The 103,360-nt window shown below is 41.1% G+C and overlaps 4 protein-coding genes across 6 annotated transcripts; 2 read left to right on the forward strand and 2 right to left on the reverse strand.

The window, feature by feature from the left end:
* Positions 1-384: 384 nt before the first annotated feature.
* Positions 385-28,648, reverse strand: LOC141764892 (microtubule-associated serine/threonine-protein kinase 3-like). 2 transcript variants are annotated; one of them, XM_074630569.1, is made up of 16 exons: positions 28,511-28,648; positions 28,033-28,160; positions 26,367-26,459; positions 21,872-21,924; positions 16,827-16,968; positions 6,605-6,796; positions 6,021-6,106; positions 5,630-5,829; positions 5,376-5,514; positions 4,456-4,588; positions 4,183-4,348; positions 3,770-3,871; positions 3,396-3,518; positions 2,190-2,296; positions 1,344-2,077; positions 385-1,052 (listed from the first exon to the last, which is right to left on the reverse strand). In XM_074630569.1, the coding sequence occupies exons 6-15, from the start codon at positions 6,782-6,784 to the stop codon at positions 1,400-1,402; spliced, it is 1,914 nt and encodes a 637-aa protein (XP_074486670.1). In that variant the 5' UTR covers positions 6,785-6,796; positions 16,827-16,968; positions 21,872-21,924; positions 26,367-26,459; positions 28,033-28,160; positions 28,511-28,648; the 3' UTR covers positions 385-1,052; positions 1,344-1,399. The 2 variants fall into 2 exon arrangements, with proteins under 2 accessions (XP_074486670.1, XP_074486671.1); XM_074630570.1 differs by lacking the exons at positions 16,827-16,968; positions 21,872-21,924; positions 26,367-26,459; positions 28,033-28,160; positions 28,511-28,648 and adding an exon at positions 7,547-7,825 and having other exon boundaries at positions 386-1,052.
* LOC141764893 (sphingosine kinase 1-like) lies at positions 8,838-55,725 on the forward strand. Its single transcript, XM_074630571.1, has 5 exons — positions 8,838-10,001; positions 28,519-28,668; positions 40,485-40,579; positions 41,453-41,568; positions 50,686-55,725. The coding sequence occupies exons 1-5, from the start codon at positions 9,581-9,583 to the stop codon at positions 51,575-51,577; spliced, it is 1,674 nt and encodes a 557-aa protein (XP_074486672.1). The 5' UTR covers positions 8,838-9,580; the 3' UTR covers positions 51,578-55,725.
* Positions 55,726-59,142: 3,417 nt separating this feature from the next.
* On the reverse strand, positions 59,143-98,282 carry ube2o (ubiquitin-conjugating enzyme E2O). Of its 2 annotated transcripts, XM_074630573.1 has the most exons (23): positions 97,685-98,282; positions 79,388-79,447; positions 78,863-78,973; positions 76,166-76,263; positions 75,959-76,022; positions 74,870-75,013; positions 74,609-74,718; positions 74,345-74,495; positions 73,972-74,029; positions 72,190-72,355; positions 71,663-71,818; positions 69,485-69,639; positions 68,128-68,240; positions 67,719-67,847; positions 66,545-66,634; positions 66,115-66,442; positions 65,118-65,486; positions 64,818-64,994; positions 64,535-64,671; positions 63,552-63,755; positions 62,524-62,581; positions 60,574-61,399; positions 59,143-60,219 (listed from the first exon to the last, which is right to left on the reverse strand). In XM_074630573.1, exons 1-23 carry the CDS (start codon positions 98,147-98,149, stop codon positions 60,192-60,194), a joined length of 4,197 nt encoding a protein of 1,398 aa, XP_074486674.1. In that variant the 5' UTR covers positions 98,150-98,282; the 3' UTR covers positions 59,143-60,191. The 2 variants fall into 2 exon arrangements, with proteins under 2 accessions (XP_074486674.1, XP_074486677.1); XM_074630576.1 differs by lacking the exon at positions 59,143-60,219 and having other exon boundaries at positions 60,432-61,399.
* Positions 98,283-100,227: 1,945 nt separating this feature from the next.
* On the forward strand, positions 100,228-102,447 carry aanat1 (arylalkylamine N-acetyltransferase 1). Its single transcript, XM_074630581.1, has 3 exons — positions 100,228-100,499; positions 100,963-101,117; positions 102,003-102,447. Exons 1-3 carry the CDS (start codon positions 100,352-100,354, stop codon positions 102,306-102,308), a joined length of 609 nt encoding a protein of 202 aa, XP_074486682.1. The 5' UTR covers positions 100,228-100,351; the 3' UTR covers positions 102,309-102,447.
* Positions 102,448-103,360: the final 913 nt, after the last annotated feature.

Here is a 103,360-nt window from a genome sequence, read left to right on the forward strand (position 1 = left end):
AACTGCTTATTATGTTCACTCAATTTGACTGTTAAATTTCTAGGTTGCTTTAAGAATTCAACAATCATCGCATGATCATCATCAACATACACTCATCCTTAACTAGTTAGTCTTACTGTTATGTTCAGAAAGCTTCATTACATCCACCGTGATTTTAAAAATTTGTATCTATATATTTATACATTATATATATGTATATATATATATATACATTATACATATATATATATATATACACAAACAAACATATATACAGTATACACACACACACACACACACACACACACACACACACACACATTATGTTCAGAAAGCTTCATTACATCCACTGTGATTTTAAATTTAAATTTTTTTATTTATATATTTATACATTATATGTATATATATATATATATATATACACATGTACATATACATGCATATATTATGTTCAGAAAGCTTCATTACATCCAGCGTGATTTCAAATTTACTTTTATTTATTTATATATTTATACATTATATGTATATACAGTATATACACACGTATATATATATATATACACACGCACACACACATATATATATACGTATATATATCACATATATACGTATATATATATATCACATATATATATATATACGTATATACATATATCACTTATATATATATATATATATATATACAGTATCTAAATATCACCAAATATATCATCATATATTTATATATATCACATATATATACATACATTTTCAATTAAATTCAATTCGTTCTTATATAGCGTCAAATCAAAAGAGAAGTTGTCTTGAGACGCTTTTTATACGTACAGAACATACTCACCTGACCCAACAAGAAATCCCCCATGAGCATTGCATAGTTATGGTTATGCGCTGTGGCAAGGAAAAACTCCCCTTTAACGGGTAGAAACCTTGAGCAGAACCGGGCTCTGGGTGGGTGGCCATCTGTCTCGACCATTGGGTTCCCTGTCATCCTCACTGGAGTTGTCCTCGACGTTGGGGTCGGCGCTGTCCTCACTGGGGTCTTCCTCGACGGTGGGACAGCAGGCTTTGCGGGTCTAAATCAAACACAGGAAGGACAAAAACGTTATGTAATAAATAAATAAAATATTAAAAGTATATTAAGCTACTGTAACTAAAGGTATATCAGAAAAGCAGCCACAGACACTGAAAAGTGAGTGCCTTGTTAATATGATTTAAAGTGTGTTCAATTTTGTTAAATATTCTGTCCAATCTGATCGATGCTTGTCCAAAGTGTCCTGTTTGTTATCTGAACTTTTAACAATGTATAAACAAGTGAATCGGCTGAAAAAAAAAAAAAAAATGGCTCAAAGATGAGAAAGACCTACCTCCTGGAGAATCTTCACCACTTTGCTCTCCAGCTCCACAGAATAGTTGAGGCTGACTAGATCGTTCTGCGGCGTGTTGCCACAGTCTTTGGCCTGCTAGATCTGCTGGAGCTGGATGAACGTAAGGGTCCGGGTGACCTCGAGCAGGTCATTGCTCGGGCATTCTTCCACTGTTCCACTGGGTCCATTTGGACTGGAGAGGCGTTGTGGGGAGCAGGCGAAGGGGTGGAGTCACATTGACTTTCGACCTGTCCGCTTTGTTGGAGAGAAGCTTGGCTCTGTTCACTGAAATAGATGTTGCTGAAGTCCACCACCACAAAATCTTCATCACATGCTGAGTCCATTTGGACTGGAGAGGCGTGGTGGGGGGCAGGTGAAGGGGTGGAGTCACATTGACTTTCGTCCCGTCCACTTAGCCGGAGAGAGGCTTCCCTGAAAAGCATGCTGCTGAAGTCCTCTTCGTAAAAGAAACCTTCATCAAATGCTGGGTCCATTTGGACTGGGGAGACGTGGTGGGGGGGAGGTGAAGGGGTGGGGTCACATTGACTTTCGCCCCGTCTACTTTGTCGGAGAGCGGCTTGTCTCTGTTCACTGAAATCAATGAGGCTTAAGTCCGCCCCAAACACCTTAATTTTATGCTGCCCCTCCTTTGCCTCGCTGTGTCCTGGCTTTTCTGACAACAGGACCCGAATCATTGGCGTGCAGGGGGACAGGGGCATTGGGCTGCCGTACACCTGGAGTTTTAAGAGAAATTTACATTCAATGTGTATTCAATAGTGAGAAACAGATTTAGACAACCTCAAACAGCAGTGAGGGGTGAGGAGCTGGAGAAAAACTGTAGCCTACCTTGTTGAAGCGGAAGGTAACAGTGCAGAAGTCTGTTTGTTCCGCAGGTGATACGGTCTGGTCATCATCACAATCAGCGGATGCGTGGGGCAGCATTGGAGGACACACTGCAACAACCAACATGCGTTAAGTCATGGGAAAGGCTGACATATTTATCCTAATTGAAATTCACACCAGACATTACTGAAAAATCCAGTCTACTCCTCATGTCAGACATGCGTCTTTGGCTGCGGTCAAAAAGTCAAAAATAATGTCTTTTCGTAACCACTTTTCCTTCACCTCGGTGGAAAGCGTCATGAGGTCAAGGAAAGATGTGAAGGAGAATTTATGAGGACTAGACAACCGTGGTGTTAAGAGAATCTGACTGTTAGTGAGTGGTGGTGCCGTGGTGAAACTACAATGTTCCAAAGATAGACTACAAAAGGCGCATGTTCGCCTTGTGCGTTGTTAAATACATGTAGCTCCTTCAGTGACAGGCTGCTTCACCCGCGTTGTGTGAAAGAGAGATACAGCAGCTCCTTCTGCTGCTGGAACACTTTACATCAACATATAATAAAGGATTATCTGACCTCACGTGGACAACCGGTGAAAAATATCACTTCCTTACCAAGGTTGGAATTGAAATAAAAAAGGAATATATGAGAGATAAATATTTAGTTAATTGTTGGAGTTATGGAGAAGGGGTAGGAACATGTGTAGGCTGTACTTCTTCCTACTCCTTTTCGGACATAATATCTATTTATGTTAATTATTTGTTTATTGACAGTTTGCTCTATGTTTACTGTTCATTTTATTTGTTATTCTGGCTTTGTTTTACATGTTCGAAATAAATAAATAATTAAAAATAAAGTGAAACCAAATGGTTTATCAACATGAATCCCAATTAGTATATGACTGAAGATAACATGTTGTTTGTTTTCATGAACAGCAGAATGGTGCGTCGGTGATGTGATGGCTGCAAGGAATTGTGGGACTACATTATCTCCTTTCCTTTGGTCTTTAAAGGATGGTCCAGTGCATCCTAATCTAAAGGAGATAAAAAAGGAAGCATTGAAGCTCCTTTCCTTAGCATTTAGAGATTTCGACCAGCTCTTATCATGACTGCTACTTTGGTACTTCCGGGTCATTTCACTCCGTTAGGAACCTCCCTGAGCAAAAAAGACTTTCGACCGCAGGCTTTGTCTATGTGTCTGCGTTGGCACTTACCTGGAAAACAGCAGGTGTCCTCCTCATTTTCCACATCAGGGACATATGGAGGCGTCTCATAGGGGAGGTTCTTCCAGTTCACACCCCGGAAGAACGGTTGTCTTTTCACCTCACTGGCTCCTCCTGGATAAAAAGTGACACAATCAAACAGTTAGTTTGTACATCTACACATGTTGGGCCTGGCACCTGACCCAAACACTCCACACTGCCTTCAAAGGTCTCTGGAGCTCTCAGGGTCTAGTCTCTCTATGGACTACATTTTCCCTTTATACAGTATGTAGCGCACCTCTAACCATGACACCAGTAAGTATTCTAATAAAAATGCAGTTTCTCTGTTTCTCATACCGTCTATCATTAGTAAAGCTGTCACTTACGTGTACCCAGACGCTTCACAGGGTCCTTCTGCAAGAGACGACTGATGAGCCGCCTGGCAACATCAAGCTGGGGAGATCCCGCATCTGGCCAGTGGATATCATCTGGAAAAGAAGCACATATCAGTTGATCTGATCAAGGAATTTACATTTAATTGACATCACCAAAGGGACTGAATGACATAATTCTTAGAGGAAAACATCATAAACCTAGCGTAAAGAACTAAATCCCAAATTTAAAAGAAACAAGAAATGAAAGCTACTTTGTGCCAGATTTTTAAAGTTAAATCACAAAGTGGGTGCATTTTGAATCATTTTTAAAATACAGAAAGATTCATTCAGAACTGCTAGAATGACAAATGTGTAGAAAGGTTGCATGTGATGAGAAGATGATGAATGGAGCTAAAGATTCCTACTTTTGGTCACACGGACACCAATCTGTTCTGAATTCGAGCCAGAGAAAGGTGTTACGCTGTACAGGAAATTATAGAGAATAACTCCTGTGGCCCACCAGTCTACTGGCTTCCCATAGCCCGTCTGTAGGAACACTTCTGGGGCCATGAACTCAGGCGTGCCGCATGTCTGTAGGAGGACACGAAAGAGGGGAGGAAACGGAAAATGAAGAACGAAAATACATATAACACAGGATTTACACAAGTTTAAATTAGTGGAGAAGAGAAGAGATTAACCTCTAAGTCGGAGAACTCTCTGGCATTTCGTCGACGCTCTGATTCAGTCATGAAGGCTGCCGTGCTGTCTGACCCAAACTTGGACAGCCCGAAGTCAGCCACCTTGATGTGTCCGTCTGTGCTGATCAACAGACTACAATGGAGGGAAGCAGAACATGTCTCATGTTAGACTATATGCCAGGACTATTCCACTTCAATGGCAAGTGGGCCAAATAGGAAAGTCATTGGGGGTTTCTGGGATATACAGAATACTTAAAAATATGCTCAAATCATAACATGGCAAACTCAAGCCCAACAGGCAACAACAGCTGTCAGTGTGTCAGCGTGCTGACTTGACTATGACTTGCCACAAACTGCATGTGATTATCATAAAGTGGGCATGTCTGAAAAGTGGAGACTCGTGGGTACCCAAAAAACAAATTTTCATTCACATATCTTGAGGTCAGAGGTCAAGGGACCCTTTTGACCCCCTTGCCAAAATTTAGCAGAGTTCCTTAGGTTTTCTAGTTTCATATGATACCAGTATCTTCACTGTATCTTTAAAACTTACGCCAGTACAACCTCCAGAAGATCAATTGTGTTAATGCGTTAAAGAAATTAGTGGCGTTAAAGTGATTTTTGCATGAATCCGTTATCGCGTTAACTTTGACAGCCCTATAATAGATATATCACTACATGGAATAGGGCCTAACTTAGTCACACACATTCTGACTTAAGATTGTGTAAAAAGTATCAATACTGGGAGAGTTTCTGTAAATTCTGCTCCAACTTAAAAAAAGATTTGTTAAAACTGTACCATGTAAGAACGAAAAGCATGACGAGCGTAGTAACAGTAACTAAGGAGGGCCTAAAACCAGACATCGAAAAATAATAAAAAATGTTCAAGATGTCCTCTCCAAAAGGACAGGTTGAGAACTCACTTGCTGGGTTTGAGATCCCTGTGCAGGATGCCGTAGCTGTGGATGTACTCCACAGCCAAGACAAGTTCTGCCATGTAGAAACGGGCCACGTCTACATGAAAACGGCCATTGTAGTGCAGCAAGGCTGCAAAATCCCCACCTACAAGATCAGAGAGAGGTTAGATGTTATGTTTAGGTCTTCTTAGTGTGTGTCAGATGTGTACAGTGGATATAGTGTACGTGCATGCATGACCAATCCAAAAAAAACTCCTTACCTCCCACATACTCCATCGTCATGTACATGTGGCTCACTGTCTCAAACGAGCAGAACATGGGCACGACGAGAGGGTGGTCAAGGTAGGTGAGGATGTCTCGTTCCAACAGAACCGCATCTCTCTGGCTTGGGTATTGCAGTGCAATCTGCTTCATCGCAAACGCCTGCTTAGTCTCCTTGTGGCGCACAAGGTTTATAGTCCTGGACAAGAGGGAAAAGGAAACGTGATCAGCTTCTATGACTGAATATCAGCTCTGATTTGAAAAGAAACTGTCCAGATGGGACAAAATAATTCTACAACACATTTCAAAGTTCTTTTCTGCTTTGACTGGACTCTCTGCCCTATCCAAAGAGTCAGTCTGAACACAAAGAAAGCAGTCTGTCTTACTCACCCAAAGGCGCCACTGGAAACCAGTTTGATGATGTCAAAGTCCGTCTTCACCGGTTTTGTCGGAGGAGGCTTGCAGGCTGCGCGGGTCTAAATCAAACGCAGGAAGGACAAAAAAAGTTGAAGTACAAAAGGTATATTAAGCTAAAGGTATTTCAGAGAAGCAGCCTTGTTTTTAGCTTGACAACCCAGCCTTTTTTCAGTTTATCCAATGAGACTGTGTAATACTTTAAATTTAAATTCACCTTCAGTGGAATTATAAACAATAATCATATTACAACTCTATATTGTTTTGCAGTCCATAAGTGAACAAATACAAGTACAATGATATTATTTAAAAAAAACACAATATGACCTTTTGGAATTATAATACGTTAAAGGGCATTAAAAAAGAATCTGCTCAAACAGACTAAAACCAGTGAGCTGACAGACCTGGCTTTATTAAACTCATGTTTATTTTGGCACTTTTAACTGATTGGCTGTTTTGCTATTACAATTACTGCCTGTACTGTATGTTAATACACTGAAATTGGTTTGTTCAGTTGTTATAGCCTATTAAAAAATGCTTCAAAGATGAGAAAGGCCTACCTCGTGGAGAATCTTCTCCAGTTTTGTTTCCAGCTCCACAAAGCAGTTGGGGCTGACCTGACCGTTCTGCAGCTTGTTGCCACAGTCTTTGGAGAGCTCCATCAGCTGGAGCTGGATGAACTTCAGGGCCCGGGTGGCCTGGGGCAGGTCTTCGACTGGAAACTCTGTCTGTTGATCCATTTGGACTGGTTCCTTGGACCGAACATAAAACAGAATTTAAACATTGAACAGAATTTAAAACAATGATGATAATTATTTCTGTTTAGGCAGGAGCGGAAATTAAAGGTCCATGAGTAGGGACCCTAAAGATCTGTGATGTAAAGAGGGTCCAAGTAATCAAAAACATCTTCAAATCTATTCCTAGATCGAGCACAAGACAGTGTAAAGATGTTCAAATTGAGCATAAACTGTTTAATCTACTGTCTTTGTTCTATTTAGCATTGAAACACTGAAATGTTTTACAACATACTGTAATGTATAGTTGACATTTTTAAATGTATAATAAGACTTTGGCGCTCAACGCTTTGAACCAAGTGAATGAGAGCAAAATGTAATTAAACCAGTAATTACAGTATAGTAGTATATACATTAATACAAATGACCTCACCTACTGTAGTATAGCCAGTAGGTGAAGTAATAAATCTGAGGGGACACACACACTGAATATAAAAGCTGTTAGAAAATAAATAGCAATCCCATTTTTAGAAAAGAAAGAAAACTGGTGCTCAGTAGTGTATATGTTTGATATACTTGATATACAAAACCCAATAAAACAACCTCTCAGCGTTTGTTTGGGCTACTAGATCATAGCAAACTACACTGCAGAGGAAGAGCCGTGACTTTGAACTCAAAGAGTCAATACACTGTCCCAGCCTTTTTTTATGAGATATCATCTTAAAAAATAATAAAATAACGTGTTAATGAAAGGAAATAAATACTTACCAGTTCCCAAAATACAGTCTTCTTTTTTGCTGAAGTTGAAACAGGCAATAAGATTTGTTATCAAATGCCGCTGATAACTGTCTCTATTGACTCTCTGTTGACAACCTCTGTGACTCGGTGTCTGCCTTCTGTGCTCCCCAGGTCTATAATGTCTCAACGTACTTTCTTTAGAGTGTGGCTTTGATATCATTAAGGAATCAGATGATGCCATTCCATTCTACACAAACTCAACTTCTGTTTCCATGGAAATTAGATTTGTTTGGCTTTGAATAAAACTTTATTTGGCATTTGTTCAGTGTAAGGACTGGAGTGTGGGACAGATACATTTAAGAATGGTAATAACACTGTGTACAGTATATATTTATGAAGCATTGCACTGCAAATTTTAACAGTGTTAATTAATCAGAAATTCTGTTAATTGGACAACCTGGATAACCTGGTGTTTCTCTCATTGTATCACTAGGGGGCAGCAGACCACCTCTTTTTAAAAAGGGGAACTACTGAACAGCAAAGTTCAACATAAACTGCAGCTAAGCAAAGATGCGTCAAGCCAGCATGAGACACTCAGAGAAAACGGGCGGCTATGACCTTAAAAATAAAAGTGTGAATTGGTCCACTGATACAGTATGTGGAGTAAATTGATAGCTAAAAAAAAGACTGGTTAGAAATTAACAATTAAATCAAAATGACATTCTCTTATAATACAAAGCTTTTTTTGACGTCTTACCATTCCTACCACATTCTATGCAATCTGTACATTTTATGTCAGATATTTTAATTCGGTGGTGTATATTCCCATACAAAAATTCAATTAAATTAGCACAAACCAGTTGATGCACATGATGACCTGGGCTGCAGCCTAGGGGCCCCATGTTTGCAAGGGCCCCAGATTGGCCAGATTGTTTCTAATTATTTAAATGTACTTCAGGAAAAAAAACGTTATTGGCTCATAACACACATTTAAAAAATTAAGCAGCTGATTGGGTAGATATGGGCCACTTCTACCCCATCAGCTGAGCACAAAAACGAAAAGCACAACCACTAAAAGAACACCATGACCTAAATCTACTAAAGAAAAAGGCCTAAACTGATTAGATATTTCAAGGTTTAAATTGAAGGCTGTCTCAATGTGTGTGTGTGTGTGTGTGTGTGTGTGTGTGTGTGTGTGTGTGTATGCCAATGCTCCCCGAGTGTGTACGTTCGGGCCGTGTAATATTCCTAGCATTTTCCAACTTTTTTTTCCTCTTAAATTTATGACTTTATTCTCATAATATTACGACTTTTTTTCTCATGAACTTATGACTTTATTCTCATAATACTATGACTTTTTTATCTTAAATTTATGATTTTATTCTCATATTACAACTTTTCTCGTAAACTTGTGACTTTATTCTCATATTACAACTTTTCTTGTAAATTTATGACAATATTCTCAAAATACTGACTTTTTTTATCTTAAACTTATGACTTTATTCTCATAATATTACATTTCTCGTAAACTTATGACTTTATTCTCATAATATTACGACTTTTCTCGTAAACTCATGACTTTATTCTCATAATATTACGACTTTTCTCATAAACTTATGACTTTATTCTCATAATACTATGACTTTTTCATCTTAAACTTATGTGTTTATTCTCATAATATTACGACTTCTTTTATCTTAACCATATGACTTTACTCTCATAATACTACGACTATTTTATCTTAACCTTATGACTTTATTCTCAAAATATTACGACTTTTTTTTCCTTGTAAACCTATGACTATACTCTCGTAATATCATTACTTTATTCTCGAAATCTCAGATTTCCTTAATGTGGTCCGTCGTACTTCAGTATGAGTCTTATTTTGAAATGTAACCGGATGTGTTGTGTTGGATACCGGTTGTCTTGACACCGGTCCGAGCAGCATCAGCAGGCTATCAGCCGCAGCTCAATCTCCACTTTGCTCGCACCATCCAGGCGGGCAGCGATGTGACAGAGCGACCGCTGCTTCATCCCGTCTCGGGTCTCCTCCGTCCGCTCAGGATGGATCAGAGGAGAGCTGAACCGGACCGCGACACCAGCCCGGTCTCGCTGTACGGGGAGTTCACGCTCGCCGGTAACCCTAAAGTCCGGTGCGCCGTGAGTTTAACGGAGAAGGAGCTCATCGTCCAGCGGCTCACCTCGGCACCTGTCGGGCGGAACAAGGTGCTGCTCAGCCTCAAGGACTGCGTCGGCTCCCGGGCTTACCGGGAGGACGACATCACGGACCAGGCGGCGTACGTTTCAGCCTACTTCTACCCGGTGAAGCGGCGCTGGATGAGCTCCGGTGTGTCGCGGCAGAGAGTGGAGCACTGCTACCGGCTCACCGCGCTGCAGGACCCGCGCGCTAACCTGGAGGTGGCGGAGAAGTGGGCTCGCGCTATCCGAGAGCGCTCTGCACGGCAACGGTATCTAGAGAGAGACGGTGAGTGTCCTATAGCAACAAGAGACGTTACACACACCTCGATATGATGATAAAACTATGTTACATGAAGCAAAAATAAATCACCTAATGTGGGCTCAGGAAGTGAAACCACGTATTGATTAGTTTGTAGTATCTTGATTATAAACTCCCACGAAAAAACAATTATGTGGGTGTTTCTACAACATCTTTAAGTCCCAGTGATGACATTTTGGAGTGCAATGCTTGATAAATATATACACATTGTTATTACCCATCTTGACATAAAAAAAAATAATTACTAAATAATGTGATTTAATAAGAATTTATGGAGCATTTTATGACTCCAAACACCATTTTTCTCCATGTCCCACAACTGTGGGATACTTAATGTTGAGATACTTAAAAGGAACTAATTTAATTATTATATGACATTATTTCAAATTGAATTTTTTCATATACATATTACTTCGCACCATATTAAAATTATGTATTTGTTTATAAATAATTTATGTTGTTTTTTTTCATCTAAATGTACCTTTCTTACACAACACACTGAACAAATGCCTTTGTAAAAACAATTTTCAAATAAATATGAATAAAAAATAATATATATATATATATATGTGTATATACGTATATATATATACATATATATGTATATACAGTATATATGTATATGTATGTATGTATGTATGTATGTATGTATGTATATATACACATACACACACACACACACACACACACACATACGTATGTATATATATATATATATATATATATCATCAGCACTCCTGCTTTATTAGCCACTTTAGGGAAATGACCTCCATGACCTGCAGTGAGGAGAGGTCTCATGGTTTCTCCCTAATGATTAAACAACTGATACTGCATTTTGGGAAGATACTGTACAAATACTGCAGCCACACCACCTACATGTGTCTATACTTGTTTTATACAGTGGTGGAAGAAGTACTCAGATCCTTTCCTTAAGTAAAAGTAAAAATACAATAGTCTAAAAATACTCTGTTACAATTAAAAATCCTGAAAAAAATGTTACTTAAGTAAAAGTATAGAAGTATTATCAGCAAAACATAAAGTATCAAAGGTAAAAGTACTCATGATGCAGAAAAGCTCCTTTCAGTGTTGAGACCCGCCTGTATATTATTCCGTTTTATCACTAACAAATAATATAAGATCATTTTGATGCTGTAATTCATCAATGTGCATGGAGTCAATTTTAGGTATTTTGTATACTACTGGCTGGATAGATTAGTACTGCATCACATCATATACTGTAAGCATATCATATTTTATATTCTTACTTAAAAAAATAACAATTAACTACAGCTGTTAAATAAATGGAGTAAAAAGTAAAATTTTTCTCTCTGAAATGTAGTAAAGTAGAAGTGAAGTAGATGAGATTTGATAATAATAATATAAATAATATGAATAAGAATAGCAGTGATATTGCAGGACACAAATAACATCTATTGAGTACCACATGTTTCTGTATTACGTAAATATCTAATAGTGATGAAATTGAAGGTAGAAAAACTATTGAGTTCCCATTGGACTGTTAGTCATCGTTATTAAACGGACAATACACCTATCTTCCGATTCGATACTATCAAGATTCGATATGTATTGCGATTTTTAAGTATTGTGATTCTACACGTATTGTGATTCGATATTACGATTTATTGCAATTTTTGTTAATTTTTTTAACACCAGACCATGGGGAAAAAGTTGAATCATGCACTTCTAGGGACTTTTATTTTGGAAAATATCTAAATGAATACAGTAAGAATGTTTGATTTTCAGCATGTTTGTAGTCAGAGATGTCCTGAAGTCAAATATATAACTCATTGTCAGGAATTATTTATTAATTTTTTTCCAGCAACCCAAAAATCAAAGAATAAAGACATTTCCCTCACAAATTAGTGGTATTTTCTTTTTAATTTATATTGGACATGTAATGCTTTATACTTCTGGTGAATATAATCCAATCAATCTTATTTCCATGTATGTATTTTGTATATACAGTTCCCTTATTTAGAAAATCAGACTTAGTCACACGTGTATACTTTCGCTAACCTCGCCAAGTCCATCGCTAGCTCCATCGGGGCCGTTTGAATGCATTTAACATAAATGTCAGTGTATGGGTGCTCTACAGTTGTAGCGTCGGCCGATTTGACCACGGAAATGAGAGTGACGGTTGGCTTGACCGCACGTTACCGCAAAACAATAACGTTTCCTGTCCATGACAGAGTTAGCATGCAGCTTTAGCCGTGATGTCTAGCTCTGCTTTTCCTAGCAATGTGTGAAACAAAGTGTTTCCATACTTTACTGTATGTGTAGTGTTGTTTACCACTTTGTATTTAAAATGTGGGGGTGCAGGTCGTATCCACGAGGACCCTCCGCCGTTTTCTGCTCTGTTGTATCTGCCAATTTCTGCTCGCTACGGCCGGCTGGCGGATTCTTATCTCTTATCTGTCCCAGGATATCATTACCTTTAACCTACTCCCTATATGAATAAAACAATAGGACTGGTACTGTATGGAGAGTCACATTACAGTAACTCCAGACTGCAAACAAACCATTTTAACATAAGAGACACCTGAGAAACGTGGGGCAATATTACTGCTATTGAGTTCACATGCGGCCAAGAGGTATAATTGCTCCAGTGGGAAAACGTTCTCTAATTGGAGATTTCTAAAGATAAGTTATCTCATTATTTGTCCTCCTCACTGTCCCATCTCTATGAAGAAAAACACATAAAATGCTTCCTTTTTTTTTGCATCACACAAACTTTAGCTCCACTCCACCAGGGTATCACTGGCACTCTGTGACCCAGATAGCATTCCCCCATTTGCACAAATGTATTTTTAACGAGACAAAATATGCTGCAACTTTATACTGCCTGTCATTGTCAGAAGAGGAAAGAGCAGACTTTTAGTTACTGAAAAGACAGTATTGTTTGCTGTGTGTCCACTTCCTGGATCTTAACCTGAGACAGTGACCTAACAAGTCGTCTACCTCAGGACAGAACAAAACACAATGTCTCCATGACTTCACCTGCTCTGTAGTCGTGTAATACACCTCCACCTCCACCCAGTTTATCCTTTCAAGCACCTGCTGTATCTGGAGTCATTTTTGCAGACATGATTTTATTTCCTGCTTGTAAGAACTTAGTTTATTCCTAACAGGGATGCAAAACAACTGACCGCGCACTAAGCTTAGTGCTACACCCGTCAATTTCAGCTGACTTCTCTCTATAGCTTTCTTTTTTTAATTCACTTTTCCTCTCGTCCTCTAGTCACTTTTCATGTTAACAACCGGCTGCAACACTATGAATGCTCTCTAGAGACACGGTCTGAAATGTGTGCCGTTATGCCCATATTTAAAGGTCCAGTGTGTATGATCTGGCGGTATCCAGCGGTGAGGTGAGGAGATTTCAACCAATTGAAGCCTCTCCCGTGTGCCAAGCGTGTTGGAGAGCTACGGTGGCTGACGCAAAATTTCTAACAATAGCTCCCTCTAATTGTTACACACTGGTCCTTTAAAATGGCTATTGCCACATGGAGAAGAAATTCAAAGCTGGACAGACTTGCCGTGCCTAGTTATTGTTGCTAATCTATGATTGGACGATCGCTGTTTGGGGGAGGGGTTTAGCGAAAAGTGAATTACATACTTGACAAATGAAAACTATTTTGTCATATTAAGAACTTGAGTGCAAAATTAACAGTTTTAAGTGAAATTATAGAGGAAAAAACAAATAAATATAGACCCTGCCTGTATCACGATAGAAATTATATTAAAAAAATCTATACAAGACATTTTATATGACGATATCTATAGTGTCATATTGCCCAGCAGTCCAGAAGTCATCGAGCCAAACAGAAACAGAAGTGCTGAGCAAAAATATAACGGCCTGCATGTATTCCTACTGCTGGGCTACCTGCAGAAGTGTCACATTTCTGAGCATTTTTGTGGTCAGTAGCATTATCTTATAAACCTCATTCAGGCTGCAGGGGTCTTCGGTTTCTCTGGAATGTGACGACAGGATTCACTTCTAAAAAGCAGTCTACAGTAAGTTACTCATTACGCCAGCAGCCTTGTGGACCATGACCACACTAAATCATGTTCAGGAGCTCCGCATCCAAACCATTAGTCTAAATGAGGTCAGTGCTGCCTGTCTGACCTTGCCATCAATATCGGTGCAAGTGTCACTGGCTTGACGTAGATACTAGTGTTATACCAAAAAGGCCAACTCTCTTCTTTCATTTCCCCATCAGTATTTGGCCAGTCTTGCATATGTTCAAATACAAACAGGTGTTCGGTGTGTTTGCACATGCTCAGGTTGCCCAGCGTCGTTTCTCTGCTCTGATAGGTGACACCGCAACGGGATCGACTCCACTTTTCATGGCATCAATACTAGTTTGTATGACAATGAACGTTTCCCTAAGCATCTATTAAGACAACAAGCCGTCAGTAGTTTGGCCTGAGGCGCCTGCCTGTGGCAGTTGGTGAGAGCTGTCTAACAGGTCACAGACCACAGATAATGCCAAAGCAATGGTTCGTTCGAGGTGTCCGCAGTTTTTAGAACCAGGCACCGCAGTTGCTCTCCATCATTGGCTCTTAGTTTTGACAGCAAACACCACGTGTTGTCCGAACTTTCTGTGTAATTGTAATATTTAACACTAAATTGTAGGATATTAGACTCATGTTATGCAGTGAAGGTTTTATCTGTTAACAAACATCATGTGTGGTTGATAATAATAATAATTTATAATTAATATAATGAAGGTTATTTATATAGCATTTATCTGAACGAGTGCTCATTACAAAGTGCTTTACAAAGCGGACATAAAAATAATAAAGGATAGAGTCCAATGCCAGATACACGCACATTTCCACATATATGTACAAACAAATATATATAAATCCCAACGTGGTCTGAAAACTACAAGAAGCCTACAGATCAGATCTAACAGGATGTCACTTTTCCTGTGATTTCCTGTAAATTCTTTGAAGGCTGCTTGAAACGGCTGGAAACTGTCCGACTTGACCGCAGCTTTTCGTCCCCGCCTCCTGCTGCTGCCGCCTGATCTCCAACGAGCCTGATATGTTTTCGTAGCAGACCAATTAATCAGTGTGAATATCCTTTACTAGCTTGTTTTCTTCGTCTTTCTGTAATGATATCGGCCTACTGGATTACAGTTACTTATTTAATCACAATAGGAGGAAGTACAGAATATACTGCACGTCACGGTCAGCTTGCTGTTGGCTCTAGTTCTTTGTGGTGTGCGGCTTGTAACAGAAGATTTGAGGTGAGATTTGAGGTCAGTCTTTGTTGGCACTAGTTCTTTGCGTATCAGTTCGCTGACTCAAGATCTTCGTACATTTCACCCCTGCTCTGACAATCACTATTGACAGTTCAGATGCATTGCCAAGTATCTCCTAAATAGTATTGATCCTGTGTTGTCAATAAATGGATTCAACTCAGCTGTGGACATCATTGTCATTATAATGAGTGAGGTGATGGCAGCAGGCGGAGGGGTTCCTAGTATTGATTAAATCAATCACTCTGGGCTGCCACTGTCCAATGACAATGCATTACAACACATAGGAGTTATCTAGAATATACGCTGTCACCCAGCAGATACAGGCTCACTGCGTCCAACCCTTTTTATTTTTTAAGAAACTGTATCTGGGTCAAACACAGTAACATTTTCAACGTGATGCACTAGTGATATTACCAGATTAATTATTTTACCATGCCAATGTGTAGCCACAGTGAGATGCTGAGTAAATGCTAGGCTGTCTAATAGGTATTTGAATTCAGAAGCAGTATGATGAGCATTAATATGACTATGAATTTGATTAATTTAAAATGAGCTAGCTTATAGCGAGATCATGAGATTAAGTTCAGGGAGAAATACCGAGGGAACTTTATCATCACGGGGATCATGACTTGTGCTAATGCACTATAACTGCTGTAAGTAAAAGTGTGAAACCATGGAAACGGCAGTGATGGAAAGTCAGATGCACCTTATTCGACACTCTCAAGGGGGGAACGCCGTTGCTCCTTTTAGCAGCAAAATCCAGGCCTCTCTCAGCCAGCCAATGCTATTACTAATACATTACCTCTGGCTTAGACGGAGTTGAAGCTGGGACAATAGTTTCTATGCTCTATTACACACAATTTCATACATGCAAGCAAAAAGAAGAGGTTTTTATGTGATCGTGTGATCCTGCCTAAACCCAAATGACAATTTTTAAATCCTGTTTTAAAGCTGCAGTGGGTAGAATTGGCACAAATATGATTAAAAAAAGTTATTTTTATAAAACGGTCACTATATCCTGACAGTAGTGCATGAGACAGGTAATCTGAAAACAATCATGTGCCTATGTGTCTTTCGGTGCTCCTAATGGCATCTGCAAGATTTCACAGACCGGAGGAAAACAACCAATCAGAGCCGAGCTGGAGCCTGCCGTCTCTGAGCAGCTGTCAATCACCCGCAAACTCCGATCAAACGGTCAAACTAGGCAGCGCTGATCAAATATGAATCAATATTCTGTTACTGTAATGTCTATTTCTCGCCTCAAATGTTTTCAGAAACATCTTGTAGTGTACTGTTTAGCTGTAAAATGAGAAAGTTTGTGACCCGGCAGCCATGTTGAGATCAGTTGAGAAAATACAAAGCACCGCCCACCAGCTGGAGCACAGCCAATAGGAACGCTCTCTCTGAAATGACCTGTGATTGGTCAAAGTTTCACGCTAGATTTTTTAAAGCCTGAAAACATCTATCTACTCTTTTTAGAATAAGCTACAGTCAAGAAACTCACCTTAAATGGCCTACGTCACCATTGTAGCTTTCCGGTTGAAAGGAGTTGTTGTTGTCGTTAGCATGGGTTGTTAGCGGACATTTCTCCTTCTTATCCCTCTTCTTCTTCCATCCAGCTTATTACCGCCACCTTCTGCTCAGGACTGTGGATCAGACAGACAGTAGACTTACAATTTATCCAACCAACAAAATAAAATTTAATAAATGAAATAAAGAAAAAGTATGATATTCACCCCATCCTAGTAAACTTTAAAAAACTTTAAACTTTAGTATCATGTTGGTCTGTGTTGTTTGGGCAGCAACTAAAATAATGTGTAGATTATGGATAGTATTGTAACGCGTGTGACTGAGCAATCCATAGATATATACAGTTGTTATTCCGTTTTTACACATTTGCGAAATGCAAAGATGCAGGACCTGTGTACACTGCAGGCAGTCTAAGCAGTCTACCTCCTGGAAGTGCATGGAGTGGGATGTGGCCCTCTGTGTCATTGCAGACAGGAACTGCTTTCAGGAATGGCACAACTAACTTTTAGACAAAAAATGAATAGGAACTGAAAGAAATGTAATAGTTTTTGATCTGTGTTGGCTGCAATGTTTATTTTTTTCCCCCCTGATCACCAAGGCTTACAAGTAAGAATTTCAAAAGCAAAAATTCCCATACATTATTGTGCTATGTGTGATTTTAATAAATATCTGTGAGATTGAATTTCCATTTTTGTTTTGCATTTATGGTCATATAGCTATCCATACATTCATGTGACATTGCTGCCTGCAGCATTCTGATAGCCCAGTTTGTCCTGAAATATGTAAATAACAAGATTGTGCATTACAGTGTTGAGGTTCAACATGCATTTTTACAAGAGGAGACCAGGCAGACCAAAAATAGGAAAAAATGGCTTAGACCTAGTAAACTGATTATCTTTAGATTTTGGACGGTTGCTCCGACAAATCAAGGCGTCACCTTGGTCTATGGGAAATTGTAATAGACATTTTTCATTGATTTATCGAGAAGATAATCAACAGATCAACAGATTGTGAAAGTAATCGTTAGTTGTAGTCCAATTATTTACAGAAAAACATGCTCAGGCTTTAACTTATAGTACTGCAGCTGTTCTCAGCTTCTCTTATGTAAGTTACTATCTTTATGTAAAACATTTCAGTAGTAAAACTATAATAAAGGCACTGTAATGAAAATGCTGTAAGCTTATTTCCATTGCATTTGGGTACTGATGTACGTGTGAACACGCTCACGATTACATATTTTCACATACAGTATGTTCAGTGCTTGAGCTATAGTGTGTCTTTGTGGGTGCGTGAAGGTGATAAGCATGAGTTATCTGGTGAAGGCGCACCTAATATAAGCTGCTGGTCGTGATAGTGGCATTATTGAAAAGAGGATCTTCTTTTCAAATGTGTGACGCTGATAAACTATGTGACCGATCCCTAAAGGATCACACCCGTGTGATTAATCAGTCGTGAATGGACAAGAATGATGAAACTTCCTGATTCTCTTACAACAGAAACTATGTTTCATTCATAGTATGCTGTCCCTCTTGCTGCTATAGTATTACAGGAAAAAAGATTTTATATTATTTGGTTACAATAAGTACATGAGCACAGTCCCCTATGTGTTTTTCTCTGGTATATTAGAGGCATTTGTGTGTGTGTGTGTGGTCAGACAGCAGTGGTAGCGGCAGTCCTCTCCCTGAGGACTCCTCCTCATTGGATATACGCTGTGATAAAGTTTGACGTGCTGTCGCGACCTCTGATTCAGCGTCTCTGGAGCTTTCTCCAGCTTTAGGGGGCTCACAGCAGCTCTCTGTCTGTAATGACAGTGTCCTGCCCTCTCTCTCTTACCACGAGCAAACCTAAATGATGGAGTATACCGGTGAAATTTGGCAAAACACACTCCAGCGCGAACCTCATCAAACTTTGTTCCTGTCGTTGTAGCAGAATATTTACTTTCTTTACATTAAACCACCAAGCGTAAAAAGCATTCGGTGCTCACCCAGTTTGCTATTCTCAGAAACACTCTGATGATACGCCGACAACAACAACAACCACTAATTGACCATTCAGCTTACAGAGCAGCCGGTTTACCTCAGAGAGAGTCTGCCTTCGCCTGGTAAAAGAACATGTGGTTGTGGGGTTTTTTTATGGTGGGAAGTCCATTTCCTCCATACGCTGGCACACGGCAGCACATTTTATATGCATTCAGCTGTTTTTTTTAGTTTGCAGTAATGTCATGTTTTGCTCTAGCGTCCTACGTTTTTATTTAAAAGTGACTAATAGTTGCAGAAAGTGAACTTATAGTAGTTCCAACAGAGCTGACGTTAATTAAAAATGTAAGCTCCAGTTCCCTTTAAAAGGAAACTTAAACATTAAATTAGTCGGAATGTAACCGAGTGACTTTTGGAAAGTTTGTTTTCCTGCAGCAACCTACTGTAACCTCCTCTCCCTAATCCGACCCTGCAGCCCAAAATACCCGCATGGGAGGGACAGACGGAGGGCACATCCTCTCTCTGGTTTACCGACCTGTCTCTCTGTCTCACAACCTATGCATCTCTTTACAGTATAGACAAGTGGTTGACGGACATTGCAGGATGATTTTAATAAAAACCTCATTGTCGTAAACTCTCTGCTTTTCCTAATATAGATACAGCAAGCTAACCACTGCCACCTCCTCCTCCTCCTCCTCCTCCTCCTCCTCCTGCTTCCACACCCTTTGTGGTTCTGGCTCGGCAAAAAATCTGCTGTGTGCTCTGAGCAGCTTCCACTTTGATTTATAGACAGTATTATGGACAAGAGTCACCTAAATGTTACTGCAGTGAGGATGGTTATGGGTAAACATGGTTTCTTTAAAAGGTGCAATCTGTGATTTAGCTGTAAACAAAAGGATAGTTTTAAAATATTTTCTGATGCATGGGATTTCCAGATCAGTAACACAGCGGTAAAACATGCCCACATTTATTTATGATCAGATGAGAAACACACAGAAAATTAAAACGAATCCTCAATTGCATTTGAATGAACCTGCTAATGAAACGATTACTGACTGTATCCTTAATTTGCAAACCTTGATATCGTCAAGTTAATCATTATAGGATGAGAGAGGAGGAGATGAACGGTGCCTCGTGGTGTCTCATACAGTAGTTTTTATTATCCGTTTATTCTCTGCTACATCACTGGTTATAGTAAAATATATACAGCGGTGAAAGACGGATTCAGATGTTTAAAGTGAAAGTAGCAATACTTTATATTTAGTTGGGTAATTTAGAATGAGTCATTTATATAGTGATGATACATAAGATAAGATAGTAACTGTAGCTGTCATTTGTCATTTCCTCTGAAATTTGTCATTTCCTCTGAAATGAAGTAGAGTAGAGGTACAAAGTAATATCTTAAAATTGTACTTGAATACAGTACTTCTTGAGTAGATCTACCTACCGTGGTTATTGTCCAACACTGAGTATATAGCGTATATAAAAAGCAGGAGTACTCAAACTTTTCAATTAAAGATCCACATATGAATTTTACATTGCCGGTAAAGGCCCAGACACACCAAACCGACATCCAAGAACTAGCGGCGATGAAGGCCACCAGTTGAGTCGCCTCACGTCGCCTTTGTCTTGGCCAAAAAAGCTGTACTTGAACACACCACAAAGACTACAGCCGACGGCCAGTTAGCACGTACGTTCTGCACCTGCGTGAGATTAAATAATTCTCCACACCAGCAGGTTGTGGTAGTTTGTATTCGTCATTCAAAAAGGGAAACCGGAAGACCGAGGACGGCGGATATAAAAGCCGTTGTTATGATACGTACATGAAATAAAGCGGCGTTTATCGACCATTTTCACACCACTCTCACTCACCACTTAACTTTATTCCAGATGGCCATGCCGCTGTGAAAATATCCGTGTATTGGAATGATCAGATGAGATGAAGATGAAAAATGAGAAGAGCCTTCTGTGTTTTTCCTCTTGACTACTCGTTGGCTTGCTTTCCTCACGTCCGTTTCTCTTCTTGTGCACTGATTCGTTTAAGCTAAACCGCCAATCAGAGTGATTTCTCTCGCCGACGAGCTCTGCCGCCGATTCAACATAATGAATCGGCCGAAAACCCTCGACAGACTAGAGCCGACGGTGCAGGACACATCACAAAAACTAGGCCGACGGACCATCACCGATGGCCCCAAACTGTCCGATGGCCGATTGTCGGCTTGGTGTGTCAGAGCCTTCTGGCCAGAGGTCTGGAAAATACCATCAAAATGCACTGACATAAACAAAAATAATTTTCCTGCCTTGTTTTTTTATAATCTCTGTTTTTTGTACTGTAAATGGTCTTTGAGTATAAAAAGTGCCATATAAATAAAAACACATCCTGATACAGTTCATGACGGTCACTACTAGGAATGTGGGCACATTTACTCACACTAGAAAACGCCGGTCCAGCCCACAGTGACTGGCAGTTAGGTCGGGATCCAAACCTTCAGGCTCCAAATAAAGCACGTCACTATGAACGATATTTGAGATGCTGAACCTCTAATCATGATGGATACATCCCAGACATTGTGTTGGATCTCTAAATTGCTCTCATGAGGTTACAGCTGGTATGTAGTTAACTGCAGCGTGAAGCTCTGGTTTAGAGGCTGAACACTGCGGCGCTATCAGATGACAATCTCAGATCTGCAAAAATGATGTTTTTTTTAGAAATCCAGCTGGCTGGATTCAGTGGTTTCTTTTTTGTTTTTGTTTGTTTGGTTCTGAACACAAGGTTTCCTCCACATACATCTGACTACATGAGAGAGCATTTCCCGTCAGCTGGCCTGGGACAAGGCTAACATTTTGTAGATTGCAATTGGACATATCTGTCATATTACAAGGGGCAGGGAGGGTATAAGTACAGTACCGAGTCAAATACATGTTAATCCACTAATCCCTTTAATGTGGAAACTGGATTCCCTCCTAATGGGTGTTTGTAAAGGCTTACAGCTCCACATCATCACCGCTGGGACAGAAAATGTAAGAGCAGTGGGACACAAACCTGTTGGTGGGTAGGCGGCGATGGATGGGGTCCTCTGTCACCATGCTCTAGGTCTGTAATAAAAAATAATATACTATTAATATCAATTCATCACAAAGTGCACATTTTAAAAAAACAGTGAAAAACTGAACATTTACAGTCTGATGCCCATGTCCTGCTGTTATTGGTTGACATGAAGCAGGACATGTTCTAATGCTTCTTTCAAGCAACGTTGGCAGAGCGGGAGGAACAGGAATGACTCCCGTTATTCCGACTTGGGAGTGCTCAGGCATTATTCCAAGATTGCGCAAGTGTAGTTGCACCATTCAAACAGTCTAGATTAGATACTTTTGAGGCGGTTTGTAAAAGCTGCCCTGTGTACACAAGGTTCTGTCTAGATTCAGTGTTGCTCTACATTGTGTTGATCTTTGAGGTTGAATACGAACGAGTTGAATACATTTCCTTCCTCGTAAAATGTTTGCAAAGCATTGTTTGCATTCATGTATACAGTCCTCTCCTTCACTGCCTTTAAAGCTGCAGTGGGTAGAAATGGAGCAAATATGATGAAAAAAACTTATTTTTTATAAAACAGTCACTGACAGTAGTGCATGCCGGAGCAAACTTTCTTACTCTTTTGATCTGAGTTTGCGAGTGATTGACAGCTGAATAGCCAATAGGTCTCTCTGAAATGACCCGTGATTGGCCAAAGTCTCCCGTCACAATTTTTTTTTAAAGCCTGAAAACAGAGCCATGAGGAGGTGCAGAAGTCTAGCTTTCTCTCAGAACACTTGAATTACAATATGCTGAAAGGTTATTATGGATTTTTTGCCCAATGATGCCAAAAACATACTGCCTACTGAACCTTTAATGGCACGTTGCTGCATTTCTTTGCTTTTTTACTGCCACCTGTAAATCAGTAGAAAAGTAATATGTTTTGCGTCTTAATGCCCATGAACGAGAACAAACAAAACGGGGACGCTCACACAAAAAACATTGATCCATATCCTTACTGGAGGTCTAAAACTCTAAAGCAAACTAAAAAGCACCTTTTTGAATTAGTTGTATTCATTGTATAAGGGTTAATATTGGATTTTATTTAGGAGTAATTGTCAGTAATGGTGGCTTTGACACTTCTGTAGTTAATATAATTGAGGGTGATGTGAACAGTTCTTGTAACTATGGCCTGAGCGATTTGACATGAACACGGTTTCATAAGAGCATTGTCTTTAGCTACAAATTAAATGCAAACTTCAAAAGCAAAACGTGTCCTGATGTCTCTTCTCTCCCTTTAAATCCCCAAAGACACTAAATCTGGACAGAGTGGGACCGGTCCCATCTGAGTCGCTAATTAATGCCGGCTGAGTGGTGTTCTGTCGGCTCAGCTGATCAAGATTGCTACTTCGTTCCTCAATCACAGACGGTTAATGCTTAGTCATGCTTCTCTGCCGATGGGGAGCTGATTTGTTGAGTGAGACACCAGTACGACTGGCTGATTTATGCACAGGTCATCACAATGAGTCAGTGTGTGAGACGTCAAACAATGACGCCGCTTTCGATAGAAAGACTGACCACGTAAGGTCATTTTATTCCAGTTAAGAGGATGGAACATGCTGAGTAATGTTTGCATTTTACCCTCATTCCATGTAAAATGTCTGGACGTTAATAGCAATGTAGAAATATAACATTTTATATTTGCAAATATGTAAATCTGTCCTGTTTTATGGTGCTTTTGTGACACTTTGCGCACTCTAGGAAAAGTGAAAGATGTTGAAGTTAAACCTTCATCTCTGAGCGTCTGCTTAGTAGCAGCCGACATCCTGCTGAATGTACTGAATGGGAGTCGTCAGAAAAACGCTCAGAGAGCCGTCTATTCTCAGACTCTATAGGCACCCAGATAGCTATTATGGGGAACCTTGCCGGAAAGTGTGTGTTTTTTTCCGGCTCCTGGGTTTTCCCCTTTCATTTAAGCAGTCATTTCCTATGGCGAATACCTCCGTGATTATTCCATTAAGATCTGGGACGGTTCCCATGCTCTTGGTTTGAAAAGAGCAGATAAGACGTCTGTAATCACAGATCAAGTGAATGTAGTTGAGATGCAGAGCGCAGATTTGTTGCTGTTAAGTTGTTTTTTCCATCATCTTTTGTCTCGGCTGCCATTTGTGAGGATGAGGATTAAGTCAGGTTGCAGTAGCGTCAACTACTTTATCACTTCATCCAAGACAGTCGTTTACTTTTTTTCTACAATTGTTTTGTCGAGGTAATTGTGCGTGTTTAAGCTCTTTGTCATGGTTTGTGGTTCAGATAACAACTTCATAATGTAACTAACCAGAAACAGACTGTTGAGACCAGAATAGAATCAGAGTAGAACGGATATTGAACCGTTTGCTATGGTCAAAAGAAAATGGTTATTGTTGTTAGCTGTTATGGTGACAAGTGAGTGTCACACTCACTCGTTTGAGAACTCTGTTTTGGCCTACCATTCACATTAAGCCGGAGTTTTTTGGTCATGTCTAAAGGGTAACCCGCAAATTGCAAAAAACTTGCAAACACTCTCACGAGACTTCACACATTATGTCCTATAATAAACCACCAATTCTCAACGAAGAATAATAAACACCGCCTTAATAATCGACTGCAGAATGTCCAGCACGGTGGATAAAGTTTAATTATAGATGGAGGAAGGTTGTTAAATATATTTCTGTTGATTTGAGTGTTGACCCTCATTATAGATGTATGTCACACTTTGGCTCCGTGCCATGACGTCGCTGCAGCCGAGCTAATGACAGAGGAGGAAACGCGCAGCGTGGACGGACAGAGATGAGCAGATAGATAGCACCCTCTGGAATGTTTTGAGACGGGGAGGGGCGGCACACAGGAAGTGGCACGGGGTTAGATTTAGCCAACGAGGTCTGCGTGGGCGTCGGGGCACACAGACAGCAAGGTCAGGGCCTTCGGTGCCAGCTGTCATGCCAGCTGATTCATGAGGGCACTTCTGTGGCTTTCCCTCAGGAGTCCAGTCGTTATGATTCGGAGATGACTCCATGGAAATATTCATCCTACAGAGACGGTGGCTGCGTCTTTATGAAGCGCTGCTAGGGCTGGGCGATATGGAGAAAATCAAATACCACAACATTTTTGACCAAATACCTCGATATCAATATTGCGACGATACTGTAGGGTTGACCGTTGTTGCTTGCACAAAATATTTACACAATGCTTCCATGACTAAATGGGTAAAGGCAAATAATAGAACAGCTAGAACAGCCGAGTAAGTTTAGAAAATTACATCATTTTACTGTAATGCAGCCTTTAAAACCAGGGAAAAAAACAACACGTGTGCCATATTATGATATCCAAAACCTAAGACGATATCTAGTCTCATATCACAATATCGATATAATATCGATATATTGCCCTGCCTTAACCGCTGCACCCAATTCGACTGCTATCAGTCCATTAAATAGGCGTTATTGGTCGCTATAAGCACCATAGATGTGGGTCAGATGTGTTCTTTTAAACCTTCTTTCGGTTATCTATCATGTGAAAAGACGATAAAACCTACTATTGGGTGTAGTAGGCCCTTATAGACCCACATCTATGGGGCTTATACCGACCAATAACGCATATTTAATAGCCTGACGACGATACAAGAAATGTGAATTTGTTGTTATACCCCTGCGACAACATAGTCGGGGGTATGTAGCGCGCCGAGTGTCCGTCCGACTGTCACACTTTTGTTTCCGGAGCAGAACTCGGAAACTATTTAACTTAGGAACTTCACATTTGGCATGATGGTTGACAGTGTGGTGTAGTTGTGCTTTTTGGGGGTTAGAAGTCCAGGGTGGCCAAAATTAAAAAAATTCTGGCCACCCTGGATTTGAGGAAGGGGAGCTAATAACTAGCTACATTGTGCTCAATAGACTAATTCCATTATTTCCAAAAGGGCAAAACCTTTGGCCCTATTTGAGTAGGGGTCAAGCGGTGAGTGGGGGTATGTGAGCCATGCTCACTTTTGCCTTGTTTACACAGCATATACCGTAATACTTTCCTACTTTGCTGGGAGACAGATGAGTTTAGCTCAGGTCAAACTCCAGTGACAGATATGAATAAAGGTTAAGGTGTGTTAACGTTCAAACATATTTGTGACCTGTTTCACTGCATTCCAGGAGGATCACTGAGAGTCCACTGGAAGTGCAGTATCCATTAAAACTAAACCTGCCAAATAGGTTTTTGAACCAGTTAGATGTGCTCATCCCTGCAATTCAGTTGTTCCCGCCCATCCTTACTCATTTATCAGCTGTCAGACTTGTTTGGAAGGCTCGCCTCCCTCCACCCTTGCAATGTTTTGATCTTTTCAAAAATATTCAGCAGACTGCGAAACAAAGTGGGATGAATCTCACTGCGGGGGTTTCTGCCTATCCGGCTGCTTCACTGCAACAGTTTTGTGTGTGTGTTGACAAGGCGTGACATAGAAAACAGTCTTACCAGAGCGTGCCGTTTCTCTGAGTGTACCTACCTGTAAAGTTATCCCACAGCTGCAGCGTGTCAAATGTGGCTGATGGCTTCCCGTCACACTTCTCTCTCTCCTTTTATTTGACGTCTCTCCCAGCTGAGACGTTGCAAAAGCATATTTTAAGGGAGACGGGGAAAGGGAGAGAAAATTGATAAGTAGTTTGCTTCGAATTTGTAGGGAGGTAAAGAACAAAAAATGTCTAACATGATGTAATTTTCTCTACCTCCCTATCTTCCTTATCACCTCTCTCTCAGAACTACCAGCTCCCCTTTAACATGAGCAGTTTTAACATCATACCTTTATTTCTATTTAGTTCTCCCCGTCTCATCTCAGATATCGTAAAATAATTTAACATTCTGGCAAGGCACAGTCTTGTGCTTGCAGTATTTAACTCATCCTCCTCAGGCAGTGAGGAAGAAAAAGGCCAAAACCAGCTTCTTCCAGTTCCTCCCTTCTTTAGCCCCATGCTGTGCTTCTCAGAGGGTGTTTTAAAAAGATTTGGGATCTGTGTGTGTAAGATCACTGTTACCCTCTGAAATCAGTTTGATCCCCAAGATATTTTGAACACTAATTTGCATCAACCCTGCAGTTAAGATTTTGCCAAAGAGGCTGCTACTTTTGTACTCATCTATCTTCAGATGCATGCAGTGTGGGATTAGTTTGTGTGAGTGTGGGGTGTGACCTTTGCATAGACTTGAGAGAAGATTTGTGGCTACAAAAAAAACTGTTTTTTTAAAGATGAGATGAAACAGCACATGGGTTATTGCAACAGTAAATATGATATACAGTACTTTAATGACAGCTCCTGGCCTCGGGACCTTAGATGCATACCCTCCCCTCTCCCCCTGACTGTCGAATAAAGGCAAAATGTACCTTTTAGGGAGATTTGTCAAGTATTTAATACTTTTATCAACATGGGAGTGGACAAATATGCTGCTTTATGCAAATGTATGTATATATTTATTATTGTAAATCAATTAACAACACAAAACAATGACAAATATTGTCCAGAAACCCTCACAGGTACTGCATTTAGCATGAAAAATATGCTCAAATCATGACATGACAAACTGCAGCCCAACAGGCATCAACAGCTGTCAGTGTGTCAGTGTGCTGACTTGACTATGACTTGCCCCAAAACTGCATGTGATTATCATAAAGTGGGCATGTCTGTTAAGGGGAGACTCGTGGGTACCTATAGAACCCATTTTCATTCACATATCTTGAGGTCAGAGGTCAACGGACCCCTTTGAAAATGGCTATGGCAGTTTTTCCTCGCCAAAATTTTGCGCAAGTTTGGAGCCTTATTTAGCCTCCTTTGCGACATTCTAGTATGACATGGTTGGTACCAATAGATTGCTTAGGTTTTATAGTTTCATATTATGCAGGTAGCTTCACTCTGGCTTTAAAACTTACCCCGCTACAACCTACAAATCACAAGTTGCATTAACATGTTAAAGAAATGAGTGGGGTTAAAACGAATGTGTTAACGCGTTATTATCTGTTATTTCATGAACAGATTAACAGGTTGAAGTGTTCACACAATCAGCTGTGGGAGAACAAATACACAGAAATGTGAACATACAAATAGACAGTGTATATGCTCTGTGATATACTGTATGTTAGTATGTGAGGGTTTCTTTTTCAGTAAACATTTTACCATCATTACCTCTTCACCCCCTGGGTGAGTCTTGTACTGCGGTGGTTCCTTCCTTTTGTAGAATATATTCAGCATTTCAGCTCCAACAATCAATGTGCACCTCTCTGATTTCTCCTTTACAGGAGCCTCGCCAAAGTCTGTTAGGAGAGATAAGGGTGCTATTTGTTTGTGTTCTCTATATATATCCCAGTACACAGATTTCCATGTGTCCCTCCTGCTCTCCTACACTGTAGAAATGTTCCCTAATGTGGCTCTTGTGTTACTTATCCAACCAACATGTCTTTCTTTGAGAAGCTGGATTTCTTAAACATAATGTAAATGAAAAAAGCTAGTTTCTGTAACTGAGCTAAGAGGATAGAAAGAATCAGGTAATGTTCTGAAGAACACACAAACACAAACCTTCCAGGCTACAGTGTCACATAATAAGCCAGCATGTATTTAAAAACATGGTTGTGTATTATGGAGAAGTGACCTTGTCTTCTCTGACCTCTGTAGGAGTGATGGTGAGCGAGCTGTCTCGTCCAAGCCGGATGATGCTGCTGGTGAACCCACAGAGCGGGAAAGGACAGGCGCTCACACTCTACAACAACCACATCCAGAGAATGCTCAACGAGGCGGGAGTCACACACACGCTGGTCATCACCGGTGAGTTGGAGGCACGAGTACTGTACAGAGATATGCAGCACAGCACAAGATTATACACAATACTGTTGAGCCAAAACAAAACGATCAAGTTTTATGTGTATAAAAGCTTCAAGTCTGCTCGCACTCATTCAAACAGAATCGTTTTTATTTGAAAACATGTCTGAAACTTGGATTTTTACCTCCGCCAAGGCCGAAGTCCTAGGAAGGAGGTTATGTTTTCAGCGGTGTTGGTTTGTTTGTCAAGTGTCCTTGAGCAAGACATTTAATCTCTACCTGCTCGACAGGGTCGAAACAAACCACAATAAGTAGGGCTGTCAATCGATTTGAATATTTAATTGCGATTAATCGCATGGTTGTGCATAGTTAATCGTGATTAATTGCACATTTTTTATCTGTTCAAAATGCACCTTTTAGGGAGATTTGTCAAGTATGTAATACTCTTATCACATGGGAGTGGGCAAATTTGCTTGCTTTATGCAAATATATGTATATATTTATTATTGGAAATCAATTAAAAACACAAAACAATGACAAATATTGTCCAGAAAGTACTGCATTTAGCATAAAAAACCCACAGAACCCATTTTCATTCATATATCTGGAGGTCAGAGGTCAAGGGACCCCTTTGAAAATGATTTTCCTCACCAAAATGTAGCGTAAGTTTGGAGCATTATTTAGCCTCCTTCTCAACAAGCTAGTATGACATGGTTGATACCAATGGATTCCTTAGGTTTTTTAATTTCGTGGGATACCAGTACCTTCACTCTAGCTTTAAATCTGAGGCCAGTACAAGCTCAAAAATATCAATTGCGTTAAATAAATTAGTAGCGTTAAAATGCTTTTGCGTTAAAGCGTTATCGCGTTAACCTTGACAGCCCTAATAATAAGTAAATAAAATCAAAGGTGTTATCTTCCTGCACAGTTTGTATTCCTGGTGTACAGTAGTTGATCAATGGCAAACATGATTAATAAACCCTGAATGACAAAAAAAAAAGAAGATTGTTTATACTTCGTCACTTCACACACTCGCATTAAGAAGCACACACATCATAAATCTCTTGTTACTGTAATCTCATTATGATTTTATCAGCTCAACATCATCGTTAAAAGCATTGTCGAATCTTATCTGACCAACACACGACACAGCCTCACGCATAATCAGCTCTGAGATCTCCCCACACACACACACACACACAGACACACAGCTTAGCAAAGACCACAATAACACTATCACCTCCCTCCATGTCTCTCAATGCCCCTCCTCTAATTTAAATCCTCTTCATGTTTTCATGCTGTCGCCATCATTATGCTGATCAACTGCCTCTGACCCATATGCATGCAGATCTGTTATGTAATAAATATGTGCACACACAGTCAGACACACATATGGATAAAGACACGTCCATGATAAACACACACACATTCGCACAAAATCCCCTTTTGCCATGATTTGATACTTCATGCATTCACATTCACATTCGTCACCATAATCTACACTGGCTGGTAATGATTATATAGTGCAGTGTTAGACTCGTCCCATACTGTATCATGCTCTCATCATTGCAGTTATTTGCTGGAGTTTTCCCTCCGACTGGGTTTGTTCATAAATCAGCGCGGTGTCAGATAACAGACAAAGTGAAAGTCTTTCATCACAGCGTGAGGTGCACAGACACAGAGAAAAGAGGACAGAGACACAAAGACGCAGGAGAAATCATCTTACTGTTACTGTGCTGTGGAAAACACACAAAAACTGAGCTTTTTTTGTGATTTACGAGATGCACTTTTTGACAAGTTAATCCCAGAGAATACATAAGAATAGATTTAATCCCCAAATCTACATCTACATGAAAGAGCATGACTGCTGACGGGGAAATCTGGATGCCACAGTGATAAACAATGTTTTTGACAGATAGACTTCTAAAATACTTTCCCCAAATGGCCCTGAATGATGCCTCAGAAGAGCATTAAGAGTTTTTACATGCAGTCTAGAAATTCCTCAAAAATCTTAATTGTGCTCCACAGTATGAGAAACAATCCTATTCACATATTTCACTGGATTCAGATAATCCTATCTGCCTCAGCTGTGTTACAGCTGAAACCTGTCATGACATAATTACGTCCTCTGTCGACCCGTTCTCACTCCCAACTCATCAAATACTGCCGCTTGGTCAGTGCCCCGCTGCGTCTGATACTGACGCACGAGGCACCCTTCAGTGTTTCTGCTTCATTATTAGATAGTCAGAGCAACTGACCAAGAAATTATTAAAATATTAAGAGCAAGAAAGTCCACGTAAGGTGGGCAGGAGGGGAGGATGGACGGATCAAACAAACTTTCACCCAGGAGACATTCCGTTTGTGTCCCGTGTGAAATCAAGTCAATGTTGACTTATTTTACCTTAGTTTTGTTATGTAACATACATACTTTACTAAAGCCAATTACGTAACAAACATACTTATTTTAACCCAAACCACAGTATTTTCCTAACCAAACCTAACAAAGTACTTTTGTTGCCTAATCCTAACCACCTAAAAACGAAGTAAACCTACGTTCGAGGTTTATTTTGTAATGAGACTATAGGCATGTAACAAGCAGAAACTGTCTAATTGACGTTAGATGGGTAACCAGAGTGTTATGGTTTGAAGCGTAGGGCCACTGATCAAGTGGCGGTATTTGACAGGTTGGGAGTGAGTATGTGTTGCAGCATCAATGAGATGATAGATGCTGTCTTACTGTGCAAAACTGATTATATAATCAAACATAAAATGAGATTATAATAAATAGATAATGAGCCGGACTACTCCAGTGTTTAGATTATCTATGTTTGAATGATTTCTTTACATCTGTGTGTGATCACACGCTGCTTTTCACCAGGTGCTTCTTCATCTGTCTCGAGCAACAGCATCAATATACTTCAGATAAGAGACAGCTTTGCTAATCGCTCCCTGATTGCATATACCAATTTAACAGTCTGAATAATGCAGGAAGCAGCGAGAATGAGATAAAACTTTAATCAGAACGGTGCCGACGGGCTCCGAAGAGAAGGAGAAGTCCTAATTTAGATGCTGTCGATTGACCCTTTACTCAAATTAACTCCTGCAGCTGCAGCACGTCAACTTTTTCTAAGCTATGATTTGACAGTTTGGGGGAAGCCTTTAGCGAATAACTGGGACAAACCCAATTTGACCAATGAAAAATAATGTGTTTTATGATAATATGTTTGGCCATAACACTTGCTAACAGCATGTCTATCTGTTTGTGTATCACTGCCTGGAAGTCTCTCGTATGTGGATACTAACAAAAGTGGACAGACTCATTATTGGATCCTTGGCAGTGTGGCAGCTGTGGGCGCTGCCAGGGGTGGAGGACAGATGAAGGATGACTGCGCTGCTGTGGGGCTCAGAGAGAGAGAGTGTGCGTTTGTCTGAGTGTGTTTGTTAGTGAGTATCTGCAGCACGTGTCCATGTGGTAGTAAAGAGACGGCACGCTGATTCCTCTCGGGCAGTCTCCCTCGCTGCTCAGGCATCCTATGATGTCTGTCACACAGTATTAATTAAACGACAGCAACATGCTCGTCTTCCCCTCGTGCTCGGACTCATCTGCTCGGTACAAATTACACATATTTACCAGAGGAGACAGAGATCCCTTCGAACAACCTCTCTGCGCTGCTCTTTTATTTCTCACAGTCTTTTGTTCTTTCTTTTATGGCATCAATCCACGTGCTCTCTTAAAGAATATCACGGCTCATTTAACAAGGTAAATACTGTGTTGGAGCTCCTTTCTGTGCCACGGCCCATGTGAGGATGTGAAGTCAACTATTATATGCACAGGGATCTTTGAAAAATCATAGATCCTACAATAAGGATAAGAAGCTATTAATAAATATATCAATTTAAAGTCCCAGTGAAACAGAAGTTGGAGCGTCTTTAGCTTCTGTACTGTGAATATTAAATAGTGAAACAGAATATCTGAGCAGTGTACAGTTACAAGTAGGGATTTCTGTGAAGAGGGAAGTATGATTTGAATAAATATATCAATTTAAAGTTCCAGTGAAACCGAAGTTGGAGCGTCTTTAGCTTCTGTATTGTGAATATTAACTAGTGAAACAGAATATCTGAGCGGTGTACAGTTATGAAAGGGATTTCTGTGAAGAGGGAAGTATAATTTGAAAAGACCGTTTGCATGTAACGAGCGGAAAATGACACATGGCACAACCACCTTGTCCACCTTGTCGTAGGAATACGCACGAAAAATGAACAGTCGATGAGGATATGTTGCTTCATGTGATTGGAAACAGGCAGAAAAGACAAGTCTACAGAGTCTGAACAGGTGACCGACTGCTCTCTATGGCTGTCCCGTGTTTTGACTGAAGTATTCTCATTAAAATCCTGCTGCAGTGTAAGTTTTGAAAAGTAAACTGCTTGTGGATTTCGAGAGCCATCCCCACAGTATACTTTCCACCATGACTCTGTGAACCCAAAAGCAATAATTTCCAGGATTTTACTCGTTTAATGTGGTTGTTACCACTTCATATAATTGTGGCTTAATTTAGGTACTTTTTCCCCCACTGGCAGACCGCAAAAGAGTTCCCATGTTTAAACTCTTGTTAGCTGATCGTGGTTCAGGCGTGGCTGAGGAAGTGTCTATCAGCGCCTGTAGCCATCCTCGGTACAACCCATTGGAGTCTCTGTGGATCTGTGATGAGGTGTGCTTCTATTATTGTCTGGGAAAGCACACTGGGAAAAACAAAATACAGCCTTCGTCACATGTTTTAGGACAGTGGGCTGAAAGTTGGTGGTGATTTTTGGCATGGATTTCATATGATATAAGAAAGGGTTGCTACTGAAACTTAATAAGACTCAAACAAAAAAAGTTATTTAAAATGTCAAATTTTAGCACCGTCCCACCTGAGGCGCTCCCTGGTGTGTCTGTGTAATAGCGACACTGCAAGGTATTGAGTTTGTATGTGCGTTTTTCTGTGTGGCTACGCCCTCAGGCACCTCTCGGTAGCTGACTCAAGTTTTCAGTGTTTAAACTGATTTGTTCTGTAACAACACACACACACTTTCAAAGAGGCGGTTTAACTGTCACCACCTGCTGTCGCTTAGGTGGAGGAGTACTGCAGTTATTAGTCTGCTGTTTGTCAGTCAGGATGTGTGAGACAGCAGGGTGGAGATTCCTCAGGAGCTGTCTTTAGAGGGATGATACAAGGTTAGCACGAGGACAGACAGAAATTCTCGTTACCTCCCCTGCACTCTCAGCCGTCAAGATGCAAGAATTTGAAATATGGCCGTGTGAGAATTGTCACCTGGCTCTGCAGCTCCCCTCGGCTTTACGGAGCTTCGCAGCGAGTTTCAGCTCATGCAAATAAATGACAATGTTGTCATGCAACTGCTCCATGTGTAAATAAATTGCCTGTAAGCAAACAGCATGAGCTGCTTTGCTAAACTTGTTTCTGCTGCCCCCAAGTGGCCAAAATCAGTAATTGCAGGTTTAAACAATATGCACATGCTCGTATATACATTAAAAGAGCTATTGGTAACTGTAATGTCCTACTCTCCATGCTGGCCATGGAGTGATCACTTTGTAGCATGACTCCAATGATGGGGGATAAAATCAGCGTTTAAGTTCAGCTGAGGCTAATATGAAGCTTCAGCAGTCGTCGTGTTTAGGTACCCCAATATACAGAAATATTCAAACACATTTTAAGAATATACTGCATTCAAAGAACTGCATGGTTTTTGCCCAAAACTGCATGTGATTATCATAAAGTGGGCATGTCTTTAAAGGGGAGCTCGTGGGTACCCACAGAACCCATTTTCATTCACATATCTTGAGGTCAGAGGTCAAAGGTCAAAGGATCCCTTTGAAAATGGCTGACAGTTTTTCCTCGCCAAAACATTGCGTAACTTTGGAGCGTTATTTAGCATCCTTTGCGACAAGCTAGTATGACATGGGTGGTACTAATGGATTCCTACAACCTCCAAAAGACAGAATAGCGTCCGTATCCTCCGCCGGGCCATCGGATTTTTAAGAGGTTAATTAAAAATCGATATGGCGTTTTGGAGAATCGATGCAGTATTGCAAAACATAATATCACAATACTCATGTGTATCGATATTTTCTTACACCCATATTTAGCTCTCAAATGTTAAAACACGAGATGCCAACATGAACTCAACATTATCTATATCGTAACCTCCTTGAGCGCCAAATATAGTTTAGCTCTTGCAAAATCAGAAGTTGGTCAGAGAGGACGCCCACCCCCTAGTGGTTGTACTTTTCAATCCTCCAGGTACATAAAAACCTCACAGGAAAGTATGTGAACAATGCTGCTTGCAAATGCAGAGAGAAAAGAAACACCATAATGCTAACACTGATCTGCAGTGTTATTTATCCCCACAGGAGCTTACTCATCTTTGTATCCTTCTGAGAACAGTTTGAAAACATGCACCGCAGTCCGTGTCCAGGTTGTGACCAGAGGCCAGCAGAGATCTGCATGACTGTAATGAGTTAGTCACAATCCACTGCCTCTACCCACAGAGAGAAACTCTACCGCACTCCTCTCCTCTCCTCTTTCTACCTCTGCAACAGAACCATAAAAATCAGCACACGCACTGTGTGACTTATCTCCGTCCCTTGTTTTTCCTCACTGCGTCGTTTTGCCATTATCAATCTGTCTGACGAGGGGGGCTGCATACTAAAACTGCTCTCAGCTCTCCTCCCACCACACTGCAGTGTCCCCGCTCTACAGCTTAGTTGCTGATTGGGCCCCTTCAATCCTTTTTAGTTTACAGCCTCTGCATAGATAAGGAAATGTGATGTGACTGGACTGATAAGGAGGAATTGATTCCTTTATTCTGCAGAGTTTAGGGAAGAGAAGGGAAGAAGAGAGGCCGAGAAATCAGATCCCTCTCCAGAGGACTCTCTCCCTCTCTCGCTCTCTCTCTCTCTCTCGCTCTCTCTCTCTCGCTCTCTCTCTATGTGGTTGGATGGGATAACTTTACTCCCTCTTCTGTCGGGTAAAGACACAATGGCAGCATTAACCCTCATCCTACCAACCTATTTAACATGGGGGACTACTGACTGGGGTCCCTGGGGACCTCAATAATAAACTACTGTAAGAAACAGCCATCATGGCAAAATGTGAACTTATGTCTTCTCAAAACATTATTAGTTATTTAATTAATATCATCTGAAGAAAAAAAAATGAATTATTTTAGGAAAGTTACACTTAAACCTGCAGTAGGCAGAATGTTTTTTGGCATCATTGGACAAAAATGATAACCATAATAACCTTTCAGTATATTGTAATTCAAGTGTTCAACTTCTGCACCTCGTCATGGCTCTGTTTCCAGGCTTTAAACAAATCTAGACCGTGACGGGAGACTTTGACCAATCACAGGTCATTTCAGAGAGAGAGAAAGTTCCTATTGGCTGTTCATTCAATGGAGGCAGCTGTCAATCACTCGTAAATTCCAATCAAAACGGTCAAACTAGGCAGCGCTGATCAAATATGAATCAATATTCTGTTACTGTAATGCCTATTTCTAGCATAAAATGTTTTCAGAAACATTTTTTAGTGTACTGTTTAGCTGTAAAATGAGAGTTTGCTCTGACTGGTGGGCGGTGCTTGGTATTTCCTCAACTTGATCTCAACATGGCTGCCAAGTCACAAATTTACTCATTTTACAGCTAAACAGTGCAATACAAGATGTTTCTGAAAACATTTGAGGAGAGAAATAGGCATTATAGTAACAGAATATTAATTCATATTTAATCAGCGCTGCCTAGTTTGACCGTTTGATCAGAGTTTGCGATTGATTGACAGCTGCTCAGAGACTGCAAGGCTCCAGCTCAGCTATGATTGGTTGGTTTCCTCCGGCTGTGAAATCTTGCAGATACCATTAGGAGCACCGGAGGACACCAGAGGCACATGATTTTTTTTAAGATTACCTGTCTTGTGCACTACTGTCAGGATATAGTGACCGTTTCATAAAAATAAAACTTTTTTTAAAAATCATATTTGCTCCAATTCTACCCATTTATTCTGCTTTAATTTACATATTGTGTAAAAGGGAAATAAACAGAGCACATGAGGAAATCTGTGTCTGCTGCATCTGTGTCTGTCTCCTTCAAAATGACTGACAGAGTGCCCCTACCTCCCTGTTTAAATTAAATGAGGACCCATGTCAAACATTTTCTCTCTCTATTCTATTTCAGCTAGTTAAACTGGTTGCAATTGGGTGCTTTTGACTGGGGACCCCCAGGACCTGAATATATTGGTCTCAAGCACTAATTAAAACAGAAAACAATGATATGAAGTCATTAGGAACAAATTGGTTGACAAAGTCCTGTGAGATATGACAAAAAGTAGACTGCGGGGACCCCAGTTGGTAGGATGAGGGTTAAAGGGAAGAACAAGGTAGTTACACGGAGGAGACACAGGAGAGGACGACTTATTTTTAGGTCCCTGAATAGTCTGGAAAAAAGTGTGATGATTTATGGGCCTTTTCAAAATGTAGAATCTTTCAAAAATAATTTATATAAATAAAAAAAGGGATAAAATGCTATCATATACTTGATATTTATTTTTCTAGACTTGGTGTGTTTTTTCCATCAGGATGCAGTTCAGTGTTTGAAGCTGCTCCAACCAATATGGCTAATGCTACACTATGTATTGATTAGTAACCTACTGTAGCTAATAGCTTCCTTAGGGCAGATCTACTGTAGGGTATCTTTCTGTCTAGGTTTGCATTATTAACGATTGCTATAGCTGAAACATCTTCGTTCCCTGGGATGATTAGGAGTCTTACTGTCTTATGATAGTTCAGCTGTCCACCGGGAACCTGTTAGAATAAAAGTTTTTGTTGCTCAAACTTTGTCTGAAAACTTGACGTTCTAGCTCAGTCTACTCAAGAATATCAGCAGCAGAAATATTTAGTCAATTTACAGATTGTGATTCAAGCACCGGGTTACCATTGGGTGAAAATAAGTCATGAAAAACGTGGCGTGAAAAACAACTGTTGGCTGTTTTCTGTTTTCTTTACAGCAAGGAGCTAGAGGAGCTTTTACTGAGTTGTCTTTGCTGAGAAAAGCCACTATTATTTGGGGACTGATAATAAAAGATCCACTTGCAGCAGCTTTACAGACAGTAACAAATTCATTTATGGCCCATTTTCTCATTCTCATAGAGGCTGTGGTAGCAGCTCTGTATATGTAGTCTTTAAAAAATCAAATCAAATGCTCCGTGACATTTGACTGGAAATCGCATACTATGCACTACATACTCAATATGTGTACTATCGTTCAACATACTTTTGTGTGAATAAACAGAAGTATGTATCTTTTCGGATGCACTGAGCAGTAATTTACGTCGTCACTTCCTAAGAGCCTCCTTGCCGGTTTGAGACGTGTAACCATGGTAACCCGTACCAACCCCATGTGACCAAAACGACGGTTTGTGAGAATCAAAGTCTAAATTAACTTAAAATATATATTACGCCTAACAAAGGGAAATCTTAGACTTACAGTTAAACTGAAGCATTAATGATATTACAGAGCTGTCCATTATGAACATTTTGAGCATTGCATTGTGGGATATTTATGCTGCCGCAGTGTCCAGCGTTGCATACTGTAATATTTCACCGGAAATAATACGCAATTCGCGTACTATTGGTTTCATACTAAGGTTTCGGACATACTAAAATATATCACATACTGTTTTAGCGCACTAAATAGCATGTTAATGGGAAATTTCGGAAGCAAGCTTTGTATTTTTTTACCCCCCTAAAAAGCACACAGCTGTGCAAGTCAGGTATGCTGCGCCTGCATATGATATTGAATAATATCAATATTCCATCATAGATAAGAATGATGGTTTCAAAAGAAAATGAAGGAGAGTGGTGTGAAAGAGTTGAGAGACAGAAGGAAAAAAGCTTGCAGTGTTGCTGAGCCTCAGCAGGTGAAAGAGAGGAGAGGGTTGTGACTGAAGTTGTGACAGTCTGCTACGCTTGACTGACTTTGCTTCACACCTCACAGCACTCCTTCTGCCCTTTCACCTGCAGACGGAGAGCAGGGAAACTGAGACACAGAGAGATAGACGTGCATCCCTCCACACACATGAAAACAGAGAGCAGTATTTAAAAACCTGATTCCAGAGATGTGTGCTGTGTTAAGATGAGAATAAGTCTCGGATGCAAGAAAATCAAGATGTTAAAATGTGACGAGTAATTTACGGGTTTGGTTTGACGGGAGATACGGTAGTTTGATACAAGTGCTATAAGCCAGTCCAATTGCAGCTGATCTAAAGTGTATTATATTATAAATAAATTAGGGTCTATCAATTAAAATATTGAATCGTGATTAATTGCAAATGAATCGCACATTTTTTAATCGGTTTAAAATGTACCTTAAAAGGGAGATTTGTCAAGTATTTAGTACTCTTATCAACATGGGAGTGGGCAAATATGCTGCTTTATGCAAATGGATGGATATATTTATTACTGGAACTCAATTAACGACACAAAACAATGACAAATATTGTCCAGAAACCCTCACAGGTACTGCATTTAGCATAAAAAATATGCTCAAATCACAACATGGCAAACTGAAGCCCAACAGGCAACAACAGCTGTCAGTGTGTCAGTTTGCTGACTTGACTATGAACTGCCCCAAACTGCATGTGATTATCATAAAGTGGGCATGTCTGTAAAGGGGAGACTCGTGGGTACCCATAGAACCATTTTCATTCACATATCTTGAGGTCAGAGGTCACGGGACCCCTTTGAAAATGGCCATGCCAGTTTTTCCTCGCCAAAATTTAGTCGAACTTTGTAGCGTTATTTAGCCTCCTTCTTGACAAGCTAGTATGATACGGTTGGTACCAATGGATTCCTTAGTTTTTCTAGTTTCATATGATGCCAGTATTCATTAAAAATTGCAAGTTGCGTTAATGCGTTAAAGAAATTGGTGGCATTAAAATGAATTTGGGTTAACACGTTATTATCGCCTTGCCTGTAGAGTTTTTTTGCTGCAGACCTGCTGTCCACTGAGTAGAAGACTCTCTGGGTTATACAAGCAATTAATTGTTATTAATTAATTGAAAGTGCACTAATTAAAGACTGTCTCTATAATTAGTACCAAATTACAAAGTTATTTCCAGGAAACTTCTAGGAAATTACAGACCCGTAAAATGAATCATTACCGTAAAACATCCAGATAATAATGTTGAGGAAATGTTAACAGTTAGTTCTGCCAAAATCCAACACTTGTGCTTTTCACATTTACTTTTCTGTATTTTCAATAACCGTCTATCTCACCTCACCTTAAGAGGCCGCCCTGTCACTAAGGCTCCACTTCATCAGATCACTGAGCCCCAGATTAATTTGACAGAGTGCTCCTGGGTAATTTAATTGTTCCGATCTAATTGGCAGCGTGGTAGACGCTTCATTTAAGACCATATATCAGCTTTCCCTCCCACGGTGATACTTTAATTTGGCAACTCAAGAGAAAAACGGAAAGAAGATTACAAGGACGACGAGGACGCCTCTGTTAACTGATATCTTAATGCCAATGTCACGATTTAAATAAGACATACGTATTAGTGTCACGTGTAACTTGAGCTGCTGATAGCGAACACCCGCGGAAATGTGCTCGATGTCACCTCCATTAGAGCGGACAGGTCACGGTCCTCCTCTGTCAAGGGAGGAAGATGACAGGACACATTTCTCTTTTACTTTCTAGATTTCTTACACAGAAAAGACATACTGTACCTGCATGAAAACACACTTTACATTTATGTGTGTGTGTTTTGCAGAGCGGCAGAACCACGCCCGAGAGCTGGTGAAGGAGGCGGACCTGTCGCAGTGGGACGCTTTAGTCATCATGTCCGGAGATGGACTTCTGTTTGAGGTAAAGAGAGACACATGCACATTAGTGGTAGGACACTAAAAGTCAACATTACACACTTCTGTCATCATTACCAGCCGCGACAGCGATGCTGGTATTGTTTTCCCCTTGTGAGTCTGTGTGTGTCATCATGGCAAAATGTGGTCCTGGAGATGCCTACTGTAGCGGTACAACTACCGCAACTACCACAGAAGTGGTTTTGACTACTTTGCCAGGTGTTTATATTTCTGTCTGTGGACAGATTTTGCAATGGCCCCTTCCCCACTTTCTATCCCCCTACTTCCGGCGCCCTTGCTCGGAGCACACCCATCTTCGAACTCTGCCTACATTTTGATCTCAACTACACACCTGTAAAGTTTCGTGACTGCATCTTGCACAGTTGTGATGCTATTACGTTGACAAAATCTGTCCACAGACAAACACAAAGACATAAACAACTGGCAAAGTACTAGAAATTGCCTTTGTGGTAGTTCCCGCTACAGTAGGCGTCCCCAGGACCAAATTTTGCCATGATGACACACAGACTCACAAGGTGAAAACTTTACCAGCCGCAACAATGAATGCAGATGTGTCTCATCACTAACCTAACCCCGTTATGTCTAAACTAAACTCGAGCAGTCTTGAGTGGGTGAGTGAGTTCTTGACATCACTGATTCATTTGATAACTGTTGAGTCCATCTGAAATCTATATCTATCCATCTATCTATCTATATATACTGTATATATATATATACACATACATACATACATACAGTATATGATTTTAAAAGTAATAAACAAGACTAAATGTGACACATTTCAGTCGGGACCATAATACACGGCCCTGAGTGACTAGTTAATATCTATTTCTTACTGTATGTTCTGTGTGTGTGTCAGGTGATAAATGGTCTGCTGGAGAGACCAGACTGGGAGGATGCCATCCGGACCCCGCTGGGGATCCTTCCTGGTGGATCAGGCAACGCCTTGGCTGCATCCGTACATCACTACTCTGGGTGAGCCACATGAAGAATCCTAAATAAAACCATGAATGTTGATCTACCCTGCACGTTGCTGTGGTTATGATACTGTTTCTCTCATGGCTGCACACACACATCACTTCTCTGGCTTTAATGTAGTAGAGCTTCAATGATTAATCAATTAGTCCATCGATAGAATATTAATTGGCATCTGTTTTGATAATCAAATAATTGTTTGTTATTTTTCAAATAAACATTTGACATTTCCAGATTTTTCCTAGATTTTGGGATTATTTTTGTCATAAACGATAGTTGAGTAAAGCAAGACATTTGACATTTTATAGAGTAAATTATTAATCAATAATCAAGAAAATAAATCTCAGATTAATCATTAAAGGAAATAATGAGTAGTTGCGGTTAATAAGATAAGAACACGGTTGAAAATGTTGAAGCTTTGGCAAAATCCCACATTGCTGAAGCCTTATTACTCTACCATGACTAACCCACAATTTACGGCTCAACAGAAACCAGTCTAACCAGTGAGGTAACATATTTGGGCCCCATCATTCAAGGCGCGGTGCCGAGTTTCATTTGTGTGCATAAGTATAGTATGTATATATACTGCATGCAGTTAAATCCAGTTTAAATCAGATTATGAAATGGGTAGTTTCAGAACAAACATATCAGTTTACCCCCCTCGGGCAGAGCTACCTGTGTACCACAAACAGGAAACTAATGCAGCTGTTAATAAAAACTAGTTTTGTCCATTTTATACTTCAGTGGAGCCGATACAGTGATGGTGCACAGTGTCTCAACTGTATATAAATATAATAAAAGGTATTATTTTTGCCGTATAGTGTAAAATACTCCAGACACTACTACTACTGTGTGAAGATGTAATGATTAGATTGAGCTGTAGTGTTTTTATAGAATAGATATAGTATAATTTGTATACCTGAGCCTCAGACACACACATGGGCCTGCCTTCTGGTGCTTGTCAGTGTAAAATGCACTCATCTCATCTATTCATTATTAATGATTTGCTCATTTGAGTGATTGTTTGGAGTTCATTCAGCCAGAACAAAGAACAGAGAGGAGAAGTTGAAGGACAGACAGAAAGGAGGAATGAACCTACGAGCAAAAACGGCAACAGATCAGATTCAGAGGTGGAGAAACTTCCGTTCATTCATTCACTATTACTTAGATAATAGACCCTCAGTAGTTTACTCTATAGTGAGCAGTAAATTGACATCTCGAACATTTGTATGTCACTGCGGCACCTCTAAAATTTGCTTTACGTTTTCTCAAGCACACAGTAAGACTCTACAGCCGTGCTAGTGGCTCTGTGGGCTAAATGCTAACGTCAGCATTGCTAAACATACAGTAGTTTACACAGTTTAGTGTGTTAGATTGCTAACATTTACTAATTAGCACCATAGACTGTATCTAAGAAGTGGACATAATCACCGCGAAGTCACCCATTGGTTTGTGGACTGCTGTTTTGAAGCTTCAAGTTCGGCATTTTAGCCGTCGCCATCTTGTTTTTTTGCAACCAGAAGTGACACCACGAGAGGGTGGAGCTAAATTCAACTGAACGCTGAATAAGATATTTTTAGACGATCAAAATGTGACAATTAACTTTCATTAACTGAAAACACACAGTGAAAGGGTTAAAGTTATAAGACGTAAATACGGACAACGCTGTGGTATCGACTGTCAATCACAAGTTAGCCACACCCTAAAGCATACCCTGCTTTATGGTCTATTTTACTCATAATTTACTAAATGAACATCATACTGTATTGAAGAAGACTTGAAACTAGTGATTGAGACCATAAACTCATGTTCGCAATGTTTACTGAGGTGATATATCAAGTGAGAAGTAGGGTCATTTTCTTAGACTTTTATACAATCAGACTTCTTTTTTCAACCATAGGACTTGCCCCCTGCTGGCTGTTAGAAAGAATGTAAGTTTTAGAATATTATATTATTTCACTGCACATTGACGTTCTCTCTTAGTAGTCGAGTGTAGGTAGTTGATGTAGTTTCATGAAGACATATTGCTTCGTGTACTGCTGGCTTTATAAATTGTCCTGTGTTCCTGTTTCAAATACTCTTTTGCCCTTTCTACTCTGAAGTCACCTGATGTCACGAGGGGAATTTAAAAACCTCATGAAATGCTTTGAGGCACTTCTTTTTTTAAGCTGCTCCTACTGTTTTTAGGTCACACTAGGCTTTATCTTGCCCTTTTACTATTTTATTTATTTTGTAATCTGTCATTTTGTATCTCGGTGTATTTTTTTTTTTGGCTTGGTAGCAACCTTTATGTAAGCCTTTCTTTGTGCTGCAGTTTTTTTCCTCAGTGGGATTCCTGACTAAATAAAGGACATATTAAATAAAGTCACAATAACAAAACACCTTACATTGATGGTTCTGTCTTCACCAAAGAGCCATTCATTCATTCATCACTTCGACTGCATCTGCCAATCAGCTTCTCATCAAACAATGGTCTTGCAGCCAGAGCGGCAGCAACAATAGGAGGAAGGGACTAGACTCTGTATTGTTGACTCTCCTCTCACACTCATCCAGAAAATATCTCTCTCTCTCTCCCTCTCTCTGGTTGCTGCAGGCTGTCCTGCAGCGGCCCTGGCCACAGTGCATTTGGTATTATTCCCAGCTGAATGTAGGGTTCACTGAGGCTACGTGGATCAAACGAGTGACAGCTAGAACGTATCTGGTATTATGCAATGCAGTGAACAGGTTCGCTGAGTGAGGGTTTAATGTGTTTCTGTACACAGACATAATGAGCACGAGCTGGAACATCATCTGAACGCTGACAGTTTCTGAAGTGACATGTGTGACACTTTAATGTGAGCGAGAGTCTCCCTCCCCTGGTGGTTCACTGATACTGCATAAACAGCTTTAAATACATGGTTAGGATTATTAAAATCAAAATATTTAAACTCAGTTGCCACTTTATTAGGCACACCTAAAATAAAAGCAGTCTAATAAAACAGGTCCTGCAGTAAATCCAACCTCCATGAGGGTTATAATGTTCAGTTTTTGTTAAAACAGTGTTGAAAGAAAAAGTACTCATTCAGCTGAAAAGTGGCCCTGGTAACTGACAGTTGAGGAGGAGCTACTTTTAACTACTTTATAGACAGTTAGTTAATTTAGTCCTAACCTAAGGGTCGGGCTCCCTTCCAAAGGGTCACTAGATAAATCTGAGGGGGTCGTGAGAGGATAAATGGAGTAGTAAAGAGGACGAAACAAAAGACAGAAGGAAGTTGTGCTACACAGTTTTGTATTGATGTATAAGTTAAGATAAGCGAGGAAATAAATCTTTAGAGGAACTCCTAGACATCTGGAACAGATAACAGACCGTTGCTATCAGTTCTGATGTCAGACTCTGGCAGACCGTTTTTGTCTCAAATTATTGATTTCTTAAGTAAGTAGCCGTGTAATAAGCACGATAATGTACCGTTAGCGGGTCATTGTTGTGAAATAAACTCCTTCGCCCTGTGGGTGCTTATTTCACATCAATGACCGGTTCGCTGTACATTATCCCTTACTGTCGCAATAACCGCAATATTGCAATACCCCGCTATTGACAAGCTAACCGCAGGGAATGGCAAGCAACCGCCACAACTGCTATGTTCCCGTTTTTTGTGAGCGCAGCGCATTTACACTGTGCTACAAACGGCATCGCGACGAGGTGCTGAGCTACTACTCTGCGCTGAGCGCTGCACGTTTGGTGTTTTTTTCCTGGTCACCAAGAGTTGAAAAATGGTCAACTTTGGCTAAAACGCTGCGCTAGTCATTTTCACTTTTTACCCAGCCGTCCAATCACAATGGAGGAGGGGCGGGACAAATACTCTACCTGGCTGGTGCTAACATTTTTTACTTCCGCGGCTATTCCATATCATAGCAACCGGATGCAACCAGACGCAACCAAAGCGCCTAAATACAGTACTTGAGTAAATGTACGTGGTTACTTTATTCTCAGGTCCAGCAGGCGAGTTGCAAATCTTGTGTATTTCTTGATCTTTTTACCAAACAATCAGTTAAAGAAACGGAGCCATGGAAATGTAGATGAGACTATTTGTAAGTCAGACTGGTGAATAAATTCAGGGTGATGAATATGGAGATATATCTGCAGGGCTACAGCCAGTGAACTCCACTGAGACATCCAGTCATCACTGTAATTGGCTGTGGGCGGTAACAGCAGGCAAATCTGTGTGTGTGTGTGTGTGTGTTCGGGGTGTTATCATGACCTTCCACCCCGTCTCCATTCTCCCAGATGGGGCTGTCTTTGTTGTCTGACTGGCTTGTCATGTCTGAAGGCCCATAAGCTGATTCTGTCCCACCTCCAACATTTGTCTCCGAGCCTCCTGGTTTATTGACCCCCCCACCCCCATCCTCACCCCTCTCCCCCTTCATAGCTGCATGGGCCTCCACCCTCCTCATCTACCTCCTCTCTGTTTCTACGATCACACAATAAGGTCACAGTTACCCCACTATTGTATAACACTCCTCTCATAGCTCACTCCCCAAAGCACACGCGAGCCTCGACCCACTTCCTAACCCAAAAATATTAAGTGCACCTTCCTGTTTTTATTTTTGGTGTCCGCGTCTTATTTTTTGAAGCTCGATTCTTAACTGTGGACTGCTAGAGGGCTGTAATGATTCGTCAATCCGTTGTTTATAGAAGGAAAAACGATGCTCAAGATATGAGAATTTGCAGCTTTTCTCTGTTTTATTACGAATTAAATGGGTTTTGGGTTGTTTATTGGACAAAATAGGTTATTTAAAGACGTGACCTAGGGCTTCGAGAAGTAATGATGACAATTTATCTTTATTTTCTGACATTCTCATTAACTGAAAGATCAATCGATAATGAAAATAATCATTAGTTGAAGCCCTAGACTGGTGTCCATTTTGGATCTGGTGCATCTCTGCCCACTATCTGGGAATGACCTTTTGACCATTTAATTAGAGCTGTTTAAAGACTGGCAGCTGTAAACACAACCTGTCAAGAGCAGTCAAGAGCAGTTGGTTGAAAATATCGACTAAAAGTGGAAGTAGTTCTGTGGTGACTGTTTTGTTTTAGGAATTAAACTTCACCTACTTTGTGCGAGCATTTTATAATTATAATTATATAATTATTGTCTATGACGTGTAATGAAATTTTTATGACACATTAGGCTATACTATGACTTTTTCATGACATTTTTTATGACACAGGCCTACTATACTATGACCTTTTTATATTTTACAAACAAACCAAGAGGAGTAAGCACTTTATGCTTCTCATGTATAGGCTTATTTATATTCTTTGATGTCACAAAGGAAAAATGCTCCAAATGTGAGGATTTGCTGCTTTCCTCTGTTTTATATCATTGTGAATCATCATTAGTTGAAGTCCTAGACTGGTGTTCATTGTGGATCTGGTGCATCTCTGCCCACTATCTGGGAATGACCTTTTGACCATTTAATTTGAGCTGCTGCCGCCTAAAAGACAAGTTAAAGTGTGGAAGCTGTAAACACTACCTGTCATAAAAAACAGTCAAGTGCATTTGGTCGGAAATATCGACTAAAAGTGGAAGTATTTCTGTGGTGACTGTTGTCTTGTTTTAGAAATTAAACTTCACCTACTTTGTGCGAGTATTTTATAATTATTGGTTGTTGTCTATGACGTTTAATGACATTATTATGACACAGGCCTACTATACTATGACCTTTTTATATTTCACAAACAAACCAAGAGGAGTAAGTGCTTTAGTTTTCTGATGAGGCTTATTTATATTCTTTGATATCACAAAGGAAAAATGCTCCAAATGTGAGGATTTGCGGCTTTCCTCTGTTTTGTATTATTGTGATGTAAATGGGGTTTGAGCCGGTAACACGTTACCTAGCGCTACGCCATTTTCATTAACTGAAAGCTCAATCGATAATAAAAATAAAATTATAATGAAATAATCATTAGTTGAAGTCCTAGACTGGTGTTCATTTTGGATCTGGTACATCTCTGCCCACTAACTGGGCATGACCTTTTGAACCATTTAATTAGAGCTGCTGTCGCCTTAAAGACAAGTTAAAGTGTGGAAGCTGTAAACACAACCTGTCACACAAAGTCAAGTGCACTTGGTTGGAAATATCGACTAAAAGTGGAAGTAATTCTGTGGTGGTTGTTGTCTTGTTTTAGAAATCAAGCTTCACTTCACTACTTTGTGCTGCTGCAGCAGAATAAACAAAAACATGTTCATTATAATTATTGGTTGTTGTCTATGACTTTTTATGACATTACAATATGAGTTTTTTTATATTTTATATTTTACAATCCAACCAGAGGAGTAAACATGAAGTTATACAGACTGACAGGTAACTTGCTGATCGTCATCCTGCATCATCAGGACCCACTGTGGTGACTGACAGGAGTTTATGCAGCACTTTAATGCTTCTGATTTGTAGCTATATTTTATTATTTGGTGTCACAAAGAGCTCACTAAGAAATAACTGATTATAAGCATTATTAGTATTATTAGACTGCAAATCGACATTGCATGTGATGAATAATGACTGCTAACACACAGTAGAGACAGGACTGTACAACAGCCCCTGTGTGCGCTCCCTGATGACTGGTATTAACGTAGGGAAGGGGTCTGCAACCTTTACTATCAAAAGAGCCATTTTAGGCAAAAAAAAAATTATAAATCTGTCTAGAGCCTCAAAACATTTGATCATTGTGATGAAGGTAACACAGTTTATAGTCGAAGTATATAGTATATAAGTCTAATGCAGTGAGGGCCAAATTGAAAATGTACTACGAAGTATTAGGGCCACATTGAGGGAAAAAAAAGTCGGAGATTTCCAGAATGATTTAATAATTATATGCTAAAATAGTATATAATTGTTAAAATACAGCCCTTATGCTCTTCATCGGAGGTGGAAAACCAAAACTAATAGAAGACACTTCTGATCAGACACAAATCTCACTATTGTGTGACTTATTGTCTACACAAATGTAACCTGGTAGCTGATGTCATGATTCAGGGAGTTTTTTTAAGACATTTCAAAGAAGTTATTTGCTAATTATTATCTATTTATCAGCAGACATGGAAATAAAGCATATCAATTAACTTTGTATTCCTTTCCTTGAAATGTATTAAATAAATGACCTGCTATTGGGAAATAGTGGAATATATTTATTAAATAATGTTAAAATAAAGTAATTTTCATAAAAAAATATTGGGGTAATTTGGCAGTAATTCCAAAGAAATTTCAAATAGGTTACTTGCTAATTATCACCTAATTACCATGACATATGTGGACCTGTAAAATTAAGTGTTACCATATATTTAATTTAGGCTTTAGAATTGCTTTTTAAAACTAATATTTTTTTAATATAAGGAAAACCTGTCTGCCATGGTGGCAGGTGACCATGCTTATTTCATTCCCTAGTAGCAACCCTGCAGGACTAACACTGGAGGGAGACTCCCCAACCGTTACCGCCAGTTATTAGCTAGTTATAAGCTAACTAACAAATAACTACTAGTTAGCTAATAACTGCTAGTTAACTAATAACTGCTAGTTCGCTAATAACTGCTAGTTAACTAATAACTGCTAGTTAGCTAATAACTGCTAGTTCGCTAATAACTGCTAGTTAACTAATAACTGCTAGTTAGCTAATAACTGCTAGTTAACTAATAACTGCTAGTTAGCTAATAACTGCTAGTTAGCTAATAACTGCTAGTTAACTAATAACTGCTAGTTAACTAATAACTGCTAGTTAGCTAATAACTGCTAGTTAGCTAATAACTGCTAGTTAACTAATAACTGCAACTTAACGGTTGGTTTAAATGACCAACGGCTGACCGTTGGTCATTTAAACCAACCGTTAAGTTACTAGCTAACTAGCAGTTATTAGCTAGTTAGCGGGCTTCTGTTGTTTTGGGCTTGTCTTCCAGCCCCGGGGTTAGTCTGGATGTGAGGGTAATAATACCCGGTTTCTCCGGTAAAAGTTCAGCCACCATGTCCTCATCATTCAGCCAGCCAGCCGTGATACAATATCAACTACTCACCGTGTGTCGTCCTGAATTCTTGTTGTTTTTCTGGCTTGTTGTCTCCACGGTGAAGGAGAACACAAGAACCGCCGAAAAACGCAGTAAATCCTTGATAAATTGAAGTAAATAGGGTCCAGGGTTTAACAACAACTAGCTAAACAAACTCTCACAGAAGACCCTGCAGTATAGCTAATCCATATCTCGTTTATCCAGCTCAGTTTTTCCCAAACACGAACATTTGCGCCAAAATATTACTGTTTAAAACACCAACGTCTTATGCCTGCGCATGCGCGTTGTGAGTCCAGGTGGTCGGTTTGAAATAGTAAGATGAGGTGAGTAAGAGAAGAGATAAGATAAGAGAAGAGAAGAGAAGAGATAAGATAAGAGATAAAAGAAGAGATAAGAGAAGAGATAAGATAAGAGATAAAAGATAAAAGATAAAAGATAAGAGATAAGAGATAAGAGATAAAAGATAAGATAAGATATTCCTTTATTAGTCCAGTAGTGGGGTAATGTGCAGTGTACAGCAGCAAAGGGAATAGTGCAGAAAACAAGAAGCATCAGCTAACACAGTAAAAAAAAAGAGCTAAACAAAGTGTAACAAACCATTTAAATAGAAGGAAGTATAAAATAGGAGAAGTATATACAGTATTGACAATAAACAGACTATTAAAAAAATTGCACAAGTGGAAAATGATATTGCACAGTGAGAATGAAATGAAATCTCTCTAACAAGAGCTTTCTTGATTAAATTGAATGCCTGATATGATGGCAATTCAAACAGCTTTCATGTGTAATTAATATGAGCAGAACTTCCAATCCTTATAGTTCAGATATCACTTGGAGGTAGCTTCAGATGATCTCTGTGGTTAGATGTTTCCAGCTCTGCCTGTTGTGAGGTTGGTGTCTAGAAGGGAACCTGCAAATTGCTAAATCTGATCTGCAAAAACTCTCGCGAGACTCGCTGCCTGACGACTTATCCTGACCTTAACCATTCAAGGTCAATGTCTAACCTTAACAATGTCACAAGAGTTTCCCCTTCTACACGCTACCCTGTTGTGACTAAATCTCTCCTCCTTCGCTCCTCCAGAGCCTCGCCGGTGTACAGTGAGGAGCTCCTGGTCAGCTGTGGTTTCCTGCTCTGTCAACGACTCGTGGCCCACATGGACCTGGTCTCCATCCACCTCCCCTCCAGCCCTCGTCTCTTCTCCTTCCTCTCGCTGGCCTGGGGCTTCGTGGCAGACGTCGACATAGAGAGCGAGAAGTACCGTCACGTCGGAGCTGCCCGGTTCACTGTTGGCACGCTGGTGAGGCTGGCTTCTCTCCGCGTCTACAAGGGCAAGCTGGCCTACCTGCCCGCCACCGAGGACTACAGCGAGGAGGAGGAGGAGGAGGAAGGTTTGGGAAACAACCTGACACTGCATTGCAACAATCAGTCTTCCTCCTTGGCTCCGGCCTCTCAACCATCCACAGACTCTCCCTGCCAGAACACCTTCCACAACTCCTGCCACTCCAACAACTCCCTCAAAGTGAGGAGGACGGAGAGCACGCCTTCTCGAAACGCCTCCAAGGCCCTGGCCGGCCCGCTCGACTCCCTGTTGCCACCTCTGGACCAGCAGCTGCCCAGCGACTGGGTGGTGGTGCAGGAGGAAGAATTTGTCCTCATGCTGGCCATGTACCAGTCCCACCTGGCGGAGGACCTGATGGCAGCACCAGGCGCCACCTCAGATGACGGCGTCATCCATCTTTTCTACGTCAGAGCGGGGATATCCCGCGCCGCGCTGCTGAAGCTGTTCCTAGCTATGGAGAAGGGTGCACATCTGGCTACTAACTGTCAACATCTGGTGCACGCTAAGGTGCGGGCGCTCAGGCTGGAGCCGTGTTCGCCCAAAGGGGTCATAACAGTAGATGGAGAAGTGGTAGAGTACGGGCCGCTGCAAGCTGAGGTACACAGAGGCCTGGGGAGATTAATCACTGGATGAACAAACATCGCCACCAGCTTTCATCTCCGCTGTTAAAGGCCCACTAGACACATGTTCAAATCAGAAATGCACAGGTACAGGAGCAAAGAAATGGATGTAAGACTCGTTCACTGTTATCTGCAATGTTTTAGCCTCTCATCGGTACACAGAAAACCCACGTTTCAGTAAAAAATCATATGATATTACGACAAACAAGTGCCATGTATGGCGGTCCAAAGTGTTCATTATTAAATAACTCAATATCATGGGAAGGCGTATAAATAGCACAAAATTATAAGGACATTCGACGTGTCATGAGAACGCGTTTTTGCCCTTTTTACGTGTCATTTTTACGTCATGCAACAAAACCACAGTGACAGCCGCAGTTAGGTTTAGGAAAAAACATCATGGTCGGGCTTAAAATAAGAACATAAACATAACAACGTAACAGAAGTATGGAAAAAAAACGACAACACTTTGGGACACAAACATCGGTCTCCTGCTTGAAAGCCCTGTGTTTGTTGGACCCATCCACCTCCTTTCCCACCCACCATAAGCAGTCTTTCTTACATTTTTATGCTACGTCACTAGCTCTGAACGTAGCATATTTACACGGATGCGTTTACATTCTAGTCAGTCCAGACTACACGATGTACAAATGACCAAAAGCAAGAAAGACGTTTTTATTGCACGTGAAATGACTTGCGATTACCGTGTCAGTCAAACACCATTTCTGTGACGAGGCTGTAAATAAATGGTAAGACATAATCATATTCATAAGACAAGATACATAATATAACCATGAAATTGAAACTGATACTAATACATTTTTCAAATTGTTCTTTCATCCCGGCTTCTTTTCACAATAAGAGTGTTTATGACAGGTGTTTCTTATTTCTAACTGTCCTTTTTACACGTTTGTTTTTTATTTCACAACACAATATTTCACAAAGTCTTTCTGTCTATCAAGACCAACAGGGCAGATTAAATTATGATAGATAGATAGATAGGTAGATTGACTGCTGCTTTGCTCTGTTTAAGTGGAGAGACAAAAGACTTTATGACAGAGCCTTCTGAAATAAGATATTTTTTATGGTGCGCACAAAATAAAAGGACTTCAGGGGCTCTGTATTTTTTAACAACCTTTTGAAAATGGACATTTTCAAATAAAAAATGACCCAAAATAAAATATCATTGTGAAAAGAAACAGGATGAAATTTAACAATAATGCGCTGAGGTTTTAAAAAGCATTGAATTGTTTCACTATTCCCGCCTCTATTTATTTAATATTGAACACTTTTGGCCTCCGTAGCCACGGTTGAGCTTTCTGTAGACACGTTAACATCAGTTTACAGATCCAACTCAAACAGGCACACGTTTCATCATCTCACGATGGAGTGTTTGGCCTCCATGTGAAGTAAATCCATCTTTATCCTCCAGTATCTCATCGTGTTTATCGCTTCTCTGTGCTGAAGCTGACGTATCAACCTGAATTATAGCTTCCTCTGCAACAGGAAAGGGTTGGATTTATGCCTTCATGGCTCCTCTGCAGTACGTTGGAGACTGCCATTGCCCCAGTTTTAACAGAGCTGATCGGGCTGTGTGACTGTTTATTGACCACATAAAGACCACATAGCATGAAACATCAGTAAATATAACTATTCATATTTGAAGAGAGAAGAGATTTGTAATATTAAATGATAACAGTAACAACAAAACCATTTGAGAAATACATTTACAACCATCATTCATGTAGTCCTGGTGGTGGTTCCACTGCCAACGTCGCCATTTCGCCAAATCTCATAGATTGACATTAAAACCTTCTCAAATAAAACCAGATCTATCTGCATGACTAGATCCCTCTAGGGCTCATAGAGGAAATATTTTTTGTAATTTGGGTGAACTGACTCTTTAATTCACCTTCGGTACATTATGTTTGGTGGTCTTCTTCTTCTTCTTTCTCTTCTGCTTTCATCCATCCATCCCCTGCTTTATCTTCTTCTTCTTCTTCACTTCCTTCCTCCCCTCTTCTCCTCTTTTTCCTTCCTCATCCAAACACTCACTTCTTCTTTCTCCTCCTCCTCCTCTCCATCACCTTCGTCTCTTCCTCTCCTTTGTTCATCTTTCTCCTCCTCCTCTATCATTCTCTCTCCTCTTCTTCTTCTTCTTCTTTCATCCATCCATCCGCTGCTTTAAGTACTGTAGTCCCAGGCCTGAGTGTCTCTGGTCCCAGCTGCTATTCACACACACACACACACACACAGGCCGTCCTATGGGACATTTATTAATGATCATCACCTAGGTGTCCTTACCATTGCGCTTTAAGTCACATAGAGGAAAAGATGACTGAGGCTTCGGCCTACACGGGCAGTAAGGCCTGGTTTTTAAGTGTGTTTTTAATTATGATCCAGATCTCCAGTTGTGGAAGCAAAGAACTGAACTCTGAGTAGCCTTAAACAAGATTTTAAGGGGGTTTAGCTGGTTAAAACAGCACTTTGGTGAGTGTACATGGAGAGGGAGGAGGAGGAGGAGGAGGAGGAAAGAGGGGGGGAGATATATCGACTTGTTAAATGCTGCATGAGGTAGGCGGCGTTGTGTTCCTGACTGGGCGCCCTTATTCTTCCTCCTCACCACAAGAAATCATTGGGGAGCATTAGCAAACTGTCCTGACGCTGAGGGAAAGAGAGGAGGACGTGTTGCGGTTCATTTCACCTCAAGGCGAACACACACACACACACACACACACACACACACACACACACACACACACACACACACACACAGTGACTGTAAAACTGTGGCATCAACAGAATCAAACCATTTTACTGACCGTCATGTTTGTTGTTTTAATCTGTACTGTTAAGACTTGTGAGAGACCAAAATTTATTTATTCTAAATCTTTTATATGTTTTTGCACGATGTATAAGTTTGTTGCCAACGCCGTTTTGAAGCCTTCATGGGACATCGAGGTCGATTTTCTGTCATTTAGTTGGTTTAAATTAAGTCATGAAGGACTCTAGAGCTGACAAGCTACAAGCACATAAGATGGAAAGAGTACTTGAAGACACGCTTGTTCCACTTTAGTTTGGTTGTTGTTTAAGGGGACAAAATATGGCCTATAGCACCAAAACGTGACGTTTAGGTTATTGACTGTTAAAAAGTGGACATACTGTTTGTCCAACACAGTGTTTCTCCAACCTTTGACCCATTAAAATAAAGCTAGTATGTATATTTATAAGTTCAACCAAAGAGAGACTCATTTGAAAACAATGTAGGGGCCTTAAAGATGTAAAATGATCCAGTAATTAATGAGAAAAACAAGCAGAAATATATTTTTCCATTGACCCCCTCAGATTTTCCTTTGTTGGGAACCACAGATCTAATATAATAATAATAATGTTTTTTTGTTTTTTTCTACACCACAGTGCTACTGACCACTTCCATACATTTTATTTTCTATGCAAAGTCAGGTTTCTTGTGAGTGATGCAGTGGTCCTTATAACTGTTTGATGTGCCTTGACTGTGCTGCCTGCCAGTGGTGTGAACAGGGTGGTGCATTCACTGACTTCTCATTTGGAAATCAACTCATTTCTCATCACAGTTTAAAATAAAACTTGGAGAATGGGACAGTAAAACATCTGTCAGAAACATAATAGTGGCACAGTGCTGTTTTGACTTTAGAGACTGTTAATGCTGTTGCCATGGTGCCACCTTCTTCATCAATTACCACTTGGGAGATCTTCAGCTTTTCACTAAGGAGAAGAAATTGGAGCGACAGCCTTCAGCCTGAATCCAATATTCTCTCTGTGGTGTCGGTGTGATTGAAAATCCAAATGAGTTCAATCAGACGGATACATTTTGAGATGATGAAGGACCTGATGAAAGAAACTCAATCCATCTTGACTTGATTTGCTGTTTACGTCTTTACCTGCTGCTTCTCAAACTTGTCTTGTGTGTTTAAATGTTTATGGTGAAGGGAAAAATAGTTGTTTTTATTTTTTTGTTTTGTTTCTGGCACACTGAAGATTGAATGATTGATTCTTTATTCACAGAGAGATCTATTTTTCCATTAGACAAATGTCTGTAATTTTTCTATTATCAAATCAAACATTCTGCTGGAGTGTTTTTGATTGGAAAGAAAAATATAATAAATAAATGATGACAAATAACGTGTCTGTGATTTGTGTTTGTGAAACATCTGATTTTCGGGGAGACTAAAGTGACGTATTTCTTTAACTGATGACAGTTGACAGAGCAGTTATTGGCCACAGTTTAGGATCATTTTGGTGCAAAAGTCACAATCAATATATATGAATATGAAAAAATAGCAGTCAAAAAAGAGAGGTAGTTGCGTGCTATAATATAAGCCAGGAGCAGGATAACCGATTCAAAGCTTCCTGCCACAACAGATATTAATGCTACAGCATGATATACAAAACATTACAGGACACCATCAAAGGAAACCTGTGATGCTTTTCTGCTGTCAAACATACTGTGGCCGCACTATTGTCCAGCCGTATTATGACATATGATAAAAAAATTTAAATGTAACAAATAAATATTGGATCACAATCAGTGGGACTGTGCAGAGCAAACTTTTTACTAATAACAATCACCGCTAGGGGTGTAAGAAAATATCGAAAATATTGAGTATCATGATATTGTTTTGTGATACTGTATCGATTCTCACTATCGCTTCAAAGATTAATTCAGTCGATAACACTTTCATTTTAATTAGGTGATAATTAGCAAGTTACCTATTTGAAATTAATTACCCCAATATTTATCTAAATTTATCAAAATTACTTTATTATAAAGATGATTTAATAATTACATTCTGCTATTTCCCAAGAGCGGGTAATTTATTTAATTAATTTAATAATATTATACATTTAATTTATTAGCAAATAACTTATTTGAAATTTCTTAAAAAACTAGTAGGTAACTTGCTAATTATCACCTAATTTCCATGAAATTTGCCGACAAATCTTGCTGAACAAAACGTGTTAAGTATCATAAACTTGTGTTTGCCACAGAGTTTATTTTCTGCAATAATCCAAAACTCAATGGAACAATCCCAACGGGTTTGTGTCGAGGGAACCGGGGCGATGCTAACTTCCTGTTTGGCCTACAAATATACGTCATCCCTGCAGCACTCTATATTAAGAAAAGGCTTATCTGTAGTCGCTACAACCGCTAACAGGGATATAAATAAATATAAGCCACAATGTCACTATGGTACTGCTTGCAAAGTTTAATACATCACTATACAGTTGTCTTAACGCAACAAAAGTAAACCATTAAAAAATTTAATCATAAGTACAATACACACTCAGCATTTTGTACATAATATGCCCCAAGCATCCACGTGACTTGTTAGAACTCAGGTTTGTGTTAAATATATATACTGTGTGTATTTATATATATATTTTTCAATATAGTCATGACATCTGTACAGAGGGAATCAGGCTACAAATCATAACTTTATTTCATTTTTTTTTTTTTTTTAAATATATCAATAACAGGCCACTGTGGAAATGTAGACATCGTACAGTCAAGTCTTGTGTGTAGCCCGTTTCAAAAGGCTTAAAGCAACATGTTACATGCTTTGGCTGTAAAACAAACTTTCTCGCAGTAATAATCATAATAATAACAATGGTTTTAAATTTGAATAATATACACACATACACAGAAAATTGTACATCATGTGCTTGATATCCTGCCAGATTTTTTTTGCTTTCGGGTTCTAGCGAGATAGCTTCACATTTTCTGTTTCTGATGACATGAGAAAGAGGGCGAGAGACGGAGCATGGTCCACACTCTGTACGTCTCCAGACCATTGAAAACACATTTCTCCAAGAATTGGGACATTTTTACAAACAGCAGCAAGTGGGTGGGGGGGAGGGGAAAAAGAAAGAAAGCAAACAAGGCTACATGCTACAGCTACAGCAGCCGGTGAGGAAGACAACACGTCTTCCTCTGTAGCATTAAAGGCAACGAAATTACGATGGCGAAGTCAAATCCAAGGAAGAGGACAAAAATGGCGTGGACGCCCGATTGCCACATCTGGTACAGGAATGCCAGTTTTAAGAGTCGCAGGTGGGGAAAAATGGAAGACAAAGCAAAAGAAAATACCCTCATTCACAACCTTTATTTTCTTAAGTCTCTTGAAAAACTCTTGGCTCATGTTTTTTTTTTATCCTCTCCCAGCATCACTCATAGTCTCAAAATGTGCTCTCGCATTCAGAAAACACTCTTCAGCATCAAGCTTCTTTGTTCAAGTAAAATACCAGACAGCCGCAACGCTCTCGTTTATTTCACAGATTATAGCAAGCACAAGGGGGTTTGTCTGACCTGTATTATAATCATAATTATTACAATGATAATATCTTGAAAGAAAAAAAAAAAAAGAGCGATATGTTGGGATGCAGTTATTTAAAAAGATGTAAACAAAGACTGCTCTGATTTCCCCAGGAAGCACGATTGGACCCAAAGGTGAGTTTCACTTTCTTTCACAGTCAATCTGTGGCGGAGCGAGAGTTTCATGGTAACTTGGTGAATAAAAACGTGATTTCTTTCATCCAGATTGAATATAGAAAAGAAGATCACAGACAAGTGATTTCTGTAATTTGGGTAATTTTCTCTCGTCGGGGGGGGGGGGTCAGCAGTCGCCTTCGTGGGATAAGACGCTCAAGTAGGAGAAACAACAACACGGAATAACAGAAATGAGTACAATCAAGCAAAAATAATCATAATATCAACAAACCTTCAGCATCACACTTACTGTAGTTTGTATTATGATGTTATTAAACTCTGCACGTGCAAATTGGAGAGGAAAAAAAGTAATCGGAATACATCGTCGGCTGCAGTGTGAGAGCATAGACTGTGTTTAAAGATGGACTACATGAGACAAAAGTGAAGCCAAAACATCTGGATCGCCCCCCTGGTGGCTGGCTGCAGTATAGCTCATAAAGCCCACCTCCATGTTAGCAGATGGGACATGGGCCAAACTAAAATGTCAAAGTACACGTCAAATAAATGTGATGGTTTCTGTCATGTTAGGTAGTTTTTATTACGCTGATGTGTTCATTTTTCTGATAAGTTTGGTTTTAATGAGTTATTTGATGCTTTACAAAGGGGGTGAGACGTCATGCTTGGCAGCTGTGAGTCTCTCTTGATGACGAGCTGCGGCCGTGCTCGGCTAGCGATTGGTTCGAGCGGGCGATCTGGATACCGCGGCTCCAGCGACCGATCACTACAGCGCACACTCTGGTTCCAAATGATGTCAAAATCTCAAGATATCATCTCCCGTATCTGGGATCATTTTGGCTTCACTTCTGTGCAGTGGGAGGAAGTGGAGACGCGTCGTACATCTTTATATACAGTCTATGTGTGAGAGTTTAAGAGCTGCTATTAAGGAGGAAAACACTGGAGCATGGTTTTAGTGGTTTTTACGTGTGTCTAGGCCTGTTTAGGTTAATGTCTAAAGCGTGACACGAGCAGCTCTGAACACAATGATCTGAGATTATTAAGAACAATTCAAGTAAGGCAACATGTTGACATGAGATGACGGAATGGATGCTGTATGGTTTTCTTTCTCTCCTATTTATTCTTTAAATGTGATGTGGGTTCACCTCCGTCACAAACAAGTGGAGCATTGTGGGAAAAAAATCCGCTCTGACACCTACACTTCAGCCTCAGAGTAAAACGACTTAAAAATGCATCAAAACACCAAAAGCACGAGTTCCAGTTTGGTGATCGAACAACTTTGCTAAATTCTACAGAAAGTGAATGGAACTTTTGTATGTGGCGGCGGCGGCTGTGTTGAGCCTCGACTAGAGCGCACGCGCCTTCACATAGAGCCTGTCGTCCTGTGCCTGGCTGGCTTCTCTACGCACCAAACAGCTACAGCGGTCTGACCTCCGGAGGTGATTCGTATGTAAACTTTGTCACTCGGTGTTTGCTGCGTGGTTCAGTGCGAGTGATTGGCGAAGGAAAATACCAGCGTGTAGTGGAGCTGTTGTGGTTGGCAGTTTTACTGACGTTCAGTACGTTCTACTTGAATATTTTGTGTGTTGAGAGAATTTGGCAGAAAGCGTACAACCAGTGATTTCTATTTAAAAAGAATCCTCCTGGTCGGAGTATTTATACGGCGTCGCCTCTCCCAGACCAGATTGTCCATTCGTTTGTTGTAGTGCAGGATGGTACAGCGATAGTATCAGTAGTGCTACAGACAGCCGCAGCTGACCCAACAGCCAGGAGAGCTGGGCTTTGCAGTTTTTTAGGCCGTCTTTGATCCCGTCCAAAATGCAGCGACGATCACGAGTCTGCTTTTACATTTTTTCAGGCTGATTGAGACGGCAGAGTGGTTTATCCAGCGAATCCCCCACCCGTACGGTGGATGCTGCTGGAGGCGAGGTGGATGAAGAGGGTTCAATGGCACTGATTTTTCATCTCATTCAGTCCTTTTTTGCGTCCACACCGCCTCCATTAAAGTCCCGCCGAGGCCAAAAGAGAAACTTGGGAAGGCCTCCAGTAAAAGCTCCGTGTGTTTACCTGTGAACAGATGAGGGTTCCTGTGTGACTCCCGTAGGTTTGTGCAAATGGGTGAGCGCATGTGAGGTCCGCCCCCTCTTTATCCATCATACTCGTCTGCAGAGACACTGGAGGAGAACAAAGACATTATCAAGTTGCATCCAAAAGGTGCTGCTGTCCTGCAGTCGTGGGTTTGATCCAGAGGGATTATGGGGGGGGAAGGCAGAACATTGTGGAGTTTGGGGCAGCAGAAGCAGTACTACAGACTAAGAAATGTAGGACAAAAATGTGGGCAGTGCTGGGGGCACAGTGCAGCTCTGGAGAGGGGGACAGAAGATTGAAAATTGTAGCGCCCCAGCCCCCAGACAACAGTAATGGATCCTCCTCTACAGCTTGAGGCGGATGAAAAGGTAGAAGAGAAGGAGGAAGAGAGCAGGGAACAGTGCAGAGGTTTGTCGGGGGAACGGCGAGGAGGCACTTACTTGTCCTCTGTGTGCTCAGGGATAGCAGCGGCGGCCAGCGCAGCTCGGTACTGCAGCAGCACACCTCGAACGCTCTTCACAAAGCCCTTAGAGAGCGGGAAGAGTGGAAAGCCGATGTCCGGGTAGCCGCTGCCCTCTGGGAGGAAACTCCGGTAGCTCTTTCTCCGCTTCTTTGGTCGCACCACCGGCTGGCTTCCTGCGGAGCACACCACTGCTCCGCTAACTGTGGCTGAACCTAATTCCAACGCCCCAACGCCGCGGACTACAGAGCCAGCGACCGTGGACGCGCCCCTGTTTTCACCACCCAGAGAGGCGCCCCCCTGGGTGCTGTCGCAGTCTGAGTTCTGGCTCAGCTCCTGCTGAGAGGCCGCTGTGGTGGAGGGACTCAGCCCTGAATCCTCCAGCTCCTCCTCCATAATACTGGGAACTCCCGCTCCTGTGACCCCCTCCTCCCCGGGCTTGCTGGGGCTGCTGTGAGCCACCGCCACGGGGCCCTGCTCGTCCAGGGGCTCCACGGACGACGGTCGGTCTTTTGAGTGTTGAGACCTGGAGGTCACGTGCGCCGCCTGACACCTCTCGGCGCCGTCGTTCAGCTCGAGCCACGTGTCCAGACGGTGGACGAGCCGCCAGCCGTTGGACACAAAGTGCTCCTGGATCTCCTGTTTGAAGACCTCGATGGGATTCTGGAGGAGCTGCGTCATGGACTGGACCATCTTGATCAGGGCCATCTCGTTATAGCAGCGGCTGTTCTCATATCCTTCCTGTAGGCCTCGGTCGCTGTCGAAGCCGGCCTCGTTGTAGTAAGGCTCGTTGACGAGGATAAGGCCTGCAGAGAGACGTGTTACACGAGTTCATTATAAAAGGCGGGCAAACCGCACCAGTAGCATCAGAGTGGTTATTTCACTGTGTGGTGGTAACATTTTAACCAAAATCTGGTGAGGAGATGACAAACACGCACTTCAGTGAATACTGAATTATGCACTTAAAGCTGAAGTAGGTGAGACTGGAGCAAATATGATTAAAAAAAAGTTATTTTTATAAAACGGTCGCTATATCCTGACAGTAGTGCATGAGACAGGTAATCTGAATATAATCATGTGCCTCTGTGTCCTCCGGTGCTCCTAATGGCATCTGCAGGATTTCACAGACCGGTGGAAAACAACCAGTCAGAGCTGATCTGGAGTCTGCCGTCCAGCTTCAGTCTATGAGAACCGACTGTCAATCACTCGCAAACTCCGACCAAACGGTCAAACTAGGCAGCGCTGATCAAATATGAATCAATATTCTGTTACTGTAATGCCTATTTCTCTCCTCAAATGTTTTCAGAAACATCTTGTAGTGCACGGTTTAGCTGTAAAATGAGAAAGTTTGTGATCCGGCAGCCATGTTGAGGAAATACCAAGCACCGCCCACATGGCCAGAGCACAGCCAATAGGAACGCTCTCTCAATGAAATGACCTGTGATTGGCCAAAGTCTCCTGTCACGGCTAGATTTTCTAAAGCCTAAAAACAGAGCCATGAGGAGGAGCAGAAGTCTAGTTTTCTCTCAGAACACTTGAATTACAATATGCTGAAGGGTTATTATGGAATTTTTGCCAAATGATGCCAAAAATATTCAGCCTACTGCAGGTTTAAGTGAATCTGAATTATGCAGTTAAAGACACGTTTAACACACATTAACTCTGAGCCAGAGAGATACAGACTGGGTTCAGTTTGTCTGGCAGGACAGAGTGCAGATTAGTTTTATGGAAGTGGTGTAACGTGTCTGTGTGTCCGAGGCAGATACAGTTAGTTGGTGTGAGACTCTGCACTTGGAGACTTTCTGAGCAAATGAACACATGAATAAAACATTTTTGTGCTGCAGAGAAGAGAAGGGGGAAAGAGGAGTGTGTGTGTGCGTGCGTGCGTGCGTGCGTGCGTGCGTGCGTGCGTGCGTGCGTGTGCTCTAACCTTGTATGGAGATGAGGACTTGCAGCAGACTGGACTTACTGGTCCATCTCTCATTGCCCTGTGGATCCCATCACAACAACAAAAAAGGTAAGACATGATAATTTTCATTATTGATTCATATTATATTTCAAACAATCAATTCATGTTATTTTTAGTTTATAAAAAATCCGTCACAATTCCAAAGAGTCTTCAAATGTCTTGTTTTGTCTAACAGTCATATCTAAAAGATATTCAGTTTACAATCATAAAAGAGACAAACAGCAAATCCAGCCAAATAATATTTTTTTTTGTTGACTTATCGATTCATTGGCGAATCGTTTGTGTGCAGCACCCGACCATTTGCGCTATATTCAGTTACCATAATTGAAATTTTTACACAAAGCTGTCAAAATCGAGGAGTTATGCATCCAGACAGGGAACAGAAACACAAATCTGACATTATGGAAAGAGTCTCGCTCAAGGAGAAGTCTTGTTCTAAAATCTGGCGAGGTGACGTGTTGCCGGAGGAATAGTGGAATACATCCATGGTGGGAACGCGAGTGCCAGCTGGGCATAGTTTGTGTTGGAGAACAGAAAGTGTAGCTTACTGTTATCTTAAAGATTTTCAATGTCATGGCTCAATATTTAGATGATTTCGACAATGTGGACGAGGTCTTTGAATTCAATGGCCGCCCGTATTTCTTTGAGCCAAGAGTGTACGGATATTCAGATTTCACAACGAGACTTCTCATTGAGCGGGACTTGGACACAATTACAGACGGGTCAAGCGAAAGGTAATAAAAACATTTGATTTCTCTGTAGGGTCCTTTCCATAATGTTGTCAGACACCTATAATAACAATTTGAGTCAGTAGCAGCTCGGGGCCTCGCAGCTCGTTTTACGGCTGCCGGTTAGGTGGACCAATTTAAAGAACTAGTCACTTTGACAAAAACACAGGGGGAAATAGGGTCCGGGTTGAAAAATACCAAAGTTACCCTTCAATAAGACATCATACCTGCACATACATTAACCGGTAAAACAGCGCTCACCTTGCCGATCCAGGTGCCCAGCAGGCTGACGCAGACCTTGCCGTTGTCGTAGAGGTTGGGATTGAGGCGGCCGCTGCACTGCGACAGGTAGCGGAACAGAGGCGGCACAGATGGGTAGATGTTGGGCAGCTGGATGTCAAACAGGAACAGACCGTCCTCGTAGGGCGTACGAGTCGGCCCTTTGATCAGAGATGAGAACAGGTCCTGTGTCGGAAGAAAGAGAGCGAAGACCTCTATGACCCGTTTTATGATGTACGCAGCAGTCGGCGTAATCTAGACTGTTTGATGTGCACCACTGAGGTTACTGTCGGAGAATGTGATCAGATAAGAGAATAAAGCATCTTAGCTCAAATAAAATAATGAGATGAGGACTGGCAGCTTCTGTCTTAAGGTTGTTATTAATTAGTTTTTAAATATAAACACTGTTTCCCATAAACCCCTGCTGCTTTCATAAACACAGAGGATCCTACTACTTCTCTTTGGTCCTACTCCCTGGTGGTGTTGTTGTTTTGAAGACCAAGAATAAAAGGCTCAATTTATAACATGTGGGCTTATAAAAAGGTCAATAAGATTTTGAGCTCATGGAATGACTCTAAGGATTAATTTCAAAGTCTGTGGTTGTGTATCACCCGCATCTGTGAAGAACTCTGCATGATAAATTCAAGTTTGAAACACGTACATTAAAGTTAGGAGTATGAATTTTGGCCCTGCTGTTACAACTAAAAACAGGTTGTAAATGTGAGTGTATGTGCATCTCTGTGCATGTCTGCTTTAAAAATTGTCTGTATATGTTACGCTTTTAATGCAGGTTTACAAAGGGTGATATACAACCACATGCTTGGAAATTATTTCTGGACATCATCTCACATGCTTGAAATCTTGGCTCTTGTTAGACCATAATATTAGGCTTTTGAAAAGGCAATCATGCAGTGAATTCTGATTTATTTCTACTTTTACTACGGCACTAATGACAGGAAACCCACCATGCGATCCTCAAATGTTTTGACCATGATGCCGTCCGGCAGTGACGTGGCAAGTAGAGCCATTTCCTTCCTCACTGTGCTAAAGAACTTCTTCGCCTCTGCCGGCTGAAACTCCATTTTCTTAAATGAGTGTGTGTCTAAAAAAAAAATAGAGAGACAGATGGTGATTGAAAAGCAATACAGAAAGAAATAGAAATCAACAAATAAATCTTATCTTGTGTGAGGAGGGAATTCATCAAGTTAAACGATGTGTGCATGTCTGGAGTTTGTGTGCATGTCTCACCTGGAGCCCACTCCAGGACAGAGAACACCTCTCCCTTGGCACTGGTGAAGGTGACGCCAGGCTTGCCGCCACTCTGTTGGCACAGTACTGGTGTGTCGCTGAGGAACTCGCTGGGCCATTCTTGTCCACCCACCGGTGTCTGCGGCTCCTGCTGGGGCTTTTCCTCTCCAGCTCGCTCTACCTGAACAGCAACAGGCCAGCAGGTGAGACACAATCTAATGTTGCACTGCTCATCTATTTGGACTGCACCGGCAAATCTGTGCAAATCAACTCCGCCACGTTGTGAATTCCTTTTAACACCTACCTCCATCCCTGCTCCTCCGCTCCCCCCTGCCTCCACTACAGCCTCCATCTTCTCCTCCTCCACGATGGCCACGTTGTCCAGCGTCTTCCTCAGGTTCTCCTGCAGCTTCTTGATGTCGTCCAGGAAGCGCTTCTCCTTGGTGGGTTTCTCCGGGGCCGTGGGCGTCACCGAACTCGCTACATTAGTCGCGGAGGCGGGTTCGGCGGATGTCGGGGAGGTCGGAGAACCGCCGGTCCAGAGCTGCTCAACAGTCATGTTCTTCAGGCTCTCCAGGATCTTCAGGGCCTCTTTCAACTCCCTGAAGCCCCGAGAGGCGCCGTCTTTAATGGGCTTCTCCGCTCCGTTGACTGCTCCTGGAGTCGTTCCTAAGGGTTAGGGTTTATAAGTTTATAGCGAGTATATTTAGAGACAAGTCAAACAGGACAGCAGGTAGAACGTTTTCTGTGATGTGAAAGCATCAATTGATGTTTGAATTCTGTTTTAGTAATCAAAGTTAGTTATTGTTTTGTTTCAAATTCAAGATCAAGACAGAGACAAAATCTGGAGCTCTGTGGCACAGAGGAAGAGACGATATCAGGCTTTGGATACACAGGCAATAGCTATTAGTAGGATCAACCAACTGGGCCTCATGCAAGAACCACTCATACATTTGGTACAATTAGAAAACCACCCCGATTATTTGACGTGTCAATGTTAGGTTTGGTGATTTTCTATATATTTTTTTATTGTCAACACACTTTCTCTCACTTTTTTTCATAACGTCGTCTCATACGAGGGTGCCATCTGTAAAGATACAGATTTCACTAGAAATGTTTGTTTATTAACACTCATCAGTACTATGCAGAATAAAAAGCTCTTATCCTTTTGTCCTGTAGAGGAAAATCTATCACAACACAAGATTCAAGGAGAATTATTTATGTTTTGCATTGTGGAGTTGACACTGTTCCCTTGAAAATGATCAATAATATAAATGTTAGAAAATAAGCTCCCCACCTCCTGCAGAAGCAGGACTAGCAGCAGCCACAGACGCCTCTCCCTCCTCTCCAGGGGCTCCTTTAGTGGGGCTGGTGACCCCGACTTTGCCGCCCTCCTGAGGGGGGATGATGAACGTCGTGGAGCCGGTGGGGGTCGGGGTCGGGGTCGCCGTCTCGGTGACATCTGCGTTGTTGACGTTGTGGCTGTCGTCCTCGGTGGTGAGGCCGTTGTCCGTCTCCCAGCTGTCGCTCTCGTCCTCCCACTCCTCGGTGGACAGGACGCTGCTCGTCTCCTCCACCGAGTCGTAGTCCGTCTCCTCGATCTCAGACTCCACGTTGTAGAGGTGCTGTGTGTGTGTGGGATTATTAGGAGACAATCAGCAACAGACGTCTCACTTCTAATGTTGAAAATGACCTGAATTTCATTTCATTAAAAGATAAACATTTACCTGCGGCAGGACGATGGTCATGGAGTTGTCCGCCCACACAACCTCCACTTTGCTGCTCACATCCACCCTGGACACCTGGCCAACCGACGTCTAAGGGAAGGAGGGGGTAGAGATGCAACCATCATCAACAACTAACAACACATAGTACAATATGACCATTGTGTGTTATACAGATTGTTTTACAGATACAGGTTGAGGTGAACTTGTGATTTAGTATAAAAATGACTGTACTAAGAGAACAAAGCCTCACTATCAGACACTACAGACAGCTGTGATTATTTCTCATTAATAGGACACTATTGGATGCAGGGAGCAATCTACTGATACATTTGATTTTCTTAAAGCTTTACCAGGAGAAGGGCTTAAAGAAAGCACCTTAAGGTTCTTTCTAAAATGCCATGAGGTCATTAAAATGACAACAGTCTATCCCTACGGGGGCATAAATGTGCTTTACCACCAGTTGGATTATGAAACAGTTTGTGGGCAAAGTTGACATTTTGGCCTGCGGGTGGTGCAGGAGAAAAGCTCACGAGTGTCCTAAACAGAAGGGGTTTCTTTTGGGTAGCATGAATGTGTTCTCAATATGTTTCCTGTAATCTAAACGTTTGCACAGCAAAATATTACACGCTCAGTTTCTCAGTTTGCCAGTTTTGAAACAAATGTGGACTTCTGCAGAAGACCGATGTTTGCTTGACATCTCGGCCAAGGAGAACATACAGAATATGCTAAATAAAGTCCACAAAAGTAATGACGTTTATAAGGTCATAAACTGGAGGAGAAGGGATTTGAGTGCCGAGTCAAAGTGAAAAAACTTTAAAAGCAATATTTAAAAGTCTCAGATTCCCTGCACAGAAGTGGCAGCTCTCGAGACGAGAGAGATAAATTCGCTCTTTCGTACACGCCCTTCAGCAACTTATTTTTTTTATTTGGACCGCTTTCATTTGTGCACTGTGAAACAGAACCAGACTAAATGGAAAACGAACCAAAAGTATCAACTTCACTCAGATTTGGTCTCGCCAAACGAACTATGGCTCGTGAAAGAGAGAGGTGTTAACTAAGGCAGTTTGTGGTGCTGTGAAAGTTTATTACCTTATACTGAGAGGTGTTGCCCCCTAGTGAGGGTAGACTAAATATAGTGCATATGAAAGAACAGGAGGTTTCTAATTCTTCTGACCTCATTTTCGCAGTCGTTGTGTCCGTTCTCTGAGTTCCATATTCTGATGACGATGTCGGTGGTGTGGAAGTGGAAATCCGGGTGATCTGCGATGTCGTACACGCTGACATCCTCCTCCATACCGAAGACCTGGAATACAGCAAAAACAGAATACCAGGCCTTTTTCCATTTCTACTATGAAGCTGAAGAGTCACATTCAGCAGCCAGGTATCACAACACAAGACCATCTGCTTAACAGCATATAAAGGAGGAGTGTAGTCAGGTTGCTGTGGTTCACACATACAGCTTTCCATACCTGCATTAAGGCCCCATCCTCTCCTTCTCCCTCTCTCTCTCACATACATAGATATCAAGCTTTCTCATGGTTTCTTTACAAGACAAACGCTGCAGTCTTGTTTTCCTGACTGACCTCCACGTCGTCGCTGCTGGAGTTGAGTTTGATCCACTTGACGACACACGTTCTGCCCTTGTGATCACCGGACTGGATCACACCGTACACTCCCGGGTCCTGGAGGGCTTGGGCTGAGAGAGAGCACGCAAAAAACACATGTACGCACACAGTTTAGAGAGCAAAACAAATAACACAGAATACAAACACTTGAAACTTCTAAATGCAAAGATTTATGACAAAAATGTCAAAAACAGTAAAAACTCATTAACAAGGGTGAGCAAAATCAGCAGCAAAATCATCGGCACTCAGCAGAGATGTCTATCTGAACTGTACAACAAACAGCTGATCCATTATTTCAGACACCCACTGCATTAAGAACTTAAGTTTCTGCCCTCTGGTTCCCGCCTCAGACAACCATCAGTCAAAACTAACCGATAAAAATTATCTTTCATACCCTATGCCATTTCACTGCTAATTCTGTAAAGTACGGGTAGCATCAGCACATCCTACCATGCTTGTTCTTTTCTTCTTTTCATTAACTAATATTGTAAAACAAGGCAAAAGTGAGCACGGCTCGCATACCCCCGTTCACCACTTGACCCCTACTAAAGTAGGGCCAAAGGATTTGTCCTTTAGGAACTAATGGAATTAGTCTATTGAGCACAATGTAGTTTGTTATTATCTCACCTTCCTCAAGTCCAGGGTGGCCAAAATTTTTGACATTTTTTGAAATGTTTGCCATCCTGGACTTCTAACCCCCAAAAGGCACAACTAGACCACTCTGTCAACCATCATACCAAATTTGAAGTTTGTAAGTTAAATAGTTTCCGAGTCCTGCTCCGGAAATTAAAGTGTGACACGCGAACAGACGGAAGGACGGACATGCGGAGCGCTATATACCCCCGACTACGTTGTATATAATTATAATTATAAACTCAATGTACTAACATTTTTGTACTTCAAGGTTTCACCTTTTTACCCCCTGTATTTAAGTGTTTTTTAGTATGTGGTGATGTATGTGTGGTTTGTTGTTATTGGTACTGCGGCAAAACCAATTGCCCTTCGGGGACAAATAAAAGGTCTTGAACTTGAAATATTTGTATGAAAGAAAATGGAAACTGTAGTTGTACGTAACATCGAAGCCTTTAACATACGTCTCTGTAATTTCAGTCTATTTCACAGAAACACAAACTTGGCATAGTTTCAGCAAAATGACCTAGATACTGTAGGTACGAGGTGGCAGAGCGGCCTATATACAAAAGCTCATTGAAAGTCCACAGGGACAGAAATCTGACTGCGTCTTCACCGGTCTGAAGAAGTGCAATGAAACAACAAAATTCAAAAAAAAAAATGTAATTAAACTAATTTTCCTTACGCCGTTTGTCTACTACGAAGTCCCCGGGACAAAACTCGTGGCTGTCGAGGTGCTGGATGGGTATGAGGTCGTTTGATCGGATCCCCCTCTCCACCTGCCCGTCCTTCCACATCACATCAGCCGTGGTCTTTGTGGACACGACTTCCACTGCAACCCTGCACAAACACACAAAGGGAAATGTTAAAAACTCTGCCTTGTCTGTTTTGGGCTCAACCACTGAACTTTAAGACTCTAACTTGTCCTCCTTTGAACAGAGATGGATTATTTTGGCTTTTCCAACAGCTAAACGGATACTACTGACACCCCCACCCCCTTATGAAGAATGGGCTACAACAATGGCTCAACTGGCTGCTTATGAGAAGGTGACATACTCCCTATTAAACAAGTTTGACCAGTATATGTTTACATGGTACGTTTTACATCTGTTACTGTAATTTAGGTCAATTTAGTAATCCAGTGCCATTAATAGACTGCAGTGCTTAACCTTGGAGAGGATGCCAGCGTGTTTTTACCCCTTTTCCCTTTTAGCACATGTATATATGGGAGTCTGATTCTGACAGATCTCCTGTTAAGTGAAGTGGTGCTTGTCTGTTTTGGTCTTAAATTTTAACAAATGTTGAATATATAAAAAAATAAAACAAACTCTGCCTTGCTTTTTTAGTACAGAGGACAATTTCCCTTTTCATCACTCATCAAAAAAAGGAAAAGCTGCTGTACAGTAAGATATTTCTGCTACTGTTTTCTTCCTATCCTGTTCCTCTTATCGACTGAATCATTCATCTTCACTGAGCCACTACATTCATCTCCCCTCTCGGCATTTTGGGACCTCAATATTCCCTCTCATTCTCTAGATCTCAGTTCGTCCTCTCTTCATTTTGTCCTGCCTCACTGCCATCCAGCTCCTTAAAAAAACTAACTCAATTATTTTATAATTGAATAGGAAACACAGAATCATGCTACAGTAATCTGTCACCGTTATCCCCTTTTGGGAGAACGTGAGTCTTATGGCAACTAAATGGCAACGAACAGAAGATCTGCAGTGTTGTGGTTTGATTGGTGATGGGAAACAAACAAGAGAGTTTGTTGAGTCTGTTTTGTAAACGGAGGACGAGTGTGACAGCGTGTGGTTGAGGAAATGACACCATCAGTATTCGGCACTGAAAGACTTTCTGTGTTGCGGCTGCTCTGGTGTCAGTGACAGACAGATCGAGACATGAGCCCTTTGACAAACAAGAGAGAGGTCGGCGGGACGCACAGCACACACTGTTGTCAGTTTTCTGGGGTGAGCAGCTATTGGCTGCTTTAACAGTCGGTAACAGATGATGTCACGGGTCTCATGATCACACCAAATTCCTGAAACAGTTGTGAGGGGGGAACTAAATGGGTAGGAAGCACCGTCACCAGACCCATCAGCCTAATAGATCTGACAAATATCACATTTCAGCTGTTTCCCAGACTTAAAGAGGACCTATTATGCTTTTGTGCTTTTTCCCTTTCCTTTAGTGTGTTATATAGTTTGTTTGTGCATGTAAAAGGTCTGCAAAGTCACAAAGCCCAAAGTCCACGCCAAAGGGAGTTACTCTCACCCACAGAAACACTGCTCCTTTTCTTTCATAACTTGGTGATGTCACCAAGTAACACATTTGCATAATACCTCCCTAGCGGCTAGTTTGGCTCGCCCTAAAACAAAGCTAGTTAGAGCAGAGCTGGAGCAGAGTCTGAAGAGCTTGGTTCGGTTGACCAATCAGAGCAGACTGGGCTTTTTGAGAGGGCGGGGCAGGAGGTTAAACGGAGCGTTTCAGACAGAGGGTGAAAAGAGGTGCTGCAGTACAGCCGGTATGAGAAAAGTAAAGCGTTTTTTGAAGATTAAAGCATTTAAACATGTTCTAGTAGAAACCCAAAATACAAGTTTGCACCTGAAAATGAGCACAGTATGTCATATTTTTTTTAAAAAGGCACTGGATCACTCATTTGTCACTTTTGAGAAACGCAGTCACCACAGTGGTGATGAGTCACTAAATCTACAGGAAAGTTGACCAACAGTTGGAAAGACAGTAAGAAGTGAAGAGGGTATGAATGGATGAATAATAGGTAGAAGAATGAATGAAAGAAACTAAGAAAAGTACAAAGCAGTGCAAGCAACAAACACACAGTGGAAGAAGGAGTTTTGTTACCCACCGGTCTCCAGGCTTGAACTCGCGGGAGAACTTGGTCCTCTTCTTCTTGTGCTTCCTCTTCAGGTTACGGATGGAGAGCGGGATGCTCTTCTTACGGTTGGTTCCCAGACCGCCGCTCTGAGAAGAGGCCGTGGAACTGGCCGACGACGTCAGAGAGCTGCAACCAGGATTAGTCACATGTTAACGTCTCTTTTATTCATACACACTGTACACACATACATACACAGGATAGCTGTCCTCTTATAGTTTGGTCCGCAAAAGTAAGAAAATAGTGAAAAAAAGCCCTCAAACCTATAGATATTCCTTCTAAAATCATAGAATCACCTTTAAGAAGCTAAAACCAGAGAATTTTTTGTAGTTTTGCTGAAACTGAACTGCGGCCATAGCAACGGTCTGTTATGAAGAAATAACAGACCATAGAGCGCCATGATTGACCAATCAGAATCGAGTATTCAACAAAGCCGTGTAATAAATTACTCTATTAATCTATTTAAAAACAAACAACCAAATAAGTAAATTTGAACAGACCTGGTGTCGTCAGTGTCTTCAGCACCCTCGTCGTCAGCGTCCTGCTCCCCGTGTTCAACCGAGGGGTCGCTGGTGTTCTGGGAGTCCGAAGGGTTCTGGACGGGCACCACTGGGCCGTTGTTGTTGTTGGGATGAGACGAGTCTGTCTGCTCTGATTTGTGCTCCCCTGGTGAGAGATAACACAGATGAGTACACGTTACAATTTCAATTTAAGAGTAGTGAGGCATAGGGAAAAATCATATATTACTTCTTCTGTTTCTGTGGTGAAAAATGAAAACTGGTGAAAAACAATACGCTCATAGTCTGAGTACTTAAGGTTTTTATTTTGCTATGGCTTTACAGAAACAGAGAGAGAGACACGGCCATCATCTATTTCCATATATCCATATATCTATTTTCCTGGATCATGGGCTGCATGCCAAAGCTCTTAATTGCATCCCTGTTTCCCTCACTTGCGTCTCATCCTTGCGTCTTAGTCCCTCCCACCAGGGAAGCATGGAGAGACGCAAGGAAACCATGCGAGGAGAGAGGAAACGAGGAAATACGATTTAAGCGACATGGGACGGTCGTTTCCTCTGAAGCGTCACGTGAAGCGACGTCCGTTTCTGATGACAGCAGCAGCTGATCACAGCTGGATCAGCTGTCAGTCAACTTTAACAGCTGTTTGTGTCTGAACTGTAGTAATACTAATAAAGACAAGTGCAAGCTGCAGTCTGTATTTCTACTGTGGACTGCTTAGAGGCTCAGGAAACATCTCTACTGGCACAATAACTTTACATTATTTATTCATTATTAGCGTCTGTAGTTATTGATATTCTGATTGTGAGTTAATTATTTCATAACCCAGAATATGACTATGGTGTTTTTTGAACACTGTACATTATTTATTAGGCTAAAGGGAAATGTAAATGATGTATATCAAACCCGACGTTCAGGAATCATCAGCCTCATGTGACTGAATGGAAATGAGGATAATGATGTAAAAGGTGTTTGTTGCTGACAGACAGACAGACTCTCCTTTTCGCTCTGACTTTAATAGTTTCATTAATAAAAGTTAACGGGGGAAATAACAGATCATGAAAAGAAAAATCATTCTAATAAATGCAGAAAGTTATTTTAAGTCAGTTTGTCAGGTGTTATAAACCCCTCTGACGGTCAGGCTGCTTCACTGACGGTGTGTGAAGCAGAGCTACTGCAGGTCCTTCTGCTGCTGCTCAGAGCTTCAATTAACACACATTTGAACTAGATGGTGAATCAGAAGACAACTAAACTATAAAACGTTTAATCTGTGATCTGTTTTCACTCCGGTATGAAACTCCAGTGATGTTGAGAGGTAAAGTTATCAGATCAGTCTGATCGGCAGCAGCGTCCAATCAGTAACTGATATCCAATAAGGGGGCGTGTCGGTCGGCAAAAGACTTCCGTGCAGGATACACTGGTGTATCCTCGCTCATAGCTCCTCCGTCAAGCCTCCTCGATCCTCGATCCTCGATCCTCGATGCACAAATAAGGGCTTTGGAACGGTCTTCAAAATGGCGCACCAGAACTACTTCCGGTTCAAGCAAGGATCGAGGAGCGAGGAAATGAAAATTAAGAGCTTTGGAACGCACCCATGCAGACAGATACAGTGTGTTTCTGAGCTGCACTCCAGCACAATTTCCAATTAGTCCGTTCCCTCTATACTGGGGACGGTCTGATGTCTCACAGGAACTTTATATGTGTGTGCGTGTATTGTATGTTCCTCTGGATACTGTATTTTCTCTTCAGAGTGTTGTTTGGTACCTTGTGCGTCGACGTTCTCCGTCTTCTTCCCTGAATCCTTCTTGAACATCCTTTTCAACTGCAGGAAACACACACACGCAGAGTGAGAGTTTGAAGATGATCAAAAATACCTCACAGTTTACAAGTACTGACAGTCTCTGTAATACCGAGGGGTATCCAACATTCAAAGACAACTTTCTTAAAATGCACCTGGCACCCTGATCGTCCCTGTTCATTAACTTCTCGTGTAAAACAGCTGATTTTAAGTGTTAATAAGCTCCTGAGGGGATAACAGGCTGTATCAGCTAACAAGTTCTTCATATATTCTGTAAAAGAGCACAATTAAATCTATACTCTGACATATATGAGTAAATGTAACACATTTTATCCTCACCTTTCTGGCCACGGGGTCTTCGGGCAGGACAGGGGCACCCTCGGGTCCTTCACAGGTGATGCGCGTGGCGTCCCCCTTAGCAGGGAATACATATAGGGCCCTCTCTCCCAGCTGCCTCTGGGTGTGGTCGTAGTATCCTAGACGCCTCACCCTAAACCGGCGCGGTAGCATTACCCCGCGGGCAACAAGACAACAGTTTCAGTTTGTATCTGTTCTGCAGACATAAATCTGTGTGAGGACTTAGTGATGAATATTGAGACTGACCTGCAGAGATTCTCCTGTGTGATGGTGGAGGCAGGCGGATAGACGCTGTCTGATCCTTTGGGAGAGTAGCTCTTTGTGATCCACGTCACCTTCAGTTCAACCACTTTCACCTGAGGAGCATCGTGACATCACAGAGATAATTTAGGCAATTTAAGATACAAAAGTTACGTGTAAAAGCCCCAATTTATTCAAATATATGACTCCAAATACAGTTGGCCATTAAGAAGGAGAAAAAAGAAAGGGCCGTCATCATCGTCTCACCTCTTCTACCACCACCCTGAACTTGCACTTCCTGCTGAGGACAGGTTTGACCCCCGACAGCCACTGCACGTTAGAGAAGACTTTGGCCGGACCGATCAGGACCTGGCCTGGGTAGAAACCATACGCCTCGTCGAAGAACAGACCCTGAAGAACAAACACAGTAACAAGGACACAATATGACTAAAGACCTGAGAACATTAAGAATTTGTTTTGTTTTTTCAAAATCTTTATAATTTTTTATTTTTTTGCAGACATGGCAAAAGGTCATCATATCCGTGTTTCCATGACATGAAATAAAAATATAGAAAGAGGACCCCGCAGCCCATGTTGGTATACAAAAGAAAAATTTAAAAAAATAAAAAATTTGTAAAAATAAATGAATAAAAAAGATAAGTAAATAAATAAATAAATAAAATTAAATAATAGATTTGCCTTTAAAAAAAAGGAAATATGATGATGATTTATCAGCCGTTAGAGCCAACACAAAGATGCATTTATTCAACACGTACAAATGTATTATTATTAATATTATTATCATTATATTCAACAACTAAAACAAATTCACATTAAAGTTAAGTTAAACAATATTTTAAATGGACATTTTCGCACATTAAATAAAAAAATAAAAAATGCAAACATGAAAACCTTCTGGGAAAAATAGATATTAAAAATAAAACACAACTGATGTGTAGATCTAAACAGTCACTTTTCAGTTTTTCTGAAAATGTAAAATCTCATTAATAAGTGTTGGAGAGGACATGGTGCACCACCGACCTGTCAAGAATAGTCTGAAATGCAAAATAGTTTTCTAGAAAGGGGCAAGCACTTACAATACTTCCTCTTGTTCTTATGCAAACTAGACCTACATGCATGTAAATATCCAACTACGGATGGATATTACACTCAGTATATAATCAGGACAGGCTGCGAATCGCATAAAACAATTATAACTATAGAATATAACATAAGAACTATTAACAGACTATATGAACCAGCTTTTTGTACAGGGATCTGACCCCTGACAACCAGCTGTCTGTTCAGGAAGGATGAACCTGATCAGGTGACAGATAAGAGCTCGTGGCTACGTACCGAATCACTGACATGAGGACAGACGTCGTACAGCTTGGCACCGTCCTCAACACTCATGGAGCACCTGGAGGGAGGCAGAGAGAGGGAGGCGAGAGGTTGACGTTCACTGGATTTGGCACTGATGAAATGTGTGCCAGCATGTCGCCAACAGACTCTAAACATGGTCACAGTACACGCTGTTTAATCACACACACGAATAGAGCCTACCTGGCTCCGTTGGAGAGCTTGAGGATGATGTGATTCGTCAGGTCGTACACTTTCCCCAGCCAGAAGTCGTAGGCGATGTAGTCGCCGTACATAAAAGACTAGAAAGAACATAATGACAAGAAGAAAACTATCAATATTACATTTTATCAAAGTGACACAATAATTGTGAGGGTGCAGAGTAATCGCTTGCAGATCAGCTTCATTTTCTACTCTGAAAGACCAACCATGCCAGGGCTTCATATTCAATTCACCCCTTTCAGGTCCCTGAAGCACTGTGCTAGGTTAAGGGATAATGTACAGTGAGCTGGTCATTGTTGTGAAATAAACCCTGACAGGGCGAAGTGGCACCCTGACGCAAAGCGGAGGGTCTTTGCGTCGTCCTGAAAGGGTTTATTTCACAACAGTGACCCGCTAGCTGTACATTATCCTGCTTATTACACGGCTACTTACTCAAGAAATCAAATAATTTGACACAAAAAACGTTCCGCTAGAGTCCGACATCAGAACTAACAACGGTTCTCTGCTATAAAGAAATAACAGACCGTAGAATGCCGTGATTCACCGATCAGAATCGGGTATTCAACAAAAGCCATGTAATAATGTATTGTCAAATAAGGTTGAGACCCCTCGACCGCCCAGACGCCGCCGTGAATCCCCTAGACCACGTGAACACAACCATGGGGTCTTTAGATCATACAACCGTCCTCACCAATTGCCTCAGGCACGTAAACGCTGTTACAAGTGAACAGCAAAGGACTCTTAAAGGCACAGAGTATGTAATCACCAATCAATGTGACTAAATATGATAGCCAAAGTGTTAATTATGCATATTGGAAGTAAGCGAATGACAGTAATGATTTATGACCAGGATTGTGTAACCCTTTGAAAGTTTTAAAATGTAAAAACTCTAGGCCTCATGTCTTGTGACATGTAACATATAGGGGAAGTGAGCCTCCGGTTGAGTAACAATAGAACTGTATAGAATCATATAGAATCATATGGAATGTGACCAACACCAAAGACAGATGCCTTGGACTATTGAGCAAGACTGTTCAACAACCATGACTATTTTGGGCTTCTGGGAAGAGAGAGGGGGGTGAAACTGGGTGTGTGGCACATGCACACACACACACAAACACACACACACATTTTGAGATAAACATTTTGGAAAAAAAGCACATTTTGGGTTCTTCCTTCGTACGCGATTGCCGGAGCTAGTCTGGATTCTTCTGTCGGGTTGGATCACACCTAAAAAGAAGCTAGAAGTTGCAGGACCGTGCTCAAAACCGGCGGAGAGAGAAGCAAGCAGCTGAAGAGGATTTTTGATAAAAATAATACACAGTGACGATGGAAAGAAGATGGGAGATCACGCTGCATCGGGAGGATTAGCTCTTGTGTGTGGGGGTGTTCGGTTCAGCAGTTGTGGAGAAACTGCAACGGCCGCGCGGTAAACTCCCCCTCTCTCTTTTTTTCTCATAAAGTTATGACTTTATTCTTGTAATTTACGACTTTTTTCTTGTAATATGACTTTATTCTTGTAATATTACAACTTTTTTCTCGTTATATTACGACTTTTTTCTCACAAAGTTATGACTTTATTCCCATAACATTACGACTTTTTTCTCGTAATATTATGACTTTAATCTCGAAATCTCAGATTTGTTGTCCCTCAATGTGGCCCTAATACTCCGTCGTACATTTGCACTTTGGCCCTCACTGCATTAGACTTACTGTATATACTATATACTTAGACTATAAGCTGTGTTACCTTCATCACAATGATCAAATGTTTTGCGGCTCCGGACAGATTTTCTCTTTTTTTTTTTTGACTAAAATGGCTCTTTTGATAGTAAAGGTTGCTGACCCCTGTTCTAGACCAACCCTATCATCAACAACGACTGAAGTGAATCATCTGGTACCAAATACAGATTTGAGTATTAGGTATACCATAATACTGATAATTTTTGTGTTTATCATTTTACATTTATTCAAATAAACAAACATTATCCTTTAACATAATGCAATAAAACACACTCCTGACCAATCATATTTAACAACAATGACAGGCTGTATTTTTAACATCTTAATCGCTGACTAAAAAAGACACTCCACAGACACTTTTAAATCACATTTGATAATATTTATTAGATTATCAAATGTGATTTTAGAACTATATAGTTTGGTATTAATTATCAGAAAAAAATTATAATGGCTACATCTCAGTACATAAACCGTCATCAGGCATTTGTTACCGTGCTCTGAAACGTAGTTTGTCAATAAATGTAAGTGTTGACAGTGTGTGGAAGCTAGTTTCACCTGTCTGTAAACCATAGACTGTATCTAAGAGGTGAACGTAGTAACTGTGGCAAAACCCATTGGTTTGTGGGCTGCCGTTTTGAAGCCTCGAGTTCAGCATTTTGGCCGTCGCCAACTTGTTTTTTTGCAACCATAAGAGGGTGGAGTTATTGTATATACAACTGAACAATGAATAAGACATTTTAGGGGACCAAAGTTGTAAGTTGTAAGACGAAAAACATGGCTTTACTTTTCGGACCCACTGCTGTATACAGGTGTGCAAAATTTCACTTTTTATGTATAAGTAGAAATATAATTAGTTCTAAATTACATTACTTGCATAGTACATGTAAAATGAAGTGGTGCCATAAATGTATTTGTCTTCAGTAAAAAATGTCTTACCCAGATGTGCTGCAGGTCTTTGCTGTTAACTGGATACAGAACACAGTTTGTTCCCACCAGTTTCACTGCACACTCGATGTCAATGTTGGTCACAATACCACACTGGTTGTCCTGTAATGCAACAAAGACAAGTTCAGTCTATCATCATATCAATTATCATCACTGCTGCAGCTTCCTGTTCATCAACAGAAACATATTGCTTGTAAGCTTTTTAACGGTATGTGAACAAGACAACACTTGAATTTCAACCCAAAAAGGAAAAGTATTTGTATTCAGATTGGGAGCCGTTGCACCGCGTTAACACAGAAAGTCTCCTTTTAGTCCTTTGTAAGTGTCGACCTGCAATAATATTCCAGTCATGTCTGATGCAGCAAATGGAACAGAGCGGTGAACAGTGACATGACTGACAAAGACAGAGAGAGAGAGGGACTTGATTGAAAGAAAGCTAGAAATAACAAGAAGGTATGAGAGTGGTGAAGTGAAATAGGGAGAGCTATATAGACGAAGAAACAAAACTGTACTCACATTAGAATGATTTCGTCGCACGATGTCTCTAATGACGATAGATCGATCTTCAAGTTTCAGCTGTAAAAGAAAGACAGAAAAGGTTAGGAAATGGTGGCTGGGTGTCATCTTTCAGAAATCTCACACCGACAGTAGCTGCTGCATGTCGGTCAGTGAAACTGGATCATTTTCTTTTTTGTAATTATATTTTTTATTGATAGCAACAAACATACTTTCATGAAATGAATGCTGTACTTTAAAGGGGACATACATCCTGCTCATTTTCAGGTTCATGTTTGTATTTTGGGTTTCTACTAGAACATGTTTACATGCTTTAATGTTCAAAAAACACGTTATTTTTCTCATACTGTCTGTCTGAATATACCTGTATTTACCCTCTGTCTGAAATGCTCCGTTTTAGCGCATTTCAACGGAATGGCAACGGAATTGCGTTGCGAGGAAACAGCTTGGGTCCATGTTTATATCCTGTCAACTGATGACGTTCACATACACTGAATCAGGAAATAAACTGGGACACATTTAGTATGTTTACGTTTAAAACTGAAATGGTCTAAATATTGTAGATTTGTGACATCACAAATGGACAGAAATCCTAACGGCTTGTTTCAAACGCACAGTTTCTGTGTATTTCTCCGTGGATTGAGTGTCTTGATACTTTCAGAGTATTTATATATCACATAAACCTGCTTTATAATATAAAATACATGAAAATCTAACTTTTTACAATATGGGACCTTTAAGATTTGTTATACATAGAAAAACAAAACAATGCAAACTATGAACAAATAGGGTTTAACCGCCATAATTATGTACGTCATTATTTGAAATGTTTGTTTACACAATAGTATTTAAAAATGTCTTTTCTTTAATATTGATTTGCTCGTATTAACACACAGGAACAAATGTTTGGGTCTTATGTTGTGCGGGGACACATTTAGTTGGCGCAATTTCCATCTGGAAGACATGTGAAGCAGCAGAAGACTTTATTCTCCGCTCAAATATTTAAGTTTTAAGTTTAAGATGATTGCATTGCCGCATCTGAAGTTATCGATAGAGGATATCACCATTTTCTTATGATAACAGCAGAGGAGAACTCTTCACATCAATGACCCTGTGATGAACCCTGAATAAGATATTTTTTTTATTTCCTTTTAGCAGGTACAGTTGTACAGCACAGTCACGTGTTTTAAGACACAACAGGGTCATAAGTGTCCTTAGGAGGCAGTCCGTGAGCTTCGGTATCCCCTCAATGTCCATACAGTACATTGTTCCATTAAGTAGGGATGAATAATATTTTTTTTCCATAGGCCCAGAGAAAACATAAATTTACAGGGAGGAAAAATAACATGTCTATTTATACTTATATTAGGAGAGAAGAGGAGAAGATAAATATAGAAAAGGAATTGAAAAAGAATAAATAAATAGATAAATAATAAAAATAAAATAAAATGATTGATAAAGTTAGAAAATAGAAGTAAAAAAATAGAATAGGAATAATAATAAACAAAAATAAAGAAAGAAAACTAAATAGGGAAAAATATATATATATATAAAATTAAATTAAATTAAAGAGAAACAAAGTAAATAGATATAATAAAACACAACGAAAAAATAAATAAATACCAACAAAAATGAAAAGAAGAATACCTGAAGAAGATCTTTTGAAATTAAACTCCACATAAATCACATCCACACTTAGATCACGACAACATCGCTGATATGATTTGTCACGGCCTTGTCTTGTCCCCGCTCGCAGCCATGAAGACGGCAACATGCACAGTCAGCAGAGAGGTGACGCCCCCCGAAAGCAGATCAAATGATTTTGCCATCCAAAACAAGGGAGACACATTTCACTGAGCTGGCCAGCGTGAGTCTCTACTGTGAGCACACTGAAGGAGTCAGCAAACATATTGTCACTATCAATTATTAATCAACACATTGACATAAAAATAGGACTTGTGAAACGACAGGGTTTACAACTACAGAACCCACAGCTTGATGGACAGATGGGAGCAAAACAGCGTTGATCGAGAACTACAAGCCCGGAGAGACACGGGCTGGAAAACCGGAGCCGCCGGGCCAAACTTGGCACCGGCTCAGCTCCCAGAGTCGCGGTGGGAAACCTTGTTCCCGTGAGCTAAATTTCGCTGTGTCACACTTCGCCCGTTAACGGGCATTCAGACTAAAAATAGCCCTGAATTAAAAAGGTGTTGTTGGGGCCTTGAGGCTTCAGGCACCAGCGAGATGATTAAATATGATCCAGGAAGGCTAGTTTGAGCAGTAGATCAATGAGAGACTGGAGGCTCAGACAGCGAAACACTGAACAGTGTTTTATAACAACAGCATAAGACTTATAAGACTTAACAGTACAAGACAGGATTTTACAACTCTGGGAAATCATCATTTCATCCTCCGTCGCAACAATCCTGAGGTAAACATCAAAAGTCTGTGATAACGTTACGAAGCAATCCACCTATGCTGTGCCTTGCTATATGACATCATGTTGCGTTGCGGTAAAAGTTGAGTTAGGGTCAACTTTTTTGCCAGATGACCCTCCATGGCCTCATTGAAGTGTTTATTTATTTATTCATTCATTGTTTTTAAGACTATTAACTATTTTAAGACAATTTAAGACTACACAACATAACAAAAAATATATAATATACAGTGCAGGAAGAGGTTTTTTTTCCCATGCAGTGATGTTGTCCATCTCAACACAGCTTTAAGCACTTCTTTAGTCAAAATGAACTGCTGTTGCACATTTAGCAATGAATATCTAATATTATAGAGATTTTTCAGGGGCTTCAGGTCATGTGACGGCAACTGAACGGTCTCCATGACAACTCCAACCACTGATGAAGACGGTTGAAAGGAACTTCTGTTTCTAAAGTCCAGAATGAACTTTCACAGTCAACTAATAAAATAAATAAATAAGCTTTAAAAATGCATTTTTTCTTTTTACATAATTTTGTCAGATCCACAGAAGGGCTAGCTAAATGCTATATGAGCACATCCAAAACCATCAACTATAAAAGGGGCAGCGTGGTTACGCTAAATATTAATGATGCATGGTTCTGAACTGGCCTGCGGGCGGGGTTGAAATTATTATTTTTATTTATAAAAGGGGGGCCCCACAAAAAAGGTTTGGGAAACACTGAACTATAAAATATATCAGCACAGCGATCCTGCCTCATCTCGGCCATCATCTGTATTATCTGTAAAGGAGAGGAAGCAGTCTGATGAATGCACTCCATCTACTTTATTTAACCTACTTGGGGCAGAATTTCACACCACAGCGTTGCTTTTCCAACAATGAGTCAGCACCAAATGGAGCCATTAGACAAAATCTAGTGGGGGTATAAATATGATTTTAATAACTGCTGGATTTCTCCTTTCAAAAAAAAACCCAAAACACCTCAAAGTTTTATGAAGCACTCTGCTGCACTACAACACAGACACAGATCAGCAAACATTTGCACCAATATAATCCATTTACTATTCAAGACAAGTAGCTGCTGCTCTATATTCCTCGCAGCATCTCTGCAGCTCCTCAGCCTTCATTATCTACACTGTTGATTCACAAGGACGGTAGAAAAGTACTGAAAAGTATGTGAAAAATTGCTGAATAAATAGACCAGGAGAAAGCAGAACAATGTGTGCGTTTATTTTACTTTTACTTAAGAGAAATTAAAAGTAGTGAAACTTACTTTTAGGGCTTCGAGATACTGAAAATGTGTAATTATAATAAATTATTTAGAGAAATAATAAGTTTAGCATTTAGTGTATACAGTTTGTGTATTTTTTGTATACAACACATATTACTCATGTTACTGTTTTTCAGACCCGGTAACTTTCAAACCACAGCTGAACAGACAAAAACCTGCAGGAACTGAAACTTGGATTACAACTTTAAGTCTGAACTGAGAAAGCCTCACCAAACAGACACAGAGACAAAATGCCAAATCAGCTAATTCTAGTGTGTGTCTATGTTTTTTGCTATTCTGAATGAAGCCACTACAGCTCTGTGTGGCAGAAAGTGAACAATAATTAAAAAACAGGTACATGGAAATGCTTATAAAAAGCTACCTGCAGGAGGCTCGGCTCCTACTCTACAAGAACTGGCAGCAAGTACAAAGCAAAGTGACAGCGAAGAGAGCCAGAGCCTCTGAGTTTGGGTCGAGACAGATGGAAGAAGAGGAGGAGAATGTAATTAGGAGTAAAGAGAGCGAAGAAATTAAAACACGGAGGCCTGGTGCATGTTAAGTAATGACTGGGGGGGAGAGAGTTGTTGCAGTATCTTAGGTTGCTTTCACACCTGAAGTTTGGTTCATCAAGGGGGAATAAATGATTTACTGTTACATCATGTTTCAGTTTGTTAGGGACCGGAGTCACGGCGGAAAGAAAAAAAAGCGCTCAACAGTGTGGCGCTACTAAACCTGAAGGGGACGCACCCTGTTTTTTCCCTTATAATGGGACACTTTGAACAACAAATCTGTGTTGAAATCGGCAGGAGGAGAGCTAGTACCGTTACCAGTTAGGAGTCGGTGGGCAGCACATTATTCACATAATGGTGGCCATTCTGTTGCACATTTTGCACTCGTACACCTCCACTGTAGAAATATGGGAAACAAGGGGCTGGCAAAACGATGTATATTAACTAAAGATTTTTGAAATACACTTATAATTTACATTTACTGTATGTATATACAGTATATGCTCATCTCTGAGTCTGACCAAAAGCAAACAACTATTGTAGCTAACTGCATAGAGATCTACTTGCAGGGCAACAGAGATAGTCAGATTGTCAATTAGTCAATTAATCCAATAAAAAGAAGATACAGGTTGAAAAACACCAGAATTTCCCTTAAAGTGATATCAAATCCAAAAGTGACACCAGTCAATATTATTTTTTAAGACTGTCCTCTTTTTTTTTCTCTCCTACGTGGTAAGACGTCCAAACATCCTACTGAGAATAGAAGTACAAACATAAGTGTACATTCACACACACACACTGCTGGGTACTTGGCGTTGAGTGTGTGTGGAGGAGATCGATGGGTCGCCATGTTCTCTTGTAATCTATTAAACAGCAGCCTGTCTGCTCCTCATGTCTCTGCTGCTGGGGGTTAGAGTACACACACACACACACACACACTCTCCTGTCTCCCTCCTCATCTTAAACCTTTTAGCTGAGAGAAGCTCAGAAGTACTAAACACATCTTTTTGAGACGGACACACACACGCAGCTCTTCTTCATTAATATTCTTTCAGTGCATCGTGCTGCAGTGCGCTACTGTAGTAACTGATTTCCTCACCAGTTAAAAAAAACACTGTTTAAAATCAATAGCATTCACCCCACTCCACTGGAAGAGAGAGCAGAGACAGCAATGCAACACCTGAGGTCACACTGCCCCAGAACCACTGAAGACCTTTGCTCCCATTATCAATTATGACCAGTATGTGGATTTCCTAGTCAACCAGTTGTTATGAAATGGCTGGTTGGCAAAGGTATAACCCTCTTAAAGCTGCAGTGGGTAGAAATGGAGCAAATATGATTAAAAAAAAAAAGTTATTTTTATAAAACGGTCACTATATCCTGACAGTAGAGCATTAGACAGGTAATCTGGAAAAAAATCATGTTCCTCCGGTGTCCTCCGGTGCTCCTAATGGCATCTGCAGGATTTCACAGACCGGAGGAAAACAACCAATCAGAGCCGAGCTGGAGCCTGCCGTCTCTGAGCAGCTGTCAATCACTCGCAAACACCGATCAAAAGGTCAAACTAGGCAGCGCTGATCAAATATGAATCAGTATTCTGTTACTGTATTGCCTATTTCTCTCCTCAAATGTTTTCAGAAACATCTTGTAGTGTACTGTTTAGCTGTAAAATGAGAAAGTTTGTCAACTGGCAGCCATATTGAGATCTGTTGAGAAAATACCAAGCACCGCCCACCAGCCGGAGCACAGCCAATAGGAACGCTCTCTCTCTCTGAAAAGACCTGTGATTGGCCAAAGTCTGCCGTCACGGGCTAGATTTTTTTAAAGCCTGAAAACAGAGCCATGAGGAGTTGCAGAAAGTCTCGTTTTCATCTGAATTTCAATATGCTGAAAGGTTATTTGCCCAATGGTGCCAAAAAATGTGTTGCATACTGAAGCTTTAAGAAGTGTAACTTTAAAATCATGTTCTTTAATTCTGCTACAGCTTCATGTCCCTGCAGCGGGAGTGATTTTTCTCCAGGAAGAGACTAAAGAGTGGAAGGAAGATAGTGCTATCTCTCACTGATCATAGTGATATGGAGCTGAAGAAAAGAAATATTTTCACCCTCTTATCACAGTTCATTATAGGGAAGTATTTCCCCGAGATGACAGCACTCATATGCTGCTGGAACAAGTGACTGCTGGAGTGATTGAGTGAGGAGGGTGACTGAGTGTCCCACTTTAGTCTTAAGCTTGTTTTGATCATATTTGGGGTATCAGATACCTGGCTATTCATATCACTGCATGCATAATAACCTTCATATATCACAGATTTCCTTTCTTTTTATGTCCCAACAAGAGCTCTCGGATCCTCCACTGCTCTTCTTTTAGAAGTTTGAAACAAAAGTCTCACACAATTAGGAGAGCACCAAGCAATCTTTGCTTTTATTTAAAACCCACCATATCACAACTGATACCTTCTACAACAACAGACATACTGAATACTGTGAATACAGTGGATAGTGCCAATTAAAACACTTTCCCTTCTCGTTTCCCTGGTATACGGAGTCGCAGATAACCACCTTATTAAAGCTGAAGTAGGCGAGATCGGAGCAAATATGATTAAAAAAAGGTTATTTTTTATAAAAGGGTCGCTATATCGTGACAGTCACATGACCAGAGCACAGCCAATAGGAACGCTCTCTCAATGAAATGACCTGTGATTAGTCAAAGTCTCCCGTTACGGGTTAGATTTTTTAAATCCTGAAAACAGAGCCATGAGGAGGTGCAGAAGTCTAGTTTTCTCTCAGAACACTTGAATTACAATATGCTGAAAGGTTATTATGGAATTTTTGCCCAATGATGCCAAAAAATATACTGCCTACTGCCACTTTGATGCAAACACAACGTACTGCAAAAGGATCAGAAAACTAGACGGCTAGGTTAACAACAAAGCAGCAGACTGTTGCTATGGCTCGTGTGGTGATGATGAGAAGTGAGGCGGGAAGGTGGTGGTGGACCCAGAGTCAGACAACAAAAGAAAAAGACATGCACATTTGCACGAATGGATATGTGTCTATGTGTGTGTGGTATCTGTGTGGCTCTGAATAGAAGACAACCATGTCTGCCTCTCCATCCAGGCTGATCAGGTAGAAGGGACCAGATTGATTACAGGGATCGATGGAGGACAGTATCTGCTTTGACTTCCCGGCCTAATTAACACAAGTCATTATTCAGGTGCCGTACGAGGAGGAGGAGGAGGAGGAGGAGGAGGAAGAGGGGGAGAAAGAGACACTGCAGAGTACTGCAGCTCGGGGCCACGCCTGTTCTCTCCAATCTGACAGACAGTTTTCTACACCAGGCTTTCTCGTCTTTCAGTTTCATCTCCGTACTAACGAGCCATCTGATCCACAAAACACAACAGGAAGTCAAATAAACACCGGTGGTAGTAACAGGTGCACATACTGCATTTCTCTCCACACACATACACACACACATACACACACACACACATACACACACATACACACATACACACATCTGCCTGTGCTGAAATTTCCCCCACGGATTCTGTTAAATATCGATCTGTGAAAACGAAGGTGCAGTCATCATACAGAGCCACATCCTCCACCTCAGCCGTCAGCCTCGGGCGAATCATGGCTCTGCTGCATCATTAGAGTTTTTGCAGAGTTTAATATAATTCACTATTCTCCGGGAGGAAGTGAACAGACGAAGAGTCTTCCGACTTCCCAGTTCAAATGGAATGCAGCATAGCTTCCTGCGGTTTACGTTTACAACCCTTCTCACACAACTTCCTGTCTCAACACCGAAGTAAATTTCAGCAGGAGAAATCGAGTCTGAGCGCACCTTAAAAACAACCACCACCCAACCCTCCAGAGCTTTTTTATTAGGCCCACCTGATAGGGACAGGAGGTTACTTAAAGCGATACTCCACCCACAATCTATTTTAAGCATCAAGCATTCATCCCCTGCAGACTTGAAAGGGGGCTTAAAAACCTCAATAGAAATATATCTAAACGCTACTACAGAATAATCCACTTCTCTGCCGTCTGTCTGTTTGCTCCACATTCAAAGCAACATGTCTAAAAAACCTTGCTGCCACTTCACACATTACTCATTCACAAACCTCTCAAGCTCGAGTGCGCCGGTAAGAGCACCAAACTCCTGCTCTCCCGTTGGTCAGGAGAACAGCTCTGTCACAGCGTCCTCATTGGCTAACGTGATGCCGCACTTCCTAAACAAAACGAAGCGTGAGGTCGTCACACTAGACAATGACTAAGCAAGGATGGAGAACTTTATGACTATTTTTATAAGGACATTTCCATCTGAATTTTACCATAAATATAAGACAAAATAAATACCGGTAGGAGAGTTTGCTTAAATGGGATGAGGCCAAAAATAAAATCCAAATCAATGACAAGTCTTTGCAACCTTGGTTGATATATGGCAATAAACAACTGAATCATCGATCAAGTGTCACGCCCTGATACCTTCTCCTCGCTGCTGCCGGACAGTGCTGTCTGACTATTGATTCAGACACACAGGAAGGGTGCACAGCTCTATTAAAAAGAGAGCAGGTATACAGGGCTTTTTACCCACGGAGACCACAAGGGAATGACAAGTGAACTAATAGCACACAATATCTATTATAGAGCAGTCTTCTTGCAGTGTAGTTTCATGGATGAAATGAAAAAAAAGGACCAAAAGCAAGAAGAAAATAAAGCTATAGAAAAGTGAGGGAGGCACTGAGGGGCTGCAAGACACATAGAGCTGTACATTAGAAGGAGGGAAATGAGCGTAAACAAGCAGAATATGAAATGAGAGCGGGAAAGGGAGATGAAGACACAGTCGGCACAGAGGCAGAGGATATAAGATGGAGACAGAGAGATGGGGAGATGAAGGATGGGGATGGAGAATACTCGAGAGTCAATCACAGAGATGAGGGAAAAAGTCTGATGGAGAAGATGGCTGAGGGGAGGAGGAGGAGGAGGAGGGTGCAACGAAGGGGTAGGCAGGGGTGTGACGGCGGAGAAAATGAAGATGAGCATTGAACGAGGCACAGAGGAGGCAGCAGCCAGCCAGCCCAACAAGTGGGAGAACGAGACGGATCCCAGGAGAGAAACAGAAAGGGTGAGGAAACAAGAAAAGCAGGAGCCAGAAATAGACTGGAGCACAGCAAACACAGCAGATAGAAAAAGGGGGAGGAAGAAGAGAGGGTAGAGAGAGAGAGAGAGAGAGAAAGAGAAAGAGAGAGAGAGAGCAGACAGTCTCCCCACTGGGCAGGGCCAATACTGCAGAGGAAAAAGGGAGGACGAGAGGATGAGGGAGGGAGAGAAAGAAGAGATGGGAGGAAAGAGGGCTGCTGGGATGGATGCAGGCTCCAGCAGCGAAGCAAGTCACTTCAGAGTCTGTCTATTCCTGTGTGTGTGTGTGTGTGTGTGTGTGTGTGTGTGTGTGTGTGTGTGTGTGTGTGTGTGTGTGTGTGTGTGTGTGGTCTATGCAGAGAAAGAGAGGATCAAATGAGATCCATTATCTCGGGGCAGGAGCTGGACGACCATCTAGTCAGCAGCAGCACATTACGTCAACATTCTCCAACACACTGGTCTGCTGGGACACTGAGGGAGGAGAGGAAAGAGGTGAACACGGGGGGAGGAGGAGGAGGAGGAAGAGAGGAGGAGGAGGAGGAGGATGAGGATGAGGAGGAGGTTATCAGGATGGGTTAGGAGGGCAGGAAAGAGTGGTGGGGGAGGGTGAGAAAATAGAAAGCAGGGGGGGTAGGAGATGAGGCCTGAGAAGAGGAACCTAAAGGGTGTGGAGGGGACGGTCGTGTTGTGTCCCTGTACTATCAGATTTCCTGTAAATACAATCTGCTGACATCATCCTTCAAGTGGGAAGTAGAAGCGGTGCCACCGGGAACTGATTTGCACGCTTGGATTTGTCCGACACGATGCCACAGATGTGTATCAATCAATACCAACATGGCATAAACTCCAGTGTCCACACCCTAAAAATAACCAGTGACCAATAATCAGTAGTACAATCCACATCAATAGTAGGGGTAGGGAAAAAAATTCATCTCTGTATCCCGATTTTTATTTTATTTTGTACGATTTTGAAATAGATTTTTTTAATGCCAGAATTGATATATTTTCTTCATTTGAGTCTATGTGGAGGTAGAAGGAAGTTACTGCTTTTATTGTTGTAGTCTTGAGTAACGTGGCGTCATATCCGTTCCGTATCCGTCAACCAAAACAAACTGCAGCCGGCTGCAAGGAGGAAGTACAAAACAGTGGAGGGTCTGCGTGGATACGACCTGCACCCTCAGATGTTAAATCCAAAGTGGTAAACACTACACATACAGTAAAGTATGGAAACACTTTGGGTTTCACACATTGCCAGGAAAAGTAGAGCTAGACATCATGGCTAAAGCTGCATGCAAACTCTGTCATGGACAGGAAATGTTGTCGTATTGCGGTAACGCATGCAAAACCTCAATGTCTGATGACAAAACCTATTTGTGTGTGTGTGTGTGTGTGTGTGTGTGTGTGTGTGTTTTGTGTGTGTTCCTGCGCCTGCCTGGCACCTGCTCAAACCCATAACTAAGGCTTTGTACTCTAAGGCTCTGTTGGGTGGGCCTTGGCAGCGGCCTCATGTCCCAGATTACACCAACGCCTGCCAGCCTACCTCGAGCACCTGCATGATGGCTCCTGAGCAAACAAACAGCGCTGAAGGATGCATGACGACAATCATAAACTCATCTGAGGGTGTTAATGCGGAAAACGGAGCAGAATGTAAATTTTTAAATATCTATGGGTGACTTTTAGCCACTAGGTGAGCTTCAAAAAGCCATAGCCCATGTGCAACGTGGAAGGTTACCACGAGCATACCAAAGATCAATATGATTATTTGAAAGAGAACAGTGTGCAGATTGAAGTATTTAATACTCTTATCAACATGGGCAGAGTGGGCAAATATGCTTGCTTTACGCAAATGTATGTATATATTTCTTATTGGAAATCAATTAACAACACAAAACAATGATACGTATTGTCCAGAAACCCTCACAGGTACTGCATTTAGCATAAAAAAATATGCTCAAATCATAACATGGCAAACTGCAGCCCAACAGGCAATGACAGCTGTCAGGGTGTCAGTGTGCTGACTTGACTATGACTTGCCCCAAACTGCATGTGATTATCATAAAGTGGGCATGTCTGTAAAGGGGAGACTCGTGGGTACCCAGAGAACCCACTTTCATTCACATAACTTGAGGTCAGAGGTCAAGGGACCTCTTTGAAAATGGCCATGACACTTTTTCCTCACCAAAATTTAGCGTACGTTTGGAGTGTTATTTAGGCTCTTTTGCGACAAACTAGTGTGTCATGTCATGTCGTTGGTATCAATGGATTCTTTAGGTTTTTTCTAGTTTCATATGATGCCAGTATCTTCACTCTAGCTTTAAAACTGAGCCCGCTACAATCTAAAAATCGCAAGTTGCGTTAATGCATTAAAGAAATTAGTGGCATTAAAACGATAACGCCTTATTATCGCATTAACTTTGACAGCCCAAATACTCAAACAAGCTTCCCTAAATGACTGACTGACTCTGGTTGCTCATTCTGACCAGCTGAGCAGGTTGTGTCTCTCAAAACAAAATCAAAGACTCTCAACACAATAAAAGGTAATGATATAAAAGCAATAAAACCCCAGGAGTCTCCTTGTTCACTTCATAAAGCAGTAGACTCAATGTTTTTTTTTTTATCTAATATTTCTTATTTCCTATAAAAAAAAAAAGCATTCATGCAACAAACTATCTGTCCATGACTGTTGCAACTTAAAGTATAAAAAAGGCAACAAAATAATGATTATTCAACTGTGACAGAGGGGTCATGGACCAGCAAGCAGCCACGTAGAATTTATTAAACCCAAATCACAGCTATCCGATGAAGGCAGCACTCGGACGGAAAGTGCAGCTTTGGGACTACTGCGCTATAGTGCTGCCAACTTGAGGGCATTGTAATAGGATGAAATAGTTTTGCTGCTCTGCCTGAGACCGCACACCAGAGGAGGCTGGGTATTTACAATGGCTCAGAGAGCAGAAGGTGGGATCTTGCCATCTCAAGGACTAAAAGCCTGCACATTACCATAACAGCCATCTGGTACCAAACTGTCTGCCCGTCCCATTACAGCTTTTCCAGTCAAGAATTTTTATTTGATTTCATTTCACTTTCTCCTTATGGGGTTTAATTGGTATTCAGTACTTGTTTTCTCCACATCTTTTCCATCCACTTCCTCACTTTTTCCTCTCTTATCATCACTGGGGCCGGGACGAAACGATACTCGGGTGCCGATTCGATATGCGTTGCGATTCTTAATATTTTTAAGTATTGATGCATTCATCACTTTAATGTTGCAGCTGGTAAATGTGGAGGACATTTTAATGACTTTATATACTACCGGGTAGTTTAATCTATAATAATACATCATCATTTATTAGTTCATTATATTTTGTATAAATAAACCTGAATCTGCAAACTAACTCAAGTTATTATATTTATTAAACTTTAAGAGAGGGAAAGAGACGGTATCGGTATCAGCAGATACTCAAGGCTGCAGCATCGTACGTTAAAAGTGTGGTATCGAGCCATCTCTAGTTTCAGTTACCGAATGACTGATAGATTCAGGTACATCTCCGACACCCGCTGCACTGCTGCTCCCTCCGTGCATCCCATCGATAGCTACCTGCTGCTGCTGCGGTGCACTTCTGTCCTTGGATGGAGATTTCAAGGTTGTGCTGCAGCAACAGGGCTCTGCGTGTTTAGTAATGCCGACTGTGGCAGGCCCCAAAGCAGGCGGGGAAGTAAAAGAGTTTTTTTCTTCTTCTAACACAATAGTTTTAGAATTTATTCTTAAAACATTATACGTAACATATATGTCAGTAAGATTAAAGGCACGGTTGACGATGTTCTCCAGTATACGCTATTTGTTATATTGGTTGAAATGGTCTTTACACCCAAACAGCGATCCATTACTTGCAAGCTCTGAAAAAGGACCGGAAAAGAGCGGTCATCTGTAGCTGCTGTAATCCTGTAAAAAAGTCTACCAATCACTGCCTCGCGGTCCGCTTGGAAAGAACCAATCAGATGCCTCCCTGCTCGTACTCTACCCTTGGCGTGCACCAGCCTGAACTCAAAGCGCGTCGCCGCCGCAAGTTTACTGGAGAATGGAAGAGTAAACTCAGCCCTGCAGTAGCACTGCCGCGGTTACTTGTCATGAGATAGCGTTGTTGAGTTGAGGTCCTCTCTCCGCTCTGTGTCTGTGAAGTAGTTATGAAGCGGTGCTCGTGCATGTGTGTGGGGGGGTGTTGCTTTGGAAGGAGCCCCGAGGGGAGGGGGTGGGTTTAGACGGAGCTCCTGAGGCGAAGCTACTTTCAAATTAGGCTAGCTTTCCAACATCATCGACCCTATCTTTAATAACAAAATGAAAAACAAACTCACTGACAATGAACATAAAAATGCATCTAAATCAGTGAACAACAGTAACAGGCCTCCCAGTAACCTGCACTTACTGTAAATATAGTTTAGTCAGTGAGGATAATAATCATCTTAATCCACAGTCAAAGTACTGAATTGCTGATAAAGCACAGACGATGTCCTCGTCCTTACAGGATTATGCATCTATTACTGTACCTTCCTATTAAAACACAAAAGAGGTTCAGATGCACTGAGCATCTGGTCTTTGTGTGCCTTTGCAGCAGAAGGTTAAGGTGAATTGTTGGTAAATCACTTAAAGTGACAGTTATACAGTGAACAAAACAATGACCCCCACCATCCACTGTAAGGCAAAAATACTGCAAGTATATCATATATCGTTCAGGCCCTCTATGCCTCCTATCATGTTCCTGCAGCAGACAACTATACCGAGGTGTCCCGGTTCAAACCTCCTTGGAGATACAGATCTAAGCCCCATCACTTCCTCTGGAGATAGTTATTAAGATTTCATAGGGTGCAAAAAAATGTGCTGTGTTAGAGTGAAGTAGTGAGCTGCAGAGATGTTCCTGATTCGAGGCTACTGGTGGAACTTCAGCCGATCACGCTTTAGAGGCTGCTGGTACAAACTAGTCTTAGATGACCGAGTCCTTATATGACAAACTACCTGCAATCAGTTTTTCTTCGCTGCTCTGCTACTAACTGAAGAGTCATGAGATATGAGGCCTACATTACAACTTGTATACAACATCATTAGCACTGCCTTTTGTGTCCAGGTCTCCCCTCCTTCCTCACAGACCCCTCTCCAAAGCAGGTGTTTCTTGTGTGGTAGTTGTTCGATGTACTGATGTTTGTGTTTTTAGGGAGTCTGCAAGATGCAGTTAAACTTCCTTGTGAGCCACAGTTGGTCTCACATCTTTTGAATCAGCTCGCCTCAGCATCATATATGCTGACAAATCTCCATTAAGCTCCTGTTTATTCTCGTACCGCTTCTAGAAAATCTGGTGCAGTTTGTTATGAAATACAAAGTCAATGTTAAACGTGTGTATGTTCACGAATCCTTCTGGTGGCAGGAACACATTAAGACAATGAAATTTGATAAATGTTAGAGGCAAATTTTAAACTGAGAATGGCTAAATTTTCAGGCATTATAATTGAAGCAACAAAGAAACTAAGAAAACATTAGACTACCCATCTTGGGTCGTGTATTATTTGCACTTAATGGCAGCTGCTCTGCTCCAAACTATCAAAATCTTAGTGAAAATGCTGGTTGTATTGACCTCAGGAGAAACCCTAAAGAGGTTTTAAGCATCAGTTTTCCGTCCACTGATTGCTCCCGAGAGAAAACGTTTTCCACTGAGGTGCCGCCTGCAGAATAAATATAAGTCACAATTTTTTTTGTAGGAATATCATCTTGAAGACTTTGCATACTGCAGGAAGTAATCATGAATTATTGATTAGAAATCTTCACCGCGCTCTCAGGACGGAGCCCGCTGAGACGGAGCATGTGGTGCACGCAGATAAGCAAACGACAAATCACACACTACATAAACATGAACACTACAGAGTGAAATCCATACGTGAGCACACTGGCACACACTAGATCCTTTGGGGACTCGTAATGACGCAGCATTAACAGTCCACGAGGTGTGTAAACATCGGTGTCATTGTCTAACGCAGCCTTTGTTGTGAGGTTGAATGACACTCAGACCAGAACTTTACTCATTTAGCACAAAAGACAAAAGCGAGGCAACCTGAAATAGGTTTCTTCTGGTCCCATCCTGTCTCTCTAAAACAAGCTGGTATGAGCCGTTTCCAGACCAGTCATCTTTTAAACCCTGTTCCACAAAGCCCAGGGGAAATCTAGAGAAGCTCGGGGGAATATAGCTGACAGCACATTCCCCCACTTCCTGACCAATTACTATTTCATTCATTATTTGGTTGTAGAAAAAACAGATATAACTAGAAAATGCATTTCCTGCTGGAAATGCGTGGGAACGCTGACAGCTGAAATTAATTGCAAAGCGTTGCTGAAAATATGGAACTGAATTGTAAAACTGGCAGAGTTGAAAGCTGAACTGCATGACCCCAAAAAATGTAAGAGCTGAAATACATTGCTAGAAAGCAGGAAACTAAACTGTAATACTGTCAAAGGTAGAAGTTGAAATTAATTATTTAATTAATTAACAGTGGCTTTGTGACCAAAATGAAGTGCTACATCTGAAGACTGATCCAAGAAGCAGGTTAGCTACTTTATGTATCTCCATAACAGAGTAAAACCCTGAATGGGTCTTTTGACTAAGGCTGCACAATTAATCGAAATGTTATTGAAATTGTAACAGAGCCAACTGCAATTTGCAAATCGCAGCATGAGGAGGAAATGGCAGTATTTGTTAAAAGGTGAAATGTGTGTCAAAATACCATTTTAAAATAAATATTGTGGTGCTGCAGAGATGTCCTGGCCTTCACATCATATTCTACAGACTTAAGAAACCATCTTTGTTTGGTACGAATCCACGCAAAAATCATGCATTTTAATGTTTTTCAATGAAAATGAGAATAATGATGTAAAAATGATAATTTTCTTCTAATATCGCAATTGCAATATCAGTGAAAATAATCCGTATTAGATATTTTTTTTAAATCGTGAAGCCCTACTTTTAACATCATGTCTATAGTCCAGATTCAAAGGGATTTTGGATTCTTGGTAGGAGGTGAAGATGTCCTAGCAGGGTCCTGCACCTTATCAATTAATTGTGAGCTTTCTTCATCTTATCTGTGTCAAATGTCAGTAGATGACAGGTCAGACTGGATTTGAAATATAATGCAGGTGTACACCAAAAACTGACAATAACCTGATATTTTCAGGTAGAATTTCATTTCATTCTCACTGTGCAATATCATTTTCCCACTTGTCCAATTTTGTTAATAGTCTGTTTATTGTCAATACTGTATATACTGCTCCTATTTTTAGGGTTCATATTTTGTTACACTTTGTTTAGCTCTTTTTTTTACTGTGTTAGCTGATGCATCTTGTTTTTTGCACTATCCCCTTTGCTGCTGTACACTGCAAATTTCCCCACTGCGGGACTAATAAAGGAATATCTTATCTTATCTTATTTAAGAAGAGGAAACTAAGACATTGTGTAAATAACTTGTAGTGTTTGACAATGTTTGGTCTCAGGCCAAGTCACACCCAGATGAGGAACTACATGGAGTCATGGTGGAGCTAATCAATAAGGTGTACTAGCAGGGTCCTGCACCTGATCAATTAATTGTGAGTTTTTTCATCTTATCTTTGTCAGCTGTGAGTAGATGACAGGTTGGACTGGTTTTGAAATATAATGCAGGTGTACACCAAAAACTGACAATGATGGAATTTCATTTCATTCTCACTGTGCAATATAATTTTCCACTTGTGCAATTTTCTTAATAGCCTGTTTATTGTCAATACTGTATATACTGCTCCTATTTTTATACTTCCTTCTTTTTAAATGGTTCATATTTTGTTACACTTTGTTTAGCCCTTTTTTTTTACCGTGTTAGCTGATGCATCTTGTTTTTTGTCCCCACTGCGGGACTAATAAAAGGAATATCTTATCTTATTTAAGAAGAGGAAACTAAAACATTGTGTAAATAACTTAATAGTGTTTGACAATTTTTGGTCTCAGGCCAAGTCACACCCAGATGAGGAACTACATGGAGTCATGGATGAGCTAATCAATAAGGTGTACTAGCCGGGTCTTGCACCTAATCAATTAATTCTGAGCTTTCTTCACCTTATCAGCTCTCAGTAGATGACAGGTCAGGCTGGTTTTGAAATATAATGCAGGTGTACACCAAAAACTGACAATAACCTGATATTTTCAGGTGGAATTTAATTTAATTCTCACTGTGCAATATCATTTTCAACTTGTGCAATTTTGTTAATAGTCTGTTTATTGTCAATACTGTATATACTGCTCCTATTTTTATACTTCCTTCTATTTAAATGGTTCATATTTTGTTACACTTTGTTTGTTAATGCTTCTTGTTTTTTGCACTATTCCCTTTGATGCTGTACACTGCAAATGTCCCCACTGCGGGACTAATAAAGGAATATCTTGTATTATCTTATCTTATTTAAGAAGAGGAAACTAAGACATTGTGTAAATAACTTATACAGTGTTTGACAATGTTTGGTCTCAGGCCAAGTCACACCCAGATGAGGAACTACATGGAGTCATGGAGGAGCTAATCAATAAGGTGTACTAGCAGAGTCCAGTGCACCTGCTTAAATAAAGTAGCTACACTATAAACAGACAGAAAAGTGCTACCTGGCCAGACAGTCTGTGTATATTTGGTGTATTAAATCAGGTGGAAAGCCTGCTAACAGCAGCTGAGTGACATGAGGCAATGAGCTACACTAGCTAGCATGTGTAGCTTGAATGCTAACCAGCTAGCTAGGTGATGTGTGTTAAAGCAGATGGATTAAGTGAAGCATCATATCTCATCTCTTTCCATAAATAAACGCACAACAGGCAGTTAAAACCAGCCCTCGTGTCAGTCCAACCCGGGTCCCCTCAGTGTAAACAGTGTAACTCAGCTAGCTGGTACCTTTGTCTCCCTGATGTCCTGTTTTCCTCCCTCCGGGTACCACTGGACGCGGACGAACCCCCGACAGAGAGGCCGACTCGGGGTGTCCACCGCACCGCTCTCAGTGTCCGAACCACCACCCGGGACTCGTCCTCCTCCTCCTCCTCCTCCACCACCTCTCCCTCCACCACCTCCGCCATCATCGAGGTCCGAGTCCGAGTTAAAGTCCTCCTCTCCGTGGATCATCCGTACGAGGCCGAACCGGACCGAGCTGCGGTACCGCCCGGAGACCAGGTCGTGGGAGAAGAGCAGCCGCTGGGAGCCGTCCGCTGAGGGAGACAGAGCCAGGGAGGGAGGCTCCGAGCCCGGGCTGTTGAGGGGAGAGAGGCCCCCCGGGGTCCGGGTCGGGCTCCGGGTCGGGGATGCTGGTTCTGCTGGGTCTGGTCCTGATGCTGCTAGGTCTGCTGCTAGGGTCTGCTCCGCCATCGTTGCTCTGCCGTTGCTCTGCTGCTTGTTGTCAGGGAGTGATGAGGTGATGCTCAGAGCGCGAGGAGGATGACGGTGGAATGAGATGTAACCTGGAAGCAGCAGCAGCGGAGTGCACGTGCTGACGTTACGTCGCTACGGAGGAACGGAGCGCTGCGTAACTAGCGCAGTGGGAGGACGTCATCACGCAGTACCTTCCGTCACCACTGAGCGGCAGCGTCAGCCTCAATCTGGCATGCAGGCCATTATTTACCAGTTGTTTAACCTGATTTTTTTGTGTGTATATACAGTATATATATCTATATATATATAGATTTTAAAAAAGCCAGCAAACACATAATTAATAAAATAAAACATACATACAGATTAATTGATTTGACATTTTGCATAGGAAAAGATACATCAATTGTGGAATTAAATAAGTATTCTCAGTTTCATCTTCCTGTTTATTGTCACACAGATTACAGCTGTTAATATTAACAGTCAGTGTGTAGAGACATAATTAACAGAGAGGGTATCAACACCTTTTTTTCTTTATAAATCAGAATGTGAATGAAGATGTGACTTGATATATTAAGAATTTATTTTGCATCTGATGTCCTGTGTATTCAACAACACTTTTATTTGGGAAATGTCATCCTGTTAGAGAACTTTGCAAAGAGTAAATTGAACAAATTCTTCTGAATGTTCATCTTGAAGAAACAAATTTGGGTGGATTTTCCCTTTAAAGCTCGCTCACAAACACATACTTTGTTTTATTGGCTTTAACTGGCTTTTTTAATCTTTTATTTATTTACTTTTATTATATTTTAGTTGTATTTATTTATATTACTTTTGGTTATTTACATTATTTTGTATTTTATTTTATTTTGTATTTTATTTTTATTTATTTTCTTTTATTTTATTACTTAATTTTGTAACATCATTCCCTGTGTAGATATGTTATTATATGTTAATTTGTCTTGGCAGTGGGGGGTGGGAGAAAAGTGAAAATGCTCTGTGGTAAATATCTGTGAATAATATTCTTTTTCTTAAATAAAAAATATTACAAAAAAAATAAATTGTGAAATGTATAGCTCTCACAATTATTGAGTGCAACTTGCTGGGAGTCCTGAATCTTTCTCACAGCCTATCTAAAAATATAAAAGCATGTATTCCAGGAAAAAGCTTCAAACATTTTAAACTCAGTGTTTATCTGGAGATGGAGATTATTTGCAGCCTTGTGACCCTCACAAGGAGTTCACCTGCTCTTGGTGTCAGTCTGTGTTAATTGGACCACTCCTAAATAACACATGACAGTAAAGCATTGAGTTCTGCTGATATATCATCTCTGATTATAAAAAAAAGTGAGTAACACCTTGTGGGAAAGTTTAGTAAAGTTATGTCAGAGAAGACAACAACAGTGGCTTCTTGAAACTCTTAACATACAGTAGTAAAGCTTATTTAACTCTGATGAGGTGACAAACAAACTACACGCCCTCTAATCCTCTTACAGGTCTGGAAAAATAAAGCGTGGAAAAATAAAGCGTGGAAAAACCGTGAACTCGGGACTTAAAGGGGACAATGGAAAGAGAAAATCACATGAAGAGAGGTAAGTCGAGTCCTTAAGATGGCCAAGTTAAGCAACACACAGTGTGACAACATTAATTGGCAGTGACATTAATTAGTTAACCAATCAGAAGAGCTCCTTCCTTTCTAAATCTATCTGTCCTCCACTCTGGCACACAGGTGAGTGACTTCATACCTGAGGTCACTCTTGATAATATATTGGTAACGTGTTGGTATGAGATCCCCCCTCCCCCCAACATGTGATCAGTAAAATCCAAATCTGCTGCAGGTCTGATGGTGGCATGACGAGGATAATTCTCAACTCACGGATATATCCCTCCTGACCCAGACTAAATATGTTTATTGCTCAACTTACTCACGGGGAATTGGAGGCTTTGGTCATCCAGTTTGCTTCAGGATTATAACCAAGCAGCCGTGCGCACTGACCCGAGGGTATAAATACTGAAGGCGCACAGCTCTCTGCTCAGTCTCTACGCTCCATCCTGTTACGCACGGATCAGGCTTTTAAGACGAGGAGATACTAAAGGAGAGAGCAGTTTAAGACAAGGAGATACTGAAGGATAGAGCAGCAGGAAAGTCAAACAGTCTTCTTCGTTTTACTTTTAACAACTTTTGTGTGATAACCATCAGAGCATGTCGGTGCTGGGCGCGTTGCCGTTCCTGAGGCCACTCCATATCCGCTCTCCGGTGTCGCAGGGCCGCCGACACACGCTGCCGGCCAGTGAGTTCCGCTCCCTCAGCCCGGAGGACGCCATCAGTGTGTTCGAGATTGAGAGAGAAGGTAAGCAGAGTCTTTAATACTTTACTGAATCAGGCCTAAATCACTTATTATTATAGATGTCTTAATTACTCCAGGACAATTCCATGCGCAATTACGCACACATGATTGTTTTCTTTCCTTTAAAGGGACTGTTTGTAAGAATCAGAAATGCTTGTTAGGAAAAAATATGATCAAACAGGGCAGGGCTCAGTTTATAGACTGGAGTTTAATATTAAGAATAAATCAGGACATTTACAGAAAATAATTTATCTTCTTTCCAATGATCATATTCAACATTTACTTTCTATGATGTGTGGCCCACTACAAAATTGCCTAAATGCATAGGTGAGTTCAGGTGTCTTTAACCTGCATAACATCCCAGGCAGTGGTCCAGCATCATTTCCACTGGTAGTCAGTACAGTAGGGAACATCACCTTTCTGTTATCAGGTTTCTTAATGTCCAATTTCCTCCTCTTCCTCACAGCCTTCATCTCAGTGTCCGGTGAGTGTCCCCTCCACCTGGACGAGGTGCGTCACTTCCTCACCCTGTGTCCTGAGCTGTCTCTTGGCTGGTTCGAGGAGGGCCGTCTGGTGGCTTTCATCATCGGCTCACTGTGGGACCAAGAGAAGCTTACCTTGGTAAGAGAGCGCAGGACACCTGGACAGTGATTTACCTCAGACTGACTGGCAAGGGACATGCAAGGCGAGGTTCAAATCAGATTAACTGAAGAGATCCTGAAAGATTTAAGGACACATTTATGGTATAAATTCAGTGGGTGGAGGATAAATGTTCCACAGAGCCACTTAAATCTCACTGGAAATATTCAGATGTGTGGGAGAAAGCTTCAGCATTATTATGGCCTCTAATACTATGTGAAGAGAGATCCAGAGGCCTCATGAAATTACTGAAACTACTGAAAATCCTACTGATCTTAAATGGTTAAAAGATTCAAAAGTTTAATTTGTCACGTGCTCATTCAATGTGCAGTGAAATGCAGGGTTGCATAGGTCTACTCTTGAGCCTGATAATAAGAATCGTTGTGTTTTCGTTAACTTAGAATGAGCCGTTTATATCTACATACGGACCGGGTCCTCTTCAGGGAGCCAGTCACCATGTTTCTACAGTAGCCCAGAACAGACAAACTAAACGCTGTTAACTTTTCCTGCTTGGGCCAGAGTCGATAACGTTACTCGCTGCCGCTGTCGCCACCACTCTAAGCACTCTTCCCTTACAACAGCTGGCTCTAGAGAGGGCCATTCGGGAGTTCACGTCGGCCACCGTAGCTCTCCTACACGCTTGACACACTGGAGAAGTTGTAATCTGCGACCTCACCGCTAGATACCGCCAGATCCGACACACTGTTCCTTTAACATTAGCCACCATGAGCTACTGGTCATACCAGACCAAGTGATGCTGTTGCATCAAAACTCCTGAACTGAGCAATGGTGCGTTTTAATGCTCATAAATGTGTTCCTGTGTTCATTTACTTGTTCTTACAGTTGTCCCCTCCCTCTGTTTCCCAGGATGCCCTCACCCTCCACAAGCCTAATGGGACCACCGTCCACATCCACGTCCTAGCCGTCCACCGGACCTTCCGCCAGCAGGGCAAAGGCTCCATCCTGATGTGGCGCTACCTGCAGTACCTCCGCTGCCTGCCCTACGTCCGCCGCGCCGTGCTCATGTGCGAAGACTTCCTGGTTCCCTTCTACCGGAAGTCAGGTTTCAAGGCGCAGGGCCCCAGTGAGATCACGGTGGGGCCTATGGCCTTCATCGAGATGATGTACCCAGTCAGGGGCCACGCCTTCATGCGTCGGAACAGCGGTGTTTGAGGACAGAAGGACTATCTCCTTGGCTATCAGCGGTGGTGGCAGTGGCGTGACTTCTCCCCTTCTTGGAAACAGAATTAGGGGGACGTCTAAGCGTCGTCGTCGGACGCGAGCGACGGGCGCAGTGTTTGTGATCATCACCGTGAGTGAGACTCGCTCAGCAGGCGCGTGGTGTGTGTTCTGGCTGCGAGTCTGCAGACAGCCGAGAACAAAGAGCTGCCATCCAGCTGCCAACAACAGCTGTTTGGAAAACTGGTGGGAAACTACAAATATATTGATCTGTAGTTTAATGTGAGTACAAAAAAATCATTAGAGCAAAGTCCTGAAAGAATGTTTCAAATTTGTTTTTTTTGTATAAAACTCTTATTTATATTGTGAATAATGTAATATTGTATTCAATAGAATGCTGCTGCCTTGTTTCTTTCTTTGCCCTCTTTTTTAATATGTGTTATTTATCCAATCTAACATGGTTTCCTGCTCTCTACGAAGCCAGAAAAAGGACATTTTTTTAGTCAATAAAAGCAGTTATTAATGCATTCTGTCCTGTATAGTTTGCCTTTCACAGCAGCATTAGAAGATCTCTGTTCGTGTTACATTTTGTATAACTATGAAGACGGTACGACTTTAAAGTAATATGCCAAAGTAAACATCTAACCTTCAAGGAATTCAAATACAAAGGGAGGGATATCAGCAATCACGTCAGATAATAAGTCAATGTTATGTACTTGAACATGTTCGTCTGTTGCTTTCTATTAAGATCTGAGTAATCCTGTCTGTCTCCATCAGTGACTGTTGTGTGTACATCATAAAATCACAATAAGTATATTTAGTATATTTCCTAAATATATGTGCATTCAAAATGTCTCCTCGATAGTCTCCTCTCGCCTTCCCCCTCGTAGACAATCGCCACCTCTGCCTCCCAGTCTTGAATCAAGACAAATATGTTGTTGATATTGTTTTTTTTTTACATTTTGTTCTTCAAATAATAAAAGGATTTATTTTATAACATGTCTGCTTCGAGGTCTTTTCATTTTAATAGTTGAGAAAAAAAATCT

The sequence above is a fragment of the Sebastes fasciatus genome, chromosome 3, assembly GCF_043250625.1.
Source record: "Sebastes fasciatus isolate fSebFas1 chromosome 3, fSebFas1.pri, whole genome shotgun sequence".
NCBI lineage: Eukaryota > Metazoa > Chordata > Actinopteri > Perciformes > Sebastidae > Sebastes > Sebastes fasciatus.

Bases quoted from the DNA above. Each gene is read 5' to 3' on its own strand.
- LOC141764892 (XM_074630569.1), bottom strand. From the start codon at position 6,784: ATGGATCAACAGACAGAGTTTCCAGTCGAAGACCTGCCCCAGGCCACC. The intron at 6,107-6,604 runs GTAGGCCTTTCT...CGTTTGATTTAG, and splicing joins TGGAGAAGATTCTCCACGAG to ACCCGCGCAGCCTGCAAGCC. The intron at 3,519-3,769 runs GTAAGTGACAGC...CTTTTTATCCAG, and splicing joins TGTGAAGCGTCTGGGTACAC to GAGGAGCCAGTGAGGTGAAA.
- LOC141764893 (XM_074630571.1), top strand. From the start codon at position 9,581: ATGGATCAGAGGAGAGCTGAACCGGACCGCGACACCAGCCCGGTCTCG. The intron at 10,002-28,518 runs GTGAGTGTCCTA...TGACCTCTGTAG, and splicing joins ACGGTATCTAGAGAGAGACG to GAGTGATGGTGAGCGAGCTG. The intron at 41,569-50,685 runs GTGAGCCACATG...TCGCTCCTCCAG, and splicing joins TCCGTACATCACTACTCTGG to AGCCTCGCCGGTGTACAGTG.
- ube2o (XM_074630573.1), bottom strand. From the start codon at position 98,149: ATGGCGGAGCAGACCCTAGCAGCAGACCTAGCAGCATCAGGACCAGAC. The intron at 79,448-97,684 runs GTACCAGCTAGC...TTTCTTTTACAG, and splicing joins AGGACATCAGGGAGACAAAG to CTGAAACTTGAAGATCGATC. The intron at 64,672-64,817 runs GTGAGACATGCA...TTTTTTTTTTAG, and splicing joins TGTCCTGGAGTGGGCTCCAG to ACACACACTCATTTAAGAAA.
- aanat1 (XM_074630581.1), top strand. From the start codon at position 100,352: ATGTCGGTGCTGGGCGCGTTGCCGTTCCTGAGGCCACTCCATATCCGC. The intron at 100,500-100,962 runs GTAAGCAGAGTC...TCTTCCTCACAG, and splicing joins GTTCGAGATTGAGAGAGAAG to CCTTCATCTCAGTGTCCGGT. The intron at 101,118-102,002 runs GTAAGAGAGCGC...TCTGTTTCCCAG, and splicing joins ACCAAGAGAAGCTTACCTTG to GATGCCCTCACCCTCCACAA.